The 142,348-nt window shown below is 45.8% G+C and overlaps 5 protein-coding genes and 1 long non-coding RNA gene across 9 annotated transcripts; 3 read left to right on the top strand and 3 right to left on the bottom strand.

Moving 5' to 3' along the window:
- Window positions 1–9,428: 9,428 nt before the first annotated feature.
- map1lc3c (microtubule-associated protein 1 light chain 3 gamma) lies at window positions 9,429–10,609 on the bottom strand. The gene is made up of 4 exons (XM_035406266.1): window positions 10,469–10,609; window positions 10,317–10,372; window positions 10,114–10,220; window positions 9,429–9,809 (listed from the first exon to the last, which is right to left on the bottom strand). Exons 1-4 carry the CDS (start codon window positions 10,524–10,526, stop codon window positions 9,602–9,604), a joined length of 429 nt encoding a protein of 142 aa, XP_035262157.1. The 5' UTR covers window positions 10,527–10,609; the 3' UTR covers window positions 9,429–9,601.
- A 19,270-nt stretch (window positions 10,610–29,879) lies between these two features.
- Window positions 29,880–100,161, top strand: strn (striatin, calmodulin binding protein). Of its 2 annotated transcripts, XM_035405358.1 has the most exons (18): window positions 29,881–30,251; window positions 67,401–67,504; window positions 72,715–72,788; window positions 75,412–75,502; window positions 82,123–82,287; window positions 83,629–83,761; window positions 83,898–84,057; window positions 88,018–88,128; window positions 89,837–89,980; window positions 90,979–91,115; window positions 93,420–93,595; window positions 94,124–94,171; window positions 94,551–94,672; window positions 95,208–95,375; window positions 95,545–95,685; window positions 95,774–95,875; window positions 96,561–96,647; window positions 97,085–100,161. In XM_035405358.1, exons 1-18 carry the CDS (start codon window positions 30,036–30,038, stop codon window positions 97,252–97,254), a joined length of 2,349 nt encoding a protein of 782 aa, XP_035261249.1. In that variant the 5' UTR covers window positions 29,881–30,035; the 3' UTR covers window positions 97,255–100,161. The 2 variants fall into 2 exon arrangements, with proteins under 2 accessions (XP_035261250.1, XP_035261249.1); XM_035405359.1 differs by lacking the exon at window positions 88,018–88,128 and having other exon boundaries at window positions 29,880–30,251.
- LOC118220911 (general transcription factor II-I repeat domain-containing protein 2-like) lies at window positions 58,872–61,698 on the top strand. Its single transcript, XM_035405361.1, has 2 exons — window positions 58,872–60,945; window positions 61,070–61,698. Coding segments are annotated over exons 1-2 (1,860 nt in total). The 5' UTR covers window positions 58,872–59,086; the 3' UTR covers window positions 61,071–61,698.
- A 1,924-nt stretch (window positions 100,162–102,085) lies between the features above and the next one.
- Window positions 102,086–131,037, bottom strand: LOC118219700 (vitrin-like). 2 transcript variants are annotated; one of them, XM_035403037.1, is made up of 23 exons: window positions 130,810–131,037; window positions 126,056–126,209; window positions 125,422–125,519; window positions 123,283–123,336; window positions 122,254–122,410; window positions 121,737–121,870; window positions 117,376–117,453; window positions 116,575–116,739; window positions 116,016–116,063; window positions 114,536–114,574; window positions 114,332–114,394; window positions 113,592–113,654; window positions 111,774–111,848; window positions 111,192–111,251; window positions 110,657–110,719; window positions 109,478–109,540; window positions 109,223–109,270; window positions 108,476–108,541; window positions 107,574–107,721; window positions 106,911–107,014; window positions 104,993–105,219; window positions 103,982–104,495; window positions 102,086–103,363 (listed from the first exon to the last, which is right to left on the bottom strand). In XM_035403037.1, the coding sequence occupies exons 3-23, from the start codon at window positions 125,453–125,455 to the stop codon at window positions 103,185–103,187; spliced, it is 2,382 nt and encodes a 793-aa protein (XP_035258928.1). In that variant the 5' UTR covers window positions 125,456–125,519; window positions 126,056–126,209; window positions 130,810–131,037; the 3' UTR covers window positions 102,086–103,184. The 2 variants fall into 2 exon arrangements, with proteins under 2 accessions (XP_035258928.1, XP_035258926.1); XM_035403035.1 differs by lacking the exon at window positions 126,056–126,209.
- LOC118219701 lies at window positions 106,324–117,677 on the top strand. Of its 2 annotated transcripts, XR_004763827.1 has the most exons (8): window positions 106,324–106,514; window positions 109,255–109,324; window positions 111,198–111,263; window positions 111,754–111,813; window positions 112,848–113,027; window positions 114,304–114,556; window positions 115,868–115,950; window positions 116,802–117,677. It is a non-coding gene; the product is annotated as an uncharacterized LOC118219701 (long non-coding RNA). The 2 variants fall into 2 exon arrangements; XR_004763826.1 differs by lacking the exon at window positions 116,802–117,677 and having other exon boundaries at window positions 115,868–116,564.
- A 1,323-nt stretch (window positions 131,038–132,360) lies between the features above and the next one.
- On the bottom strand, window positions 132,361–140,633 carry opn6a (opsin 6, group member a). The gene is made up of 6 exons (XM_035406455.1): window positions 140,504–140,633; window positions 139,011–139,216; window positions 134,758–134,857; window positions 134,150–134,254; window positions 133,708–133,931; window positions 132,361–133,414 (listed from the first exon to the last, which is right to left on the bottom strand). The coding sequence occupies exons 1-6, from the start codon at window positions 140,631–140,633 to the stop codon at window positions 132,932–132,934; spliced, it is 1,248 nt and encodes a 415-aa protein (XP_035262346.1). The 3' UTR covers window positions 132,361–132,931.
- Window positions 140,634–142,348: the final 1,715 nt, after the last annotated feature.

The raw sequence follows: 142,348 nt of genomic DNA, 5'->3' as shown, positions 1-142,348 counted from the left end.
AGGACTGAAACTCCCAATCAGACTTTGAGAACCTTCCACTGCGTTTCCTGCAGCGACCACATAAAATAATCATTTGAAAAAAATACTTTAATTAATCCTTCAGAACCACCAGTAAAATCCCTGCAGAATAGAGACCGTTTAAAAATTTAAATCTTTAGTATTTATAGCAAAATTGAGAACGAAACCTTTAAAACTGCAGGATTGTAACGTTTTTGGCTGGTAACCAAAAGTCTTGTTGAAAACCCTCAAGGCTCAGCTTGAATGCCAGTGTGGGTGCAGGTTCCTTGTTTTAGCCCAGCACTATGACGCATGATTCTACTCATCGAGGTCTTGACTGAAGACCATGATTGGCTGATTTGTGCAGGGAACACATGCACTGACACACACACAGACACACACACACACATGAATACACACCCTACTTATAGGGACAGTTTTTGACATAAATGGACTAGATAAATAAATAAGTCCAGACACTACGGATGCAAATTAGGCACGTAGCTAACTCTGGTGCAACTACTACTTTTTGTAAATTAAACTAAACTAATATAGATCAGGTTTTACCCGGATATAGCCTGCCTGCATCCTAGTCAGCTTAAAAAACTTTCACTTTTCAACCAAGGTTTTCACCTGAGCGCCAAGTTGGCATTTTACCGACTTTTCACCACAAAAACGTTCCCGGGGAACTTTGAGTGTTAAGCGTGAGGAGCTGGTTATCTGGTCGATCTGTGCTAGCTGTGGTGGTGGGGAGCGGCCTTTTCCCTGCTACGGACGCAGCCGTGCTGCATAAACGCATTATTGTTTGGCTCAGGACGCTTGTCGATATGATTCACCTTGAGATGAAGCTGCATGAGGTCAGAATGATGGGCAGCTTGGATGAGGCATGGAGACGCATCATGAAAAGTTTCCAATACATTATATTTTGCCGATGCTGTGCCCCCCCTCTCTCTCTCTCTCTCTCTCTCTCTCTATATATATATATATATATATATATATATATAATGTATATGGAGAGAGACAGGGAGTAAATATGTAGACATTTTGGATGTTATGATACATTCTAAAATGTGTACTGTACTACTTGAAAGCAGAGAACAGGTATGTTTTCTCATATGTCATGTAGCAGTGTCTTTTTCTGGCCGTGACTGATTTATTTAATTGTATTGTCGAATATGCCATTTCCGTATGGCTCTGTGCCATTGGGTATGACAGCAAATCCTGCAGTGAGCACAGAGTTCTGTCCTGCACCCCCCAGGCAACAGTCCACTTTAAAAATAACACCCAGAAAATGCAATTGGTGACGTGATCAATGCCCTGGAAAGATAGTGTTTAATTTAGCTTAGAACAGGTTGTTCACGCTGAAGTGCTTACTGACTTGTTTTCCGAAGTGGGGGTGACAACATTTTGGCATCTGCTGGTGCCCATTACGAGCAGAACATAATGTGAGACAGATGGAAGATGGGGTAAGATATAATCAGCGTACGGAACAGAAGAGGTGGAGGAGAATCCTAATATGAGATTTAACGGCCGTTAAAAAAAAAAAAACTGATGCTTCTTAAAATTTTAATCGTAAGGGTGATATTTAATGTCAAGCATTTTTTAAACGTATTTCCCTCTATTACAAAAACGTATAATTAGTCACTTTCATAATTGCAGTTATTTAAATGAAATTCTGTCGCAATTTACGAGACTTAATATACAAATACTCTTGAAGTCACAGCTTTATTCACGGGTAGCACCAAAGTGGGTGATTTTATTTATTTTATAATTAATCAGTGTGTAGCTAAAGAGATATAAACAACTTATAAATATAAGCCCCAACTATCTGAATATCTGCATGCAGGTGTGAGATAGCTGTAGCAGATGGACGTTGACCCAAAGAGGGCTTGTGGAAATGGATAGCCAGCCAGCCTCTACACAGCAATGGCATAAATCTAAGGCTAGCGATTAGCAGTTAGCCGTTAGCTGCCATACAGCAACAACATAAATCTAAGGCTAGTGAATAGCAGTTAGCCATTAGCTGCCATACAGCAACAACATAAATCTAAGGCTAGTGAATAGCAGTTAGCCATTAGCTGCCATACAGCAATGGTGTAAATCTAAGGCTAGTGAATAGCAGTTAGCCGTTAGCTGCCATACAACAATCTAAGGTTAGTGATTAGCGGTTAGCTGTTAGCCAATATACACTATACACTTTAAAGGTTTAAACATCATGTAAAGTGACCTGCAGGTTATCCAAAAGAGGGATAGGGAGAGAAGAATATGACTATGAGACACAAATTTTTGGTTTTCCTTTCCCTTGCTAAGTCCAACACACAGAGGAACTTAATGATAATTTGAATGGGAATCAATAGGATTTTTTCCCATCGTGTCACAAGTCGGCCATTTTACTCATAAACTAAGTGAGCCATATTTCTTTGGAATAATTGATTCATAATGCCTAGGTGGCCAAGAGAGTGTTCTGATGAAAATGCTAATGTGACATTCAGTCAATTTTGTGAGGAAAATAATTTTATATGACTCTACCCTATCTACATGGTGCACACTCATGCATATTTATGAAGAGGCTTTGACATTTGTTTGGGAAGTTACCTTGGCAGAATAGATTATTGAATTTGTTCACGCTGCCAAATTTTCTTTTATGGGCATGAACAAGTTCAACCAACAAGTAGATCCTGTAGCTAGTTAGCTAACTAGTTAGCTTGAAAGCAAACTCTGAAGACTAGTCTTTCACTTTATAACTGCAATCTGATTGCATTTGTGTAAATATTAATTTTAATGAGAATAAGTCAAATAAGTCCGCACACATCCTATCCCATCTACACCAAATTTTTATAACACTAAGAATTCATTTTTAAGATGGAACTGGGTATTTAAAAAAACAACATTGGTTTAATTGGTTTTTATTTAAATCAAATAAAAACCAATTAAACTGACAGTACTTCCCTCTACAGATTTCTTTGTGTGTGACTGTAGAAACTGGGTAGGCAACGCTGATCCTGGTGTGTTAGAGGTGTTCTTCGATTTTTCTCCATCCCAACCCATCTTGACCAGTGATAACCAACTCCTGGAGACCTACCATCCTGTAGGCTTTCACTAAAACCCTAACAAAGCACACCTCATTCAACAGCTAAAATTATGCATTGTGCTACAAATTAGTAGAGTCAGGTGTGCCAAATTAGGGTTGAAATGAAAACCTAGAGGATGGTAGATCTCCAGGAACGAGGTTGGTTACCACTGATGTAGACTGAATATTCAAGCGCAGACTCTTAATAATCCAATAGACTCAATACTTCAAGCTTAGATGGAACAAAACCCAGGAACGCCATGGGCACTTCGGGACTAGGGTTGTCTGAGGCTATCTAAACAGAGAATAAAGAGCTTCTAGTAGACCAAAGTTTATGGGTTTGATACTCAGGTTAGCCACTGCTGTTGTACCCTTGAGAAAGGCAACCTTAATTGCTTCAGTAAATATCCAGTTTTATAAATAGGTTGTATGTGAAAATGGAAGCTGAATAAGTGTAATTTCTGGAAAAGAGCACCTGCTAAATGTCATAATTTAAATAATTTGTGAAAAAAAAAAATGCATAACTGCATGAAAATTAAAATGCATATCTAAAGCATTCATAAATTGAGAAACATTTAGTATATTAGATTTGTTTGTGCATAGAGGTTTTAAAAGGCGCTTTATACTTGTATCATTTTGTTACATCATACCGTAAAAGCTTTGAATCAAGCTTATCAAAGCAGCAAAGGAATCTATATACTGCCATTTCGAGAACGGAAATTATGTTTCGTCATGAATAGAAGCTACGTTTCTGAATTTTGTCCTTTAACATATATTATGTTTTCTGTGAGAGACACTCACAAAGAGCAGCCTAAACCTCCCCCCCGCCCGCCCCCCCCCCCCCCTTCCCCCCCTCTCCCAACCCCCAATAAATAATGGAGGAGAAGTTGAAATAGCATGGAGAATATCAGCCTTGGGTATTTTGGAGCTGCTTGAAGATAAAAATTAAGACGAAGCCGAGAGTCCCGCGGTCCCTCAGGTCTCAGAAGTGATGTCTCCCGCTCTTCTGTTTATAAAACCTCAAGACTACTCGCAACTGAAGTAGGTCAGGAGAATTTGGTAGATACCGACAAGTACAGGGGTAAGGAAAAAAAGCTCCTTGGTAGAGGACAGGGTTGTTTTGTTCTATTTATTTATTTATTTGTGTGTTTTATAATCACGCTGTTCTTTAAAATCAGTGTATTGCGCATCACATTGTAGCAAGCTGTGGTGGTTTATATGTACAGTCCCTGAAACAGTGACAAAAACCAAAAAAAACACCGGTGCTTTCATTCGCATGTAATGTGCACGTTGCTTTACTGTCAAGTCACAGGTGAGAGGTTTAGCTGACCTCATGACGCATGACATACTGTACAGTGGAGCACTGGGATGTTATAACGCCCGTGTTAGAAGCAAGACGTTTGCAATTAGCTCATCAGGCCGGGGACCTTGGTCTTCAGCTCCCAGTGGGCCAATCACCTCTTGTTTTGTTAGGAGGCCAGCGAGGGCTGTGGCTTGAGACCTGCAGTGTGCGTCACCCTGTGACAGGTACATGTTAATGGAAATGGCCTCTGACGTATAGCTATATGCACTGTAATTTTGTGTGTGTGTGTGTGTGCGTGTTTATATACTTCTGTGTGTGTGTGTGTGTGTGTGTGTGTATGTAAATGATTGGCATCCTGTAGCCAGACGCCATTTTCTTAGAGCTCCATTTTGGGTGATCACGTATATCCCAGCTGAAAGAGGTGCCGCCTCGGTGTCAGCTGAACCCCCCCCCCACCCCCCCTCGCCCCCCCACAACCGGGCTCACTGACAGCGCGGCAGAAGGACGTCTCTAACGCGGGAACTGAAGCAGATGGAGACGGCTGTCACACACCTGCCCTTACCGTTGTTTTTTTTATTATTATTGGGAAAGGTCTGCCAGGCATGGAAAAGCCAGGTGGATGAGGAATGAGGTCGCAGCAGCAGCAAGCTTCAAAGAAAGGGCTTGGGCGTGTCCATTTTTGATCCCCCTCAACATGGTGTACCCAATAACACTGCTGTTGTGTCTGTCTGTTTACAGGAGGGCTGCCCAGCCCTGTTCCTGGAGATCTGTCGTCCTTTGGGTTCTCACTCCAACCCAAACAAAGCATTCAGCAGCTAGAGATCTGCTTGAGCTGCTAATTAGTAGAACAAGGTGTGCCAAATTAGGGTTGAAATGACATCCTGCAGTACAGTAGATCTCCAGGAACAGGGTTGGACAGCCCTGGTCTGCAGTTAAGACCTGCCGCTCATAACCTTACATACTTTGAGCTTGACCAGTTTGATACTCTGTTGTGAAATAGGTTTGCTCAACTAAAGGGGATGTGCTTTGCTAAAAAAAAAAACCCATGGCCATTTTCATTTTAAGAGTGGTGACACTGAGTGGATGGAGCTAAAATGGAAGTCAGAGATTCAGGCCAGCTCAACCAAACGAACCAATTATCCAGAAAACACACCAATGAACTGTAAGCACAACTTGCTAGGACCAATCAGGTTGCAGGAAACCTATCTCACAAACTATAGCATCTCTTTTCAGATACTCGAGAGAAGGATGGGATGGGATCCATGCTTGTATTGCCCTGACTGCATGTTTAATCTAGGACCCAGCTGTTTAATTTACATTGTTGACTTCTTTGTCCTTACATTGAGTGTTTGTTCAGCATGTGGAAAGCCCTGAAGAAGGTCAGACTGAAACATCTGCTTATATTTTTATAACTCTACACTGATGCACTTTTAGGATATTGCGGGTTTAAAAATACATGCATATTTTTCTAACATCTCAGTGTTTGTTTTCTCTCCGCCTAACATCTCAGCGTTTGAATTCTACACTGAATTCTGCATTTTGTTTTTGGTTCTTGGACACCTGTGTAAACCACTTTTTGTTGGGGGGGGGGGGGGTTCATTTTGTTCCTTCTACCACTTGCTGTGTTCCGCTGGGTTGCTCTCTTCTGGAGAAAACCACAGACCGACGAATAACATAAAAAACGACAGTTGGTCTCGGGAGAAGTTGGACTCAACAACTTTTTACAACATTTCGAAAACTTTCGCAATTAGCTTCAAAGAATAGCGGGGCTGCGCTCGTTTTAAGTGCTTTGCATTTGCTAAAAAAACCCCCTTTGGTTAATGATTATGAGGGAACATTAAGCCGGGGATCGCTACACCATTAGCGCGAGGGCTGTCTCCACGGCGTCGCCCCTCGCGCTCGCTCCCTCCACTCGAACCCGACGCCGTCGGAACATTTAATTCGGCTTTCCCAAGCCTCCGATTAATGCAGTCACTGGAAAAGGTTAATTTCGAAGGAGAAACAATTTGATGATGTGCACGCTCTCCCTAATGAGCAAATGTAATTTGGTAATGCAAACAAAGCCGCTCTTGAATCAACAAAGGGGGTGGGGGGGGGGATTATAAATTAGATGCGAGATCCTGATTGGGGCGCGTGGGCCCGCTTCGGTGTGTGTGTGTGTCATCCCTTGATTGCGGTTTTCATCTCGTTCCTCACGCTTTGATTTCCTCCCTCTCGAAAGGCACACATTAGCATTTCGTGACTCAGGCGGGGCGGATGTGGACTTCGCGGCTGTCGAGCGGGGCCCGGTTCTGGCGAAGCTCGCCGCGGCCAGGTGCGCTCCGCCCGGCCCAGAGCGAGAGGCGACAAACTCCGTCCCCCCCCCCGGAGGGCCGTGGTGTCCTCTGATTTTCGGTATGTTTCAGGACACAACTGATTCATTTTAAGTCATTGATTGGCTAAAGAAGTCCATAGAACTTGTTCTTGTGGCCTTGATTGGCCGTTGATCGAAAGGAAACCACAAATGCATGCAGACACTGTGGCCCTCCAGGACTGGAGTTTGCCAACCCTCTCCAAGTCCTACAGTAGTTATGCCAACTACTCCTATAGAGGATCTAGACCTGCACATAACCGTACAACAACAAAGTGCATTAGAAGGTGAAAAAATGACATTCAGAGGTAACATCTACAGTAAACTTCTGATTGTCATTGATTCTGTTTTAGGGAAAAAATGCTCAGTAGGCTACAACATGCAGTTCTGCCACAAGCACCACTCAATATTTTTCATATAGATGATTGAGCAGGACCCTAAATTAGACAGTAATAATTTTCTGTTCACCAGCATTGTGATATAATGTCATGAAATTCCAATCTTGATGCCAAGCTGTGATGAATAATGGCAAACAACTCTACCATTTTATCAGTGGGATCTGTTGCCGGTTTGGTACATGGTGCGTTATCAAAACTCAAGAGCTCTCCCTGGTGGAAAACTCTAACAGCAGCGTCTAATCTGAGAAGAACTGTTTAGATTTCGATTTTGTGTTCATATATATAATCAACTTTGCAGTTGTTGCAGGAAACCCCATTTTTCCTGATTTTCCCAAAATATCAATAAATAAAGGATAAACATATGCATATAGATAGTGCTACCTGATGGATCAATTAACTAACATGCAAGATAGATTTCCATCATAGTGATATGTCACCTTTGATATTGCTTGCAATTCATTTTGGACAGCCACTTAAACATATCCTCCTAGGCTCAGGCAATTCATTTTTGTCCCTTGTAAGTCTCCGATCTTCTCAAGATCCACATATTCTACTGTGCTGAAATTTACACTACAATGGAATTCAATAAAATAAAATAATGCTTTTGCAAATATTTTCACAGCAATGTGTATTTGTCATCAAAGACAAAAAATAAAAACACTTAACCTTTTTTTCTGTCAGGAGAATATGTATAAGAAAAGAATTAATAATATCAGTGTGACATTTAATATGAAGACAGATAACTAAATGGAGTGTATCGATCAGTTATCCTCCATCGGATCCTACATTGTAGTGCCATTATTTGAGTAAAAATGACCGTTTTCCTTATGTTGAGCAATATTGATATTCAGTGGTATGATAGCGCCACCTTGTGGTTTATAGAGCTTCCTGGAACATCCTTATAGCAACAGACCTGGGTCAAATACGTATTTGTTTTGGATCCAAATACTTTTCTACACTTTACTGATCTTGTCTGGTGTATTGGAACCAATGAAATACTCTCAAAAAGTGCAAACCCTGCTTTTTGGTCATATTGGCCGGCTCAACGACACCAGGCAAGATCAACAGAGCACAGAAAAGTATTTGAATCCAAAACAGATACATATTTGATCCAGGTCTGGAGCTATGAGACTGACCAGCTTTAGAGCTGCCGTGAAATACACCTGCCCAAATCCTGGGGATGTGCTCCGCCAATAAAAATTAAAAAAGGCTACGTCACACACCTGAGGATTAATGGAGGCTGTCCCAATATGCACACCTGCAAGCTCGTTCATGTGCTTAGTGCAGGGGTGTCCAATCTTATCCGAAAAGGGTCGGTGTGGGTGCAGGTTTTCGTTTTAGCCCGGCACTAACGCACCTGATTCCATTTATCAAAGGTCTTAACTGAAGACCATGATTAGTTCACCATGATTAAGACCTGAGTCTATTAGTGCTGGGCTAAAACAAAAACCTGCACCCACATTGGATAACATTGGCCACCCCTGGCTCAGCGTAAATGCACAAGTGGGTCCCGTTTCTCAAACGATTGAAAGTGCAGTGCGCTTGACGTGCACTTCACCCAGACATACGCCAAGGGTGCTCCAGAGCTTCATTCGGCCAAGTACACAGACCCACAATGCACCAGGATGGTGATGTTTATAGTTTGTTTACGCTGGACGTGAGGTTTCTGGCTTGTGTGTTTACTGGAGGAAAACACCACCGAAGAAATAAAGATGTTTGCAAAGATGCAAACGGTGCAACTATATTTTAATTTATATTGTAGTGTCATCATGGTATTGTTAGTGAATATAATGTTAGCAAGCTTGGTTAGTTTGTTTTTAAGTTGGCAAGCCCACATCAAGCTTTGCACAGCAATTACTAGCAGTGTGACAATGGTAAATTATTTGAAATAGGGACCTTGGGACAGTGTCTCTAATGGTCTTCAAAATCCCTGAACGCTTGGGCACTTCATACATATTTAGACACGACATGCAAAGTTACGTTCCGCATCACAATACAGCAATGTATGCAAGTGCACTTAGTCAAGTGTGGAGAAATGGTGCAGCCCAGTGGTCTTCTGCAGACGGAACTCCAAATCGAGGTGGCAACTCAAGGCCACAAGGGGGCGCAATCCAAATGGGTACATTTATCCCTGCAGGTTTATAAAGGCACAGAACTTTGGCAAACGAAACGAGACCTTGGGCTGACGCCAATTAGCAGTCTGGAATGCCTTTAAAACCCGTTCCTTGTATATGGAGCCCTTTTAACCAATGAAATCAGTAGGTTAATCATTTAACCCATCAATTAAGAAACACCAACTGTACAACCAGCTCATTCCAAACAATATTTATTATTTTCATCCTTTAAAAATTATACAAAAAATAATAAAATCAGGGGGTATGGTTTCATAAATGCAGAAGTACATAGAAATGCGCAATCTGCTATTGGATCTGCTAAAACTGTATATTTCCGGACTAAAAAAATGGAAGGATTTGATCAGCAAACTAGTCAGCTACGTGACTAGTTTTAAACGCGTCCACGCATTCTCGAGTGTTCCCGAACATTTCCTGAGAAGCGTACGTCATGTACAGAAAGCCATCGTCGTCTTTGTGGTCCTTGTAGACCTGTGCCATGGTGAGTGACATACTGGCCAGTCCGTTGTTGTTAATTAGCAAATAGAAGGCTTGACTTGGCATGAGAGACATCCTGTTTCTGAAAAGAGAGCGAGAGAGAGGAAAAAGTCCACATCAATTAGGAACGAGCTCCATGGTTTCTGCAAAGGTTTTAAAACACGACCACATTGGAGCCGAGATGCAAGCCTTGAGCTGCAGATTTCTGCGGAGGCCAACACTCCACCGGGCGAAATGCATTTACTAATTAACCTCATAAGGCAGCTCCGGTCACTCGCATTAAGCAATTAGTCACTTGCTAAAAACTTAACGTGTGCGATTATACCAGAAGGTAATCACAGAAAGTTACATCTTCCGAAAATGTTCCAATGCTATGAAATACTCACCTGATAACGGTTACAAATTGAGTCATGGATAGTTCTTGTGGGACAAGAAATTTCGTCTTATCCAGCGGAGGCAGGTACTTTTCCCTGGAGTATCTTTCGATTATAACCTGAAGAAAGTTTTAAATTAGAACACAGCCAAGACAACACATTCAGACAGGGGCGATACTTTAAAAAAAAAAAAAGAAAAAAGAACGAAGCCTTACGGGAATCTTGGTTGGAAATTTTGAGCGAATCCCGGCTACCTCTTGCTTTCTTGTCGCTGCAGAAAAGGGTTGGGAGGAAAAGCGTAAGGAACAAATGGCATCTTGAGTGCAAACATTAAATCCATTGCAATGTTTCAAATAGGATATCTTACCAAAACTTTTCCTGAGTTTGAAGGGCTTGGTATGTTGTGGTTTCTCCAGTGGAGGCATGATGGTATGTGACAAGTCACAAACCAAATCTTGCTCTCACCTCTCACCTCTCACCTCTGCCCCTTGTCCCTGTCTACTGAAGCAATCCGTAGGGGTGGGGCAAGAGGTCGACATTAAATAGGGCCTTCGCAGTGACGTAGTTGTGTTCTGATTGCACCGCTTATATTTTCACGCGGTGGAAGATAAATGAAACGTATATGATTCGGTTATGTTGTCGTTGTTGTTGTTGTTTTGGTCTTTCCAGGATGTCAGCTGTACGGCCACCATAGTCAAAAACAGGTAAGAAACTACGTTGCTACGATGAATCTCCTCCTGGCCTCAAACAACCAATTTCTTTTCTGAATCAGAAGCCTAACTTAATTTTCGTCATGCCTGATCCCAAGACGTTTATAACACACTTTATATGAAAAATGTACTACCTATACTAACTGTAAAACAAGGGAACACGTTTTTGAAAATGCGAATGGTTAACTTTAAATATTATTATGCAAATAAGTGTACAATTTACACTTTTTTAATTACATTCCCAGGGAAGCATTGCACATTAATGCAGCTACCCAAATGTCAGACCTCAAAGAATTACTGGTCCTACAAATACCGTTGTTCTGCATTAAGTTGTGATCTCTAAGCGTGTGTTCACCTCGCAGTAAATTTTGCTTAAATCTGGGGAAAGCAGTTTGTTTTTTGTGTGTTTTAGTACTCTTTTTGGGAAACCGTAATGCATGCCATTTATATGTAAGTAAATATTTGACCCAGATCTGCTGCTCTGTATTTGCGCTAGGTTGTCCTGTTGTTTATTTTTGCTTTTTTTTGCAGTTACCAGTTTATCTGTATTCATTCAGAGGGGGATGTGATTGATAGTCCCTTTTTTATTATTTTCTTAAAGTGTATCTACTCAGTTCAGTCCATGATTGGATACATGTAAAAATGCTATGTAGAAGTTGTGTAAGTCGCTCTGGATAAGAGCATCTGCTAAATGCCCGTAATGTAATGTAATGTAATGTAATGTAACGATTAACCTGTTCAGTTATTTCTGTTCACTACATTATATATTATGTAGTGTCTTTTATATACCAGTAGATGGCCTCATTTCTCACTGTTGTAGATGTTGTGGGTGACCTTTTATTGCATTACACAGCTGATCAAATATTTGATTGTGGACTTGTGCCTCTGAACTTCTTTTTTAAATCCATGTGGATTCCCTCCCCCTGAATGTCTTTTTTCAGGATAGCATACTAAAATGTACATATATTATATATCCATATAAATATAAATATAATATAAATACAATATAGTATATTATATATAATATGCATAATACCACATATTTACAGGAAAAAGTAGTAATTTATCTTAGGAAAAAAAAAAAAAGAAAGAAAGTTGGATGAGGTGATCTGGTTGATGGGTTTATATACAAAATGAAAGAAGGTTGATGAAGCATCCTGTGTGGATGTGTGTTCTGTAGTGAATGGCTTCTGGCAAAAACCGAAGTTGAGAGAAGCAGACTTGAGGGTTAGAGATGCGCTGTATTTAAAAAAATAAAAATAAAAAAAATGATAAATTGTGTGGCAAAGTAATACTGTCATTATTGTGGAGGAGAGTTTTCCCTGATTCTAACGCTGGGTGACAGGATGGGACAGGGGGAACATGTCCGCCCCCACCCAAAATGCCTCCCGTTCCCCCCCCAAGCTGCACGCAGTGTTCAGTCATCTAGAGCAGTGCCTGTAGAGCACAGCTGAGGAGGGGGGGGGGGGGGGCAGAGTGAGGAGCTGTTCCACATGAAGTGCATTTTTAAGTCTGCCTCTCCCAAATAGCTACCCCGGCAATTTGAGCTCTAATGTTTCTCTTTAGTGCTTTTTCACCTCGTTTTCTCTCCAGTTTGGAGCGCCTGCCCGTGTACAGCTGCAGCTCTGCTGCCATCTCTGCAGCCGATGTGGAGCACAAGGCATTCAGATGCTCTGCTTCGGCAGTACCGTTGATTAGTAATCTATGAAACGTCCCAGATTTTGGAAATAAATAAAGTAACATTTTTTAAATTAAAGCCAATTAAAAAAACAAAACTAGAAGAGTGCACTCAGTAGAGTGCAGATCTCCGCCAGGCGAAGCACTTGTTGATCACTTGCGGCCCCTACCAGCAGGTTAGAGATTAGCTGGGGGGAAAAAAGGCGGAACCAAATGTGATAGAAATTCAACGGCCATTTAGAAGCTCTGGAAATTCCTCTTGCCAACACGGAAACTCTTGTGGGTAATAAAATGAGTGGGCCGAATTAATGTTGGAGCTAATTATCTGGTCAGGTTCTATAAAATCTGTGGCAGAACCTTGATTTGACGGGACTTCCTGGCAGGGAAAATAAATAGAATTACATATATGGGGGTCAAAGGTCAAGTCTGGGCTGGGGAGTCTCATTGGTTGGATGTCTGCCAGGGCATTAAAGGACTAGGTCTTTGGGGACCTCAAAGTTGGTCAGTACAGTATAATCCAGTTTACATTATGTTCATGGTTCCAGGGAAGGACTAGCAGTCATGTTGGTATTTGATATCTTTCTTTCTCTACCTCTGGCTCTCCATTTCTCTCTCTCTCTCTCTCGCTCTCTCTTTCTCTCTCTCTCATATGCCAGCCTGTATGTAAGTTCTGAATTCGGCAACCCTGCCTCTTGCCCCAGAGAACTGACTGTGTTTGAACACGTGTACAGATTTTACCTCCGTGGCCATTCTCAGGGTGGTCTGTCTCCGATCGCTCAGTCTGACCGTTCGCTATAATGACCTGCAGCGCTTTGGTCCTTCAGGCTGTGTGGGTCTATTGTAGCACGACTCGGGGGGGGGGGGGGGGGGGTTTAACATCGGGTGAAATCATCAGCGCGTTCTTTTCCGAGAAAAAAAGGTCCTGTTTGATCCGAGCTATGAAAAGCCTTTGGAGGAACAAGAGGAACAGAGCGTTCAGCTTCATTACGGTGCGTCTTAATGCCAGGCTGAGAACACTTGATCGAGCGTGGCAGGTTTTGAAAGGGATAATTTCAGGAGGAATATAAAAAAATAAAAAAAACGAAATTGAAGAGACGGCAGTTATGCCAGGATAGGGGGGTTATGCAATGGCAGGCAGGCTGAAGGAGATGGAAATGAGTAATCAGGAGAAGATGAGTCAGATGGACAGCTTTTTGGATTGGCCTGTTTTACGTAAGCGCGCCCGAAACCCGGTGGGAACGCTGCTGCGGTCCTCCGGGCGCACGACCACCCGCGGAATGGAATTCGCGGTCCCAGAGAACATTGCGGACTTTAATCGCGCGCGGACGCGACCCGTCGCCGCCGGGGCGATCGGTCATCGTTCGTCTTATTGTTTAATTAAGCCGCTGTCGATTGCGCACGTTAAGCTCAAATCCAGCGCTTGGTTTGAGGAAGGTGCACTATCCCCCCCCCCACCCCCCCTCCCCCAACTCTGATGACTCATGTTTTTCGGTGCAGTGCGACCTCCTGCCAGCATTATCATTCTCTACTCTATCTGTGCCTGTGACCTCACACACACACACACAAAAAAAAAAATCATATTTCTTACAGATCAATCTGACATTGATTAAATCACATAACATTTTTTATTCATCCCTCCTTCATCTCACCAGGTATGACAGCTGAGATCTCAGGCCTCTTTTGCGGTGATGACCTGAGGAATCACCCTCAAGAGGGGGTGAGGGTGGGGGTGGGGGGGGGGGGGGTACAGAGATATAGAGAGAGTCAGCTTTAGTTGGAATTTAACTAGGACACTGGGGTTCACATTCCAACTCAGAACTGGCCATTGGGTTTTTGTGGCCCTAAAAAAGAATGTTGTTGTGACCCAAAAGCATTAAATAACATAATGATAAATAATTATAATATTGAATCGTGTGGCCCAGGGATGGGTGTGGCCTTAACCGATTGGCTAGAGCAGTTATGCCAGCGCCCGGCTCTGGAGTCAGTTCTGCAACCCACAACCAATCTCTCCATTCTTTCTGTCTAAAGCCCCACCCATTTTCTGAGCCCTGTCAATCAGATTTTTATTTATCCTGCTAACGTTTTTTGCATTCAGAATTCAGAATACAAACATACCCAATCAATAATATTAGATCGATGACATATTCTAAATGCTAGTCCAGTGCCTAAATGTTTCCAACTTGGGTTTGGTACAAATGTGGCTAGGTACCTCTGGGAGAACAAGTATATATATTTTTTATAATCTGTTATATCTAATTATAGCACAGATGGATACTCTGGAAAACAAAGCAAAGTCAGTTTGTTCAGCACAGGATTGATTGCAGGTGTTAATGTGGGCAATGTAGGAAGGTGTGTAATATAGATAAGGAAGGCATGTGTGTTGGAGCAGTCGATTGCTAGAGTATACATTAAAAGGTGTTTGGATGCCATAGTAATTCAGAGAGATAATGTGTGCTTATCAGTCAGAATGGAGGAAATGTTGTAGAAGAATAAATTGAATGTACCTGTAAAGGTCTGTGTTTTTAAACCTGTGAATGAGGCGGCTTAGAATTAAATGAAACTTTAAATTTACTGTGTCCGCAATGGTGGGCACTCCTGATATAGACACTTTTATCCAGGGGGATTTATAAAAAGTGCACACCACATCACTGAGGCTTTGCTCTGCCATTGTTCCCCTCACTCTCTGGAGCTGAGCCATACCTGCGTAAGCAGTGCAGTGTGGGATGTAATCGAACCCGTGACCTTCACAGTGACGCGGTGCGGCTCTCCGCACGGGACCTTAGAAAACGCTTACTGGGTGAAAAAACGTCCCGGTTCGGTCTCACGTGGGGGGGGGGATAGCCATCTCTTCTCATGACTCTCACTGCTACAGTGCGTAGCAGAAGCAGTGGCAGCAGAGTCTTATGATCAGGGAACAGGGATTCCCAGGTTCTGTTCCCAGTTTTAAGGCACTGTCACTGCAGCCTTAGATAGAAAGATATGAACCCTTTGAAGAGCAGTTTTTTTGGAATGATTTTTCAAATGTATAAATCAGTGTTCTAGAACTCCATTGCTTTCAGTTACCAGTAGCGATTGTTAGAATTTTCAGTTAAGACCATTCTAATCACATATTTGCGATCCAACACCTTAAAGGAGTAAATGGGTGGTACGTGCTGAATGATTGTACGCTGTGTAAGTCACTGTGGAGAAGATCGTCTAGGTGGCCTGAGACACTATACTGTGTCACATGTATCAGTTACATGGGCTTTTATGGTGCCCTATAGTAGAACAAAAAAAAAAGCATAAGAATATATAATGAGGAGAACAGGCTGTTGACCTCATCTCATACAGGCTAGAAACAGCTAGCACTGTGTCAAGCCTGAACTTGAACACCCCAAGGGGCTCTGCCGTCGTTACATGACCTGGCAAGCTGTTTGTTCCCCTGACAACTCTGAGTGAAAAAATAACAATTCCAAGGGCCGTGACTGACAGGGACCCTCCTAAAATATTAGAGCACAGGATTTTCTGGAGTGTTGGGGCCTGATGTAAGACCTTTTTATGGGGCCCAAAATGAGGTGAGCAGTACAGTGTATCGTGCTGTTAAAATTTTGAAAACTGCTTAAAATTGACTTTTGTATTTATTTACTCATTACTGGCTGCAACAGAAGCATATTCACACAGATCGTCCATTAAGGGATATAACTAACTCAAGCCCCTCTCAAAATAAAATAAAATTAGGGTTTATGACTATGTTTATTGGTTGCAGATACTTCATCAAAAGAGAACTAACTATTCCACAAGTCAGCTATGCAGAGTATGCATGTGATCCCAGTATTACGGCTGTTTCTTCTAGGCACAGAGCAGTGTTTTCTCGGCACAAGGGACGCATTCATTATTAAATATTTGTGTTAAGGTACAGAGAGCAGTAAGCGCTGACGTCAGCAGCGTTAAAGGATTATTAGACAGCATTAGCATCTGTATGGACAGCAGCCTGGCTATGTCAGAAGAGGCTAGCTGGCTATGTGTCTGTGTCGGGTCTTAATTTCTAAAGAAACCCAGACTACAGATGAATGTGCTGATCAGATGAATCCCATTTTTAAAAAAAAACGTTTCTTTGTCCGAGCGAAAATTCGCCGGTAACGTCCTCGCTTGCCATAGAAAATGTCTTTTCTCTCCTTTCTCTCGGGCAGTGCACAGTATAAGGTTCAGTGTTAGATCAGCTCTTGCAGAGTACATAATGTCCTTATTGGACTTGCGCGTGTGCTGCGATTGAGTTGAGCTGAGATTGGACATTTCACTGTGTGCTTATACCTGCTAAGCGAGATTCATCTGAGAGAGCGAAGTCCACGGCTGGCGGAGTTTCCCCTGGTGATCGCTCGGTGAATGAGTTGGCAATTAGCCCTTAAGCCCTGTGCTAAAACAGTAATCTTATTAAACGCAGTGGTTGTAAAGGGTAATCACGAGCTGTGGACCTAAGGCATCAGTGACTTTGGTCAATCATTTACGTGCAAATTGTTTGTGTAAAAAAATAAAAGAGACTCTAGCAAAATGAGACTTGTGTCTTCTGAAAAAACATCTTGAACTCAACAAGTTTGATGATTATTATGTGATTATTATGCAATGTGTGCATTTATTTCTTGAGTAGGACACCTTTATCTGGAGTGACTAATATCTTGCATGATAAGAGATTATTACAGTTTAACAGAATGGAAGCGATCCGTGTTCATGCCCAGGAAAGAGCTCTGCCCAAGGATATAACGGCTTTGTCCCACCCATGATTGAAACCAGCAGCTCTTTTCACAAATGCACTTCCTTAACCGCCTTTCCAGCCTATTCAATTAGTTTATACTGTAAATGGCTAGGTGAGTGAAGAGAATCTCATTTTGTTTGTTTTGACTTTGAGGTCATAGGAGGGTTATAGTACTGTTAACTGCCAGGGGTCATAGTACTATTAAGACAATAGGGGGTGGAGAAAGTGGAAAGTTACAAAGACAAGAAAGTTAAGACTCTCTCTTTACCTGAGTAGTTACTGTGCATGTTTGCTGGTTCAGATTAAAGAATGAATGGTGAGGCTATATCTAACAATATCATCCGCAGAATCCACCCAGCGGTGTCTGCTGACATTTCACAACACATAGCTTCTCTACGGATGGAGTACAACCCTCCCTCCACTCTCTCTATACCTCTCTTTCTCTCTCTCTCCCTCTCTTGCTCTCTCACATAACACAAACGCACATACACCCACGCACAGTGTTCCCACTTCCAGATAGCTGTTTTATCTTACAGATGTGACTGATGTCGCACATTAAAAGATATCACGTGCGATGTAGCCAGTCCCAGAAGTCAAACTGAAAGCTTGTACCTGCCATGTAGAATAATGTTGTAAAACTCAAGTGACAGCAGATTGCAGCACTGATCACCAACCACGCGGCACAGAATTGAAAGTATTACGCCTCTGTTCTCAATTTGATCCAAACCAATCGTGACAATATAAAGCAAGGCTACATAAATGTTGCACGTATGGAGTGAGGTGAATGAGAAGATGTGATCTGGTGACTTTTGCATGATTCAGAAGATTGCATGTGGAGTTAATATACTTAGATATTAATGTATTCTATATAATACATTCATATATTTTAATCTAATTTAGGAGAGTCCCGAGAGAGGGAAGATGGAGCGGGAAACTGAAGGTATGTCCCTTTGCACGGCATGGTGGGTAATGTTGTCTTTTCCACAAGGGGGTGTGGCCTTTGGCCCACTCCTGTGAATGGGTGGATGGCCCAGTAATCTGCTGAGAAACCGGCTGAACTCTGGGGCCAGTTCTTCTTTTGCTCATACACCATGCATGAATCCCCAGTGGCTGGCACACGTGCACGTACACACATGAATGCAGGCATAAATGTGCACACATTACGCACTCAAGAATACATTCATACAAACACACACACAGACACAGGTCCTTTAAAACATGCAGGCACATTTATGTATAGTGTGTGCATTCAAGTTTGCTATGTGCTCACAGCCACATTAACATGTACTGTATGCACATGGAGGCACACACAAGTGCATGAACACGGGCATGAATGCATAATCACACGCATGTTCACATGCAATCCCTTACATACAGGCACACAAACCTTTCAGTAATATGAGATAATATGAGCTGAGGTTACTACTATATAGTAACTGGTATTTTATCATTACTTCAAGCATATTCCTCTTTTTGTTGCTCGACAGTCTATGACAGTTTGAATATTATGTCAAATAAAACAAAAAGCCTCCATGTAATCAATGAATAGTTTCTAAGATGAAACTTATGGGTGAAATTCAAATCGTTTTTAATTAGTGATGGGGATTTTAGGGACTTTGCTTTAGGCACAAAAAACATGCAATGGTTCTAACCAAGACTTTGAAATTGTGTAAAGATATATGAAACATAGTCTTTTCTCAGTGCCAATTAGTTGTAAATGACCAGCCTTACTTGCAAAAGCCAAGCAAATAATGCCCTCCTTTCGCTAACACCACAGAACAGATGAATGTTATTCCACCTGAACAAACAGACGTACCGAAACACACGGAACTATTAAATAATTGGAAACATTACATAAATCTACCGTTTTACGGTTCGCTGGTTGCGTACGCCTTTTTTTAATACTGTATTCCTGCATTCGTTTTATATCCGGGCATTTCCAGTGCCCTGCCTGTCCATGGCCCGAGCTTCATTTAAGGCCACATCAATGCATTTACTGCAACAGTGCCTCGTTTACGCATTCACATTCATTTCACTTCATTCATTAGCTCTTCAGCGGTTCTCATTGCACTCCATTTATTCTTTAGCAAAATGACATTTCTGAATGTACAAATTGATGACAAACAACAAAAAATTTTCACCGTAAAATCAAGTCTATCAGACTTTATGGAGTCTAATGAGGGAGCTATTTTTGCACCAGTAAAGCTCTCTTGAAGAGTTCTTTAGAAAGTTCTCTTGATTGTACACTGAAAATATTGCTGTAAAAAAAGTTATGTAGAGACAAATACCAATTGTATTATACAAGTGAACATACTGTAATTAAACATGTATTGGTTGCCAATGGTTCAGAGCCATCATCTTTGTATTTAGATTAAAGCACAATGCCTCCTTCTGGTAGGTCTCAACAGAGATGTCAGCTTGTTCCATATCAGACTCGTGTAGCCCACAGGTCTCAAACTCCAGTCCTCCAGTCAAACTCGCAGTCTCTGGTGGTTTTTGTAACAACCTTTCAATCAGCAACCAATTTAGGCCCTGGAAACAAGGTGTGCAGACTCTTTAGCGAATCATTGACTTAAATTAAGCTCTTAAGTGCAGGAACACATCAGATGTCAGCAGACACAGCAGCCCTTCAGGGAACCTGAGTTTGAGATAGCCTGGCATAACCACAGAGCCTGTTCTTTCAGAGTGCGATTGCAGTTCACTGTTTCGCTGTATCATAAAACTTATCATGTAAATATCATAGTGTACATTCCTTGGGACGGAGCCCGAGCGTGTTTGTTTTTTTCGACGTGCCGAAAGCGTGCCCTTTTTCTCAGGTTTTTCTCGGTATCTCCAGAGTTCAGGGCTCGGAGGAACACGTTTACTCAGCCTGATGCAAGCCCACACTTTCGCAACTGGATCGGGTCGGGGGGGGGGGGGGTGGGGAACACGGGATTCATCTCCTGCCTTTGTGGATTGCATAAAACCGCAAGCTTGAGTCTTTATCAGCCTCACGCGTGCAGGGGCATGATGGGAATTCTCTCTCCCTGTCCGCGCCGTTCTCCCGCTGCCAGGTGTTTTATATTTGGAGAGTGAGCGGGGGATGTTTGCACCGATGTGGCCTGTTCCTCCTCTTCAGTTCCCCGTTGCATTACCTTTGAATTCTCCCACTTTCACTGGAAAGCGAACCCTTACAGTATATGTGTATTTATATATTCACTGCCCTTTGCATGACATTTGAGCGTGCAGCAGATACTGTATATCAGAGCCGTTCACATACGTTTTCTTTTTAATACGTGCGATATATTTAGATGGCTGGAAATGTACTGAAGTCATACAGCGTGAGCACCTTACGCGCTGGTACAAACTGGAAATCGAACCTACAACCTCCCGAGGTTTCAAGCCCAGTATCCAAAACATTACACTACATCAGCATTCCTTAGTCTAAAATGTTTGTCTGTTAACATTTTACATCCGAGGTATTCAAACAGATGCTCTTATTCAGAGTGACTTACACAGCTTATATTTGCATAAAATCCATTCATACAGCTGGATATTTATACTGAAGAAGTTCGGATTTAGTTCATTGCTCAAGGTCACAATGGTAAGGACACCCCACCTGGAAACTGAACCATTTGGAGTTACAAGCCCAGTTCCCTTACCCTTATAACTACACTGGCCCCCCCACCTAAAATATTGTGAACATGGACGGCCAGTGGCAGATTGTCCAGTCTTTATCAGAAAAGGTCAGTGGTGGTCTTTGAAATTCTTGCTGGTGAAGTAGCAGTCACAGGACAGAGTCCTCTAAGGGAGGGGGGGGGGGGTCTTTCATCTGTCTAAAAAAATAATAATAATAAAAACGCAATATCTGAGACTGAGAGAGAGAGAGAGAATGGAGGGTCCTGCCCTGGCCAGTTTTAATCAGAGCCGCTCTCTGCGAGATTGGAACCGAAAGACCCTTTTGAACTGAGAAGCAGTGCAGTGCATTGTGGGCATGCTAGCCGGAGGATTCACAGGATTGCTTGAGATGAGATGGAGAGTTTTTTTTATTTTTTATTTATGAGCTTGGATTTGACAGTGGCGGTTTCTCCACTGTGTTTTAAGATATGGAGGACAGAGGGAACAACCGCGCAAGATTTACTGCGGGGGACGAGTTTCTAAATCCTTTCTAAAAAGAGGATTTGTTTTCTTGTGAGGGCAGAGGGGAACATTTGATACATATATTCAAAAAATACAAAATGTGACTTTGAATAAATGTACCCAAAAAATGTGTGTGTGTGCATGTATGTTACGTGTGTGTGTGCATGCATGTGTATGTGTTTGTGTGTGTTTTTTTGTGCTTGTTTGCATGTGTGTATTTTGTTTCTCCACGTCTTGCTGTGGGAGACAGACTGATTCCTCCCACGGAGGGACAGACTACATGCGTCCGGCTGGGTTAGTGGGCTTCTGAAGAAGAGTTGGAGGGACTAGCAAACTGTGGGCTTTGAGGGCCCTTGGCTCCAGTGTCCCTGCCCCGCTGCTGTGGCCTGCGTGGGCTCCCTCAGCTCAGAGTTTCCATTTTCCTGTCGCATTGGCCATAATCACATTCACTCAGCGGCAGTGTCATCTGTGTAAACATACATAACATAACAGTGTAAAGATTTTAATACATACAAGGACAAGAATGGGCCCTACAGATGATCTAGGTGTGCCATTTGCCTACAATAGGCCATAAATTAGTGAACCCAATCAGTGGGGATTGTCCAGGGAGAAAATAGTCTCTCGTCCTCTGCACCTGGGGACTCCAAAATGCTCCCACAGCATTCTAGTGGGTATCCCTGGCTCACCTCGGTTCAATTTTAGCTTTGATCTACACCTGTTAAAGCCATGAGCTCCGTGGAGAATACTATTTCCCAGAATGCAGTGTCCACAAGTTGCTTTTTTTTGGTCCTTTGTGTTTTGAGATTTCACTTTTTTTTTTTTTTTTTAAGAATACATTTTTTTTGGAGAAAAAAAAAGGTCATCAATCAAGATTTTAATCACGTAAACATGCTCTCTCTAAGAAAGAACCTTTAGGCAGCCTACAGGCATTATCGAATCCTAGGGCCCCAGTTCAGTACTGTGGCAGGTACTCACACTGGTTCTGCTGTGGATGTGGATGGCAGAAACCCAACTGAACTCTGGGGAGAGAAACGCGCATAAATTTCGACGTGTAAAATAAGATCCGTCTCAGTCACGACAAAATGTGAAAATCACGGAAAACTCACCTTGTGCCTCATTTTAATTGTAAATTCACGGTATTGAATATTCTGCTCATCGCGAACACTGACAACCTGGGCCCGGGAAAGCAGCTGATTGGCTGGTTTACAGCCTCTGCAAAGCGACACAGTGTGAACATTCCCCGCCCCCACCTTCTGACGAGCTTAACAAGCTTATTAGTCATAGATATTGTTCTGGAGCGTGTGATTGGCCAGATTGTGGATTCAGATGTCTTTCTGCAGTGAAAGTACAACATCTTGATTCCGCTTCAGAGACCGAATTTTCATATGTGCCATATGTCTTCGCTCACCACTTTCTGCACTGAATGCGACTTTAACCCAGAGGTTGCAGGTTTGATTCCCAGGTGGGGCACTTCAGTTGTACCCTTGAGCAAGGTACTTAACCTGAACTGGTTCAGTAAATATCCAGCTGTACAAATGTGTTTTATGAAGGTTAGCTGCGTACATCACTGGATATGAGCGATATGATGTCGTGCATAAAACCACCATTCATGATGTCATGCAGATGAAGCTTCAACTGGAGCCAAGTCAACCACAGACTTCCAATAAAGTGCAAGCTAATACCAGCCAGAACCAATCCGCTTGGAGCAAAAGCAGCCTCACAATCCGTAACTTCCCTTTTTAATCTCTCTAGAGAGAGATTCTGCGTGGGAGGAGCCAGGTGTACAGACTCCTCCCCCTTAAGGAAGGTAATTTTCAATTACTTAATTGATTTTCAGTTAGTTTCACGGATTTGAATTCCAATAGAAACAACTCCACCTCTGGTTTGTGTGTCTTATGGTTTCTGTTTGGCTGTTCCGTTTTCCCTCTGAACATTTGTCATCCACCCTTTTTGCCTTTAATGCTAGAGAGGAATTTTCCTCTCTACATAGTTTCAGGAGGATGACCTTTTTAAATGCTAATGCATTTATAGTTTAACACCCTGTAGGGTGGTTCTCTGAGAGAGAAAAAAAATCCAGTTCGTAAGAGTTTTCTAGTAGTATTTGAACATTAGCCCAAGTGAAAGTCAGCAGTCCAGCCAGAGCTTATTGATGTCACATACGTTCAAACTCATCCTTACGCCTTGTTTTGTTTTCCTCACAGACCCACTTCAGGTGTCAAGCTTTTGGGGTGACATCCGTTATGTCTGTCATGCATTTTTATTGCTCGTGTTCTGTGGCATCAGCGGGTTTTAGCCAGTTATGCCACCTCTGCTTTAGCAGGTCATTAGTTATTAAGCTTTTAACCTTCTCAGACAGAGCCTTGGTTGATCGCATATTATCATTTCCACAAGCGTTAGATTAAGTATGCGGCGTGGATGCACTCCAGGGTGTGAGGCAATATTGTGCGTACGTGGGCTGTCCTGTGTGTGTGTGTGTGTGTGTGTGTGTGTATGTGTATGTGTGTATGTGTGTATATATGTGTGTATGTGTATGTGTGTGCATGTCTGTGTTTGTGTATGTGTGTGTGTTTATGTGTGTGTGTGTGTGTGTGTGTATGTGTATATGTGTGTGCATGTGTGTGTTTATGTGCATATATGTGTGCATGTGTATGTGTGTGTGTGTGTATGTATGCATGTGTTTATGTGTATGTGTGTGTGTGTGTGTGTGTGTGTGTGTATGCATGTGTTTATGTGTATGTGTGTGTGTGCGTGTGTGTGTGCTGGTTTACCAGGTTGGATAGGTTCTAGGTGGAGTTGTCTGTGACAGCAACGCTGGGCTTTGTTTCGATAAGCAGAAAGAATGCCTCACACTGCCAAAGCCATCCTGACAGCTTCCCACACATGCGTTCTTCTGTCTTCATCAACCCCTATTCATACAAATTTAAACAAATGTACAACATGTACCTTTCATATCATATTTAAAGCACGGACCCCCCCTCCCAAACACACACTCACATTTTAAATATATACAGTAATGTTCAACTTTGCTGCCTGTTATGCAACAGAATTGTTGAAGCTCTTGTGTACTGGCTTTTTTTATATCTCACCTAAATCACCGTGTTTCTCTATTATGGAAATGAACCACGGACCCCATTATCATTACAATTCTAAAACCGTTATTTTTTCAGGACGTGTGTCCCTGACGATGTAATGATATTCGATATTTAGGCCCGGAGAAAACCCACGCCACCTTGGTAATTATTGCAAAATGTAAACATAGGGTTCTCTAGCATAGCAACCATGTCTGCGTAGCAACCATGGGACCTGAAATTTACTCACTCAACTCCAGGAGCTGTCAGACAAAGCAGAGATGAGAATACAAGCGTCTTGAAACAGGAGTGAATCTTCCTGTTCTCCTGGCCTCCTCTCCGATTTCAGCATAGGCCCATAATAATAATAATATTACTACTACTACTACTACTACTAATAATAATAATAATCATCATCATCATCATTGTCATCATCATTATTACCATCACCATCTTCATCATCAATAATATTTAAAATTATATTAAAAAATGATGATACTATGTACTAACAGTGGGGTTAATCGTTCAGAAATACATATGATTAGTACATCAGACAGTATTTTTTTTTTTTCAATCTGAATGTCTATTTTCAATGTTGTACTGTGATTTTAACTTGCAGAAGGAACTATCCCGGGTCCAAAAGGGTTAAAATCCCAGTGAGTATGTACATACACAAACATTTAATGAGCAATTTATTACGTGTACAATAATACAGCCTTTTTTCCGACACTGTTGCCAAGGCCACCGGCGGGTTTGAAATCTCGGGGATGCACGGATTGGCCAGGGAGGCTGTGGAGCAGCCTGTCTTTCTGGAAGAGCCCCGGGGTGAAAGGTCAAACCCCTTGTGGAACAGTTTTCTCCCTTGTGTGATACACCAGCTAGACGTTCGGTGAAAACTTTGGTTTGAAAAGTGAAAGTTTTCTAGCCAACTTGTAGGCTATATCCAGGTAAAAACCTGAGCTAACATCTCTCAACCTAGATTTCCGCCCTTCTAGATGTCCACGTTCCATCTAGGTACCATCTAGATTCGGGTATTCGGCGATACGTCTGACGCAGGCCTGCTGCAGGTTTCAGGGCCCAGTCCAGCGTTCCCTGTTCTCCGACACCAGCGTCCCTTCCGCATAGATCTCACTTAAAATGTCGCGAGAAGTTGAGCGTTAAATCCCGGTTTTGCGAGGAGGCCGAAGCAGGCGTGAATGTGAAGTCCGCTCTAACGCTCGTTCTACGCTCGGCTGTCCTCAGAAACCGTTATTTCAGAGCCTTTCCTGTGGCACGTGATTTAAAAAAAAAAATGCGCTGCAGCTAAAGTGCATGCGGCCGTCTGAAAGTCTATCGACCATGCAAGCGAGTGCCCTTCTTAATGACCTTTGTTTTATGATTTAATGAACCCAGTCCCTTTTAAGCGTTTCCCTTTTGTAGGGCAGTGCAATCTCAATCATACAGTAAGTGCTTGCTTGCATCTGGTTGACATGTGAAGCTGAAGCATCTGAGCCACAGAAACACATACTGTGCATGGCAACATGCACTTTGTGTAATCGGACCTTTGCATCCACAATCAAAAAGGATATATATGTTCTTCCTCTGTTGTAGACCAGGCTCAAATACATATTATAATAACCAACTCTTTAGATGCCGGTGAAACCTCCAAAAATTCCTGCTGATCCGTGAGAGGTTTAATTAAAACAAGGGCTTAACCAAAACTAAATTTTGTTATCAGTACTGGTGAAAACAGATGTTTCTTTCTTTAAAAAAAATTTTTTTTTTTAAAGATTTAATCTGCAGAAATGTTGAAGGTGTCTAAATGTTTTAAAAGTATTTGGGTAAATATTTGACCCAGGTGTAGTCAGAAGCCAAAAATGTTTCCAGTTTTAACCATTCAGTTACAAGCCCAGTTCTACATCCATTACTCCACAAAAGTGAACTTAACCCTAAAATTTATTTTTGAATGGTAAATTATTCTGTCCACTGAGTATATTGTCACAGATAATAACATTTACAACACACCTGTCTTCTAGACAAACTCACTCTGACTGACAGTGGAGTAGAGAGTTTGTGATTGGACCTATGATTCCATGTAACTTTATATAGATATTTATATAAGCGCCGTTTGCCAGGATATATCTGGTTTGTAATGACTCTGTTGCTCTGGGAAAGCTTAATGTCCTTCTGCATAAAGAAATCCCACTGCAATCTCCTTCCTAATAAAGGAGTTATCATTGCTTTTTGCGGGAGCAGAATAGCTCTGTGACAAGCAGATTATAACCAGTGATCCTCAGGACTTAGGCTACAGGATCTAATTGGCTACACAATCCCTTGCATTCCACGTCCAGCTCACAGCTTGTCACTGCACAAGAGAGATGAGCTCTCCATTGGCCTACCTGTTGGAGTAAAGTTAAAATTAAACGAATGTAATAAACCTGAATCCATAGCGATGGGAGGAAGATAAAGCTGTTTTTGAAAACCACTCTCAAGCCAACGGTGTCTGACGAACTGAACTGCCGTTACTACAAAGCAACCTTTCAAAGAGATATTTCTTAGAATTAAATTTCCTTACTTACTGCTGTTTTACAGTATAATTGAAGATTTGTAGTATAAATGTATGTATGGATGTTTGCATGTATTACATTACAGGCATTTAGCAGACGCTCTTATCCAGAGCGACTTACACAACATTTTTTACATAGCATTTTACATTGTATCCATTTATACAGCTGGATATATACTGAAGCAATTTCAGGTTAAATACCTTGCTCAAGGGTACAACGGCAGTGTCCTACCCGGGAATCGAACCTACGACCTTTCGGTTACAAGTCCAGTTCCTTACCCACTGTGCTACACTCTGTCCTATGTATGAATGTAAATGTATATTTTCATTACTCACAATGACAACTGGGGCGGCATGGTGGTGCAGTGGGTAGCACTGTCACCTCACAGCAAGAAGGTTGTGGGCTTGAATCTCGGCTTGGGGCCTTTCTGTGTGGAGCTTGCATGTTCTCCCCGTGTCTGCGTGGGTTTCCTCCGGGTACTCCGGTTTCCTCCCACAGTCCAAAGACATCTAAAGACCCTAAATTGCCCATAGGTATAAGTGTGTGAGTGAATGATGTGTGTGCCCTGCAATAGATTGTATCCAGGGTGTATTCCTGCCTCTCGCCCAATGCATGCTGGGATAGGCTCTAGCACCCCCTGCGAACCCTGCTCAGGATAAGCGGGTATAGATAATGGATGGATCGACAATGACAACTGTTTATTTCACTCATTCACTTTTGTCACTGCGTTCCAAGAATAAACACTGACTAACAGGGTGCATCTGCTGTCTGTCAGAGGGGTGTAGCGCGACTTGCCGGGACGGTGTCGGTGAAATGTCCGCGCTTGGCTCGCCTCTTTGTTTGCCTCTCACCCCAGGTGTGAAGCTGAGGCGACGCCACGTTGTCACGGGGGGGCTCTCGTCTCCAGCGGACGCGGTTCAATTAATGCGTGGCGAGCTCAAGCGCGGGCCTCGACCCCCCCCCTCGCCCCCCCCCCCCGCCCCCCCCACTCGCGCGGAGACGGGATAAAAAGCGCCGCCGCGGAGAGGGCACCTTCGCTCCGACTCCGGCGGCGCTACGGCAACGAGCGTACGGAACATTGAGCGTTGTCAAGGTGATGGTAAAATTAGAAATACCCCCCGACCGTCGTTATGGGATTTGAGCGGGTTTTTTGTTCCCCCCTCTCGGCTGAACGGAAAGATGTGTCATTTAAAGTGCCGCTTCCTGAAGGGGTCTTGGAGGAAAGGGTGGGGTGGGGTGGGGTGGGGTGGGGTGGGGTGCGGTGGGGTGGGGGAGTTGTACCTGCCGAATGATGCGATCACAGCTCCGCTTATTAGCGATGCAGAGATACGCAGGATATCAAAGCCGCGTCAAACCACACGTTCTGTGGAAGCCAGGTGAGGAGAAGGCATCAGCGTGCAGTGGCTTTTTTTTATGACATTAATTCTAACTGGACAAAAGTCGTGCCAAACAAGGATCGCAAACCGTGACGGCGCAGGAGTACAAAGCCAAAGAAAGCGTCAGATGGGTGACGCTGGACTGACAGAACCTGAAATGCAGACAAAGGTCTTTTCAGTGATGAATCAAAGGTGAGGGAGGAGCTCTGTCACAGGTGTTCTGTCTCAGCCTGTCGCAGTTGCTTATTTGAATGTACAGCTCTTTATTCAGGGTGACAATGCTAATATGTACTGCAGTATAAAGCCATACAGGCAGCTACAGTACTACTGCTACTACTACTACTACTAATAATAATAATTATTATTATTATAAATTACTTCTGTGATTATTTACAAGAGCAGTGTGTCTTTCAGGTTTTCAGTCAGTGAAGGGTAGTACCCATGAGAAAGTAAGGTCACAAACTTGTTTGAACCAATCAAAAAGCTTTAACTCTCAACTGCAAAACAAAATGATCGGTTAAAATTTGTTTGTTTGTGGGTATGGTAGCTCCACCCATTTTTGGTTTCACAAAGCCTAATTTTTCACCATCAGCAGGGGGACTGTAGCAACAGTACCACAGCATTTTTACAATGGGAATGATGATGATTGCCTTTTTTTTCATTTTGCATATATGGCTGTTCAGTGAAGGGTTGAAACGTCCTCTGTCACACACCAATGTGTTGCACCCACCTGCATGATGCAGGGTGGTCATTTTACATGGCTTCAGACAGCACGCTTGAACCGGGGGATGATTTTGTGGTGAGATAGAGGGAGACAGCCAGGTTGGAATTTGGCTTCGGACACTGGGGAGGATCAAACCCCTTATTCTCTGTGACGAGCCCCTTGGGAACTTCCATGACCACAGCGGGTCAGAACCAATAGATCTAGTTCAAAAACAGAATCTATTACAGTAGGCTACATCCCCCTACTGGTACACTAACATCATCTCTGACAGAAGCTTTTAAAGGGAGTATCTCTCTCTCAACTTGTCATGCCCAACCCATCTTAGCTTCTACCACTGAGCAGACGTAGGGCGGTATGACTGCTTGCTATAACGATGTAAACAAATTTGATTGTTGACAGCTCTTATGAGACATAAAAGTCAATCTCTGACTGCCACCAAAGAATAATTCAAAAGCATGAATCTGTTTGAAATCCATATTTGAATAATATATTCTAGAAATTTGGTATATTGGTAAATGCCAGTGTCCTAATGTATTTAACTGTGCTGGTCTTCAGGAGATGGAAAATAAAATTTAAAAAATTGATTTTTTCAGACGTTTTTAAACTGCGGGTCCCGTCATGCTCTAAGCAGGAAGCTTACGCGAAACCGTTTGGTACATTTTGTACCCAGCGCACTCGGCTGCAATTGGCCCACACGATCATCAATACGCGTTTAAGCCAACCGGATTCAAATGCGCTGACGAATGGGGTGTAAAAACGGCCTCTTCAGCGTTTGTGGGCGTGCGTTTTTGGTGTTTGACGTCACTGAATGACAGCTGGCTGTCAGAAGTGAGTTCGCTTCCCCAGTAGAGAGAGCTCTTCGATATTATTTTCCATTTCGTGTACTCGGTGCAGATCACAGAGCATTCAAGCGGCGGAGGAGTACCATCCGACAGAACAGTCGTGCCAGTCCTCCGCGAACCGAGCCCACTTACCTGGCCTGGCCATGGATGAACAGGCAGGGCCCGGAGTGTTTTTTAACAACAATAATAACTCGGTTTTGCCCGGAGGTGGGAAAGCACCACAGGCGGGCGACGGCGGTGGAGGGGAGGCGGCGAGGGCGCAGTACAGTATTCCGGGGATCTTGCACTTCCTGCAGCACGAATGGGCCCGTTTCGAGGTGGAGAGAGCGCAATGGGAGGTGGAGCGGGCCGAATTACAGGTAGCTAAACAACCTAAACCCACGCCTGATGTTTTTTTATGCAAAGTCACTTGTTCGGTGATCGCTTGTTGCATTAATGCTGAAATTGTGACGCTTTTTAAAAAATGATCAGATGTGGAGGGTGAAAGCAAGCCCTAGTTCAGTAGGGTTCGTTTCTGAACGACCCCCGCATAAGTTTAGCTTGCTTGCTATCTGGCTAGCTGCGTAGAAGCATCTCTGTGTGACGTTACAGTGTTGGTACAACTTTGATTTTGGCAGTGTAAATGTCGCCTTGCAGGTTGGACGCCTTGCAGGCTTCCGTTCGGAATGTTCGGTGTCTGGTGTTGTCATTTTGCGTAGTGAGTACGCTCGGAAAGGGGGTGGGGGGTAAAAGATATGCCAGCTCTGAATGAAAGAACGAAGTGTCTGGGAATGCAGAATTGTAGATTCTCTCAGTGTTAAATTGGAACAAAGCCCCCCTTCATGCATAAAATGTGCGGATTTTTTTTTATAGCCAGAGAAGCTTCATTTAAAGTCTATCGGTGATCTTGCCCACTGCGAGATGGAAGGAGATCACTGACGCCGCGCTAAATTGATAGCATGCTTGAAATCAGAGTCAAGTCAGAGCAAACATCATTTATGCTGGAATTTGATTTTTTCATTTTAATTCCTGAAATGAAAAACCGAATTGGATGGTTCTTATTTTATGATCGTGTACTTGTAACTCCAGTATGTAGGGGTCTTTTTAACCCCTTTCAACTATAGCTGATATTAATATGATGACGAAGTCGGGGGTTAGGTTACCAAGTTGCTGCACGCAGACATTGGTTTAGTGCAGTGTTTATGTTTTTGTTAAGTAAATTTGTGGTCTCTGACGAGCAGAGATGGAAGGCACATTCCTTGGAGACTAACTGGATTATCTACCAACCAAACAAATTGCTTGTATTACTTGTAAATAGCAATTAGCTGTCTGATACAGACAATCGTCACCGCTTAATGTTTGTAGTGTTGAAAGATCCTATTTTGAAACCATTTTCTGTGCAAACAGTTGAGATTTTAAACGTTTTAAAAAAGAACAGTAAACTCAAGGTGAACGTAATTCATGCTTAGACTAAAGATCAATTGGAGGACAAAAAAACAAACTCTTTGTAAATCTTTATGGGTTTCGGTCTTGCTGGTCCTTTGCCTTATGACATTGAGGAAAAACAACATGACCCGGATGATTAAGTTCTCGCCATCCTTGAGGTCCATCTTTTTTTTGCAGTTCCTGCTGCGAGATGTCGTGTCGGAGTCTCCGCTGATGTTTATCATTATTTTCTGGGGAATGCTTTTATCTAAAGCGTCGTGCCAAAGCACGTAGAGTAAGTGTCACGTGACCTGCCGGAAACAAGGGCATTTGCACGGCATAGCAAACAGGGTGACGGTGAAGCGTCCTATATGCACGCAGCCAAAAGTGGTTGAAATTCGGTTCAAGGTGTATTGTACATTGTCCCCTGTCAGTAGAATTAAGGCTGCGATGGGACGCTTCTACTTTTTGATGCCATGTAAATTCAATTGGCATCTTGAGGGTGGCCATTGCTGCTAACCCAAGCGCCGGGAATCACAGCTAAGGCCAGGGCTGTCGTCGATGCCGTCTTGCAGAAACGGGGGTTTAAGTGCCTGCGCAGACGAGGCCTCGTGAGCCTCCCATTCAGTCTGTACTCGCGTTGCAGCTCGTGGCATCACTGAGGCGTGCGTGCGTAACCGTTCGGATTTAAGTAGCAGCGTTTCTCTCACTTATTTTTTTTTGAACAGGATTCAGATGCGCTGGGTCTCCTAAATCCTTTAAAGCGACATTCCCTCCTGTCACCCGCTTTAATTGAAGCCTGGTCTTCATCCCTCGTTTGGTTGAGTTGGGAAGGGAGAAAAAAAAGTGTGTTTTTCTGTGGTGAAGTTGGAATTGCAATTTTTCACAGAAGAGGCAGATGTGCAATGACGCTTAACCATGAGGCAGTGACCCCCCCCAGCCTGCCTGATATATGCGACTGCGTTTGAGCTGCAGCTACATTTGGAAAGTAACCCACTTCAGGTGCCAGGCTGAAGAGCTCCTTCTCGTCAAGGTTTAATTAGTGCTTCATTGTAGTGCGTGTTTAAAAAAAAAAAAAAAGGGGGCCAATCACATTTGTGCAATTCAGTCACATGGTGCATATCAGAACTGAGCTGCAGGTACTGGGATAAACTGCATATGAACAGAAGGGAGAAAATCTAAGGATCTTTTTGCAGGCCTGTCATGCTTTCCGAACAAATTTCCTACAGAGATCGAGCAGAGTGTCATATTATCTTAAGGCGTTCATAGGTTTTATAGTGGCTGCTCGTGATTGCGAGGACTGATTCTTGTCCCGACACAAGGAGCCAATTGGACTGAATGGCTTCCTCTTGCCATTAAACTTCTTAATGTGGCAATAAACACAAATATGTTTTCGGCTGTTATGCGTTTTTTTATGGTGCTTTGTAACTCAAAGGCTTTTCGCTCTGTTGGAGACTTGTTGCATTTCAGGCGGTTGAGCTCTGTGGTTTAAACGGCTCCTAGACGAGCACTCCGAAGGATGATGAAGTGCATTCTGGGAAAGCTGGAGGTAGCCTTTAATCTGCAAAGAATGAACGCCGTCGTTTTGAAGTCGCGCGACAGGCACATCAGATCAGTAAATCGATAATCTTGGTTTTTGTTCATCACCATTTACAAATGAGTTGGTACGCAGAGCCTCACAGTGTACATTTTCCAGAGGGAATCAAAAACAGCTGGAAACCCCCCCCCCCCCATTTGAGCCAATTTGGAAAATGATTCCCGACCCCTTACAAGCGGATCAGGTTTGAAAATGGTGGGGATGCACAAAAGAATCGGTCAATGATCGCACAAACACATTAGAGAAAATAGGCCAGGGCTTTTCAGTGTGACAGGACTGGAAGAACGTGTCACACAGTCCGATGGGCTGCTGCCTCTCAACCCGCGTACGAATACCCCCCCGCCCCCCCAGCTGGGGTTCGATTGCCCCCCCCCCTCCCACCCCAGGGCACTTCCTGTACACTGATCCCATTTCTGTCTGTAACTCTACTTGCCCTCATTTTAATAAAGTGGGGGGAAAAAATGTAGGCCTATAAAGAGGGACACCAGCACTGCTTCACCTGTAGATCAGGTCACAGGAAGACGTTTCCTTCACGGAGATCAGAGTCTTCGGGGGTCATTCACACACTCGGACTCGTCTACGTTGCCATGCCCCCCCGGTCACCCCCCCCCCCCCCGTCTGTAGCACGCACAGACGGCGAGAGGCACAGCCCGCTTTTCAATCTTCCGGCTTTTGTGTCCGGTCACCTGACGTCTCTCCCACACCGGCGAGCAGGACTCCGTCTCCGAAGGCCCTCTGCGGCGGGGCAGGCGCTCTGGCTCTGCGATGTTTAGCGCGGAAGCACCGAGTCGTAAATCACCCGGCGAGGCCTGCTCGGGCTCTGGTTGGGCTGGTGTGTTCTCCCCCCCTCGCATGCCAAAGCGGACAGATTTTGGATGGATTTGGAGTGGGCCGGTTTTTTCGTGTTTTTGCGGCCGAAGCAGTTGGGACAGGGGCCAGGGCTGCGGTCTGCGGGGCGGCCCCTGTCGGAGGCTGGGCAGGGCAGGGCAGGGGGCAGTCTGCGGGGCAGCCCCTATCGAAGGCTGGGCAGAGCAGGGCAGGGCAGATGCTTCCTCCAGCCCCCCCCCCCGCTGCTTCCTCCTGAGGTCTTCCTCACGCTCGTGCCCTCCCGACGACCATCGGGCCCAGCTTGGCCATAACGCATGTGCCTGCCGCAAAAAGAAAGAAAGAAAAAAAGAAAGAAAGACAACAACGGCGGGAATCTCCCAGCTGTACGCGGTCTGCAGACGGCTGCCCCGGGTCGCTGCTCCAGGTCCGTCTCCTTTTCCCGTCGCCGCCGTCAGCGAATTCCCACGTGGCGGCAGCGGCGGACGGAGGGCCGTGCAGTCCGTCCTCAAGTAACGGACAGCTTGCAAACGTTCAGTTTGGACTCCATGAACGACTTTAACCCTTTATGTGGAAGCAGGTTCTCTGCTGGTCACAGACCGTTTAAAAAGGAGCATTTATTTCACCGCATATTCTGAACGAAAACACAAAAAGAGAGAGAGAACTTTTTCTCTTATGATTGTGCGTTTTGGTGAGTGGCGTGTTTTGTTAGTTCTCAGGGTTCCGCAGGAGCCTTTTTAAAACTTCAGCAGCGTGCAATTACAGTATTTATAAGTGTGCGCTTGGCCCAGGACATCTGCCATCCAGGCTGGCCTTTTGAGGGACAACCCAGTGACCTATGACCACAGCTGCTGTGCCCTCCCCTTTCCCATGCAGGGAAGATCCGCACACAGAGCACACAAATGCACTGAAACACACAAACACATTCACACACATGCATATACACACACTAACATAAACACACATGTACACTAACATACGCACACGCACTAACATAAACACACACACCAGGTTTTCTCCCCTCCGCACATTTCTCTGTAACGGCTTGTTTCCCTCACAGCGGTGTAAAAATATCAGGGAGTGGGTGACCTGAGTGGGAACGATTCCACGAGAGAGAGAGAGAGAGGGAGGGAGGGAGGGAGAGAGGGAGAGACAGAGAGAGATTGAGAGCTGTTGGAGATGTATACCAGCCTGCTTTGCTTTCTGGAATGGCGTTCTTTCCGTGACCCAGCTCACGCCGTTCGGGGGCGTGGGGGGCCGGGGGGCGCTGACTCATGGGGGGCTGCTGTCTGTTGCCTGCAGAGGTTTGAGTGGCGGGTCAGTGGGGCAGTGACCCCCCCCCCCCCCTGCGGAGGTGTGTGCCTCCCGGAGGGTGATGTCAGGACGCTGTCTGCACTGCTACGCTACGCTACACACCGTTTGGGGCCCCGACTGATGGACGAGTCTCCAGCGAGCTGTCCCAACAGAAGCGTTGAGGTGGGGAGGGGTGGGGGAGGTGGGTTTAAGGACTCTTGGAGCAGAAATCTTTTTGGGCTTTTTAAACTGGCTATTCAAATACTCTCCTTGTGCCATCACATATCTCTTTCACCCTGTGAATCACTGTGCTGGTGCTCGTGGGTCATGTGACGTGTTTATCAGGGGAGGGGGGAGGGGGGTTCCCAGTGGTTTTTCATGCGTTGCATCAAAGTTATGTAAGGTTTTTAGTCTGCTGCCATATTTTCTCTTCCACTTCTTGCCAGAAGATAAGAAATGGCACAGAGACTAAACAAAATGAGAGAAAAAAATTATAAAAACATAGTGAGGGAAAGACCACCAGTTCTGATGCTGGGTGTTAATGCACAGCTGCAATTCAGCGATGACATTATGCCCTTCCCACAGTTCCCCCTGCTAACAAGACTTTACTAAAATGGATGTTTGTAATATGAACAATGTTGATTCATCCCCTCCTCACACCTGGTGGGGTACTGCTGTGGTACCCTTGAGGAAGGTAGCCTACCTAGCCTTCAGTTCTTCAGCGAATGTCCTTTGGTGTGAGGGGGTCAAAAAAATGAAAAAGACCCCCCCCCCTCTGTCTTCAGCATCCGCTGCTTCAGATCCTTCCTTTTCGGTACGGTCCAAACTCAGGACATTGGCCAAAATTGAAATTAAGTTAATGAATGGTGGGGTGGGGGGGGGGGTGGCTGTAATATTCTGTGAGGACCTTCCGATTGATGAGCGGAATTTCGATTTGCGTTTCCCAAACTGAGTGAATTGAAATGGAGCTGACCCAGGACGGCGTCGCCTGCGAGCGCGAGCCCAAAGTTTCTCCGCGACTGGGACGGAACGCGGCGTTACGGGCAAACACGCCCCCGGGTTATTGGTAATTGTTTTTTTTCCGGAACATTCTCTTCCCCCCCGCGCGAGCGCTGGACTCGGACCGCGGGTCCCGAGCGGCGGCGGGTCGGCAGGGAAATTAATGGATTGCCGAATTCACGAAGCGCCTGTGTGTGTGCGGCATGCCGTTGCTTTAATTAACTGTTTTTTTGTTTGATTTCCTGGAAATGCACAACGATCGAGTGCTTTGTGTGGGGAGCGTGTTGAGATAAGAGGTGTGGAGACTGGAATGTGTTGTTTCGGGGGGGGGGGGGGGCTCCTCATTTTTGGCCCTGGAGGGAGGGGGCTTTGTGTCTATGGGGGGGAGCAGGGGGCCCGGAGGAGCGTCTGGGAAAGGGAGCCTCCTCTCTCTCTCTCAGAGGGAGGGGCGGAGCAGCAGGAGCCCTGGAGGCGACGTGACAGGTGCGGCTTTTCAGAACAGGAAGTGACCTCGCCCGTAACGAACGGCCCGTTTGCCTTGTTTTGGTTTTTGTGTTTTTGTTTTTGTTTTTTGTTTTCCCCCTCCCCCGCAGTAGTACGTTACCTGTGGAGGTGTCAGTAAAAAAGGGAAAACCTGTTCGTCTGGCGCGCCTGCCGTCCAGCCGCGGGGGAGGCGGAGTCGCGGGGCGAGCTGAAACTCCGCCCTCGTGGTCAGAGCTCGCGCTGTCATTGGCGGGCGACGCCTCTGTGGGGGCGGGAGCTTACCGGTCGGTCAGCACACGCGCGGTAATGGCGGGAGGATGGGGATGGCGGTTGTGAAACTCCTCGCTCGCGCCCGTCTCTGCGAAGGCTGCCGTGCGGTTTTGCCGGACCGTGTGCCGCAGTAGAGCCGTCGGACGGGTGTTCAGCTGCAGGTGTTCAGCTGCAGGTGTTCAGCTCCAGGTGTTCAGCTCCAGGATTAAGCGCAGCGCCGGACGCCCTCCAGGCCGGGGAATATCGAAATCCAGACTCCAGACTGCGGATCTTAAGCTCGTCTGCAGGTTTTCGTGGTTTCCTTTCGGTCGGCAGCCTCTGTAGGCCTGGGATAAACCAGGTGAGCTGCGGGCTCTGCAGACCAGTCAGCGGTGTGAATTAAGGGCTTTGGTGTTAAAACACTGAAAGCCGACCCAAAGCACACCAGCTCTCCAGGCCTGGAGTTTGAGAGATCCCCGCTGTAGAGTGTAGTTAAAAAGATGGGCCTAGACGAGCGCTGGTCACCGCTCAGTGGCTTTGGCTCAGTGCAGTTTCTTCAGCCTGGCTTGTTTGCAGGTGCGTGTAAGGGAAACTGGCCACCGTGCTTGACACAAAATGGCGCCGTTTTGCACATCAACACGCGCTCCTGCGTTCTCATGAGTGGGCGGCAGTCATCCAGTGAGATCTCTGCATTTCGGCTGTCGCTCTGTCCGAAGGGGACCTGGAGACGGCCCTGTCAGCCAGTTGCAGCCCCCCACCCCCCCCCCCCCCTCCCAGACTGCAGGGCTCCAAGCGGGGGGGTCCTGTGACCGAGCGGAAGGGTGTAATGGTGACAAATTGGTGACAGTAATACTATAGGGCTGGCGGCTCGACCTTCTCCGCGTATCACATTACGTTACATTTAGCCACTTAGCAGCCCCTCGTATCCAAAGCCTGTTACTCAGCTAAAAAGTTTTTTTTTTTTTTGATGTTGCGGTCGTCCGTGTTGTTTACATACATTTATTATATGGCTGGATATTTGTTTACGGAAGCAAGTCGGCTTACAGCAGTGCAAACCTGGGATTCAAACTCGCAACCTCTCTGTAACAAGCCCCCATTCCCTAACCGTTGCTCTAAATTGCCGCCTTCTCCGAAAGTTAATTTCGGTTGCCCTCGGAGACGAGGAGCTTGCCTGAGGGTTCCGTGTCAGTTGGCTGAGAGACCTGAGGAGACAGTTGGCCTGAATTTCGTCCAGAGGAGGGGCGTGCGGGTGCTTCTAGCCCCCCCCACTCCCCCCCTCGTGTGCCTGGTGGGGCAGGGGCGCAGTGGCCAGGGATGTGGGGTCAGGTGGCGGGTGAGTGTGGCGGTAAGGAGGGTCAGGGGAGGTGCTCCTGTTTTGGCAGAACACGCGGTAGGCTGCTGGGCTCTGTATGAGCGCTGTGAGGGAGCTGGAGTCAGCAGCTTTTACGTGTGCGCTAGACCTGTGTGTGCGTGTGTGCGTGCGTGCGTGCGTGCGTGCGTGCGTGCGTGCGTGCGTGCGTGCGTGCGTGCGTGCGTGCGTGCGTGCGTGCGTGCGTGCGAGAGCGAGAGAGTGAGAGAGCAAGAGGGCGATGGAGCAAGAGAGTGGGAGAGCAGGAGAGTGGGAGGAAGAGGGAGAGATGTAAGATATATGGCTGAGAGTGTTTCTGTCTGTGAGGGAATGTATGAGAGAGTGTATGTACGGTGGTGCGTCAGGGCAGACCATCTAAAATAGAATCTGCAGAAAGCTCTCTCTTCACTGGAATCTTCACTGGAATGCCCACGCCTGTTTTCGGTCAGGGGTTTTCAACCCTTTTCTGATGCAGGGACCCCCACACAGGCTCAAAGGCACTCAGGGGACCCCTTTATTATTTAAAAATAATATTTTTAAAAAGTGAAAAAAAAGATTGTGATCGTGGACTGGGAGGGGAGGGGGTGTTGTGATCGGACCCCTACTGCAATCAGTGTACTGCCTGAATCCTGAGTTATCAACAGGGGGTCTGATTAGTAGTACATTAAATGCAATGTATTTAATTATTAAATTTTTATTAAATGTTTTAAGTAAAATTACTCCTGCCTGCATTTTTTTCCTTTGGATTGTGATAATATTTACTTTGCACAGAAACAAAAAAAATGTACCGGGGACAGAATTATGGAAATTGCATACTAATATAACTTGTGCTGTGAAAGTTTTCTTTAGCATTGAGCACTTTGCTTCTTCGCAGGATCAAAGCTGCACTCGTATGATATCTCTGACCTGGGAGAGGGAGGAAAAGGGGGAGCAAATCCTGTTTAGTCGTTTTTGGTCTCAGTGTGAATTAATTAGGGATCAGCCCCGGGGGAGAGCCAGCTAAGACCTTAATCCCGCCGGCGTATTCTAACGGCACGTTATGGACGCAGAGTCAGCGTTCCGCTTCAGGCCGTTGAAGACTGTGGGCGGAGCTCTGTCACCAGGGGCTCTGTGATGTCACTGTTCCCGAACCACGCCCCCTCTTTTCCCTCTAGCCTATCCCTTCCTCTCTTGTCCGAGATCGGTGATTCTGATTGGTGGCGACCTGGGACGTGTCCTGGAGTGCCATGGGGAGCGCTGATTCTTTTGTTGTTGTTGTTGTTGTTACTCGGCACCTTAATTGATCATTTAAAGCAGTTGATTAGTTGCCTCACCTGGTTTCTTGGGTCTTAATTAGGTGCTGATTTGGAGGTGGAAATGGAAGCTGGCTGGACCCCCCCCCGCTCTACGGGGACCAGCATTGTGAACTTAACTGTGCTAAAGTGTCCATTCCTTTGCTCCATTAAGGCTGGATGACTTTAGCTTTATCTGATACTGGTAAGGAGGAGGTGGGGGATGTAGGATTTGGAGAAACCGCGTAGTCTTAATGTGTCCTATACTGTGTCATGCTGAAGTAGGACTGTGCACTGCATTTCAGACACTACACCGTGGGGCCCATCCATGCCCTAGAACAGTGCAGTAACAGTATGAGCCATCCCTCCGCCCCCCCCCCACCCCCCACCCCCCCCTCCCTCGCCCAGTGTTTTTTTAATCAGACGTTCTGAAGCTGGCCGGAGCTCCGGGCTGCCCTCGTCCCGGTTATTAAAGAGCATAAATCACTGGACTCGGCTCGGCTCGGCTCGGCTCGGCTCGACGTCCGCTTCATTGAGCGCAGCGAGGAGGACTGGACCGAGGAGAGCGCCGCGTCTGCGAACGCCACCGTCGCATTATTTACACCGTCACAGTTACGGTTGTCGCGGTGGGCTCGGACGCTCACGTCACGTCAGCGCGGTTGCTTTGCGGTTGGACTTGGACGGTGCGGTTAAGTTATCACGGTTGCTGTTTGATTTGATTTGGCACAGCGCAAATTTAACGCGTTTTCCGAAGATGCGATAATTTGGAAGCTATCAGTTTTTCAGTGTTAACCTTTTGACGTGTATAGGCTTTTTGGAGTGTTTTTTTGAAAAAATTGCATCATTAGTTTTGACCGTTACGCAATGCATTTTGGGGTGCCGAGCCGATTGGGTGGATTAATCTTTGCCGCCTTTTTCGCAAGCGCTGACAGTTTGAACGCTCTCTTCCTCCGCTAACCTCTCGCTGAGGTAACAAGCGCTCGCAGCTAGCCCTGGCGCTAACCACGCTAACCACAACGACTTCCTCTGCACGAGTTCTCCCTTTTCGAAAGCCTCGTCGGAGGCCGCTTGTCTGTTGGCGTGTTTCCATGGCGATGCGGCTGCTCTCTGTCCGTCTGTCTCATTGTCCGCGAGCTGGGAGACTCTGGAGTCCGGGCGGAGTCTGTGTCAACAGCGGCGACGGCGGCTTCCTGTCTCTCTCTCTCTCTCTCTCTCTCTCTCTCTCTCTCTCTCTCTCTCCGTCTGGCTCTTTGTTCTGCGCGAATGCGCTCTGGCTTCCTGTGGGGCGTTTTTGAAAAGCCCGCCTTCCTGTTCCGTAGCCTGACGACTCCGCCCCCGCGGCGCTGCTCTTCGCTCACCCGGGAGACCAGAAGCCCAACGGCTTTTTAATCCCGATGAACGCACGCGGACAAAACAAACGAGCTGGCACCGGCATTTTTAGGCATTAAAGCCTGCCACCCGATGGTTAGCATCGTTTCCTCTCTCCTGTCTGTGGTAGGGGCAGGGGTGGTGTCCCGTGCGTACTAGCACCAACTACACTTCTGATTTCACTGTCGCTTTCTGTTTCAACAGGCATCGAGACCATGACTTATACACTGCGGCAGTGTCTCACCTGGGATTCAAACCTGCAACCTTTAGACTGCAAGACAAGCTGATTGTTCTGCGCTGTTTGTGTGGTGGATGACACTTCTGTGCCTGTCTTTCTTAATGGCCCCTAAGGGCATGCAGACTGAATCGAATGCCTTTTTTACAGCTAGATGATAGCTACTGTACAGCAGTAGTGTGTGCAGGAGGTGTAGCTGGGCCCTGAATATGGAATGGAGAAAAAACAAAAACTTAATAGCTATTTGGATATATGCGGAACCTTTTGACCGGGTGTCTCAAACCTCAGTCGTGGAGGGCCGCAGTCTCTACTGGTTTCCGTGTCAGCCAATCTAGGCCTTTAGCCAATCAATCACTTAAACTCAGCACTTAAGCGCAGGAACACATCAGAATCCAGCAGACACAGCGGCCCTCCCGGGTTTCAGCTGAGATCCCTGATTAAGACGCCAGTAAACGTCCTGCTGCTTACTGACCAGAGCCGTTATTCAGTACTGAGTTCTGCTATGTCGCGGGCTCCTGCTGCCGCTGAGGTATGGTGCTGTGAGCTGCGCTGGAGCTTTGCGGTGACAACTTACTCGTTTTTTTTTTTCTTTCTTCACACCTGGAGCTCTGACGTCACGCCCCCAACACCCAACCCCCCCCCGCCCTCCCCCCCTCGGGACAGGCAACAGAACGGGAGATGTGCGTTTAGGCATCGATCGCCCACCCCCTCCCGCCCTTTTCACTCCGACCTTGCCCTGTTTAGAGTGGACCTGTCTGAAGGGTCCTGCCAGGCAAGGGAAGAGGAGGGGGAGGGGGTGGGGGCAACCGGGGGTGGGGGCACGGATGTGGTCATGAATGATTCAGAGGCTATCTGCCATCAGAGCTGCAGAATCACCAATACAGAGTGCACTTTAATGAGCATTACAGAGAGAGAGAGAGAGAATAAGTGAGAGAGAGAGAGAACAAGTGAGAGTGAGACATAATTTCCTTGGGAAGAACAGAACAAAACAGCGAAAGTGAAAGAGAAAGTCAAAACGATGATTGTGAGCAAGTGAGAGAGGGGTGAAGGAGAGCGAAATGGGGAACGAGAGTGTGACAGCATGAGAGAAATAATATAGAGTGAAAGGGAGAGAGTGAGAGAAATGGGGAGAAACTGAGCTGCGTAAGAGAAATAAAGATGCGTTTGGAGAGGCCGATGAGAGAGGGAGGAATAAAAAGCGATGAAAGGAATATAACGTTTCTCACGCGCTCAGCGCTCGATGTGGGTGGCGCTGTCTCACGACCCTCCAGCGGGTGCCTACTAGAGCCTGACCTGTATGTCTGACGGCCGATCATGTATCGGGCTTACATTCTCATTTTTGAACCGTAACTGTATTGGCAATCGAGGACGACGCGCAAGTTCACGGAGCGAACGCCAGTCACGCCGCTGCGGGTTTGTTTTACAGGCTTCAGGCGTCTGGCTGAGCTCATCGGGCTTCGGGCTTAAATGGCCGAGAGCAGGCTCAGTTTGAGAACTCGAGCTCGATAGCATGCTAATAGCGCAGGACAGCAGAGCGTTAGCGTGTCGCGTGCACGGACGCACCGCCCACGCTGGAGCCTTTAGCGGGCCAGTGGGGGCGGAAACATCCGGAAACGGGCTCGCTGTCGTTTTTGCCCGTCGGCCCTCCAGCGGCCCGATGGCGGATCCGGAGCGTTCTCACACAGATGCCCCCTCGCTTGCCGCTCGTTTATCGCGGATTACAGTCGGCAGGCCGCTGTTGGGCCTCCGATCGCGTTCTCTTATTTATAGCCTCTACTGTAAATGTATTTATAAACATACTTACAGAATGTTGCTTTTGTGAAAATAATTTTTTTTTAGCAAAGAGGCGACATCCTATGAGGACAAGAGAAGTTCCCTGGGAAGTTTCTGTATTTAGAAAAGTGAAGCATTGCTGTCATATACTCTATGTATTTGTTTGTTTTTGTCAGCCATTTTGGAGTCCTTGTTGTTTTGGTTCTTTGGTGTCTTTGCAATCCCAGAGAGCAGGTGAAATGGCCTCCGTCTGGCTGAGAGCCTTAAACAGTAGCCTATATGCATTTAATTTTTTTTAAATGGAGCTAATTCTTTGAAATATCCTGCTGTGTGATTCCATTGAAAGTCTGTTGTGATTGGTACATTATAAGCTGGGTTGAGTTGCGTTTGCTTGTCTTACATCTGTCACTGCACCTTTGAGCGCCCTGTAAGCCTTGGGACGACAGGATCTGACGAGTAGGCTACGTAAACGATATCGGCGATGCTGGGTGAATAATTGATGGTTAATGACAGGAAAGCGGGGCGGGGCGATCGCGTCCGTGACGGTCCCGTGCTGAGTCGCGCTCGGGGGGGTTCGGGGAGCTGAGAATGCAGTCTGTGGTGCCCCTGCAGTGCTGCTCTGATGTGTGGAGGGGGGGGAGAATTCAGCTTACATTACATTTTATTTGGCAGATGCTTTTATCCAAAGCGACAGTAAGACTGACTGCAGCACTGTGGGAAGTACCCGTGCCAAAGCAGCCATATTAGCCTAAATATTAACCCTTTAGGGTGTGATATCACACATGTTCTTAACTGAACATTCTAATGCTGATGTAACAATCACTACTGGAAATTGAGTGGAGTGGAGTTCTAGAGCACTGACTTAGAATTTTGAAAATAACATTCCAAATGACCTACTCTTCAAAGGGTTAATAATGATAGTTTATTTTTCAAACATGCATTTAACGTTCTTTTGATTCAGGCAGCGCTGTGTGCCTGATAACATCGTAGTGTACGGGTTAGGGAACTGGGCCTGTAACCTGAAGGTTGCAGGTTCGATTTTCAGGTGGGGCGCCATTGAGCAAGGTGCTTCATCTGCATTTCCTCGGTGAGCATGTCCAGCTCTTTTGGATTGGGTTATAAAAAAACAAACAAAGGAAGGTCTGTGTGTATGTGTGTGCGTTGCTGTGGGTGCTGTACTCCTAGGATGGAAATGTATGCAAATGGTACATGTAAATGATCTGCCTGCGGTGCGTTTGTCTCTCTGAATAAGATAAATGTAAATGACTCTCGGGTCTGTGTTGTACAGCAGTTTTTTCTGTCATCTCAAGGAATTTTTCACCCGTGTCAGGGGTGAATGTGAGTGCCTTTCTTTTTTTGTGTGAGTTACAGGAATCTGCCAGCTAATATGAAAGGATAAGAGAGAGAGAGAGAGAGGGCCTTGTGTTGCTGTGTCTCTGTAGTCACATTCACGCCCACTCCGTACCACACTTACAAAATATTCTCGCATGTGTGTTTATTTATTTATTTATTTATTTGCTGTAAGCGCAAAACAAAAATAATCTAACAGTTGCACGGATCGGCTAAAAGCGAATGCTTCTCTTCACATGACACAAGTGCACCTGATTTTATAGCTGGTGTGTAGGCTAAGTCGACGGTAGCATGCTAACCATTATTGGCTAGCATGCTACTGTATCTGCTCAACATAAATGCAAACAAAAAGAAAACCTCCAGCATTAAGTCAGTGGCTTCAATGTACAAAAAAAAACCAAAAGGTTAAATAAACATCAGGGGAGAAAAACACTCGGTTGAATGGTTGCCAGGACCCTCAAAAGACAACAGCGTAGCGTAGTAATTCAGTCTATTCACGGGAGTACAATGCAGTGGATGTCATAATTAGTGCTTTAGCTCACCTCCGGTAGAATGGCTTATTGTTTGGCTGAACTGTAAAGGGTGAAAAGGAGCCAGCGGAGGTGGGAGAGACCCTGAAATGGCCGTGATGAAAATGGCGGAAATGAACAGCGGGGGGGGGGGGGGGTAGCGGTGCTCGGCTGTCCTGCCGGAGGGGGAAGGAGGCCGTGCGCCGGACACCTCATCCGAAATTTAAGTTCAATTCTGCGCCGTGCGTTGACGAGGTTTCTTGCTCAGTCATGCACATCAAGTGTCACATCATGTGATTTTTTTTTTTGATCAATCTCGAGATACTGATTTTTTTTCACACCCTCCGTGTTTCAGCCACTCAGCCAGAGGTGTGATCCTTCGTTCTGTACTCAAAATTTTCCTTTTCGCTCTACGCTCATCCCCTCTATGAGAGAAATGCCTGGAGCAGCTCATGCTCAGAACAATCCCCCCCCCCCCCCGCAGTGCGATGTGGCTCCGCCCACTTTTATCACAAGTTGTAGCTCCGCCCCTCCCTCAATGCCCCGTTGCTTTTACAGTCAGGAACAGCCACTTCTTCCTGGTTACATTTCGGTCATAGCTCCGCCCCTTAATGCCCTGAAAACTTAAATCAGGAGGTTGAATAGTTTTGGGGATCCCCGTTTTGTTTACGGAAGCTTTCTTGGTGTGGCCCCAGAAACATTCCTCCCACACGCTTGCTATCAGATGTTTTTTTTTTTTAAAGTCCTCTGTTTTGCTCTGAGATGTGTTGACTGTACTCTGTTTTGCTCTTAGGCGTTTGTACACTGCGTGATACATATTTCACGGACATGAAACGGGGCGCCTGAAGGAGCAGAGCTCTCGCAGGCCGATGCCTGCTTTAAATTACCGTAGCTTCCTATGTGATACCTAACGGCGGTTTTTCGTTCAGTTGCAAAAAAATAATTAATTTTTCCCCCCCCAAACACAAACGTCATCTATGGAGCACAGCGTGTGATGTGCACATTGGTTTAACTCTGTCCTTATCCCAGAGCTCTGCGTGTTTGCATTGACCTGCCGAAGTTCAGTGGCACGCATTCCTCGCGTCTCATTGGAGGAGAAAGCGCGTGTGGATCGGTGCTGGTGGATTGGAGGACCCGTGCTCCTTGCCTTCTCTATTAAAATGTGGCTTTTGAGGAATGCGGCCCAGCAGGGTTATCTAGAGCAGGAGTATGAACGTGACGACGAATCGGGGAAGGAGATAAAAATGGGTGTGAGGAAATGTGGCCTGCTTATTATTACCATTTTTTCCCTCTCCACAACTTCCCCTTTTTAGCTGTTTACATCGCGGTGGCTTGACTTTGACATCATTGTACACGCTTCCCATAATTCAAAGAGAATAAGCCTTTCTCTGTCCTTATCCCACTAAGCACTCTAGACTTATGTGAGCGTGATGGATTTTTCCCAACAGTCTCGCCTTTGTGTGGGTGTGCGTGTGCGTGCCGGTGCGTGAGTGTGTGTGTGAGTGTGTGTGTGTCTGTGTGTCTGTGAGTCTGACTCTGTCTGAGTGTGGGTGTGGGTGCCTGTGTGAGTCTGTGAGTGTGATTGCGGGTATGAGAGTCTGAGTCTGAGTGTGCTAGTGCGTGTGTCTGTGTGTGTGTGTGTGTGTGCGTGTGTGTGTGCGTGTGTGTGTGCGTGTGTGTGTGTGTGTGTGTGTGTGTGTGTGTGTCTGTGAGTCTGACTCTGTGTCTGAGTGTGGGTGTGGGTGCCTGTGTGAGTCTGTGAGTGTGATTGCGGGTATGAGAGTCTGAGTCTGAGTGTGCGTGTGAGTGTGCATGTGAGTGTGCGTGCGAGGAGTGTGTGAGTGCGACTGTGTGAGTGTGAGACTGAGAGTGTGTGTGTGTGTGTGTGTGTGCGTGCCGGTGGCTATGTTCTCAGACGCTTCATCTATCGGCTCCTCTGCGTGAGTTTCTCCAGATCTGAGCCCTCTGGGGACAGACGGCGGTGCGCGGTCTCTGACGAGCTCAGCGCTGGCCATCCGCCGTTGGCGGGAGTGACTCTCGGAGCGTTCGGAAACGAGCGCAGGTCTGCGCCGGTCCTGAGGGCTGCGGCCGGCGTGCACGAGAGACAGAGAGAGGGGCAGCTCGTCACGACCGCGGGAAACCCGTCCCAGAATCCCCGGCGCGAAATCCCCGCGAGGTCCGGTTCGCTGCAGCCGACACGGTCCAGGCCAACGAGGGGAAAAATAAAAATCTGTTTGATGGGATGTGACGGGTTTGTGTTTTCGGCAACGTCCCGGGATATTGTCTGTGAATGCCGTGTTGTTACCCAGAATGCAGAGCGGTTTGTGGTTTGTCGGCTGAAGAAACAGAACCGCTGGTGTCTTTATCGCTGATTATCAGGGACTATGAAAAGGCTGCAAAGCAACCTAATTTGGGTAAAGGGAATGGCTTTAGCCATCAGGTGTGTCTCTCTGCAGTTAGGTCAGTCTCTCTGCAGTCAGGTCCGTCTCTGTGCAGTCAGGTCCGTCTGTGCAGTCAGGTCCGTCTCTGTGCAGTCAGGTCCGTCTGTGCAGTCAGGTCAGTCTCTGTGCAGTCAGGTCCGTCTCTGTGCAGTCAGGTCCGTCTCTGTGCAATCAGGTCAGTCTCTGTGCAGTCAGGTCCGTCTCTGTGCAGGGTTCAGGGTGACTGCGCATCAGAGCAGAGCAGAGCCTGGACGTTGGCGATATTGTACCAGTCGCTCACTTAAGCGGCTGCAGTGCAGTTCCCTCCTCCGCCAGCATCCGTTACTAATGGCAACACAAAGCCATGGCGATGACTAACGCACGAAAGCCTGAAGATTGATGAAGAGACGAGTGACAATAGTCAGCGATGTGCAGTGACTAATACCTTACAGGCTTAGCACAATAGTCCTCTGGGCTTTTGTTATGACAGTGCGAGGCAAGCGGCGACAGCTGCGCGGCCACGGTAACGCGCGTGTGTCCACGGTAACGCGCGTGTGTCCACGGTAACGCGCGTGTGTCCACGGTAACGCGGTAACTTATGCGTAATATCCTCTGAATGGAACGTAGAGAAACGGGGGCGCTCTTCTGTGACACTGGTACAGAAGCCGGGTGTGTCGTGGACACTGCAGGGTGCATTGTGGGTATGAAAATGACCATGTGTAAGGCTCTTTCCATTCACATGGAATGCTGCTCTGGTGCCACGGCTTTGCACTAGTTGCAGCATGGCCTCCACGCAGCTGTTTTTGACTGGCTGTGCGTTTCAACAGGTTAGGTTGCATTTTAACTAGGGGAGGGAGTCACAGGGGAGGTGTGTTCATACAGTAAGTAGGCCGTGAGCTGAGAAAGTATGGGAATCCCTGGGTGGGGGGTGGCGGGGTCCACCTCCCACACATTGACGATATTCCGGGAGGCTTTACTGGCCCTGGTTACCAAGCCCCGCCCCCTGTGCTTATTTTAGCCCCCCTCCTTCAATCTCTCGCTCTCTCTCTCTCTCGCTCTCTCTCTCTCTCTCTCTCTCTCGCTCTCTCTCAAAAACACTTTCAGTTCACTTGAGCTCAATTCAAAATGTGTCATTGGCCTGACATATTTAAGTGCATTGCCAAAGCATTGCATAACATCAAGTAGTCCATCTCTCTTGCTCTCTCTATCTTTCCTTCTCTCTCCTCCCTCTCTCTGCCTCTTACACGCACACACACTTCCTGACGCACGCGCGCACGCACACACACGCACTGACGCACGCACACACAGACACACACGCACTGACGCACGCACACACAGACACACACGCACGCGCACACAGACATGCGCACACGCACACGCACAGACACACACGCACGCGCACACAGACATGCACACACACACACACATTTTCTCTCTCCCGCTTTCATGCTTTCGCTGCGTTTATCTGCTCGGAGGCTCATCCTGAGCTAAGCTGACCCCAGGGAAGGAAGGATGATGGAGGGAGAGAGAGAAGAGAGGCGCTGCGGAGGACCCCCCCATCTTTAGGACGAAAGAGGAAGTGACTGATAAGCAACTGGGCTACCCACAATCCCCTGCACAGAGGTCTCTCTCTGGTTTTGTGGACCCAGCCCAAAAGCTCAAGGCTCGGGTGTTCTGGCTTCCCAGAAAACTCTTAAAGAGTGGCCACAGGGAAATTCTTCCTGAAATGTCATTAGTCTGGAAGATAATGGGAAATGGCTTTGTGCATTTGTTGGCTATTCATTTGGTATTATCATATTACGGATTGTCTTTAATCTGACTTGGATGCATGCTTTTCATGAATAGTAAAGGCATCAAATCTCCAAATCGGATAGAAAAACGGAAATCGGTTTTGAACGGCAGTGAAGTTAGCAAAAACGACGCTCGTCGACAGAAAGCGTTCCTCCCCACCCAGCTGCTTGGTGTATTATATCTTTCCTTTTCTCCTTTTGCTCCTGTGCAGCGTAGCCACGTTCGCACACTTCGAACCCGGGGCCGTTCTTAGATGCATTTTTGGAATGCGCGCCTCTGCCAGGCCTCGGCGCATCGGAACCGGAGAAGCCGGTTTGAATGTCGCGTCGCTCGGCACCGGCTGCTGCGCCCCCCCCCCCCCCCCCCGTCCCGCGCCAGGGCGCCGTCTCGCGCGTCTCTATCGAAGACCGCGGCAGTTGCTGCGGCAACGTAGCGGACGAGAGAGGGGAAGGTCACGGCGGCGGCCTTGGAGCCGTCGTCGTGGCGGAGTTCAGTTAAGTTGAGCCGAGTCGAGTCTCTCTTTTATTTATTTTTTTTCGTTCAGGGAAACCCGGCCAATCGGGTGTCAGTGATTGGCTGAACCTTCGGAGCAGGGAGTAACCCCCCCTTTTCTGTGTCTCTTCAGTGTGGCAGTGACATCACTGTCGGAATATCGGGCTGTACTTACGTCACCATCCGAAAATTGGGCTGTAGTCACCTCAGTGTAAACAAGCTGTAGTTGCATCACCATCCAGAAAAGGAGCTGAAGTGACATCTCTGTCCAGTAGCCTGTAAGTCTTTTGACTGAGAGGAAAAGAGATCGCTGAAAATTGAAACGGATAGAAACCGTATTGGTACCAGTGCAGCCCAATATTTGACCTGTTGATCGATCCTTAAACAGGCGGGGGTGCGTGTGTAATGCGTGGGAACGTTATCGCCTCCTTGCGGGGACATTGGCGTCATGTGTAGAGTTTGGCATTTCTTGGGGGGAGGGGCCAGGAGGCGGTGTGGGTGGGTGGGTTCAGATTTTGCTGAGTTAGGGCCTCTCTCTCCTTTTTGAGGGGGGAGTGAGACACCTGCCGTCCTTCCGTCCAGCGCTCCCGGACCCCCCCCCCCCCCCAGCCGTAAATCTGCTCGTGCGGCAGCCCCCCGCGGTCCGGCGGAGTTCGCGGGTCCCCTCGCGTCGTTCTGTCGGCCTTTATTTATAACGGCTGGGGCCTGCTGCCCCTCTCCCAAAGGCCGAGAGAGAGAGAGAGAGAGAGAGAGAGAGAGAGAGGGGCCTGTCTGGAACATCTGGTCTAACAGCACAGAAATAACCTGGTTGTGCCTTTATTCTCTCTCTCTCTCAAACTGTCTCCCTCTCTCTCTCTTTCTCTCTCCCTCTCTCTTAAACTCTCTCCCTCTCTCTCTCTCTCGCCCTCTCTCAAACTCTCTCCCTCGCTCTCTCAAAAGAAGGGAAAGAAAACCATCCAAACGTTTTTGAAAATTATAGCATGTTCATTAGCCTATGTCTTGTGTCGTGAGTTAATCTTATTTTGTGGTACTCTCTGAAACTGATCTGGGTGCGTGTGGAATTGCCTGCGGGTCCTAAACCGGGAGCACGGTGTGTTGAAGTTGTGCAGGAGTTGAAAAATCTAAGGTGGACCTCTCACCTATGACACAGCAGCACTGACAACCCTGGTTCTCCACTATGGCTTCTCCATGTGATTTCTGTTAGCTTCTGGCTAATGGGTGTCAGGGACAGCGCGGTTTTGAGGAATAATAACAGGGTGTTCCTGCTGATTGATGGTGGCGTCTGAAGTCTGTTTCTGTGCTCCTTCAGAGAGCAGAGGTCACCGCTCACCTCACGGCAGGTCACTCTGACACACAGCGTGTTCAGCTGTCAACGCAGCGCTAACACAGGTGTGTTTTTAAATAACACAGAAAACAGTGTTTGTACTTTTTTCCCCCCCACTGCCGCTGCTACCTTTACACTGTCGAACAGCAACTTTTCACCAGCTGTTGGCAATCATCCCTTCAAAGTTGGTTTGTTGGCCAACAAACTCGCAGCCATCAGTTAACTTGGCAGCGAACAGTTAGCTCAGCTTCTACCCTCATATAAATGGAATATAATGCAGTGCATTGTAAATATGTGGATTTAAAAATATATATATAATGGTTATATTTAACAGTGATCTATTAAAAAGTAAAGCAGCTGGGAGTTTTTTTTCTGCTGGTGTTTGTAGTCAGGAGTCACTTTCTCCCTCAACAGACTCCCTCAACTCAACTGACAGTCTACTAATCCCTCCTGAGTTTTGTTTTCACTTTCAGAAGCTGACATTGGCCAATAAGATTGTTCTGCTGTTGAAACAGAATGGGTGTCTCCAGCCATGTGTCAATTTCTGTCCGTTCCTGAAGGAAGACTAGCCTAATTCTTCATGAGTTTTGTTGTCACTGCTAGAAGCTACCATTAGCTGACAAGCCTGCACTTACCACTCTTCAACTCCTTCCAATATGTAGAAGTGACATCATTACAAATAGCCTATATGTTCAGATTCATGCTGGGCAGTCTCGAGAGAGTACCCATTTAGCCTCTCGTTCAACACCCGTCCCCTGAACTCCAAATGAGACCCTGTTGAACGCTGCTGGAGTCTCCAGACCCACACACATCAGCCTCATCCTTGATTGATTTCAAATAAAACGATGGAGACGCAGTATCCAGGGTTTAATCAGTTTTATCACCCTTATTTATGTGTGGGGCTGTTTTTTTGCGTTACAGATATACTGCTTTGTAATGCAACATGCTGTACAGAATGTACCGAGTGGACGTGATGCAGAGTCTCACTGAAAAAGTTCGGAAATCAGTCGTCCCTCTCCCCGTTAAATCGTTAGCTTCGACAAGCTCCCCCCGGCGGCGCAACCGCTAATTCCGCTGCGCCGCTTTCGTAGGTAGTTTCTGTTTTAAAGTGCTTCGGAGACACGGTAGGCTACCGCTATGGCGGTAACAACGCAGACGGAAAATTAACCCTCAGAGTCTGGTGCGCTGGGGGCGGAGTCTGGTGCGCTGGAGGCGGCGTCTGTGTGCTGTAGGCGGAGTCTGGTGAGCTGGAGGCGGAGTCTGGTGTGCTGGAGGTGGGGTCTGGTGCGTGGGAGGCGGAGTCTCGTGTGCTGGGGGCGGAGTCTGGTGCGCTGGAGGCGGAGTCTGGTGCGCCGGGGGCGGAGTCTGGTGTGATGGGGTGGAGTCTGGTGCGCTGGAGGCGGAGTCTGGTGCGCTGGAGGCGGAGTCTGGTGCGCGGGAGAAGCGGGCCCCTGCGCGCGTGGCGCTGCATGACTCGCTTTCACAAGAGCCACGTGACGCCAGCGAACGTGGTTGCCAGGGCTGGAGGCAGCCCTAGCAACCGGGCCGTTCTTCGAGCTCGGCGGGATCGCGAGACCGCTGGGGAAGGTTTGTGGATTGGGTGATTGTGGCAGAGGCTGTGCTGTGGCCTCATTTAACATCATCAACGATGTGACCAGGACCGGAAACGTCCGGTTTTCTTGGTCGGTTTCTTTTGTTCCTCACCTTGCTGTAATTATTAAAAACTGATTGTGTGGCATTTTAAAAGCGTGGGCAGCATTACGTCACAGGTTCTCATTTTAATCTTGGATGCTGTGCGTTGAGGACAGAAAGCTTGAGACTGTGGATTTTTATTATTTTTTTTATTGCCTTAAGATGTGATGAAGCGTTTCTGGTAGCTCAGGCTGAATGTGAGAGTTTTACACTTTACAGTAAAGGGAGGGGCTGCTGGCCTTTGGAGTGGCATTTAAATCATGGCATTGTCCCAAAAAAAGACGCATTGTTTTTGGCAGCTGGTTTTCTGTGCCAGAGTGCACTGGGGGGGGAGGGGGGGGGGGGGTGATGTCATTTCCCCTTTTCCCTCGGCGCGTCTAACTCCCGAATCGGAGAGGAAATTCTTTCTTCGCCGAGCTGATTAGCAGCGCCGGCGGAGGTGGATGCCACAGGAAGCCGCCGTAAACAAGCGGCCCGATGACATCACAGCCGCTGCCGGCGCAGATCCTTCGCGCTGGCCAGATATTCAACTCCCCTCTGCTCCCCTTCAGGCCTCTTGGCTCGTTAACTGGAAGGGGTTCTGGGTTGGTGGCGGGAGTTTCCCGTGTCCCTGTCACGGTGGCCTGCTTCCACTGCGTCGTCCGCGGCGTCCGCGGTTAGCCACACCCCCTTAATTGAGTTTCCAGAACTTGCGTCATCTTTGATGGGCGCGAGCGTGAACAGCAGGGAGAAATAACGATTCAGCGTTATTATATTCAGTGATATTCAGCGCTAATGAAACGGAGTTGAGTATCTTGCGTGTCTCTGTGGAGTCTGTGCTGGAGATTCCCAGAGCAGGAGGGGGAAGGAGAGAGGCCCGGCAGGATGAGGGCTGTTGTTCTCGAAGGCTCCGTCTGCTGGAAAAGGAAATGGCGTACCGTGCGTTCGCTGTCCGCGAGCGGTGTTTATGCGCCACGCGGTAACAGGAAGCATCGTCCTTACTCTCGACAACACAAGAACAACAACTTAGCTCCCCCTCGCAACCCCCCGCTTCTTTCCTCGTGAATTATGTCATGGTTGTATTGTAATTTAGTTTGAGAAGTTAGTCATTGGTTGATGATGTCAGCACAGAGCCCTTTGACCTTTATTCGCGGGTTTTTTTTTGCTTGGCAGACACTTTTATCCATTGAAGTGACTTCAGCAGCATCCATTTTGCAAATGATCCATTTATAATGGACAGTTACTGAAGCGATTCAGGTTATAGCACCTTTTTTCAAGGGTACGAGAACAGCGCCTGGAATCGAACCCGCAACCTTTGAGTCCAGCCGCGTGTGGCTCGGTAGTCCTCTGAAAGGATTCAGGAACTCTGGGTGAGGGTGTAAGGGTTGGGGAAAGAGTCTGTGAGAGGTGGTTTGACGTGTCTCACATTTCCCTGAACTGCACTCTGAAAATCTGAGCAGAACCTCTGACTCGGCTGCACGTCCTCGTTCCTCCTCCAGGGGGCACTCTTCTCAGACAGTAATGTCAGCATGTGCTGAGATCTCTCCAGATCTGACCGTCTGGGTTTCCGAGACTAAAGGAGACAGGCGTTGCCGAATTGGCACGGGTTCGCCTCTGTGTCAGGGGGCGTGAACGATTCTCCCTCTCTCGCCGTCTGGGTCGTCAGTCGGGACAGGGGTTGCTGGGTAACCTTCAGACGCGCCACGCCTGCCATGTCCCCTTCGACCCGCTCCTTTTGATGGCCGGGCAGCTTCGTCGGAGTCACGGTGGCGGTCGGAGAAAGAGGTCGCCCGCTCGGAGGGCCGTTTGAAATAAATGTCAAGAGCATCCGTCACATTTCGACACGGTCGGCTTAACGCGATGGTAATAATACAGGCCTGTGAAAGATACGGACCTGGCGGGTTATTCATTCCCCAGTCATTTCATCAGGACAGCGTGACCTTTGACCTGCAGGCCCTCTACCGTGGGCCTTTTAAATACAAAATCTGTGGATTTACTGCTTCCATGAGCGGTAATTTAATAAAGGCCCTCGTTTTAAGTCAACAACCATGCAGGAGGGCGGTTAATAATTTTTCCCTAACGGCTTGTAAAAACGTAACACTGCTGAAGTTATATTTACGACCTGTTTGTGCTACTTTATGCAGTGGTGTTGGAAATTTTGCTGAGATAAAAAAAACAAATTTATAACAGGATAAATATGGGCATGGGCTATAATTCTTTGTCAGTCGTTTACCGTTGTCCATTTCTGGTCTTGATTTTAAGGGCATTTAAATGATTTTCTTGTAAAATCAGAATGAAATCCATTATAAACGGTTGCCTAACCAAAGGTCTTCTGAGGGCAGTAGGGGTTGAATCACAGATGAAGTGATAGCCTAGTTGTTACACAAGTGTTCTTGTAAGCACAATTGTGATAGAGGTATAGCTGTTATGAAAGCATATTTGTGATGTTAGCATAGTCCTTCTGTCATCATTGATATGATAAAAATGTAGCCGTAATGTGGGCCTAGTTATGATGAATACGTAGTGATGGTGAGATTGTAGCTGTAATGAGGAAACTGTGACTTGGCACAGGCGTAAGTTGTGACGAAAACGTAGTTTTGTTGTACGCTTGGCTGTGATGAAAATGTAGGTTATTTGTGATGAATTTCCATGCTAGTGATGTAGGCACGGCTGTGATGACAGCGTTTGTGATGAACGTGGAGCTGTGATGAAAGCGGTTTGTGATGTAGGCCGTGTGCTCGCCAGAGGGCAACCCCAGTCCAGGCCGAGCAGCGCTTTGAGGAACCGAGGGAGGTCAAAAAGGCAGAGGGGGAGGGGGGGGAGGAGACAAAATTTCCTCTCGACGGAGACGTCGAGGGGCTGGGAACGAGTAACGAGAGTTCTCCACGAGAAACGAACCGGCGAATCGGCAGGCGTGGAATCTCCTGGCGGTATCGGATATGCCGATTGCCTGGAGCCAGAGGGCAGGACGGGAGGTCGTTACAGGAAGTAGAATCTGTCAACAACGTCGGCCTCAGTCAGTGATGCTAATGATGGATTTGATGTTCTGTGAAGATGTCTGCCTGCCTGGCCCTTACAATTTGTAATGTTTACGTGGCCTTCCCCCAAATGATTTAGCCTGCTTATTAAACAGCGGTGTTACTGACTTCTACTCTTGTTTCTGTTATTTTACTGTTATTACTATACTTAAGTCTTTGGTTAGATGCTGGTGCGCACTTGGGCATTTTATGTGAAGGTTAAGAATGATATCAGGACATAGAGGTACTTTCCTTCACAGTGGCCTCGTGAAAGGAAGTGCAGCCATGTTGATGTCATTGACTGGCATTGTTCACAGTGGTCTGAGAATGTGAAGAAAAATCCACCAGTGAACCTACAGGAAATTGTTGCTGGGGTCCAAAGGGTTAACATGTTTGAAACGATGCGTGTGACCCCGGTCTGGCCGGGCAGTCGCCCCCGAGCCAGCAGCCCCGCCCTCCGCTCGACGATGACCGTTACGGACGTTTGTCACATAACGAGCGGTAACCACGGCTGCAGATTCCCTTCTGGAAGGCGAGGGAGGGGGGGTCGGGGGGAGGGGAGACTCCGGGCTAAATATAATATCCCTGCTCTTCAAATGAGGTTTTTTTTTTTTTTAATTAAAAAAACCCGCGTCCCCCAAACAGATATAAACAAGGCCTTTGTGGCCGCAGTGGGACGTGATTCATGGGCTGGGTTTAAATAGAGCGCGGGATCCCAGGCCCGGTTACGGAGCACGAACGGCCCTTAATTAGATCTGCTCATCCGCTCGCTGCCCGGGGTGGAATCGGAGATTGTGCGCAGTGCTCGTGCGAGCGAACGGGCACGCGGGGGCTCGCTGATGGTCCGCATTCACTGGCCCCGGACGCCGATGCTGCTGGACGGTAAGCCTGCTGAACGTCGGGTAGAGCGTCGAATGTTAGCCCGTTAGCCAGTTAGCTCGTTAGCCGGCTCCTTGAGCGGCTGAGTTGTTGGACCGTGCGCTGTGCTCTCAAAAGGAGTGGAAGAGGTGCAAGTTTTGTGATTTCGTATAAAAAACATGGCAACTTTGCCTGGTCTGCTTTTGGCTTCTCTGGTTGGTCCCCCCCCCCCCCCAAAGCCCAGAAGAATGCACATCTGTAGAGCTGGCGGGTTTTTGAGGAGTTGGCACGGTTACCGTGCTGAAGTTCTCTCTGCCTTCTAAGAGGAGGGTTGCCAGAACCCTGGAGGAAGAGGAAGCTGGTGTCTCCAGTCAGGTAGAATGGAATGAAGCTATGCGCTCTTCTCCATTACATTTGGCCAACATCACGTTGTTTATTTGCTTAGCAAAAACTACCACTTTGTATTTTCACTGAAGCGTTTCACGTTACCTACCTTCCGCATGGGTACTGTGGCCACACCCCCACCTGGGGTTTGAACCAATAGGTGAGGCATAAGCTTTCAAGGCTTTATTGATCCTGCCCTGTTTTGCGGAGGTGCTCGCGAATTCGGCTGAGGCGCAGCACCTCTGCTATTAATACCCGCGGGGGAAACTGGAAACTGTTTCTGAGTTCAGAACGGAGAGTTTGGGTTTTTTGGCGTTGGGTTCGGGACGGGGGCGAGTACACGTACGCGTTTCGGTTGACTGAGACCGAAGGTTGGCTTCAGGTTGGCGTTGCGTCGGGGGGGAAGGGTGCGGCGCAGGTTGGCGTTGCGTCGGGGGGAAGGGCGCGGCGCAGGTTGGCGTTGCGTCGGGGGGAAGGGCGCGGCGCAGTACAGGTTGCCTCGCCGTTGAGGAATCTGCGGAATGCACTTGGCAAGCGATCGGGGCCCCGCAGCCCATTCTTGCAATAACAAAGAGTCGATGAAGCGGAAAACCTGCGCCCTGCATGCGCAGGAGGCCTGACTGAGGGCACAGGGGTGGGCCCCGCCCGATTCCTCACACCCTTATCTCTCTGCCTGCGTTCGGCCTTTAGAGCCCTTATTCCTCTGGGGGGGTGTTGTTTTCCATTATCTCCTGTGGAAGGCACTGAGATCAGCTAGTGCTCTTTTGTACCCTTGACTGAATTTAACTTTCCTTGCCCCCCCCCCCCCCCACCCCACCCCTATCTGCACCTGGCCCTGGTCTTGAAAACACAGTGTTCTCCTCATTAATCATGTGTGTTTGTGTCTGTGTGTGTGTGGCTGTGTGTGTGTGTGTGTGTGTGCTGAAAGAATATCTTGGTACAGTCTGGTTCTGGGTTCATATGTTTTGGCTGTGTTATTATTGACAGTAATCTCAGTAAGAAGGCAAACCTGTGGGATAGATCTCACAGATTCCTCAATGGAACTGAGTCTGAGTCTGTATTCGGAAATGATTCTCTGGCTGGGGCAACGGGGGAAGTTCCCATGGTGATGAGGGTCAATTGGGGGGGGGGGGTTACAGCCACACAGGGCGGTCATCCTCTGTGACTGTAGCAAAGGGTTATGTGAAATGAGCAAGCTAGGGGTCGAGGCAGGGGCGGCGGTGGGGGGGTTGGGGATAGGGAGGGCGAGAGAGATGGATGAAGCGCCCATGTTTTATTTATGAGGAGTCGATCGTCCGCGTGCTTTCCCGAAACGTTCGCCCCGGAAAAACGCATGAGTCACCACCACCACCGCAGCTTTGGGCTTTAAAGCTGGGGTAATTCCCCCCGGGAGGGGCTCTGGATGTTCTAATGAGCGCGGGCGGGAGGAGAGAGAGACCGTCTTATCCCGGGCAATAAAAACGGGGGGGGGGGGGGGGGGGGTGAGACGCTTACCCCGCTTACTCGGGTTGTTGCCGGGGGAGACCCGCGCGTCCTGATGTATGGTTCCCTGGCGAGAGGAGCATGAGTCGGAGAGTTCGGCGTTTAGCTGACACTGAGCTAATAAAAGCCCCAGCATCCTCCATTCTTTTTCTTCGGAAGCCTGCATGGAGGGTTCTTTTTTTGTCTCTATGGTAACGAGACATCTGACCCCTGACCCTTTTGCATTGTAGTTTTCTACGGTGCAATCGCACCACACGACAACGTTTGACGGTGTCTGTGACATATCAGAATTCCAGAGGTGCGTGACACTGAGAAAGTGTTGTGCGACGCATTTTTCAGTTGAAAATATATAGCCTATATTTTTTTTCGAGCAGCACTTGTTGAACTTGTCTTGGGGCGAAGTATAAATTAGGCTCGTTGTCTGCATGTAGTCGGAGCGTGACGGGCGGGGGGGGGCTCAGGAGAATGGGGCGGTGCTGCTGGACTGGTGCACCACCCTGAGGTTCTGCCACAGATGCCCTCGGTTCTGTTTCCTTGGGTCTTGAGTCCTGACTCCCTGCTGTCCGTTTGGACGCATCCTTCACCGTGGTAACGGAGGGGTGGCTGGATGGTTCCTCCGGTTGAGGTACGCTCCCAGATCGGTCGTGGACTGTGCCGGTGCTGACTGTGGTTGGAAACCCGCACAGGTGTCGTTTATGTCACCATGGGGATGAGAGGGTTGTTAGGGGACTGTGTTTCATCACTCTCTAGCGACCCCTGCTGGTCAGTGAGATGCCTGGTGACTGCCTGCTAAAGCAGCATCTTTTTTCCATTTTCCTGTTTGGCTGCATTTAGTGCACATGTGTCAAACTCAAGGCCCGCGGGCCAGATGTGGCCCGCCACGGCATTTTATGTGGCCCGCGAGTGCTTAATTGGTTTTAAAATCTGTCTTAAAATAGGTCTATGCTGCTTTAAAGCGTGCATTGACCATAAACTACATTTCCCACAATGCATGGTGATTGTTACCCGCGAAGTGACGGCATCCCGCCACTAGATCGCAGGTGTTCAATTAATGCTACAAGTGAAATTGAGAATATCCGCAATTGACCCCGAAATGTCCAGGAAGAGAAAGATTGATGCAGATGGAAGGCAGTTTCAAGAAAGATGGGAAGGCGAATACATGTTTGTGCTTCAAGGAGAAAAACCGGTATGTCTTTTGTGTTATGAGGCGGTGTCGGTCGTCAAAGAGTACAATCTACGTCGACACTTTGACACCAAACACGGAGCCAAGTATGCCAAAGTTAGCCTTCATGAAAAACAACAAATTGTCAAAGAACTAAAAGGCAAACTGCGATCGCAGCAGAATTTGTTCACCAAAGCCACAACCAAAAACGATGCAGCAGTGAAAGCTAGCTTTATGGTGGCTGAAGAAATCGCCCGCGCTTCAAAGTCTTTTTCAGAGGGTGCGTTTTTGAAGCAGTGCATGCTGAAGGTGTGTGAGCAGGTGTGCCCCGACCAGATACAGACTTTTAAAAATGTCAGTTTGTCAAGAAACACCATTGCGGACCGAGTCAAGGAGCTAGCAGCAAACCTGTCAACACAGCTGGCCGAAGAGTCACGCAGTTACACCGCTTTTTCATTAGCGGTTGATGAAAGTACAGACAACACGGATATGGCACAGCTATCCATTTTTATTAGAGGCGTGAAGTCGGACCTCTCTGTCACCGAGGAGCTCTTGGATGTAGCTGCCATGCATGGGACCACAACGGGACGGGACATTTATGATGCGGTGGAGAAGTCCGTAAGTAAAACTGGATTGCCCTGGGAAAAGTTGGTGGGATTAACTACAGATGGTGCGCCTGCAATGTGTGGAGGAAAAGCGGGCTTGGTTGGACTAATGAAGGAGAAAATGCAAAAAAGTAACTGTCACACGCCTCTGATAACGTATCATTGCATTATCCATCAAGAAGCTTTGTGTGGAAAGGTGCTGGGGATGGATGATATAATGACCACGGTCATGAAAACAGTGAACTTCATTCGGGCGCGTGGCCTGAATCACCGCCAGTTCCAGCTGTTCTTGCAGGAGATGGGCTCGGAGTACGGAGACGTGCCGTACCATACAGAAGTGAGGTGGCTGAGTAGGAGCAAAATCCTCAAACGATTTTTTGAGCTTAGGGAAGATATTGCTCTTTTCATGCAGAGTAAAGGAAAACCCTTGTCCGAACTGTCAGATCCAAACTGGCTGTGTGATTTTGCTATGTTATGTGACATAACTGAGCATCTCGCCCAACTGAATCAGAAGCTGCAGGGACGCAAACAAGTCATCACGCAGATGTCCGACATGATCACATGTTTCCAGCGTAAACTTGACCTATGGAAGTGGCAAGTGGAACAGGACAATCTTGCCCACTTTTCTGTTTGTCAGAGCATCTCAGCCTCAGTTCCCGATGCTTTTTCATGTGCCCGGTTGGCTACCAAACTGAGCCGGTTAATGAATGAGTTTGATCGGCGCTTCTCTGACTTCAAAGCACAGCACTCGGGCTTTGCCATCTTTGCCAGTCCTTTCACCACCGACGTCAGCAGTGCACCCCATCACCTTCAGCTGGAGTTAATCGAGCTTCAAAGCGACAGTGGCCTGAGAGCAAAGTTCCAGGATGCTGCAATTGAGGACTTTTACCGTCTACTGCCCCCTGGTGTGATGCCACAGCTTCGACTTCATGCTGCCCGTGTTCTGTCTATGTTTGGGAGCACCTATCTGTGCGAACAGATGTTTTCAATAATGAATCTGAACAAAACCAAGCACAGATCACGCATCACTGATGACAACCTCCACGCTGTTTTACGGATTGCCACAGCACAAGAGCTAAAACCAGACATTGACACACTGGCCAAAGGAAAACGGTGTCAGACATCTGGCCAGAAAACACATTGGTAAGTATTTTTAAAAACCTAATTAAAATATGATAAAATGTATTTCAACCAAAAATAAGAATAGTTAAACTGAGTGCAATTTAGTGATTGTTCTTGCATTTTGTTTTGTGTTTGTTGTTTTCAGAACATGATCAATGGATGAGGATGGTGGAGGGGATCCACTTGGTGTGTTCAAGGACAGGGAGCATATCCTCATCATTTTCAACTCCTAGTTGTGAACTGAGACAACCCTATTTTATTATTTTGAGTTTATTACATATACTGCTTTTTGTGTAGTAATGTATTTGTTGTTTACAGGTTTATGCAGACAAATGTTTACTCCTGCAAGGCTGTGTGCAGCCATTTGTTTTTGTAAAATGCTACATCTGTCACACATGTTCTTAGCAGCTCACTATAGTTGGTTGTACGTTATTCTGACCCTCTCGACTGTGACAAAAATTTTTTGAAGAAAGTTAATGTCTTAACTTGTGTTTTAATATTTTTCTGTGAATAGTTTGATCATTGGATTTATGTTATAGTAACAGAGCAACAAGCAAACACTTTTTTTTACATCTATGCAAATGCATATGTAATATTTGTAACTTTAAGTAATAAATACAGAAAGTTATTTAACAATATATTACGGAGTAGTTACATTTATTTTACATTATATTTGGTGACATTTAGTTACATTTATACTGTCTTACAGTTACATCTGGCCCTTTGAGGGCAACCATTATGCTGATGTGGCCCTCGGTAAAAATGAGTTTGACACCCCTGATTTAGTGGATACATTTCTTATAACATGTTTAACAACGAATTTGTCATAGCTGCACTGTAGGAACCTACCGAGGCATCTGAAGACCTCTTAACAAAATCACAGGCTTCCTCCAGAGAGCGAGTTTCTCCAGGCCTTGTATTATGGGAAATTTCTGACATTCTGTTGTCTCAGCCGCCTGGTGGACTTGTGGGAATCCGCGCCTGAACGAGCAGGCCGGTGGGCGGGCTCTAGTCTGCATGCTGAGAGCCTCCTGAAGACCGCTCCCTCCACAAACCAAATTCCTGGCAAATTCCGATGACATCACTCCCGGCCCTTCCCCTCCTAATGACCTGTGACCTCTGCCCTCTGCCCTCTGCAGTGGTCATTGACCTCTGCACTTTATTGTAACACGCAGTGTAGTGTTCACTAGACATGGGTCACACACTCTATATGAAATATTCTCACCCGCTGGACGTCAGTGAGAACTCCTGTAGATCACTGAGATTTTTAGAAGAAACCTCTCCTTGGACCAGTATTTACAACAAAGCCTTTCTTCAGCACGATCATTTGTTCAAGTTTGTTTCTTCATAAGATTTTATTGTTGTTATTAAATTGTTTAGACAAAAAAACCCTCTCCACCAAACCTCTCCACACAAGGGGAGCTTGGGTGATGTGGTCATTGTTATGAAATATTAAACAGGGTCTGAAGCACTGGTGCTAAACATCTAAGCTAACAGCTTAAATGTGCTTCTGCCATTGCACAGGGACCGAAGCACTGATGTTAAGCAGCTAAGCTAACGGCTTAAATGTGCGGCAGCTATTGCATAGGGACTGAAGCGCTGGCGCTAAACAGCTAAGCTAACATCTTAAAGGTGCCCTAGTCATCGCAAAAGGACCGAAGCACTGCTGTTAAACAGCTATGCTAACGGCTTAAATGTGCTGCAGTCATTGCACAGGGACTGAAGTGCTGGAGGTAAACAGCTAAGCTAACCGCTTGTATGTGCTGCAGTCCTCATTGCAGAGAGACGCTCAGTGACTGGGGGGGGGGGGGGGGTGTGACATTTTTATACCAGGGACTGAGGAGGCATTATCGAGCAGGGCTGTGCGTTTTGTTTTTCTGCAAGTGCGGCAATGTAGTGTGCTAAAGAGCTTGCTATTCATCTTTTTATTTATGATTATTATAATTTTTTTTTTAAATCAACTGCATGCGCATGGCTTTAGCCATTGTTCTGGAAAACAAAAAGCTGAACAGAAGCGACAGTCTGCTAACATGCAGCTTTACATAGAGAGAGAAAGAGGGAGAGAGAAAGAGAGAGAGAGCGAGCGAGCGAGCGATTGCCCTTTGCACCGCTTGAAGGAAACAAGTCATGCAAATAAAAAGAAATCAAATAAATAATTCCTCTGTAATTCTTCTGTTCCTCCTCTGCCTGTGTTTTGCACTCCATTTGTTGTTTATTTAAGAGTGCACTTTACCAGCACAAGTGTGTACTTGCCATATTAATAGAGCCTATTTGAGAGCGAGAGAGTGAGAGGAGAGGGAGAAAGAGAGAGAGTGAGTGGTTGGGCGAGTGAGTGCATTGGTGAAAGGTACGGTGAGTGAGTGAGTGGGTATATGAGTGTGTGAGTATGTGAATGCGTGAGTGTGAGTATATGAGTGAGTGAGTGTGAGTATTTGAGTGAGAGAGTGTATATGAGTGTGTGAGTATGTGAGTGAGTGCGTGAGTGTGAGTATGTGAGTGTGAGTGAGAGGGCGAGGGAACTGGAGAAAGTGGATGTGTGAGAATGATAGAGACAGACAGAGCCCTGTCTAAAGTGAGCCCCCCCCCCCCCCCCCCCCCCAGCAGCTGTTCTGCAGCGCCGGGTCAGGAGTCAGCTGCGGTGTGGAAGAGTTCAGGTGTCAAACGGAGAGCGCTCCTCGTCCTCGGGGGACGGGCCGAGCGTGCCGAACACACTGAACGCGCTGAACGCGCCAGCTCATGCGACGCTCGCTGCAGCTCAGAAACGCGCTGAGGCGTCTGCACGTGTGCGCCCGTGATTGGCCCACTGCCGCGTATGACATCACGCGGCCATTTCATCGTTTTTTTAAATTATATTTTTTTATAAATAAACAGCGTTCCATTTTTTAAAAAAACATGAAATGAAGAAATCATCATTGCAGTGCTGTAGGCAAGTTTGAGTCTTGTGTGGTTTTCATTTGTATAGACTTATGTGATCTGTGATGTTGCAGAATAGTCATGTGTTTGGGGTTGTTCATTGCATCACGTTTGTGTGAGGCCCTGTAATGTACAGCTTGACGGTGAGATGTTGATTTGATGGTCTAAACCAAGGGGACCTCAAACTCAGATCCTGGAGGTCGGCTGGTCTTCGATACGTTCCTGCACTTAAGTGCTTAATGTAAGTCATTCATTAGCTGAAGAGGCTGTTTTGAAAGGAAATCACAAAAGCCTGTGGAGACTGTGGCCCAGGACCCGGAGTTTGAGACCCCTGCTCTGAACACTCATCACCAGCCTCCCTCCTTCCCTCTTGCTTCCCAGAAAGCCACAGGTTTCCTCTAAATAAAATGATGAGAGAGATGGGGTGGAATGTGGGCGGCTGATTGGTCAGGATTTCTTAAATGGCCATCTGTCTGCCGCTTGCCTTTTATTGTGTAAATTCAGCTCTGGGGAATAAAATAAGAGACCACATCAAATTTTCCGTTTCACGGTTTATGGTGATGTGTCTGTGTAGAGTTTAACTTCTGATATTCTTTCATGAACTGATTTCGGTTCCAAATAAAAATATTGTCATCCAGAACGTTTGCTTGCAGAAGGTACTAAAAATACACAGTGTTGTTATACATTATGCATTATGTGTTGTTGTACGTGATGAATAATGCAAACTAAGTTTATACCCATAAATAATTAATAAAAATGACAATGCCTTTGCATAGGAAGGATTCAACAATCAATATTTGGTGGAGTAACCCCGATTCTTCTTCAGGAAAATGTGGGGTGGTCTCTCAATTTTTCCCGGAGTAGTCGGTTCGATAAAAACATACATGTCCTACATTTCACTTCTGTGGCCGTACGGCCTGCCAGAGAGCTGGAGATTCTGCGGAGGATCCTTCGTGTTCAAGTCTCCCGGGTAACAGCCTGGTATAGGATCCTGGCCGTGTCTGTGATGTCACTGGTAGCCCAGCGAGGTCGACGCGCGATTGGCTGCAGCGTCACGTGATGTAGGAAGGGGCTCCGTTGCCCGGGACGTCAGCGTCCCGTCGCTCGCCGGTGACCAAAATGGCCACGGTGTGAAACGGGGTCCAGGCGCTCTTAAACGACAGAACGGTAGGAGTGGTCTGACACCACATTTATCGGGATCGGAGTGGGCGCCTGTGACTCTGACAAGAGGCCAAATTGGGAGAAACTCGAAATTGGGAGAAAACGGTGACAAATAATTTAGTGTGTGGCTCTGGCAGATATAGAGTCTCGGGTAACTGTACCCATGAAATCAGTCACTGAGCTATCGGGGTGAGGCTGCGGCTTCCTCCTTGAAGCCTGGAGCGTCGTGGCCTTGGGAAAGTGAGTAAATATCAGAGCCGGCCTCTCCGTGCCGGTATAACACAACCTGCCTGGCGCCGGGAGCATCACAGCCTTGAGTTTATTTGTTACAGGGAAATCTGTCTGAGTCTTCCAGAGAACTCGCGGCTCACGGCTCTGAAGCGATTTGCAAGCGGTAAGGATGAGAAGCGGAGAGAGAGAGAGAGAGACTGAGAGAGAGAGCGGGAGTGAGAGAGAGAAGCGAGAGAGAGACCGAGAGAGAGAGCGAGAGAGAGAGGGTGGGGGGAATTGGCGGAGAGTATTTCTGCAATGGTAGTTCCACTGGTCCATTACCCATCAGCCCCCTGGTTCAGTGCCAGTAAAGTGAGTGTCTGGGGCACATCTGTGGGTGTCGCACTTCATTATCGATGCTCCAGCCTGCCCGTAATCCCAAAAAAAACAGGCATTCCATTTAAAAATTTTTTATTTTTTTACTATCAGAATGAATGCAAGTGGACGTACACAAAGCGGACATTTCGATGTGTTGCTGATCGGATGCGAAAGCGAGAAGGACGTGGATTTGCTGTTGGTCTGTAGCCGCTCGGGTGGCGCTCGAACAGAAGGCGGGGGCGGATCATCGGGCGTCTTGAGGAGGACCGCAGCGGTGCGTGAAACGGGCCGGCGTCGTGAGCCCTGCGGCGGCCGAGCCGACGGGGGGAAGGAGGAGGAACGGCTCCTGGAGAAACGGCTCCCGGGTGGTTAGTTTATAGCTTTTATCGGTTCGGCGGCCCTCGGAGGTCATCTGTGCGGTGGCGAGACTCGAGCCTCTGCTTCGCGGCGAGCCGTCATGCGAGTTTGAACTCTCCGCCACCCCCGCGCTCAGACAGTCCAGGGCCGGGGGAAAAGCGGACCGAACGTGGGAACGCATGACATAACCGACTTACACACACGGCGCGACGCTTACATCTCAAAAAGGGGGGGGGGGGCTGAATAAAACAAATACGGTTTTCCCCTTACGCACAGAAAACCTAAACCAATGAGAAACAAACTTGTTCAGTTTTTTTTATGTAAAACAGGGTACATCAGGAGGACAATTCCCACGACTGTAGCTCCATTGCTAATTTCTTCTCCAGATTTTAGAATGGGGATGCTAACAGAATGTATTTTTTTTTTAATCTAAGAAATACATTAGATGTACTTTGAATGCGGCTCTTCTTACTAAATTTGCACTCAAGAGGGGGAGTGGTTTCTGGGACTGAAGTTCCGTCTGCTTTGTGATGTCACAATGCGCGGGGGTGGAGCTGAGCAGGAATTAAGAATATTCTTTTTTTTTTCCAATTTCGCAGGCTTTCTCCCCCCGTTTTTGTTCTGCCACTGTGAATGCTCTCTGATTACACCGCGCCTCTTTTCCTTACACGGCGAGTCTCCTTTTCAGGGAAGGCGAGCGTAGGTGAACCGCCGCCGTTAATTGTTCCCCGTCTCCATCAAAAGAAACCCCGACTGCTTTTCACCTCTTCCCTTTTATCTCTAAATGTCTTCGGTCCTCCTTTTCTCCGGTGTTTTGCCAACACGTCTCCGAAGACACTCGGGAAATTGAAGAGAACTGGTGCTCTCTGTGTCTTGGCGAAAGGGATGTCTTCGTTTCGTTGTGCCGACCCGTTCAGATTGCCCCCTGGGTTTTTTGAGAGGTCTGCGTGGAGGTTGGTTGAGATCGTGACCAAATCTCGTGGATCTGCCGCACTCTGGAGAGAGAGAGAGGCAGTTTGTCCTGGGTGAGATGGTGGTCCTGCGGCAGGTGGGGGTACGGTGGTGAGGCCAGTGTGTCACCAGGGTACCAGTCTCCCTCTGTTCAGCGTTGCATACGTTGCCGGTAAGGTGATCGGCCACTGTAACTAGGAGATCTCTGAACATGAGCCTTAAGGAAAAAGGTATTTAAGTCCTCAAGGACTGTGCACACACCAACTGTTGCTCATTCAAGAGATTGTAGGTTGTAGGTTCAATGTGCACTAAGCTATTCATTCATAAAATATCACAGGAAAGAGTGTTTTTTTTTAATTCCTAACTTCCATTTCCAGAAACTCTTGGGGTTGGGACTGTTGAGACTGGTTGGAAGCTTCTGATTGGAGGCTGCAAATCAAGCCAACTTCAGCAATTGGCCTGAATCCAGTGCTGTAACCTCCCTGCTTCTCTCCTTGTCTCCCCAGGCACAGATCGCCTTTCTGCAGGGAGAGCGGAGGGGTCAGGAGAACCTGAAGAAAGATCTGGTGAGGCGGATCAAGATGCTGGAGTATGCCCTAAAACAAGAGAGGTCAGTGCTGCACCCATGTCCCATGTCACATGCTCACATTGAGAACATTGAGTTTCTCAAAACATTGAGAAACTTCTGGTGCTTTGACACATGATACAAGGACTTCAGTTCCAATGCTACATTTAGCTTATTGTAGTAAGTATGACTGCTCAGGGAAATGTATCATGGGAAATGTAGTTCTGTTACAAACCTTATCATATTCACTCCAATCTACACAAACTCCATTGACTGGGACGAGTTTGGCAAATCGACCCACATTCAGTTTCCATCTAACGCAGTGTTCCTGACCCAGTTGCACCAAATAAAATCCAGTTTTTCTTTCCCCTGACTCACTCAATCGTGATTTTGGGATGTGATGTTCAGGCAGGCGTCTCTAAAGTCTCCTGGGCTGAGTCAATGGCAGAAATTCTTCATTTGAGCGCGACAGATTTTTACAGCCAAGCGAGAAGGCTTGTGGGAAGCCTCCCCGCTCCAGTGTGGCAGAAAGGCCTCTCTTCTCTTCCGTCTCTCTTTTCATTCGCGTTGATCCTCCGTTCTTTCTCTCTCGCCCACCAGCTGAGTCACCTTCTCTGGGTTTAGCGCGGTTATTCACTTGCGTCTTTCAAACCCGGAAAACCTTGAACTCGGAGGTGAGGTGTCCCCGCTGCAGCATCGCCGATGCGTTTTTTGATTGACGCACAAACACCGTTCTGTTTTTTTCGATAGACGCACAGACACAGTCCTGTTTTCCTGGAAGTTAGAATTATATTTAGGGGAACAGAGGCAAGGAAGGCTGAATTTTGTGTACCCAAGCTGCTAGAAAGGAGCAGAACTGTAATCTCTTTATTCTTAATCGGCAGCGTTTAACGGTCATGCTCCTTGTTGGGGGGCGGGGGGGGGGGGGGGGGCTGAGTTCCCCAGGCCAGCTCTGCCTGTCGTGTCCGTTGTGTTTGTAAAACGATCTGGATGACTCGCCACTTTAATCACAGTAGGCGGGCCAGTAGCCCTAACCCCTGGAGTCAGGCGTTCAGGAATCTCTCAGCCTCTGCAGAAAACCGATAAGGGGATCGGTCCATTTCCCAGAAATTTCCGGATTGGTTAGGGTGGGTATGCAGTGGGTAGTGCTGTCGCCTCACAGCGAGAAAGTCCTGGACTCAAATCCTTTCTGTGTGGAGTGTGCATGTTCTCTCTGTCTGTGTGGGTTTCCTCCGGGTACTCTGGTTTCCTCCCACCGTCCAGTGACTGTATTCCTTCCTGTCTCTCACGGGTTCGAAAATGGATGGATGGACTTTGGGTGGAAAAATAGGCTTTCAATATGAAACTACTAATGTCTTCAAGCTTTCTGAAACATCTAAGTTTGACTAATTGGCACATTTGTCATTTTTTACGATTATGATGATTTATTTTTATTTATTTGTTTGTTTTTACTGCATTCATAAAGACTGGCCACTGGGTTAAATTAAACGGTAATCTGCATTTCAGTAGGAGATGAGAGAGGTTTTTAAATAATTTTCTTAATGTACAATCGGGATATGAACAGCACTTAATAAACAAAATGTATTATTATGCATGTATAATTCTTATTCTTGTTGTTGCCAATATTTTATTTAGGCACTACATTTTTGTCATATCCCAGTGTGCTGCTACATTGATAGCATTTGCATTGTAAATGAGTCTGGGTTTTTATTTGGGCATGACTTGATTGTGTTCATGTGCAGGGTTTTGTAATTAGCCGGTCTGTTTAATTTCTTGCACCTGTTATGCACTGTACAACACGACGGTGTTCAGAGATTTTGGGTGTTTGTCAAATATGTTTGGCATTGGCTCCATTTCCATACTGAATAGAGAGCCTATTAAAAATCAAAAAATCTAAAATGTCGACAGAAGCTGGGGTCGTCATCATCGTCACCATCATCATCATTATCATCATTAGCCTTGATTATTACGAGAAGGCCGTATTAAGATTAAAAACCCTCTTTTACAAGCGAAACCAACAGCCAAACCAGGTCCGCAATACAGCAGTATCACAAGTTCACGGTATAGTAAATATAATTTTAAGTCAACAGGAAAACACAGGTGCGTGCGGTTAGCACGGAAGCAAGGTAACATGATAGCGTGGGTGCATAATTAGGATCACAGACAAAACAATGCCCTGTTTGGCCCGTGCTGATACCTCAGGAGCTGCTTTGGTTAAGAGTTCTGTCACCTGGCCTTGGGGCTGTTGGGGAAAAAAAAAATGTGCGTGCTTTGTTTTCTAAAAATAATAGCATGTTTGTTTCGACGTTGGGCGTGTAACTTCACCCGGTGGCCTAGGCCCTGAGGCCTGTACTCTACGCCTCGGTGTGTGATCCGATGACATCACACCCCTTCACGTGGCTTTCGCTGCAAGGGATCTGCTGATGATGATGATGATGATGATGATGATGACTACGACTAGAGATGATGTCATGTGGGTCTCTCTGGATGTGTAGTTGGCTAGTGGCCAGAGTTGGGTCAGACGACTTGAATATAGTTTTTTTTTACGCTATTGTTGTGCGTTTGGCTATCGTTGTGCTTGGATATAAAACAAAATCTGGAGAGCCTTGATAGACCCTGTACACGAGTCCAGTCCCCACGCCTGCCTGGTCGCTGTTTTTAATTTTTGTGCAATTTTACGCATGAGGAGTGCCGTTTTAAGTAAGTAATAACTGTTTTATTTTTGTTCTTGGGCGAGATGTGGAGTGGGGAGAGAGCGACTGAACGTCCTGTTCTCGTCGCCATGGTATTCTGCTGTTTGACCTTTGGCACCCTCTCCTTGTGAGTGGCGCACGGAACGTTGCGTGTGGCGGCTCCAGTCGGGGACAGAGTGTTGAAGAGTGTTTCTCCGCACGCTGCCCCCCCCCCACTCCACCCCCCCACTCCCACTCCTGTCCTTCTTGTACTTGTGGCAGAAACAGGACCTGACAAACCCAGGACTGTTTACTCCTCTCCTCCCAGTGTTTTTATTAGCCCAGGCAAAGAGATGGGGGTCAGTCACACACTGTGTCTTTTCCTGTCCTCTTTAAGGAAAAAATAGGCCTGGACTGTTCAGTTGCTACTTATTGAAGAGTAGAAATAGAACGGTCGAGGCTGCCATGTTGACCCCCCTGCTGCTGCTCAGCCACCCACAGCAAGCGTGCCTGCGTCAGGGATGTAGGAATGGACAGCCAGCTCTACAGCTGGTATGTAGATATATGCAGAGATGGGTTAGAGATAGAGACAGAGAGAGAGGGAGGAGAAATGCGGGAAGGAAGAACTGGTAAATAAAGGGAGAAATGGGATGCAGAGAGGGTTAAAACGGGTCTGTTTGTGAAGCGAGAGAGAAACAGAGCGAGAGATGGCGAGAGGAATGAAGACGGAGATAAAGGAATGAAAGAGGGGGGAGAGAGATGGAGAGGGCGGGTGATCAGGAACAGTCAGCGTTCTGAGGGGTCACCCTCTGCTTCCTGTGTGACAGTGATCTGCCGTCGGCCATAGCGATGGAGAGCATCGATCCGGCAGACTGAGCTTGAGTAACCATTGCTTATTTTACGTTGGCCTTCTCACGATAACGTGCAGTCGAACTGCGTGTGACATAAAAATAAATACGCTGCGTGATGGAAATGATTTCTTAAACAGTTTAAGTGAAGAGGACAGAAAACTCATTAGTCAACCAACAACACACCCCCCCCCCCCCCCCCCCCCCCCCCCGATATCCCACACAGACGAAATTGTGGGAATTGCAGTTCAGCTGTATGCTCTGTAGTGTTGCTTGGTGTGTGAACAAGTTCTCGAGTTGGCGAATGACTAAAGTGTTTTAATCTGGTTTGATAATTTAATTTTTATTTGTATTTTAACGCATTTTAAATGGTTCTGAGAGGACACAGAGACGGGTAGACCTGGTGCTCAATTGGGTGTTTATGGCTGCCATTGTTTATGAATTAATGTCCTTTAAAGCCTGCTAGGATTACTTAGCAACTGTTTTCCTTTTACGATCGAGACAGCAGGTGGTAGTTATGTCAGATTTGTTTGTTTTGTTTTTTTTTTTCTTTATGAGGAGGTGGATATTAAGGCTTCGCCGTGTTTCCTTCAAAAGTCATGACTTAACAGGGCTGTGTGTGGAATTTTAAGTTGGCAAAAAAAAAAAGTGTTTAGTGTCGGCTCGATGGCGAGGATGGAGTGAGAAACGACATTGCTTAACCTCCAGACCGTCTAATGATGTCTTCGGTTGCCTAGCAACTAGTCTGTTTTTTTCTCGACACATTTTAAAGGGATATGGGGCCTGGCGGTATGTGGAATGTTCCTGATTTCAGCAGATTTATCTCCAGGAAGTAACATGTAAGGTCGCATTGTTTGAAACGGCATTAAGCAGAACGTGTATGATATTACGATAAACTGTCTGTGCAATGTAGGCAACATGTGACAATAGTCTAATGGTAAACGTGTTTGCGCACGTGTGCACAAACACAACTCGATTCCTGTATTATAATGTTATGCCCATCTCCGTAGTTTTTTCCCCCTCTCACTAAAAATAGTTCTGCCTTTCCATTTTCTGTGTACTCCAATGCTGGTTCGCTCCTGTTTCGAACTACCGTTACAATAGGCTCAGTTAAACATTTTGTCAGATGATGCCTTGACAGTCTGCAAGCTTTAGGCTAGTCTCCCTCATTACTTTCTCAAAAGGTAATATACTAGTCTAGCTAACTACAAAAAAATAGGGATAAAATCCTGAAACAGATCAGCCCGTATTGTGCACCGCTGTTTTAACGGTCTATGATTTCTCATTTAGGATGGTCTGCAGTTGATGACAGCAGTCGGCCGGTGGACGTTTAGCCCTACGTGCCGAGTTGTGGATTGCGTGCATCTTTTTTTGCCAGATTGAGAACAATCATTTAGAGAGTGTGGTTACAGTCAACAGCATCTGTGCAAAATTGTGCTTTATCTTTGATTCATGGTGTTCTTAAACCTGGACATCGGGCACGCAGAGGAACAGGGTGTATTCATTATCGTTTAAGTCCTCAGACGCGTCAATCATAATTAACAATCCCCCAATTCATTTCGCCCTCATTCACTTGTATTTAGGCACTGCAGTGTCTGATGTTTTGAAGAATTAGCTTCGAAAGACAGCCAGCAGTGCGATCATTCGATCATTATCTCTGAGATACAAATGGGGTGTAAAATAACTGTGGTAATCTCATCATTAAACCTCCCCCTTTTTCTCTTTTCTGTTCCAGAGCAAAATACCATAAATTAAAATATGGAACAGAGCTTAACCAGGGAGAAGTGAAGCCGCCAAGCTACGACTCCGGTAAGTTCCTTTTTCAGTCTTCCACCGGGCCAACATGACGTTCGAAAATAACATTTAACATGACGCGTCGCGATTCCGGACGGACCAGGAAAGGGTGCTTGTTTTGAATTTTTTAGTTGAATTCAAATACCTGCGTGACGTAAGCTGGCGCAACAAAGCATCGCTCCGTCTGCACGGACTCAAATTACCCTGTTTTCTTGGTAGCATAAACCGCACAGGCGCGCTCGAGTGTGTAAACAGGTGGCAGAACTTGCACTGCTGCCAATTCCGAAATATTTTGAGAGGGCGTTTTTTTTTTCTTTGCTAACGCACAATGCGCGAATTTTGCTTGGAATCACGTGTCTGCTCCTGGAATTTAGTGTTCCGCGTTTCCACTTTCCCTGCGATTTGGTTTTGGTGCAAAGCATAGCTGGCCTACATAGTGCACATAATGTCTCAGAAGAGATGGTAACTTAACATTATGTGACGAGGTTTGCAAATGTGCATGCTGCCGTCTGTTAACATGTCAGCTTTTTATATTTTTTTGTAAGAGGTCTGGCCTCCGACACGTGCTGTCGAAGTAGCCTTTACTGTAAGGTTTTAGCAACTTTGTAGTTAGGCTGTCATTGTCAGCTGAGCAGCAGGATTTGGCAACCTTTCCTGAAGTCTGTTTTGCATCATCTCTTAAATTGTTGACGCAGTTTTGGGGGGTTCCCTTGCTGGTTTACCCCCCCCTCCCCTTTTCAAATTTAGGATTAAATCTTCTTCAGGGGCGTCATTATGAGCCTTGGAAAGAGGTAAAAATGAATTACTCCATTATAAAATTCCCCTTGCTTTGTACAGACACGTCTGTTTTTGCAGTCTTGGAAAAAGGGGATGCATCTGTATTTGTGCTGGGCACTGGAGCTGACCGTCCTCTGAATTATCCGTGACCCAGTTCTACCCGCCCCCCTATCCCATCCACAGCGGCCCCAAGACCTCAATTTAAAAAAACAACTAAAAAAAACATAGGCCTACATGCAAATATATTTGCATTGCACATTCCAATCTGGGCAGAGGCAGGCTGAGGGTGACAGCAACAAGGGACAATCCTAAAGTTGGGTAATTTGGTTGAAACCTTTGGAGTCATCTGTCACGATGGGGGAGAGAACATCTTCTTCCCAGCTCAGGATGTGTGGTCATCGAGACCAACGCGGTCCAAAACGGTCTTAAATCGGTGCAGCAATCGTTGTGTATTGGCAGGTGGTGGTCCTGGTGGGGGTTGGGGGGGGGGGGGGGGGGGTGAATGTGCTGGGAGAGAGGGAATTCAAACCCCCCTCCCATATATTTGAGGTTGTGGGGGGACCCCCTAAGGCTAGGACACAGCGCTGACTGTTCACACCCGTTGTTTTTAAGGGTCCCCCCAAATAATCTCACCCCCCATTTCTTTTCAAGTGTCTTTTCTTTTCGTTTAGCAGTGGGTGTGCACTCCGAGCAGTTACTGCTTGGCATTGGTAGCGTCAGCTTCATCGCAAGGCCATCATCACGTGCGCCGTCCCCTGTGTCCCACAGCAAGGCTACTAAATCTTTCAGGGCTTCAAATTCCCTCCTTTTTTTCCTCCATTAAAAATGAAGTTCGTGTTTGCTTATGAAAATGCCGAAGGGAGTTTGAAATGAATGAATTAAACATTGCTATTACACAGTGTGCTAAGCCATTGATAAAAATAAATGCGTCTGTGCATCGGTGCGTGAGAAACGGCTTTGACCCGCGCGGGTCGCTTGCTCTAGCCCGGAGAGCCACCAAGGTTCTCGTCGTGACTTATGGACCGGTCTTATGTTCCCTGTAGTTTTGAGTTACAGTGTGTGAAAGCCACTGTCAGCCTCAATATTGAAGCGTAACGGGTGAGCTAGCTCTGTCTCCGTAACATGTTTGACTGCAATGATAGTTGGTCACCGTTTTCATGACAAGGCTTAGTTTTATCTTTAATTTTTTTCTCTGTGAATGAACCTCACAGATTCTCAGAGGCATTTTATTTTGGGTAAACTGTTCCAGAGCCGCCAGATCCATTTAAATTCCAGAAGCAGTTCACTTTTTGCTTACCTCATGCCATTTTTGATCAATTTCTTTTTTTACGGCCTTGTAAAATCCGATCGCATCCACACATTGTTTCACTCAACTGTAGCTGACAAAACCTCAGAATATTGTTCTACATTTACTCGTTAATGTGTTTGTGGTGACATGTATATTGCTGTATGGTTTTGCATCACAGTAATTTTGACCTCTGACCTACCACTGTCTTTGGCCAAAGGTCATGGGGTGCCCTGTCTTATCCACGTAGGGCTGGTATAACCCAGTGCTCTGAAACCCGATTCAAATAATGACCTACCCTTACAGAAATGGAGTACAGTGAAATATATTGTAAATATAAAAAAAGAGTGTTAGATATATTTCACAGCACTGTAATTCTTTGCAACAATTAAACACATCAATAATTAGTATATTTTGAAAAATCCTAGGTCCTCCTCCTTGTTTAAGATTGGGAAGTCTGCGCCATTGGTTAATGTTTATTGCTTTTTGCAATATCTGGGGTTCCTCTGTAAGGGTGAGGTTTGTGTTTTTGGGGTGCAGTCTGTACTGCTCTCATTTTTTTTTTTTGCCTTTCAGATGAAGGGAACGAGAACGAGAACGAGAACGAGGTTCCGGGGCTGCAGAACAGTCAGCTGACCTGGAAACAGGGACGGCAGCTCCTGAGGCAGTGAGTACCGCCGAACGCAGGCCCCGCCCACCACAGGCCCCGCCCACTGCAGGCCCCGCCCACAGCCTGCACCGCGCCGCTGTTTACGCCACTTCAGCCGCCGCTCAAATAGGCACCAAAAAACAGCACGGCACGCACGTTTCGGAGTCATAATGTCCCTCCCCCCTCCCTGAAACTCGCGGTCTTTCATCATGTGAAGTATCGACGGGACCTGACCCTGCCAGGCGTGGGTCAGCTGTCACTGGAACGGAAGCAGACTGGGACCTCGTTTTAGGGATTCAGGGCCCAGTGGCCAAAGCGCTTAGCTGCGTGCTCACGGGAACGATGGGAAACGGTGCCCTCCCCAGGGCGTCAGCGGTATTGCACTTCAGTGGGTGAAACATGCCGTCCCTACCGTATGCATGGCGTGTTTGTGTGTGTGTGTGTGTGTGTGTTTGTGTGTTTGTGTGTGTGTGTGTGTGTGTGTGTGTGCCTCCCATTTGGCTTTGGTGGGCCATACGCCACCCCCCTTTGATAAATTCACGACTCCTGCAAGTCTATCCCAGTTCAAGTCAACATTCAGACATGCTGAGGCAGGTGAAATCAACCAAAAGTCCTTACAGCTCGTTTAAAAATCTTTTGAACGGGTGCGCGGAGCTGAGAGGATCCCGCCACTGTAGGACCGGCGTGAGGTCACGCTACGCACCGCGCCGAATCGGCACAGTCTCTCTCCCGCGGGGACACGACGTCACAGCGCCACGCCATCAATTTTATTTTGGCGCGAACCCCATGTGACCGCTGCCTCCCCCTGCGAAGAGAACAACGACAACGCAACAAGAAAAATGCTGAATTGCCGAACCCCTACTTCAACCAATCGGCAGCAGCCAAGCCCCCACTTCGACCAGTCAGCAGCAGCCAAGCCCCCACTTTATCCAATCAGCAGCAGCCGAGCCCCCACTTCATCCAACCAGCAGCAGCCATGTCCCCCACTTCATCCAATCGGTGCCGATGCCATATATTTGCCTGCGGGGTTTCTCGAATGCGCACTGCCTTTGACCTGAATAGGCAGATCACCGCAGTGACATGTGAAAAGGACGCGCTGTTAATCGGTCTCGCGTCCTTCAGAGGTTCCCCTGCGGCGGCCATGTTCTCTCCTCCTGGTGCACCAGTCGCCTCCATTACCTGGGAAAGGGGGGAAACTGGACTTCAGCCTCAGAGAGTGCTGGGCTCGGTCCAGAGGGTGTTTGCTGAGAAGGCACGTTTGTGGCTCTGTGAGAGCAGCGCTGTACTTCTGTTGAGTTCCTCTCTCTGCCTCAGCTCTCTTCCCTCTGGTCGCTGATGCTGAGAGACTGGGAGAGGGAGAGAGACTGTGTGAGAGAGAGATAGAGAGAGGGAGAGACTGTGAGAGAGAGGAAGAGATGGAGAGAGGGAGGGACAGAGAGGGAGAGAGGGAGGGGGAGGGATAGAGAGAGAACACCATTGAACTCGCTGCACTCCGCCAAGACAATGGAGAGAGAGGGAGACAGAGGGAGAGAGAGAGGGAGAGAGCATGAGTGAGAGAGAGAGGGAGAGAGCAGGAGGGAAAGAGTGAGTGACACAAAGACAAAGATGGACAGAATGGACAGACAGAGAGAGAGGAACGAGAGCGCACACCACTGAACCCATTGCACACCACAAAGACAATGGATAGAGAGAGTGAGGAGAGGAGAAGAAGAGAGGGAGAAGGGTAGTGAGAGAAAGAAAGATGGAGGGAGTGAGAGAGATGGAGGGGAGAGATGAAGAGGGAAACAGCCTGACAGAGGATTTTATAGATGAAGAGAGGGAGAGTGCGAGATTTAACCCTTTGGAGAGTAGGTTTTTAAAAATAAAATCGTAATTTTTAAAATTCTAAGTCGGTGTTCTAGAACTCCATTGCTTTCAATTGCCAGCAGTGGTTGTTCCACCAGCATTAGAATGTTGAGTTTAGAGCATTCCGATCACGTATCTGCGATCTCGCACCTGAAAGGGTTAAGAAATCCAACAGGATGTGACCTACATCTCCGGGCAGCAGCACTTCCACTCGCTCTCTCGCCCTGCGGTCCGTATATATCACCAGCCTGGCCGCTGCCCCTCTCTCTCTCTCTGTTCCCTCGCCCCCGGTCTCCTGTCACACTCCGCGGCTCCTTCCAGCCGCTGAATCCTCACAGCGCGGGTGCAGCCTGTGCTCTGCGTGCGGGCGACGGGCTGTTAAAGTGAGACCTTTAGCTGTGTTGTTCTCTAATGGGGAATTCACCGCAAGAACGAGTATTCAGTCCTTCACCCGACGTCTGTGGCCCATATTAGGCTGTGTGTGTGTGTGTGTGTGTGTGAGAGCAAGAATGGGCACGTGTGTGCCTGTGTGTGCCTGTGCGTGTGTGTGCATGTGGTGTGGTGTGCTCACTATGGGGACACTGCTCTCATTGCATGGAACAGGAAGTCTTTGCAGGTGACTTTTTAATGAAGAGGCGGCCTGACTTAGATCGCGCATATATCAGCGCTCGTTTGAGGCGCTTCAAACGTCTCCGACGCTCCTGACAAACGGGGCGCCCAGCCGGGGGCCCGTACCCCCTGCTTCGCGATGACATCATTCTGCATCACGCCCGACACCGAGGATGATTTTGGTGAAAAGCCGCCGTCCCTCCTCATCATCCCCCGGGCTGTGTGTGCGTCTCCCGTTCTCACCGTACAGTGTGTGCTGTACGGAGACCCAGCCTCTGGGGCTTTGCGAAAACAGGGCGCTAAATGCTATCGCTCCTAGCTGACATCCCTCAACAGCAATCTGAATGTGCCGTTGTTTTTCCCCGCTGGGAGAGTAGAGTGTGTGTGTGTGTGTGTGTGTGTGTGTGTGTATGGATAGAGAGAGGGAGTGTGTGTGTGTGTTATGTGTATATGGATAGAGAGAGGGGGAGTGTGTGTGTGTGTGTGTGTATGGATAGAGAGAGGGAGTGTGTGTGTGTGTTATGTGTGTACGGGTAGAGAGAGGGAGTGTGTGTGTGTGTGTGTGTGTTATGTGTATATGGATAGAGAGAAGGAGTGTGTGTGTGTGTTATGTGTGTACGGGTAGAGAGAGGGAGTGTGTGTGTGTGTTATGTGTATATGGATAGAGAGAAGGAGTGTGTGTGTGTGTTATATGTGTACGGATCGAGAGAAGGAGTGTGTGTGTGTGTGTTATGTGTATATGGACAGAGAGAGGATATGTGTGTGTGTGTGTGTGTGTTATGCATACTGTATATACTGTAGATGGAGAGAGGGAGTGTGTTTGTGTGTTATGCGTATATGCATAGAGAGACTGTGTGTGTGTGTGTGTGTTTAGAGAAAGAGAGAGAGAGAGAGACAGAGAGAGCAGGGCCGTTGTTGGAGACAGAGCTGGAATGAATGAGGAATTGTGCTGCTCCATTCAGGCTCCTGTGAGCGGGGAGGCTGGTACAGCAAGAGACTGGAACCCCCGCTGCCCCCCCCCCCTGTCCCCCGCCCCGTCCCTGCCCCCACCGCCACCTAAAAGCTGGTACCAGATGATATTTCACCCAGCGCTCTCGCACAGAGAAGTGCACGGACCGCAGCACCCCAACCACGAATCTCACCGCGCACCCGGCCGCCGCTAGCGACCCCGCTAAATCTGCGGCGAAGCGTCGTCGTCGTCGAACGGGCTCCGTTTCCGCGGCGACCGGGACTCCGGCCGTTCCTCTTCTGCACAGTAAGGCCGCGTTCCCCAGCTTGGAAGTGTTCACGGCGTTTCGAGCCGCTCGCCGGCTGTTTTACGCGACAGAAAAACAGCGCCGGTGTTTCAGCCGACTTGTGATATACGCAAGGCGTGCTAATCGGTCGTTAGCTTACGCGTCGCGGCGCTGCTGAATTGAACGTGTGGCGGGAGGTGTGTGTGTGTGTGTGTGTGTGTGTGTGTGTGTGTGTGCGCGTGTGCTTCGCGGTTGTATTTTGGACGGATCGCCCCAGACCCGTCTGGATTAATGGGCTGGAGATGATGTGAATCCTAACTCACTTTTTTGGGGAGGATGGAGTTTTGCTCCTGTCCCAGATGTTTCCGCTAACGCCGCCGTAGATCCCCTGTCAGAACTTTCACAGCCATTCATTAAAATGCTGTGGAAGGGCTCTGCTGGAGTTAAGCTGCTCGTCTCAGGAAAAGAACTGAAAAGACGGAAATAAAAAAAAGAAAGATTTTTTTTTTTTTTTTTTTTGTGGGTACCTTGCTCACCGGGGACAAGAGGCATCTGTGTTGACAGTTTTATTATGGCGCTAAAACTTACAAATCGCTTCATTCGTCGCGCTTGCTTGCCCCTATTAATTATGGTTGTTATTAATTTGTGGCGAGGAGGTGTACGTGCGTCGTCTTGTTGACGAGCCCTTTTTTTCTTCTTCGTGGCTGTCAGGCCTTCTGTTGATTTAGCGCGTTCGGCCGAACAAGCGCAGGCCGTGTCCGCGTCCTGAGTCCCGTCCCAGTGCCGGGCCGGCCGGCCAATTAGAGGAGAAGAACGAGCCATTGTGTCCTCGTTCGACCATCGGCTGAAAAACTGCTAGCGTGGCCTTTTTTTGTGAGCGGCTTGGCTTTCAGCAGAAGGAGCGGCAAGCTGTGCTAAGCTCCGCATTCACGGGGACTCGAAGGCTGGGGCTGAGCCTTTCGGATCAGGCTTCGTCTGTCGACTTTCTGCTTTCGTCCGCCGCGAGCTGAAAAGGCGAAACCCATCATCGATCCGGGCCCGTGTTGGTAATGTGTCTGGAGGAAGGGGTGCGATTTTAGGATCGGGTTCCCGCTCCCCTGTCGATATCCTAACCCAGATCCATCGTGAGCTAGAAGGCTAGTCTGACCCCCTGGATTAGCGCTCGTGCTGTGAGATGCTTTATGAAACCGGACCCTGTATTCATAAAGCATCTCGAACCAAAGGAACACTCTCCTAGGATCGGAATCCGTGTCCACATCTGCGCAGCTCGTAGCTGATTCAGGTTCAGCCATACCTTTCTGAGTTCATCACGACTGCTCTGAGATGCTTTATATAAATACTGGTTCAGGAGCGCTGCTTTTATATATTAAAAAAAAAAAAGAACAGTTTTACGGTTCTCTGTGGCGACCTGTCCTCCCACACCCCCGCCCCCCCCGATTTGGTTTCTGCGCCAGGTGTGTTGATTATAGTGCGTTATTAGATGTCTGCCGAGTCCGCTCCCAGGGCATTGCTTTGTGTGCAGGCAGGGATTCTGCCCTCGGCGTATGAGAATTGATTTTTTTGCGCCGCTAAATTAGTTCCTGAGTGAGACGAAGACTGGGTGCAGGGGTTCCGCTTGCAGGCTGCCATCCATCTCGCAGTCGTCCAGCGCTGTTCGCTTGACGGAGTGTTCAGATCAGAATGTTCTGGAGAGGTTGGTGGTCTCGGGTGGGGGTGGGGGGAGGTTGGGGGGGGGGGTGGGGGTGTGTAGACTCGCTGGCGTGCTGACACAACCGCTGTGGACTGTTTAACGGGTGAGTTAGTGTGGGAGAGGTGCGGGCCGACCATTGCCATGTCACAGACGTCTCGCTTGTGAATTGTTTTTGTTTGGGTTAATCATTTTGGGGAAAAATGGAAAAGGGAGTAAGAAAATGTGCCCGTTGAGTGATGCATTCTGGGAAAGCGCTGGTTTTGAGTGTCGCTGTGTGCCCTGTGGTTTGGAGCGGTATCCTGACCGTCCCAGCCCTGACTGTGACATCACAGTCACAGTATTCCTACAGTCATTGGGAGCATCAGACAGAGGGTTTTGATTGGTCCACAGTGCTGTGGCAGTCTCATCACTATAGCAACACCGGACACAATGACTGCGGGTGGCAGAAGATATTTTGCATGGAGTGGAAAATTGAGGATTGCTTAAAGAATGGGTTAAAAAAGTTTTGAATTTTTTAAAAAGTTACATAAAATTAAACTTTTGTCAGCTCGCATTCCTGATAGAAAAGGATAGCTTTGCTTTGCTTGAGACAGTGGAGGGAAAAGGTTCTTACAGTCCCTAATTAACGGCACCTGGCTCGTACACGTTGTGCCTGGACGGCTGGATTTACCGTTCTTCTGCTCGCTCGGGCTGCTACGGCTAAACCGGTTCGGGGTATTGTCTTCCACAAAATGTCCCCTGCAGAACAGCACGGCCCCGCGGATTGCGCAGCTCACACAAAACCGCTCGTGGGGCTGTTCTTCTGCTGCGGAAGAGAAGAAAGGAATCGCCCACATTGGGGGAAAAGGCAGATCGGTGTGCCAGCTTTCTTTTTCTCATCCTCCATTCATTCAGGCGGGGGCCGGTGTAGCCTACGCTGCGGATTGAAGTGACGGCGCTCCATGTTTTTAATCAAAAAGGCCAGCGGGGGGGCTGTTGAGTTAGATTGATCTTTTTTCTTTTTTTCTGAATCGAAGGAGCTGTCATAAAGCTTGACAATACATGAGAGTGTTTTCCCATTTCCCAAACCAATTACAGAACCCCCAAATAAGAACATAAGAATACATAATGAGGGGAACAGGCCATTCTGCCCATCTAAAACATAAGAATACATAATGAGGAGAACAGGCCTTTTAGCCCAACTAGAGCATGAGAAGATAAGGATACATGTGTTGCGTTCTCGACTCTGACCCTTGACCCCTGTTGCCCCTCTTCCCCAGGTACCTGCAGGAGGTGGGCTACACGGACACCATACTGGATGTGAAGTCCCAGCGGGTCAAAGCACTGCTGGGTTTGGCTGGAGACACGGGGGAGAGGCCCTCCGACAAGAACCCAGAACCCATGGTCAACGGCACGGAGTCCCTCAAGAGCAGCGTCATGATCGGGTGAGCTACCCACAATGCACCGGGGCCAGGAGACCTCATTCGCTCCCAGTCTCTGATTGCCGCAGGGTTGCCCCTCCCTGTTCCTGGAGATCTACCATCTTGTAGGTTTTCACTCCAACCCTAACAAAGCACCTTACTCAACAGCTGGAGAGCTCGTTGAGCTGCTAATTGGTAGTCAGGTGTGCCAAAATTACAGTAGGGTTGAAATGGAAACCTACGGGACGTAGATCTCCAAGAATATGGCTGAGCAGCCCTAGATTACAGCATCGACTTACGATTGGATAGAATAATGTTCAGCACAGAGGCTCAGTTCGGCAGCGAGCTGATTGGCCGGATGAACGAACGGCGACCCCGTGGAGGCGCGGAGAGAGCGCGCTCGGAGTCTGAACCGCGGCGACCGCCCCGCTGAGGCAGACGGGGGCTGTTCTTCATCGGCCCGGTTTTGGGCGGGCGGTGCGCTCCGCGTCGCCTTCGCGGGAATGCTAGCGCGCTCGCGGCCGTAACGGTCGGGCGGAGTCCGCGGCCGCCGGCGGTGAACCTTCACCGAATTAATGTCCGCTCCTCTCTGCTCTGTCAGCCTGACCTTTTTACCCTCCTCTTCCCGACTCACTGAGCCAAGCAAGATGGAAGTAAAACTAACCGACGACAAGCGCTCATAATTCATCACAAATCCCGCTCTTCTACAGAATAGCCGCTCTCCTACTTGGGGGGGGGGGGGGGGGGGCGGGAATAGAGATTCTGTAAACAAAGCAAGAATTTAAAAAAAAATTAAAAAACATACAAGCTACAGGTCTAGTTTCCCCATTGAGGGCGCCCCTTGAAACGAGAACAGGAGTCGTGCGTTTCGACGTCCTTCGAGGCTGACGAAGGCACGCTAATTACCGCTCGTTAACGGGGCTTGCTTAATGTACTGTGTGTCGTCAAACATGCTAATGGCTGATAATGGTTTAATAGGCTCCCGCGTACGTCTGCGGCTGTTCTAATTGGTCTGCAGAGGTGGAGAGCGCGGTTGTGAGAGCGGCTTCGCCGTTCTTCTCTCTCCGTGTTCAGCTCAGGGACCGGAGGTTTCTGTTTGGTCTGTGTTGTCTCGCTTCTTCGACGTTGACCTCCGACCTCTGTGTAGAGGCGATGATACTGGTTGAGCGAAATGAGATGCGTTCCCTGATGGAACGCTGTTGAGTGGGCAAGAGGAGAGAAAAATGATGGCTCTCAGGGTTCCTGTAGGGTTGTGACGCTGCGAGCGTGGTGAGGAAAGCAAGGCGCTTGTAGTTGATAGCCAGGGTGAAAGGTCAGTTGAAGGTCGTGACTCGTTTCTCTGTCCTTGCTCCCGCGCGCGATCAGGAAACCGGACCTGAGCGACTCCGCTTCGGTGCTGGAGGCCTTCAAGTTCATCGAGAGCGCGGCCGCCGAGTTCAGCGATGAAGACGAGGATGAAGACAGCGATGGGAAGGACAGGACCATCATGGAGACCGCAGTGAGTGCACACACACACACACACGCATGTACGCACACACACACACAGGTCCTGAGGGACTCCTCAGTCAGGGTTATTTCAGTATTTTAGTGAACCTGCAGTGTGGCTGTGCTCCCTAACCCCGCCCCTCTCTCAGACGCTGAGGAAGAAGGGCTCTTCCTCCCCCTCCTCGTCCTCGGACATCAGCGACGACCCCGACACAGAAGAGGCTCTCAAGGGCTTCGACTTCCTGGCCAGCCCCGACGACATGGAGAGCTCACCGGAGTCACGGAGCGCGGGGGACGGCACGGACTGGGGTAAGAGAGAGAGGACTGGGGTACGAGAGAGGGGACTGGGGTAAGAGAGAGGACTGGGGTAAGAGAGAGAGGACTGGGGTAAGAGAGAGGACTGAGGCAAGAGAGAGGGGACTGGGGTAAGAGAGAGAGGGGACTGGGGTAAGAGAGAGAGAGGACTGGGGTAAGAGAGAGAGGACTGGGGTACGAGAGAGGGGACTGGGGTAAGAGAGAGGACTGGGGTAAGAGAGAGAGGACTGGGGTAAGAGAGAGGACTGAGGCAAGAGAGAGGGGACTGGGGTAAGAGAGAGAGGGGACTGGGGTAAGAGAGAGAGAGGACTGGGGTAAGAGAGAGAGGGGACTGGGGTAAGAGAGAGAGAGGACTGGGGTAAGAGAGAGGGGACTGGGGTAAGAGAGAGGGGACTGGGGTAAGAGAGAGAGGGGACTGGGGTAAGAGAGAGAGGGGACTGGGGTAAGAGAGAGAGAGGACTGGGGTAAGAGAGAGAGGGGACTGGGGTAAGAGAGAGAGGGGACTGGGGTAAGATAGAGAATGGGCTACAGCACAGACTGGCAGCTCTAGAAGCATCCCAATTTGTATACACGACTCTTCACTGATCTCAGATCAGTGGTTAGACTGCTCTGCGTGGTGTTTACAGAGCAGAGATTGTTTGATAGGAGGTGTTGTAAAATGTTTCCATGCCTGAGGTGGAAGATCGTGTCAAGACCGCTTTTTCAGCTGGGTAAATATTAGTTGTCACGCCTCATGTTTCGCCATACGCCGAGGCAGACAGGTTTTCCTTCATGCTTAAAGAAGAAAAAATGGGAACAAAATGATTTCTGAACGCTGTTATCAGGGTTTAAGTGGCACCTTAATGAAGCTACCAGTTGACTTCTATTCATTTTTTTCAGTCGGTACCAAGCTGAGCGCTCCTTTGTAGCAAAATTACCCATAATCCATAGCGCGCCCATTCTGGGAAATTTGCTCATTTTTGCCACCATTAATTTCTGTGAGCGCTAGGGCTAATGCTAGCACCTGACCAGTCTCTACTGAAACTGTCTCTGCTGGGAGTTACTGCACCATAGCTGATCTGAGACCAGTGGAGACTGTGGTTTGTTTGGGATGTTTCCCAGAGGCGATTCGACGTCTGTCCTCTCTTTCACTTCACGACTGCTGGGTCCCCGATGTGGACTGAACTCCTTTTAAATGAACTGCCTTTCAGCAAATTTGCACTCAGACCTTGAGGTTAATCCTTTAATGTTAAGTAAATATGACATCCGGTGGCAATTAGCTCTCCTTACCGCAAGGGAGCTTAGGACCCGCCTTCACGGCCAATGCGCTGTCCGTGCCGAGTGAGTTTTTATTCCGGTGAAATGAAATTCACTGGTGAATTATCGTTCCTGAGAAACAAGGTGGAGAAAAAAGATGAAGCATCCATTTTTTGAGATGTTATTGATCTGGCATTTTAGTAATTAACGCGGGTTAATGGGAGGAAAAAACCCTGTGGAATTCTGGGAAGAGAGAGATGGATAGAGAGAGAGAGAGAGAGATCACACAGGAGGGGAAAAGCGGGCAACGCAGCAGGAGGAGGTCGGAGACGGAAGAAGAAAGAGCACGAAGGTGACGGACGCCTGCTGAGGGACCGGGGGAAGTCAGGAGCTTCAGTGAGATGCGGGAGAAGATGAGCAAGAGGCGGACTCATTAGACTGACGCAAAAGAGGCGCACAGATTTAGCACAGGAGGAACAAAACACCTTGAACACCCCCCCCACCCCCCCACCCCCACCACACACACACACACACGTCTCTGCATCTTTCCAGGTCCTTCAATTTCTTTGGAGGTTTCTGATTTCCCACACCTGAAATGTCAGATTTATTGTAAAGGTCCATTCTCAGGCTATGAGCAAACAAGCCTGTTTGTTTAGTGCCTAGCATTGGGACAGAATGTCCATGGTGTTTGCAGTACGGTGATATCAGTGGGCTGCTATCCAGAGGATCGGCTACTTTGTTTAAAGGGGACGTGAAGCACTCTGTAATATGACTCTGGTTCATTTGCTTTATAATTTAGATGAGATTTTTTCCCCGCATTGAAAACCTAAATTGCTAGAAAAATGGCCACCTGTGGAAGGGGCAGGGGGGGGGGGAGGCGGGGGGAAGGGGGGGGGTCTTTGATCAATGCGGATGATTTGTCCTCAGGTGAAGTGGTTATGGTCTTGTCAAGGGTATTTGTTGAGAATTAATTAAGTTTTGTTTGGTAATACTTCTTTGAGCATCCTGGGGCAATACAAAAACACCCCCCTCATGTTCTCTGTTTTGTTTTTTCCTCTCGATTCATCATTGAGCTCAGTGAAAGTCAGCGGTCTTGTAATAGGATTAGCTTGAGCAGCCAGGACAAACCATGCTAGTGATGTCACACCCTAGCTTGTTCCAAGATGGCTGTGTCCTTGTGCTCGTAGCTGCAAAAAAAAAGCGTGAACTTTATTTTTCTTGCAAATGCGTGTTCATTTCATATTTGAATGCAGGGTACATAGCTAAGGGGAAAGGCAATTCAACCAGTCATCTTGCCGAGTACTTCACGTCCCGTTCAGCTGTAGAATAAAGGCTTATCCAGTGTTCCTCTCACAAGCATGTCACACAATAACAGGTGAAGACTTTGTTTTTGTTTTTTTTTGCTTACATTATACAAGGAATCAAGGGAAATATACTGACCCGCAGTTATGTATGAAGGTAGTAATTTCAACCTCTTTCAGCTTTTAAACTCCAAGACCAGGGATCGCCAGCAGAGCCAGAGTGTTTGTAATCACACAGCGCACATATCTGATTAGAGTGTTCTTAACTGAACATTCTAATGCTGATGTAACAATCGCTACTGCTAACTGAAAGCAATGGAGTTCTAGAACTTAAGACTTCTGAAAAAACATTCCAAAAACTTACTCTTCAAAGGGCTGAACTCCTGATACTTTGGTTGCAAGTCCCCTGGGCTGGATTAAGAGCCTCAGGGAGAGGTTTTTTTTTTCTTTCTTTTACCTCACGCCCCGATGATTTCACCTTGTAGTTATCAGCTGTGTCGCGGCGGTGTTTTACTGCGGTCTGAGAATCTGGGGAAACAGTGGAACTTATGACTAGATGGCATGACGGTTGTTTCAGTGTTAATACTTTGGTTTTTATTTTAATGTGCCAGGATTTTTCTTTCCTTTCAATTAATGCTTATACACTTAAATTTTCAGAATTGCTGCACGTCACCAAATTGAGTTACATCTTCGATGTGCAGTTTTTTTGGTTGTGAAATGGAGTCTGAATGATTTAGGTAGTGAGTCCTTGGTGTTTATTGTTTTTAATATCCCGTGTGTCTGCCTGCAGTGTTTTTCGTGCCCTTTGTTCTTTGTTTAAAAAAAAAAAAACAAGAGAAAAATTCCCAGTGTGGCTACCTGTGGCCGCCACCTTTATTCGTTCCATCCCTGTGTTCCCATCCGAAGAGAATTGAGTCGATTTTCTTCCTGAATGTACACGTCAGTATCGTCCCCCATGGCTTTAAATACAAACTCAAGCTCTGACTAGGCCCCTGGGCTCACCAAATGTGGGGCAGTCTGCTCAACAGTGCCCCCCATTGGCCTTCTCAATTAAATTTTTGTTTTTAAAATTCAACATCGATGGCCGTGATTGGTTCCGACGGAGGCGCCGTCTCCATGACGACACCTCCCGCTTTATGCCCCCAAACAACAACAGCGGGAGCAACCATCTGGCATATACTCTATGCAGATATATATATATACATATATTTTTATGACTAATTTCTTTGTTTTTTAATTTTATGAAGGAAAAACATGGTAAAACACAACGGGAGGCATTTTTGTTCTGCTTTGTCCAGTGCTCTTTCAGTGGTTCTATTTATTCGTCTCACGAGCGGAAGAGCAGTGTTTGTGGGGTCCGGCCTGGGCGGGAGCCTGCGGAACTCAACGGGCCTGTTTGGTTTGTCTCCCCCTGTAGAGAAGGAAGAGCAGTGTCCCATGTCCGAGGCCTGGGACGTGGACCAGGGCCTGATTACCAAACTCAAGGAGCAGTACAGAAAGGAGCGCAAGGGGAAAAAGGGGGTGAAGAGTAAGTCCACTAGGGCGGCGCCGTCTCCCTTCTTTTTCCGCTGACGAGCTCCAGACGAGTCTGGAAATCTAAAAAAAAAAAAAAAAAAGAAAATTTGAAAAGAATAATCAATCGCAATAAGCTTTCTCTCATTACTTCCCTCCATCTCTCCTTCTGCTGTTCTTTCTGACACCTTGGCATTCTCCCTTTGCCTTCCTCTGAACGTGTCCCTGTTCGTTTGTACGTTTTTTTGGTTCGTTTCTTTGTCTGAGCCCCCCCCCCCCCCCACACTCCGCGTTTCACGAAGACAAATTGCATTTGTCACCTTCCTTCCTTCTCTCCTTCAGTCATTCCTCAGCCCCCGTCTTTCCTCTTCTCTTCCCTCTCCTTTCTTTTTTTCTCTCTTCGTCAGCCCCCGTTCTGTTTTTCTGCTCCGGTTACTGGCTGTGTGGGTAAAATCCATCAATGCCCGGGGGGCCCAGGGGGGGTGAGGGTGGGGGGGGGCGGCCAGCCGCACCTGCAGCTGCTCCCGTCCTCCGTCCTCCTCCCTGCACTCATTTTCCTGTTTGGCTGTGTTTTCATCCCTGTTTTTTTTTTTTTTTTTTTCCATCCCTCTTTTTTTCTGTCTTTCTCTTCACTGGATTAAGCGCGCTCAGAAACCCGTTCACCCTGCTGCAGCACGCTAAACTGTACACCGTCCTCTTCCTCGCCCGTTCAGCCGCCGTGTTCCCGCAGAACGTGTGCGGAGACGCACCGGCGCATGCCAGTACATTCCGCCCGTTACCACGACGATCCTCAAGGCGGCCCCGCCCCTTTTCGGGCTGGGTGTCAGCTAGTGACGCGATGCCCCTGACATCACTCTCTTTACCTGGGCTAGCGAACGCCACCTGCGTCACTCACATCCTCTAGCAATGCTAACGCTCCACTCCACAAACCCCTGAATTATCTCACCAGTGAACACATCCACACCGCTTTATTTATTTATTCTTACATCGAAACGCTGAGCGTAGCTAAATGTCCTAATCCTCCTGTTTACGTTTGTCTGCTAATTATCTTTCCCCTTCCCAATTATCTTTTTATTTTCACAGTTTAGCCGCCTTTTAATTCCTCATTATTTCCTTGCCTTAATCCTCTTTATTTTTATTTTATTTTTTAACCCACTCCCACCTCTATTGTCATTGTTGAGTGAGAGTTTTTTGTGTTTGCTTTTCTTTATTTTTGGGTTATGTTATGAGGCGGATGAGTCATTACTTTGACAGGGTAAGGGGGGGAGGGGGGGGTTTATCAGGGTGAAAGGTTGGGAGGCGCCCTACTTGGCCCTCACTTTGGGGGGGGGGGGGTGGGGGTCTCCCATCCACACCCTGTCAGGTCCTGGCATGGGGTGGGGGGGCGGGGCGGGGGAGTTCAGCCCAACCGTCATGCTCATTCTTTACTTCCTCTGTTCTTCTGTCGCTTGCTCGCTAGTTTCGCGCCAGCCTCAAAAAAGGGTGCGCTGTAAACCATATAATAACGAATAATTTTTAAAAAAAGGAAATCCAAACTCCTCCACTGCTTTCTACATCTGTTGCTGCTCTTTACCTAAAGCTCTTTTCTCTCCCTCTTTTTTTAAATTTTCAGTGCCTTTCTTCCGCTTCATTCAGTTTTTTATCATTTTTTTTTATTTGCGAGTCTGATTCTTCTGTTGTATGTGTATTAATACTGTCTCCCCCCCCACGTGCCTCGAACCTAGGACCCAACCGGTCCAAGCTCCAGGACATGTTGGCCAACCTGCGGGACGCCGAGGACCTGCCCCCCATGCAGCCGTCCGTCACGCCCCCCGCCCGGCCCAGCGTGGCCCGGCTCAACGAGCACGAGCCCAACCGCGCCGACGAAGGTACCGCCCCTCCTGGGCCACAGAATCAGAGAAACACTGTCCTGCCGCCGGCGCATTCAAACAAAATGGAGAGACACTCTGCCAGTTCTGGAGTATGTTGGTAGCTAATTGCATAACCGCGAATATAATAGAACAGTGTGATTGGTGATTCCTTACAGGCTCCCCACTTGGGTCGACCAATCACGTTGTTCTGTTTCATTCGCTATTATGCCACTGGCTACCAACATAATCTAGAGCTGGTACCAGCTGCCTTCGGCTTGGTTCTATTTTCTTGTACTTTATTGGTTGCTACTGGCAGTTTTCAACATATCATCAGTAAATGGTAAAAGTGTGTTTACATGAATTGGCAGAATATAATATATTGCTTGGCTGAGCATGGGCCATTAAAGGGTTAATATGAGTCTATTGCCTAAATCTGGCTATAGGACAGAGTTGTAAAACTCCAGTCTTGGAGGCTAGCGGTGTCTGCTGGTTTTCAGTGTGTTTTAGCACAAGTGATGCATTCAAGTCATTGATTGGCTAAAAAGTCCACACACCTTGTTCTTAAGGTCGTAATTGGCTGCCTATTGAAAGGAAACTACAAATACCTGCAGGCACTGTGACCCCCCAGGACTGGCGTTTGACACCCCTGCTATAGGGTGTTCAATGGCTGGACCCCCCTTCCCCCCCTTCCATACATGATCCTGCTGGGGTGTGCTTTTTCCTCATTATCGCTGATTAATCTGAATTCATCTGATTGTTCTCAGACAATAAATTTCTCTGCCAGAGGCTGCGGATGTGAGTGATGTCATAAGCGCATACGCCAAGAGCTTTTACTTTCTTTAACTGCTGATTGTTAATCAGGAAAAAATAAAAATCTCATTCCGATCAGTCAGTTCCTGGCCGGTGCTTTTCAGTGTCAGGGAAGTGGGGAGTGGTGGTGGTGGTGGAGGGGGAGGTTACCACTCTCCGTGCCCAGCCTTCCGGGTCTGACTCCTGTGTGTTGTGCTGCCCCCTAGTGGAGGCCATGACGTTCCCGCCCACATCGGGGAAGTCCTTCATCATGGGGGCCGACGAGGCCATGGAGAGCGAGCTGGGCCTGGGGGAGCTGGCCGGCCTGACGGTGGCCAACGAGGCGGACAGCCTGGCCTACGATGTGAGTACCAGCGGGGGAGGGATGGGGTACAGCCTGGCCTATGATGTGAGGACCAGCGGGGGAGGGATGGGGTACAGCCTGGCCTACGATGTAAGTACCAGCGGGGGAGGGATGGGGTACAGCCTGGCCTACGATGTGAGGACCAGCGGGGGAGGGGTGGGGTACAACCTCGCCTACGATGTGAGGACCAGCGGGGGAGGGATGGGGTACAGCCTGGCCTACGATGTGAGTACCAGCGGGGGAGGGGTGGGGTACAGCCTGGCCTACGATGTGAGGACCAGCGGGGGAGGGATGGGGTACAGCCTGGCCTACGATGTGAGTACCAGCAGGGGAGAGATGGGGTACAGCCTGGCCTACGATGTGAGGACCAGTGGGGGAGAGGAAGGGTACAATGTGAGGACTGGGTTGGGGTACAACCTCGCCTCCTCAATGTGAGGACCAGCGGGGGAGGGTTGGGTCTAACTTGGCCTACAATGTGAGGACCTGTGGGTAAGGGGTGGGGTAAAATCTTTGGGTAGGGTTGAGCACCAGAGACCGCACATCCCTTCCCGATTCAGCCGAAGTAGCTAAACGCTAATTTAGCATTTTCTTGTTCTACTAAATCTTTAGTGCCGCAGTTCTCTGGTAGTGACCCATTGCCTTGCCGAAAGTCCCCTGTACTGAAGCCAAGTTCCTTCAAAGGCAACATTTCAGGATTAATTTCTCCGTAAACATTTATTTCTCAGTGTGTGCTGAATGCTTTATTTGGGCTAGTGGAAATAAACAGTGGCGCTTTAACCGGAGAAAAAGGACGGATTGATCGGTCAGGAAAAGGATCCTGCGGCGACGTCTGTGGCAGCGTGCAGATTAAATATCGCACCTTAATGACTCGGCTCAGTCAGAACGCGTCGCTAATGAAGTGGAAATTAGCGCCACAGCTTTCAGACGCAGCGGCCTTCCGCTGGCTCGAGCTGCCTGCCAGCTTTCAGCCCTGATGGTCAGTGCAGATGCATTCTGGGTGTTTTTTTTTTTCACCCATTTTTTTTTTAATTGTTCCCTTCGGCTGGACAGAATGTACCGGAGAAAAGGGTAGCAGACGCGGCGGTGGCGGCGGCGGCTGCTTCTCTGCTCCGTCCGCGTTCTAACCCTTCGCCGCGTAAAGGAGGTGCGCTAGCCTCCCGTTCCCGCGTGCTCAAATTGAGCTTTTGTGGCGTTCGGCAAACACGGGGGGGGGGGGGGGGGAGACGGTAAACAGCGCTCGGAAATCAATTAACTTCCCCGCGCGCCGGGGCCTTGCGTGAGAACGGCCTCCGGCTCTGGAAATGTCAATGTTTGACCCGCCTTTTAATTACCGCCGGATTTCGTCCCGCGCGCCCGAGACCCCAAACCAATTTCCCGCGGAGCGATACGACGGCTGCGGCCCAGGGTGAGACGTGCTTCTCGACGGCCGCGGTTTCCGAATCGACGGGTTGCCACCCAGAAAACGCTGATCTGAACCTAGCAGCTCAACGATAACGCTGTTAAATATAGCAGTGTTACCGCCCACAGACACAAATATAATAATCTATTCCGGTATATTGCTTTGTTCTGCATTACTGTGTGTCACATTATTTTACATGATTGTATTTTGTAATGTTTTTGTACCGCTCCTTAAAGCAACTCTATTCTATTCAGGCAACATTTTGTCTCCTCTTGACAAAAAAAAAAAAAAAAACTGCCTATGTGCTGCAGAAAAGCAAGCACTTGCTTGACTCTGGGTATTACTGCTAGTTTTTATCGGATTAGGCATTAATCAGTAGAGTCGAGCTCATCTTCATAATTGAGTCAGATTTGCGTTTGACTTCGTGGATTTATGAGGGGCTGTTTGTCTGAGGCTTTTTATTTGCGTGCACTTTTTTATTTATTCTGGATAAGTGGTTCTGCTAAATCCCTAAATGTAATTACCATTTAGTGTGCATCCTGTTATATGCATCCTGTTTTATGGTATTGCAGTACATTGTTTTTAGTACGTATGCAGCAGTTTTTGATTGCTTACCTCCTTTTTGTTTAGTACATGTTGGCGATGGTTGACCTCCTTTTCAGAACCCATTGGGGAACATTTTGGCAATGTTTACCTCCTGTTCTGAAGGGATTTTGCACAGTTTGTGAATGTTTACTTCCTGTATAGAATCCAATTAGCATAGTTTGGCAATGTTTATCTCCTGTATAGAACACATTTCGCTCAGTTTGAGAAAGTTTACCTCCTGTATAGACTCCATTTAGCACGGGTTTAGCAGTCGACAGCGATGTCACAAGCTCGTCGCCTCCCCCCCCCCCCCCCCCCAGATCACCAATAACAAAGACGCCCTGCGGAAGACGTGGAACCCCAAGTTCACGCTGCGGAGCCACTTCGACGCCATCCGCGGCCTGGCCTTCCACCCGGTGGAGCCCGTGCTGGTCACCGCGTCGGAGGACCACACCCTCAAGATGTGGAACCTGCAGAAGACCGCGCCCGCCAAGAAGTGAGCATCGCCGCCGCCGCTACCGCCGCCGCCGCGCGTCCCCTGGGGGAGGGGCCTCTGAGAGCCCTGAACCCAGGGAACGTGTTTGATTGGCCACGCCAAATGCCTTTGTGACAGCCAGCAAAAAAGTTTATTTGTGTTCGATTTTCTTCCTGGGATTAAGAAATTTAACAGTCCAAAACATTTTTATTTTAAATTTTTAAGTGATTTAAAAATTTTAGGAATTTAAGTTTATGCATACATAAATTGCTTACACATTTCCTAACTCTTCCTAAGTCAAGATGGTGATATGAAATGGTTATAGTAAAGATACTTATAGGTTGTTTTCTGTGGCTATTAAGGCTAGTTAAAATTATGGCTGCTCATTAATTAAAGCAGAGTTTGACCACTCTGGGGAAATGTGCCTCATTCTGAAGTGCTTTCATGTAATTTGAGTGAGAACTGCAGGCCCGAGTCGGGCTTAATTTGCATGTGCTGGAGAGTTTACCTCAGAGCTGAGTCTGACAGTCTCTCCCCCCTCACCCCCAGGAGTGCTGCACTCGACGTGGAGCCAATATACACCTTCAGAGCCCACAGGTGAGCCTGTCCCCCCCCCCCCCCCGCCCCTTCACCGTTTAGAAGCTCCTCCCAGCGTCAGCGAATGGAAAATATCCCCGCGGCGCTGGTAGCTTTCAGGCCTACGCTTTTATCACCCATTCATCACCCTTTCATTTATCTTTTATTCTCATTTTCTGTTTGTGTAAATGTTCCCACTGGACCAATATTTACAGCTCCAAATGGATTAGAAAAGACAAAACCAGCCTTGTCATATATCACTGTGAAGGTTAGACTCATAGCTGTGCAATAGTACCGCTTGAGTTGGCCGAACTCGCCAACTGCCAACCGCCCCCCCTCCCCCCCACCCCCCTTCCCTCCCTCCCAGGCCCAATTCTCACCTCTGTTCCCTCCCCTGCAGGGGTTCTGTGCTGTGTGTGGTCATGAGCTCCTCGGGGGAGCAGTGCTTCAGCGGGGGCGTGGACGGCACCATCCAAAGCTGGAACACCCCCAACCCCAACATCGACCCCTACGACTCGTACGGTACGCCCCGCCCAGCTGCGCTCGCTCGCTCGCGGGACGGTCAGGGAAAGGGTGACGCAGCAGTCGCTGTGGTTTATTCGGGTTCAGGTACAGACAGACGCGCGGTGCTTGTTTGTGTTCCCCTCCCACTCGTTCTTATGCAACGCTAACGTTGGGAAACGGGCTGTACTGAATCACTGCTACACGGACACGTGGTCAGTGGGGAAAAAAACAGAAAGGCAAAACCTCAGCAGTCTGTAGCGCACTTTGGCGTCCACGTGATTAGGCGTCATGTGATCCAGGGTTCAGTCAGTGGCCCACAGTGGATGTTCACCAACCGGGTCACATGGGAAGAGAGTAGCATTACAGCTTTGATCTTACGCCCTGCCTGGGTCACTGTAGAGTGAGGCACAGTTTTCAGATTTTAAGCCAGCGCAAACACAGATGAAACAAGGAACGTTTACTTGGGATGATGTTTAATTCCCCCCCCCCCCAAATCCCAGGTAACAGCTCGCTGTGTTGAGTTAACGGGCCCGGTGTCTCTCCCCTGTCATAGAGCCCTCCGTCCTCCGGGGGGCGCTGTGTGGGCACACGGACGCCGTCTGGGGCCTGGTGTACAGCGCGGCTCACCACCGCCTCCTCTCCTGCTCGGGCGACGGGACGGTGAGGCTGTGGAACGCCGCCGACACCTCCCCCGCCCTCGCCGTCTTCAACGAGAACCGAGGTGAGCGTCCCTGTAACGCCTCTCAGCACTGATCCAGGATCAGTGTTGCTGCTTCACTCATAAAGGAGAAGGTTACGGTATGAGTAAGGAACTCCTGTTCCCAGATTTTTAGAAAAGGTACAGCATAGAATGGGTGGGTTTGATTGACAGCGCCGTCCTCCTATCGCAGAGCTGGGAATCCCCTCGTCGGTGGACCTGGTGTGCAGTGAGCCCGCCCACATGGTGACGTCGTTCAGCACCGGGGAGACGGGGCTTTTCAACATGGAGACGCAGCAGCTGGTCCTCAGCCTGGAGTCCACCGCAGAGCCGGGTACGACGCTAACGCGCTCGCTCCACCTAATCCCTAACGCCGCCGGGGCGCTAACACCGCTAACTGTTCCTGTTCCCCGCACCCCCAGGCCTCCCCTGCCAGATCAACAAAGTGCTGAGTCACCCCACCCTCCCCATCACCATCACCGCTCAGGAGGACCGCCACATCAAGTTCTTCGACAACAACACGGGTACGAGCCCAGTTCCCCGCATCGCCAGCAGGGGGCTTTTTACGACTATATTAAGGGGTTTATTGACAACAGCGCAGGTTCTCTGGTGCAATGGTCTGTTTCCTGTGTCACCAGCAGAGGGCGCTTTTGCACTGCTCCCAGACACCCAAGCATAGCCTGTAGACCCTTAGCCACGCTGCTCATGAGCTAGCAGTGTAGAAACGGTCCATTGACCTTGTGGGGTTTTTGCATCAATAATGGTGGTTGGGATTTCCATATTGACCGGCTCATAAAAAATGTTTCTTGCCGCAGTAAGTGTGCTGTTAGTGAGAGGCGTCGTTCTGTCTCAACCAATCATCCTCCCTGACTGCTCTGTGGGTGCAGATTGCCTTTTACAACGGCTGTCAATGAGAGGCATAAGAAGGGGGGAACCGGCGCTACTTCGCTAAAGTAACGTGGGTCCGACAGCCGGGGCTGTGACTCGGTCGGGAACTCAGAGGAGGGAGTGGGCGGGGTCGAAGACAAGAGGCGGAGACTTCTTTGATTGTAAACGCAGGACCACAGCAAGGCTAAAAAATCCAGCGTAGTATGCCTTTAAAAACAGAAGGGAATGGTTGAAACCATTTCTCTGCGCTAAGAGACTGTCTGCATTATGTACACTTAACCCCCGTGCACTTTGTTGACTTGGCTCTCCTTCTTCCTGCAGGAAAATTGATCCACTCCATGGTTGCCCACTTAGACGCGGTCACTAGCTTAGCCGTCGACCCCAACGGACTGTATCTCATGTCTGGAAGTAAGTGCAGGACCAGCCTGTCTGAATCGCATCTCGTATCACATTAATACCATCAATGCACAGTGTTGTGTTTTAAATTAAAACCGTGCTGTTTAAGGACTGCACACTTTTCACAGGGCTGAGATGGTGTATAAAATTACATCCATTAGTGTCACATGACGGTCACATGACACAGCACCAACCGAGGGGATTATTTTGAGCTACAGTTCCTATTGTGAACAGTAGAGGGTGCACATACACAAGACAAAAACTAAAACAGTAAAAATGAATTTGAAATAATAATTATTTGATTTAAACTAGAATTTTTTTTCGTTCTCTCTCTCACACACACATCCAATCACCTCTCCCTCTCTCTCACTCTCTCTCTCCCTCTCCCTCTCTCTCTCTCTATATATATATATCTCTCCCTCTCTCTCACCCCCCCCCCCCCCTCCCAGGTCATGACTGCTCCATCCGGCTGTGGAACCTGGAGAGTAAGACCTGCATCCAGGAGTTCACCGCCCACCGCAAGAAGTTGGACGAGTCGATCCACGACGTGGCGTTCCACCCGACCAAGTGCTACATCGCCAGCGCCGGAGCCGACGCCCTGGCCAAGGTCTTCGTATGACCCAGAGGCCGTCCTCTTCCTCCTCCTCCTCCTCCTCCTCTCTCTGCCACCTCCGCCACTGCCGCCAGCCAATGGGGACAGAGAAGGGGCAGGGCTTAAGAGGTGGGCTCCCCACCCGCGCTCACCCCCACACCCTCCACCAATCGGCTCCTCCTTCACCGGTCGGCTCCTCCCAAATCCACACCCCCTCACCCCTCGCACCTCTTCTTCGGACACCTGGACAGAAACGGGCGTGGCCGCGGTAGATTAGGAAGCCCCCGAGGCTGAGGAGGACGGGGGGGGGGCTGCTCCAGGGTGCAGCTGTCCACTCCGACCCCCCCCCCCCCCCCCCAAACCTCCACCATCCAGGCAGGCCTGGGTGCGGCCGGTTTCTGGGCGTTTGCTCAGTTCAGCCCCGACAGGAAGTGGAGGGGAGGGGTAAGAGGGTTAAGGTTGTCATTTTTTTTTTCTCTTTTTTTTTTTTTATGTCAAGAGTTCCACAGATGAGGACAGTGGCAGAGCATATGTGGACCTCTCTCCCAAAACTCCACCCCCCCCCCCCATCCACCCCTCCACCCAATCGTTTTGTCCATGTGTTCTTTTTCTCACCTTCAGGGAAGAATCTTTACACAAAGTGGGACGGCCCCCTTTTTATGATGTTAGCGACAGGTGGCATCAGGACAGATGCAGTTACGTGCGCGTTTAAAAGGCATGCTGACGTTGCCATGGAAGCACCCCCCCCCCCCCTTTGCTTATTGTTTTTAAACATAAAAATGTGCCTTTGCTTCACAGTAGGGTCTCCAAATACAAGTGTCATTTTACCAAGCATTTTCTTTTGGTGGTGGGCTTACAAAAGTAGAAGTTAATTTTTAAATATAATATTGGATCTAATTGGGGGGGAAAAAATCTAAAATACATAATTATATTCCATCTTAAACTTTAAAATAGAGCCTGAGTTCATTTGAGTGCTTTTCCAAAAAAAAAAAAAAAGAGAAGATCCGGAAGGTGAGGACTGTCCTCTGGGAGGCGAGGCTGTATTTGGCAGGAAGTTGGCCGATCACTGGGGTGGAGTGTGGACTCTGCTCTGCCAAATACCGACCCTGCAAACAGAAACTCCACCCTGTAGTTTAAAGAGGTTATGATGCGTTTTCATGGGAGTGATCTGCAGTCAGTACAGGGCTGCTGACATCACAGTGTGGGGGTACACCTTAGTGCGGTGGGAGAACTGCAGTGGATGGTATATAGACATTTATTTTTTTGGTGTAATTGCTGAGTGGGCAAGACTCTTTTTGTTGAATTCCTCTCAGTCTATTATATTATTTTTCTAAATATAGAAGAACTGGATTTTAGAATGTTGGAGATGTACTTATTTTTCTCAGTCACAAATAGCCCCTCTCCCACTGAACTTGCGTGAGTTGGCTAATTTCTAATAGTTTTCGCGTAATTAAATGTATCGTTTTTTTTTTTGTTTGTTTTTTTTTCCCCCTCTTGCACCTGCTGTGCTACGTGAACACGTTCACTGTCTGTTGTTCCTTTGTGAGGGCAGTGCCCCTCACCTTGCACGTCTGTCTGTTTCACCACTGTAGTGAACTGCTTCTCTGAATTTCCAAAATTACTGAGAAACAACGACTTGACCTGCAGACAGCCAACAGTGGCCAAAAACAGAGAGACTGTGAACGCTACTCCTACGACTGCAGCTCTTACAGATGGGTGCGGTGTTTCTGGTGTTGGGAGCGTACCTTTCTTAAATATACGGAGTGTGTAGACCAACATCATAGGGAAATGTTGCCAATACTGTAATATATTAACAAAATAGAAGTCATGTGAACTGAAAGTTTTAAAAAAAAGCTAAATTATTCCAGGGGTTTATTTTTTTAAAGTAATTTGAACAGGAGTAATTGATGTTGTTGAGCCAAGTTTTTTTTTTTTTTTTTTTTTTGGAAAATGCTCTGGTTTTTAATGATATTCCTCATTGTCACAAGAAAATCAGCTTTTCCTCAAAGTATGGACAAGCTGCATTAGAAATAGGTTGCTATAGTGATTGATATGTTTTTGTCTTAATGCTCCTCCCCCCCCCCCCCCCCCCACCTGCCACCCTTTTACTGTGCATTTATTTTATACTGTCTCTGTGACTCATTGAAAGCCAAACAAATCAAGTCTTTGACAGTGGCCGGGTAGAAGTACAATCTTTATTTAAGGTCGGCCACTTCCTGTTTGCCTGCTGTAGAGTTCCTGTCTAGGACGGAACAAAGATGGAAACATCTAGTCACCTTTACATTAGCGCCCATCAGAAAGATGTGTTGAGCGAATGCACAGCTAAACCTTTAAAGGACTCACCACTTTTAAAGCACTCCATTTAAAACTGTATGTGATTCAAAGAAAATAAGTTTAATAGAGCGAGAGAGAGAGAGGGAGAGAGGTGCATTTTTAAAAAAAAGATTATTTTCTGATTACTTGAAAAACAAAAAAAGTGAATCTTTGGGATGCTAGGTGTGTTTTCTTGAATGGCTGCAGATGATTATTTTGTTTTTATGATGAGTTTGTATGCTTCTTGAAAGCTCTGTGAGTGGAGAGAGAGTTTATTTTGTTTGTATTTTTTTTTTCCGTCCCCCCAGAACATTAAGTCTTTGCCGTGAACCATGGAATGATGGTGGGGGGTTGCTGTTTACCAAATGTTGTGGTCTCTTGAGATGTCTTTTAGAAGTTTCTCCAGGGATGGTGGGGGAAATATTAAAAAAAAAATTGGGGAAATGTATCTGTATGCATAGTACTAAAAAATATTTTCAGAGGTGTTTTGGTGAATCAGTTATTAATTTTTAGAAATTAAAAAAGTAAAATTCAGAAACATGTATAGTTTAAAGTATTAAAAAAAGATCTATTTATAAATATACAGTATATATGGAAACACATAAATTGACGTGAAATGGACCCTGTTTGGTGTGTTTCTTAGTGGTGCTTGTGTAGTCTCTTGTACAAACACCATTGTTATCAGTCCAAAAGGGAGTGTGGGGGGCCCCCTGCTGGCCAGAGAGAGGTACAACAGAACTGCAGTGCCATTATCCTGCCTGGCTTTGGCTCACCTTGCAGCAACGTCGCCACGGTGACGCAGAAACGTTGTTGCGACGATGCGGTAACGTTGTCATGACGACGCGTTAACGTTGCCACGACGACACAGTGGGTTTTCGGGCTTTCGGTGTGAGGGTTAACAGCAGGGTTCTGAATCCCCAGCGAAGGGGATGGGGAGTGCGGGGGGGGGGGGGGGGGGGCTCGTATGATATCCTGCAGCACACAGAAAACGGGGGGGGTGGGGGGGTGGGGGGGGGGGGGGGGGGGGGGGGGGGAGCAGAAGACCTACCGCATGCTGCAGGCCGTTTTAATGTGGTCTGCTTATTAGCTCAACCACAGAAGGAGTTACTGTGTTATTACAGCAGTGAATGGCAAAAGCTTACGATGCTTCATAATCAGCGGTCATGCTAGCAGATCATTCCCCCTCCGCTGACGTGCTGTAATGAGTCGGGCCGTGCTAAAGTTTGTACTTTAAGATGCCGGAGGTTTCTACAGTGACTCCCCCATCGGGGAAATAATGAGATGTTTGCAGGATCTGCTTCCTTGCAGCATTTGCTAAGGCTTTGTCAAAAATTGGACCTTTAGACCTTTACCAGGAATCCCCAGGCACAGACATTAAAGTGTAGAGTTGGAATTCCGGCCTTTCCCGAAAAACAAAACCGTTTTCCGGTGAGATTTCCAGGCGCCTCTCTGCTGCCCCTGCCATCTCTGACCTCACCGGGAATTCTGGGAAAACGGCGGAGATGGCCAGTCAGGCTACGTCTTACGGGACTTGCGTCCGAAATTCCAAAAGTGAGGCAGGAAAAAAAACTTATTTGTTAACCTCGCGAGCCAGGTCCCCAAACCAGGTCCCTGCACCCCCCGCATCCTCCCCTGCACCCCCCCCAGCCCCCCCCCCCCCCAAAGCAGGGCCGCTCAAACGTACAAACGTCACAAGAACTGCTGAACACTTCGACGCACCGACACTGGCACAGGCGTCCAGAATAATCCAGACAGAAAAGGAAAACGGGAGCGGATGGGTATGCCAGGCGCACCTGTAAAGAAACTGCATCGCTCGTTCAGAGTACTATTGTACAGACACGTTCTTAAAGATCATGTGTATTTGATAAATATGCTAATTTTCTTGTACAGACCTTATTATAGTTTTATTCTTTCTTTCCATAATGTATTCTCTTTTTTCCCCCTCGAACGGGAGAGTGACAGATTTATCAATAACAATAAAAAGATTATGTTGTATTTCACGTGTGTGCCTAAGTTATTTCCACGGGTGCTAGTGTTCATGCGATCCTTAAATTCTGACTTCAGTTTTTATGCCATTCCCATTATCTCTCTGTTTTCAGATTGTACTAAATAGCAAATAGGGGGATCCAAAATGGTGTGTCCATCTAAAACAGTGATGCCCAATCATGTTTCAGACACGACCTTTGATTGGCTTGGCCCAGGGAGGGAGGGACTGAGCCAGCAGGGTTATCTCTGCTTCAGTGTGTAGAAGCATCCTATTATTTAATACTTAGAGAGGAGCTGCAAGGACACTAGAAAGGTATGTTGCAACTCCCCTCTGTTGTATGTAATCTGTCTTCCTGGAGAGCACCTTTTGTGTTTGCTGGTGCATTTTAAGCCCCTTCAGAAGCTCTGTTTATCTGCTGTGCCCTTGATATCTTGATATTCCTTGAGATCAGACAGGCTAACAGTCACGATATGGTCATGTATTCATAAGGAGAGGATTTTTTTTTTTTTAAACCGAAAAAAAAAAATCAGTTTCAAGACAGATAGCATGGCGCTATGGTTTTTTTTCAGATAACTTTTATTACAAATGACTTTCAAATACTGGTCAGAATGTTTGATTTTGTTTTCAAAGTTGTTACGCAAAAAGTACAGTAACTTACATGTATATGTGTGGTTATATACAAAAAATGACAGAGCAAAAAAAAAAAAAAAACATAAAAAACTGTATAAATAAGTTGTACATTTATGATGACTGTGCCAGTCATGGCAGTACATAGAGGGGAAAAAGGGGGAATGTGTTCGATAAGTGGGTGACACGGCTTCCCTTCCCTCCTGGGACCACGATTGGATGAAATTTGTGCAGCTGAACTTGGTTTACTTTCCACTGAGTGGTAGAAACAAGGGCTTGGTGCTCTGTGTGCTTTTTCATAAAAATGTCATCTTGTTTCTCCTTCCCCCCAGAAAACGGTCGCATTCTAACTAAAGAAGCTTCCGAACAGAAAGGGAGACCTTGACATCCAAATAAAATGTGTACCTATGTGTGCGTACATCAATTACTAGCATGCTTGATAATATTCATAAATGTGATACGTTTGTCTCTATTTACAAAGACCTCATCTGTAGTCAGTTGAAGGTTGTGCTGCATCAAGGATTTGAATCTGAATATGTTGTTCACAGGCACTTCCTTATCATTCTGAAGGTGATTCCTTTCTGTTGTGTTTAAAAGCTGTTTTGTTTCAGCTATTAAATTTTCTGACCGATTGACCATTTTCACAATGCCTGTGCAGGTCGCTCCAGGTAAGGCTGAACGCGTAAATGTAATTTTAAGTAAAGCTTACCTGGGATGAACTATTTCAAATCTTTCAAAACTCACAGTAACTAGATGCAATCTAGACAAAGGTACCGTGGATAATTATAAAAAATCCAGAAAAGGTGGTTAAAAATGGATGCTGTCGCCCTCTAGGACCATGACACTGTAACAAGGGAGGCCATCTTAAAAGAGTTCAGCATCCTGTTAAGTACTGTCTCTGCACTGATGGCTAACCGACAGCATCATGAGCACTGTCTGACCACCCCAGCCCCTCCCAAAAATGCCACCCCCTCCCTCCCTTTCTGAAATGGGGAACAACCCCCCCCCGCCCAAGTGTCCAGAGCACACCTCAGTTCCGTGGCTGGGTGTTGAACTCCTGGCATATGTTGTGGATGATCTTGGGCACAAACGTGTGGAGGTCGTCGAACTCCTCCACGAAGAAGGAGTGGTCTGTGTCCGGGTCGGTGGCGATGTACTCCAGCTCCTCCTGGGCGGCCCAGGCGATACCCACGGAGTACGCGATCACGCCTGGGGGACGAGGACGGGGGGGGGGCGAGGGGGGGGCGAGGGGGGGGGGGGGGCGAGAGGTGAGACCATCTTACACTCGCGCCCGTAGCTCTTCATACATAATAAGATTTGATGGGCTGGTTTTGTGGACACACATTCATTTTAGTCCTGGACTAAATTGAGATTTGTATGGAGATTATCCATTCAAAATTGAATTTAGTCTAGGACTAGGCTTAATCTGGGTCTGTGAAACTGGCCCCATGATTAAGAAGGTCTGGTGCTTAAGAGATCTGATTTAAATCCTATTGGGTGTGAGCCCACAGTCTGAGCAAAGGCTTCTTGCATCAGCGCAGAATTAGATCGGCTAAGCTGCACTTAACTAATTGCTAATTCATATAATTATTTTTAATTACTCTTTTTCCTTTTCCCTCTTCCAAAAGGCAAAAGGCCACGAGGAGTGTGCTCATTATTTAGGCAATTCAGGAAATGGAGGGTTACAGTATTCTCTTAAACATATAAAGTTATGTACATTTTAAGGTTTATCTTTAATTTCATTTTGTGCTGTTCAGTGGAGTCTTTCAGCCGGAGAGAAATGACCATATTTGGAGCGGAGGCCCCCCCCCCCCCTCTCTCACTCACCGGAGCGGTGCAAAGCCAGCGCCGGCGCCCTGACGTCGTCGTAGGAACGGCCGTCGGTGATGACGATCATGATCTTGCGCTTGTTGGGCTTGGACTGGGCGAAGAGCTTCTGGGAGGCGTAGGCGATGGCGGCGCCCGTGCTGGTGCCGCCGCTCCAGTACTCGATGGCGCGGACGGCGTCCAGCAGCGCGGGCTTGGCGTCGTGCTGGCCCATGGCGAACTCCAGCCGCTGCTCGTACGTGTACTGCACCGCGCCCACGCGCGTGTCCGTGTCCGAGATCTCGAACTCCCGCGTGACGTTGGCCACGAACTGCAGCACGGTGCGGAAGTTTCCGGTGCCCACGCTGCTGGAGCCGTCGATGACGAAGGCGATGTCGTTGGCGTTCAGGCACGTCTTGCTGCACACCAGCCGGTCCGTGTCGCACACGCGCTTCACCAGCGGACGGACCGCCGAGCGCAGGTCGAACCAGCTGGGCACCGGCAGCGCGAAGAAGCCGTTCGTCCGACACACGGCCTCCAGGGGGCGACAGAGGGAGAGGAAGATTAACGGCCAATCAAACCAATGCCTCATGGCTTTGACAGCCAATCCAGTCGGTCAGTTAATCAGGCAATTAACCAGTCTCTCAGTCAAGTCAAATGATCGTATTGCTTATTCTTTAAGATTAAAACACATTTTTACATTTTTATATTAAATCTAATTGAATATTTTCTATTCTGGCCATCATGATTCAGAGAAATGACTAAGTACTGTAAACCACAGAGAGGTCAGTGTTTCCTGGAGGGCCACAGGGTCTGCTGGTTTTCATTGTTACTCAGCACTTTAATCGGTAAATTAAAGCAGCTGATTTCACAGATGATTAACTTAAGCCAGTCATTGATATTAAGGGAAAAACAAGGACCAGGAGACCCCGTGACTCTCCAGGACCAGGGTAAGGAAGCCCCAAGCTATTGTTTGCTTCCCTTTGGAAAGATCTAGTTCAGTGAATGAATCTGTGTCTCTCTCTCTCTCACCTTGTCCACAAAGTCGGCCTCCACCACGTTCAGCTTCTCCTTGTCGTCCGGCGCCTCGATGGTGACGAAGAAGATGTTGATGCCCGATTCGCGGGCCAGTCGGGACGCCTCCTCCACCCGGTCCGTGGGCCAGCCGTCCACCAGCACCACCACCACGTTCGGAGCCCCGCCCCGGTTACCGTTGCCGTCGGTGAAGTAGTGCTCGTTGATGTAGGAGAGTGCCTTACCTGTGATAGCCACGAGAGGGCAGCATTGAGTCAAAGTCATAGTCAAAGACAGACACACACACACACACCTGCTTCCCCATCAATGCAGATGCATAGTATTTAACAATGAATTGCAACTGTGTGTGTGTGTTTGTATGTGTGCGTACGTGTGTGTGTGTGTGTGTGTGTTCATGTTCAGGTTGGAAAGTTGCTGTGCGTCTCAAATAATTTTCTGAATTAACAGCTAACTGAGTCCAATCATTCACTCTGCCATCCTTAATCTTCCCTTGGAAGAAAAGTTAACACTAGCAGTTTCCCTCCAATTAAATGTAAATTACGTTTTTTACTTTTTTCTTTTTCTATTAACGGTCTGCATGGTGGCCTGATTCAAATTAATTCCCCTCAATTTGCGGATTCACCACTCTCATTATCTGAACGGCAGGAAGCTATTTTATTTTTTGAACGAGTGATCTGGAACTTTCAGATAGTTGAATATTTTATAACTGTCAGTTGGTTGGAATATTTCAACACTGCTTGTTCTTCCTGACTCCCGTTTTCTCCCAGTTGGTGTGTTTGTGAAAGCACCACATAATGAATATTGAGAACACTCAATGTCCCCACAAAAAGGGTGACTTTGGAGCCAGAGGCCCAGCAATCCCATGATGCACTGCTTCATTATGTGTGCAGGTAAAGGCATCCGCCTTTTAAACATAAATCACAAAATCACAAAAAAATTACATTTTGAAACAGGAACCAGATGAGAGATTTTATTAATCGAATATTCCCTACCATTTTATCTGTTTTTGTGTTATAGTTTTGGTCTCCTTTAAGAAGGAAAACAAGAAACCCATTGAAAGGGGCAGTTCACCCAAAAATGAAATAAAGCCATGCCTTCACTTACCCAGAGTACTATCTATCCATCCAGCTGTAGCAAGGGGTCTAGAAAACTTTACAAATCTCAGCAAAACTATCTGGATGGATAGATACCACTCTGTGTAAATGGAAGCACAGTTTTATTTCATTTTTGTGTGAACTGCCGCTTTGAGTTCAAACATCCTCTTTTATTTTCTTTTATAAAATGTTTTTTTTTTTTGTATTTCTGTTTACCACAACAGAAGAACACACCAGGGGAAAGGTTCAATCAAATCATTTCCTGCAAAATGCTGCCGGGAAGTCTCCTGTTTTTCCGAGAATTCTAAGGGCACTCACCTTTGATGATTGGCTCAGAAGTAAACAGACCAAGGAGCAAACAGACCAATCAGTGCTGACGGAACACTGGTGTGCGAACCCAAGAGCCCTTCTTCAAGCTCGGAAAGGTATGCTTGCAGTCTGTAATTTCCGTTTTTGTGTGTAAAGTGGAGATTCACCGTTTATTAGGGTTCGGGAGAAAGTGTAACATGGTGGAAATGGGTAATACCTGCTTTTCAGTTCACACACAGATGCTGGTTTGTAATTACCAAACCTGGGCCAGATGTGTATTTTAAAAACCTACTAGATTAAATTTAAACACTCCCGCAGATCCCAGAGAACTGTCAACGAAACATTTTAATAACCAAAATGTACAGTTATGTCAAAGAAGCACAAGATGTTTCTTTTAAAATTTCAGTAATCTGAAGGAATTTTACAGCTGTCAAGCAATATTTAAGGCAGTTACTCTTTAGGGCTGGTAAGTACCCCTGAAGGAGACGGGTACTGCAGTCCCTGCTACTCACCCACATTTGAGAGCCCCCCCTTCTGGTTAATGTTGGCAATGGCAGCCGTCAGGTCTTGGGGGTTGGGGAAGGCCTTCAGGCCGATCTCCATCACAGGGTCGTCTCTGCCACAGGAGAAACGAACGCATAAAACGCAGCTAGTACTCAGGACTGGGATTTCCTTTAGTTATTGAAATGGATTAACTTTTTAGAAACCAGTAAAATATGAAAATGAGCTTGTAAGTTCCCTGGGCATTTTCATGGTGAAACAAAATTACACAAAAATTAAATGAAATCATATGGGAGAAGAAAAAAACATTTTTCTCCACGTAGTAGAGTTGAAAATCTTTTTAAATTGCTGGCAATCAATGATGTCTAAAGGACTGAAATGTTGTTAAATACAATATGTGACCCAGGGCCCTGTTTCATTAAGCAGAATTACTGAGCCAGCAGGATAGCTGCACTGAGTAAAACCTGCAACCCTCCCAAATCTGGACTATGGACTGAAGTAAAAAGAGCTGGTCTGGGTTTTACTCAGCGCAGTTATCCAGCTAACTCACTAATCCTGCTTTGTGAAATGGCCCCCAGGTCTGCGTAAGACAACTAAATCCTATAGTAACAGTGTTGAGGCCTACGAACGTTCAGCATGCGTTTTGGGAGGAGGTGAGAGGTCAGCGCTGGTACCCGTATTGAACGATTCCCATCATGGGCCCGGCCACGCCCACGTTAATGACCTGGGACACGGCGGACAGGAAGTCCCTCTGCATCCGGAAGCGCCTCCTCCCGATGCTCCAGCTGCCGTCCATCAGGAAGGCGATGTCCACCTTGCAGCCTGGAAACCGCCGCGGCAACGGGAGGCGGTGGCCACGGTAACCGCCACGCGGAGAAGAAGAAGAAAGGACACGTGCCTCGTTAACGAGGGGAAACGTTCAGCCATCGGCCAGAAAGGAAAAACAGCACCGCCTCAGTCACACAGGAAACAAGGGTACGCACTTAATCAAGAGAAAGCGAGAGAAGCAGGGAAGTCTTAATTGCTGTACGCGTGGGTTAGTTTAGTATGAAAGTATTTAGTATGAAAACCAGTGGGTCAGTCCTTAAAGTGGCTGGGTTTGAAAATATTTCCGACACATGCTCAGTATGTGAAATATGTATGTTGATATACTTGCCACCTGCAAGAGCAACCTGAACTCCCACCATTTTGATCATAGTTTATGGATACATTTATTTGGAAGGTGTTTTCTATTTTTTTTGTAACAAAACGCATTTTCAAGCATTGTTTTTCCATCCCAGCAACATGCTTTATGATAAAAACATTTCAACAGTAGGTCTCCTTCAGTGAGCGACAAAGGACAGAGAGAAACAGATCATTATGATGCTAATTCCGGTTATTACAATCACCTCAGAGTTTTGCACCCACAAGTGAAAGACACGTTAGTATCAAACTAGCCATTTGCGTTCGCATTATCAATTATCTACTAGCTGTTTTTTAATGATTACCGACAACAGAGGAACTCATGGTTTACTTGGAGGTATGTTAGAGAAGCTGTCACAGATTTTTGTGCACGGTCCAAACTTCACGGACTCACTTGGATCTCCCCGGGAAACCGGCTCCGGAATGTTCTGCAGCGGCTCGTTCTCCGGCGTTCCGAACCCTGGAGACGGACAGCGGCGTTCCGATTAGCAGGGGGAAAAAAAAAACAAAACAAAAAAAAAAACACACATTCCTGCACCTTCACTTGAACTTGTCTAGGAACCATTATTGGCATTGGTAGTCTCTTTGTCCGGTCTTTTTGACTTGTACAACAAACGACTCCTTTTGCAAAATCTTTTTTTTTTTTTTGAACCATGCTGAAGCTAACTAAGCCGCAAAACAAATTCTGTGCTGTGGTTAACCTCCTAAATCTATCTGAAGATAGACCCCCTATAATAACTATACGTTCTTGTCCTGCAGCTCTGGGTATTATTAATAAAACTGGAAGGGTATAAAAACCTAGCACATAGAAATTTGAAACACAGGACCTGGTTACTACACCACAGCCCTACAGGTGGAGGCCAAAGCCATTCATCAACTTAGGAAACCAGGCAGATCACAGAAACTCTGAAGGGCAGACAATACATTTTTTGTCCCCTGTAAGGAACGTACGTCTCTGTCTTAATCTCAGTAACAAAATATTTGACTATACTGAGACCTACATTCAATAACAATAAAATGAATAATATTCTAGAAAATATTTTCACTGCAAAATGTTGTTGCCATCCAAGACACTTGCATCATGTCAAAAAAACTAAAATACTTAACTTTTTTCTGTTAGGTCTCAAGGAGAATGTCTCACCTGTATTCAAAGGGTCACTTTCTGCTTTCCAGGCATCGATGGGCTTAACTGTTGAAAACAAGCACGGTATATCTGTTGCAAAACTGCTTCATCACTGGACAGGTACTGTACAGAAAACTTTTGGGGGGGGGGGGGGGGGCGCTGTGGGGCTGTCATCTTGTCTGTAATTTCTAAAGCTAAAGAGATGTAGGATAAGACATGGGGGGTGGGGGCGGGGGGCGGTGGGAGTGGGAGGGGGGTCTCTCTGGTACCTACATCTGGTGTGAGTCGTGTCGGGGAGTGGACTGCGGCCAGGGTCCGGTTCTCCTGCCCTTGGTTCTGAAATTAACACACGTGGTACTGTAGTTACCGAGGCCCCCCCCCAAAACTGCCCGTTAAAACTCCAGCCGACATCCAATCGTCAAAAAGCAGGACAGCACAGAAGACACACACACACACACACACACAAAATAACAAGCAGCCATCTCCCGGCCAATGATTTTTGATGAATGGTCCAAAAAGTGGCCAGTCAGGGACTTAAAATGCAGGAGGCGCATTCAAAATTGTTTCTGTGTGGCTCGCAAACAAAACCACCCTAATTTACAAGCTTCAGTCGTGCTCTGAGCAACAGTTTTTCTCCTATAATTTTCAAAAACAGACAGCCATAACATACTTATGTTTCTTTTCAAGGAGTCTGTTTCGAGGTCTGCTTTTTTGGTTCCACAATTTAGAATTTTTTTCAAGGGCATCACAACCACGATGCTAAAATTTGATCTCCTTCTGCAATCGCAGTGCATTGTCATAAGTCTGGGTAAGAAAATAAATTTGTCCCATGGCAGAGTTCTCTGCTGTTATGAAATAACACTTCAAGGACAACCTCCAGTTTGCTGAGTCCCAAAGTAAAGAATAACTCAAGAAAACAAGGCAGATGAAAAACAAACAATAAAACTACAGCAGTAGCGGGATGGCAATGGATTATGTGTCGTGACAGAAATACAATAGTCTTATTCAACTTTCCATGTGATTGAAATAAAACTTTAAATGAATAATTTATAATAATATGATGAAGATAATTATATATGTATATATAATTATTTATTTTATCTTTATCTAAGGGTGATAGCCATCTAATATTTCCTTACTGAATTGGAAATGCAGGCCTTTCTGCACCTAGTACCAGCATTCTCCAAACTGGTTCAGTCTCTTTCTTTTGTTTGATTTAAAATCCCAGTAATTTGTATAATTCAAGCTTTAAACAATAGCCATTCAAAATAGAACCATAGTTGAATTTCAGTACCTTTGTTTTTTTTACATAATAGTTTTGTTGTTGTTGTTGTTTTTATAGGTCTCATAAACTTTCACATTGTCAAAAAAGAAGCGAACATGAAACAGAAGGTTGACACATAACTTGTTAAACGTTCCACAGAAGTTAAAATAAATTTGTGCGGGACTTACGGAATGGTCCAAACCCGTAGTGCCAGTTTTCGTACTCCGGGATGTTCGGTCTGGGGTTCCGCTCTGGGACGAAACGGTGACAAGTTTAACGGGCACTGCCTTAGGCACCCAGGTGCACCCTGGGAAGGTTTTCTTTTCTACTTTACAGACAGACACTTTCCACTGCTAATCAAAGGACACCGTGCCACTGTTAGACTGTGACATCAAACCTTTGAGTCTTTCCCAGTTCAGAAAGAAGTCACTTAAGCTTGCTAACTTACATGTACAGAGAATGATGTAAATAGTATAACTACTAATACATGTTTTTTTTTATTTCATCATGTAAATACTAATACATGTACATTCTGACACTTTTGGATTTGAGCTGCATATCAAATATTGCTGCATATATTCACAGTCTCTCCCTGGCTTCGTATGCGCACTGATGGAAGCCAAATCTGCCAGCAGAGGAAGTAACTCTGTTGCAGTAACCTGCCGCTCCCATAGAGGGCGCCCTCCGCAGATATTCCCTTTAGGTTGCTCGATGCTGTCTTACCTGCAGGCTCTGGTGGTTCTGGTGCTCTCCACGTGTATCCAGTGTGACCAGTATCAGTACCTGGAGAGGGGGGTAAGCAAATTCAAGATCTGATTCAGATTTGAATTTAGAGTATGGAAACCATTTTATTATTATTATTATTATTATAAAAATCCGTTATTGTTATGATGATAATTATTATTATATTATAGTTATTGTGATTATTATTATGATTATTATTATTGCTGATAATTGTTTCATTTGTAAAATTTATCAGGAATTAATCCTACATATTAAATAACAGGTCCTTGAATGTCTGTGTGAAATTTGTACAGATTTTAACTCGAGCAGAGTGCAGCCCCAGATACTTAAGAAGCAAGCCTTGAGGCACTATGCACACGCTCGGCTAATCTGTAACATTTATGGTTAAATTCAAAATTAGACACGATTATCTAGTTTCACTGACTCAATTAAATTAATTGTCCAAGGATTGCTATCTTTTGTTTAATTAGAAAATTTGTGATTATTTTTTAAAATCATTTTTAAAAATCATTTAATTTCTTATTTTTATTTTTTAATTAAGGTTTTGGTTATGGCAGGTACCTGCAGGTGGTCTCGGAGCAGGGTACCAGTCTGGATACAGGTAAGAGGGAGGCGGCCACTCCCTACTCATAAAAGCTGCACAAGACAACAAAGTGGCTTTTACATTTGCACATTTACATTCAGATTCAGACACGTGGGTGATTATTCAAACTGACTTACCCGTCTTACTTTTTTAAATGTGCAATCCATTTAGATATTTATTAAAACAATTTAGCTTAAATACTTTGCTCAATGGAATCAAGCCTGCAACAAACCCCTGCATTACAAGCCCAGCTCAGAAATATACTGCACTGCCATTTCTATGCTGGGTTTTTCAAGAGCAAGGATGTGCTTTCAAGAGAGCAGCAAGAGAGTTTCTGAAGTGTTCCATGTTCAGAAATATGCTCCTTTGGTCATTTTGTCAGACCCACTTTAAGAAGTCTGCAAAATGGAAAAAAAATTTTTTTATTTTTTATAACAGGTATTTTTCTCCTGTTTGTATCTATCATCAGTTGAGTTCTTTTTCTTGTTCTGTTTATGAAACCAAGGCCTGGATTCAATTAACATTTTTCCTCATCTTTTGACCCACAGTTAAGTTTGTTTGCTTTGAAAAACAGTAACAATTTCACTTAATTGTAAGTCATTGTAATTGTCAGAGTGAAGGAGAAAATGTTGACTGAATACAGGCTTAAGTGTTAACTGATTCAGACCCAAGAAACCAAGTGAAATGAGTTATAGTATCTGAGTAATCCATTGCTTTAACGGATAAGTCAAGTGTAGAGTAACAATGAAAACCAGCAGATCCTTCAGCCCTGCTCTAGCGTAACTTTAAAACGGTAAAATGTTAACTAAACCTCCTTATCTCACGTACAGTGGATCTACGGACAACACAGATCACAATTTTTAATGAAGCAGACCGAGCTGTTGGGGTATAATGCAGAACACCAGAATGACAACTGGGAGGAATGGCAATGCTGTTAATGGTCAGCAGGGACAGCCGATGTTGCTAGAAAGAGTTCTGTAGAGAGTCACGGATCGCACTAGCGATGGGCTATGTCCAAAAGCCTCAAATTCCTCAAGTTTTTTTTTTAACAGAGACCACAGTCACCTCAGGCATTCATCGCCAGTGACCGACCTTCAAACAACAGGAAACTAAAGCAACCGTGCCGAAATTTTTTAAAAATAAAACTGCCTTCGCAGCATAACAGAAATAGATCTGCTGTATGGACACTGCACTTTACCAAGCACCTTTTTCCGGCTCTCACCAACTACAAGGTACATACACGGCCATTTTACTGGGGCCTTCACCCACCCTGCTAGCTTTTTAAAGGATTTTAATGAGGCGGTTAGAAAAACGAGACCTGGAGACTGATCTTAATTACACGGAGCGAACGTTTAATGTAGCAGGATTTCAAAGAGCGCCATTTCAAAAACACTACCGTGCTCTCGTGCGAAAGGACAACAATTCTGGGCAGCTGTAGGCTCCACAACTGAAGCAGAGCTGTTCAATTCAGTTCAGTTCAGTTCAATTGGGTATGCTGGGTATGCTTTTTACAGAGACAATCTCACACAGAGATGCATTACAGAGGAAACAGAAAGGGAAAATTGGGCAAACGCCAGACCAGGAACCCTCAAAAAGCAACCAATTGAGGTTTTTTTTTTTAAAAAAAAAACCTCCCCAGTGGGAAGCAAAACACTCAGACGTAGGCGAGAAAAAAAAAAAACTCCCCAACGGGAGTTGCAGGGGGAGGGAAAGAGTGAAATAACCACTTTATATCGCACAAATACATGGAATTCTAGCGCAATAAGAGCACACTGGCGGCTGCTCTTAGCACTTACGTGGGTTGGGCAGCTCTGTTTGGGCACCCCTCTCCGGTGCTGCAGCCTGTAATCTGTTATACACTGGGAGACAGAGGGGAAGCTATCAACTCTCCTGTGAGCACCGCTGTCCAACTGACACGGCTACTTTCATAAGACCCATTCTGCAGGATACAATGTCTTCGAAAAGTATTCAGACCCCTTCAGACCTACAGCCATATTCTAAAATTGATTAAATTCACTTATATTCACTTACGTACACACAATACCCCAAAATGATAAAGCGAAAATAGGTTTTTTAGAAATTTTTGCAAATTCATTAAAAATAAAAAACTGAAATAGAAAAGGGGTCTGAATATTTTCCGAAGGCATTGTATAAACAGTACATATTTAACCAAGGCTTATGTAATAAAATGTGCATTTCAAATACTTTTAACTCTTTAGATGCTTGTGAGATCTGAAGTTAGAAGTGCTTGTGAGACCCCTGCAATTCCCTGAAAATGTTTGCCAAAACACGTTACTAACCAAAATGTGACATCGTCTGGAAAAATAATTTGCATTGAATGTTAGGTGAAACTATTAAGTTTCTTATAAAAATAATATACAGAAATCACCTGGGTAAAATATGTATTTGAAATGCATAGCTGCACTCCTGCAGGTCCTTCAAAATCTTCTTCAAAACATGTTACTAATCAAAATGTATACAAAGTACTGGAAGTGCTGTTTCTTGCAGAGCAGTCCAGAATGTGCCGGAATGTTACCTGGGACAGAAGAGGTTCCTGTGTGCCTCCTGAGGGCAGACTGGGGGTCCTGTCTGTTCATACCTGTGGAATGCACACACACATACGCGGGATGGAGAAAGGACTGAATGTACCCGTCGGGTTGTTCCTGCAGCTAGAGAAACTGAAGGAAACGGTGTCTGTGCTGTTTTCTGAGAGCAGTGATGGTGTGGACGGTCATCATACCTTGAGCTGGCCACTGCACAGGTAAGCTTAGGGTCCGCCCTGAGAGAAAGAGAGATAATATTTGGGTATATTAGTCCAGACAGATCGATAAAAAGTTTAATTGAAATTTAAATGTGGAAAAATCTGCCCAAAAACATTTTTTAAAAAATCTAAATGTCACTATCTGCCGACAACAGAAATAGCAAAAAGCAGATAATACAAACACACAAGTCATGTGTGCTTATACCCAACTTCATGAGATATTGCTCCTAAGATGTTGCTACGCCTGAAGGCATAGAGGGGTGATTCCTGTTTAATGTGAAAAGTATATACATTCATGCTTTTTCCAAGTTGCGAAATCTTCAAGATTTCAACTATCAACTAACATTTTATTTGAGAAATGTGGCAGGTTTGTACATATTTTTTCAGGTTTTTCTTAAAAGAGAAAAGCCATTACTATGTTCACCTTGCTTTTATGTCCCATAGTTTTTTGCCAAGTCTTTGAGCTTTAGATTGTGGTGAAGGTTTGATGGGAATTGTATTTAAATTCTAAATTGGAAGACCAGTTGTGCAGAGCACGAGAGCATCTTAGAAATGTTTATTTTATATAAAAAGAATCCAACTATATTTGGTTGGAATTCCACCACAATAAACATAAGTAGCAACGTAGGGATTTAATTAAGTGAGGTGAACATTTCCTTTAAACTTCTTGGGACAGAATAAACTGTACGCTCTTTCATTTAACACCATTTAAGAGACTGAGTGGTTTTGGAAACCGAGCGGAGAAACCTTGTTTTTGCTGTTGTTGCAGAAGTGCTGTAGCTAGTCATTGCACGGTGGTTAAAACGACTGACATCTTAAAGAGAAGGTTTTAACTTGCAGCCACGCTGGACAACCCAGTCTATTTCAGAACATAAGAAATGTCAAACTCTGGGGACAGACTTTTATTTTCAAACACTATATTCAAGTCTAAGATAAATAAAAGAACTTGGAAATAAAACGGATCTAAACATTAAAAACAGACAAACATCACTCCCCAAGGAATAGGGCATTGTTAAAAATGACAACAGCCCAAACAAAGAAATTATAAAATAACGTAAACATTCATTTCTACATTCTATTGTTCGATTTGTTATCATGAAGGTAAGTGAAGGTGTTCAATAGAGTTTAAGAGATTCAGAAATGTTCTTTTGGGGTGATTTCAAAACACACTTTCAGATCCCTGAGAATATTCAAATAAACATCCTACCAAAGTATAGTATATACCAAAGTACCATACCATACCATAAACCAAAGAATAGTATATAAAAGAAACACTTAGCTCTGATTTTTTTTTCCTTTTAAAATTGCCAGTAAGCTGCAGAAATATGCTACTGGAATAAAGTTCAGATCCACACTGTCCTGGGAGGGAGTGACCGAACAGAGCAGGTGAACAGGTAGGCCCAGGAAAGCGTCCTCCCCCTGTCTGCACCTGGCCCCGCCCACACCTGGCCACACTCACCTGCGCGGGGCGTGGCCGCCATCCCACCAGTGTACGGGTGACTGCTCCCTGGGACGAGAGACGGAGAGTCACAGTTTAATAGGGCGTTCAGGGCCGATCTCACAGACACATAGTAAGCTCAGTTCTGGACTAAATTGAGTTTTGCATGGAAAATTTAATTTAACTTTGGGTGTCTTGTGACATGGGCTGAAGAGCATTGACGAGATGCTCATTACGAGTTGTAACGTCAGCGGTTCTGGTTGCGTGACCCTTTGTCAAATGTCTCTTCCTCTCTCTCGCTGCCCATTCTTCCTGTCTCTCTACACGGTCCTGTCCGATCAGCTGAAAAAGCCCTAAAATATATATATATATTTTTAAAGTAAACTGAATTTTGTCTAGGACTATCTGTGTCTGTGAATGTCTCGGACGTTTGGATTGCACATATGTTTATGTTTAAGGTGAACCTGAGCTTGTATTTTATCGCTCCAGAGATTCCTGGCCAGCTAATTAAATGATTCCCTGCAGGTTCCGCAGACAGGGCTGTTAGTAAAAGTGTAAAACCCTGCTCTCCGGCATGTACCATCGTCCCGGACTTTGTAGACGGCAGCGTGCGGATTGACGGTGGGGAGGGGGCTGCTGGGGGCAACCCCAAGACCATCGCTGGTAGTGGGAGGGGTGGTTGTGGTTGGCTCGGCGACCGTTGGCTGGACGATGGTTTCCGAGGGAACCTCAGCCTCTCTGAGCTCTACATGAGGGAGGAGAGTGAGAGAACACTCAGTAACTTTCACAGTAACTCATCTTTTACAGCATTCCATGACTGGGAGGATGCAGATGTTCGTGGATATCTAAAGAAGAACAACGCTGTGGTGTACAAGCTGTAATCAGAGCAACACTTAACTGCAACATGGTCAGGATCTCGCCTCAGCTACACAGCTGTGGCAAGCAAATGAGTCTAAACCTTTCTAAAAATAAAGTGAACCTTGCTTTCAAAGGGCTTTCAAAAGTGAGACAGGAGAATCTTTTTTTAATAAGGAACACACAGCTAAAGCTGTGGAGTGCAGAGCTGTTTCTCTGTCAAACAGTGCTCACATATGAAGCGTAAAATATCCACTCCATCTGCACACTGATGCAAAAAAATTGTCGATACATTAACTGATTATTTTTGGCAGGTACTGGAATGTTATCAAGATTGCCTTTGGTTTGCTTGAATGTTCACTGATTTGTATGAATGGGCACTGGATTAAATATGTATTATGTATGACAAAGACACCCTGCTTTCACTCCGGGCTTTTCTGATGTACAATCAACAGGTTTCATTCTGGACTCACCAAGGCAACAGAATTGCAATTACTGTCTGATAAAAGTCCTCCTCTCCTCTCACCTGTTGAAACTGAAGTTTGGCGTGTGGGAGTGTAGTCCAGCGTAGACGGATATAGGACTCCCTTCCTTGGCTTGCCGACTGTAAAAGACGACCATAACCACAACCACAACAAGCTGAGGTCTGCTACTGGATGATATACTGTACCACATCTCAAAGTCATTCCTGACCTCCTGGAACCCATGTTAAATGTATTTTCGTATTTATGATCACTTTTATACTCTTAAAGCGCCCACCAGCACAAAGAACTATAATAATAATGAAATAAAAATGTATCGGTTGTTTCCCTTTTTTGGGAAAGTTGTTTGGGCCTGGAGTATACTGTATAAATAAAGTTTTATTTTACAATAAAATCAAATGACATCTTTCCACTTTAAATGCATTGAAGTTTCTGCGCTACAACTACAAGTGTGTGCAACAGTACAGGAAGTCTGTGAACAAATGTTTAATTTGAATGACATTTTTGTATTCAGTCTTAGAAATGACCATGAATTAACACTACTTTAAGCATGGAAAATGTCAATTCCAGTCATTTGGGTAAACATGTCCACAAAGGTATGTGATATTTCATCAAACTGTTTGAAGAGTTTCAAGCATTAATGTGGAAAAGCCATTGGACATCCTTTGACAAAACCAGAACAAAAGGTAGGTCTACAGATACAACACACGGAATGTTCTGCGACTTTGTCCTCTTAAATGTATTCACTTAAAAGAAACATATTTAAGGTAAATATAAAAACATAGGAATAGGAATGGACAGGAAATCGTGTTTATTTAACTACCACAGTGAAATAAATGAATATAAATGTGTTTTAAGAAATTTATGAGGAATTATGCCTTTCACTGGAAAATAAAAAATATATAAGACTATAGTCTTATGTCCAAAATGTGATAAAATAGCAAAAATATTTAAAATGGGATATTTCAATTTAGATGGATAGGAAATCATGTTTATTTAACAACCAGAGTGAAATAAATGAATATAAATGTGTTTTAAGAAATTTATAAGGCAATATGCCTTTCACTGGAAAATAAAAAATATATAAGACTATAGTCTTATGTCCAAAATGTGATAAAATAGCAAAAATATTTAAAATGGGATATTTCAATTTAGATGGATAGGAAATCGTGTTTATTTAACTACCACAGTGAAATAAATGAATATAAATGTGTTTTAAAAAATATGTTGAAATATGCCTTTCACTGGAAATAAAAAATATATAAGACTATAGTCTTATATAAAAAATATATAAGACTATAGTCTTATGTCCAAAATGTGATAAAATAGCAAAAATATTTAAAATGGGATATTTCAATTTAGATGGAGAGGAAATCATGTTTATTTAACTACCACAGTGAAATAAATGAATATAAATGTGTTTTAAGAAATTTATAAGTAAATATGCCTTTCACTGGAAAATAAAAAATATATAAGACTATAGTCCTATGTCCAAAATGTGATGAAATAGCAAAAATACTTAAAATGGGATATTTTAATTTAGATGGATAGGAAATTGAGTAGCCTATATTTAACCATCACAGTGAAATAAATGAAAATAAATGTGTTTAAAAAAATATGTTGAAATATGCCTTTCACTGGAAAATAAAAAATATATAAGACTATAGTCTTATGTCCAAAATGTGATAAAATAGCAAAAATACTTAAAATGGGATATTTTAATTTAGATGGATAGGAAATCATGTTTATATAACAACCAGAGTGAAATAAATGAATATAAACGTGTTTTAAGAAATTTATAAGGAAATATGCCTTTCACTGGAAAATAAAAAATATATAAGACTATAGTCTTATGTCCAAAATGTGATAAAATAGCAAAAATATTAAAAATGGGATATTTCAATTTAGATGGATAGGAAATCGTGTTTATTTAACTACCACAGTGAAATAAATGAATATAAATGTGTTTAAAAAAATAGGTTGAAATATGCCTTTCACTGGAAATAAAAAATATATAAGACTATAGTCTTATGTCCAAAATGTGATAAAATAGCAAAAATACTTAAAATGGGATATTTTAATCTAGATGGAGAGGAAATCATGCTTATTTAACAACCAGAGTGAAATAAATGAATATAAATGTGTTTTAAGAAATTTATAAGGAAATATGCCTTTCACTGGAAAATAAAAAATATATAAGACTATAGTCTTATGTCCAAAATGTGATAAAATAGCAAAAATATTTAAAATGGGATATTTCAATTTAATTGGATAGGAAATCGTGTTTATTTAACTACCACAGTGAAATAAATGAATATAAATGTATTTTAAAAAATATGTTGAAATATGCCTTTCCCTGGAAATAAAAAATATATAAGACTATAGTCTTATGTCCAAAATGTGATAAAATAGCAAAAATACTTAAAATGGGATATTTTAATCTAGATGGAGAGGAAATCATGTTTATTTAACAACCAGAGTGAAATAAATGAATATAAATGTGTTTTAAGAAATTTATAAGGAAATATGCCTTTCACTGGAAAATAAAAAATATATAAGACTATAGTCCTATGTCCAAAATGTGATAAAATAGCAAAAATACTTAAAATGGGATATTTTAATTTAGATGGATAGGAAATTGTGTAGCCTATATTTAACCACCACAGTGAAATAAATGAAAATAAATGTGTTTAAAAAATATGTTGAAATATGCCTTTCACTGGAAAATAAAAAATATATAAGACTATAGTCTTATGTCCAAAATGTGATAAAATAGCAAAAATACTTAAAATAGGATATTTTAATCTAGATGGATAGGAAATCATGTTTATTTAACAACCACAGGGAAATAAATGAATATAAACGTGTTTTAAGAAATTTATAAGGAAATATGCCTTTCACTGGAAAATAAAAAATATATAAGACTATAGTCTTATGTCCAAAATGTGATAAAATAGCAAAAATATTAAAAATGGGATATTTCAATTTAGATGGATAGGAAATCGTGTTTATTTAACTACCACAGTGAAATAAATGAATATAAATGTGTTTAAAAAAATAGGTTGAAATATGCCTTTCACTGGAAATAAAAAATATATAAGACTATAGTCTTATGTCCAAAATGTGATAAAATAGCAAAAATACTTAAAATGGGATATTTTAATCTAGATGGATAGGAAATCATGCTTATTTAACAACCAGAGTGAAATAAATGAATATAAATGTGTTTTAAGAAATTTATAAGGAAATATGCCTTTCACTAAAAAATAAAAAATATATAAGACTATAGTCTTATGTCCAAAATGTGATAAAATATCAAAAATATTTAAAATGGGATATTTCAATTCAGATGGATAGGAAATCGTGTTTATTTAACTACCACAGTGAAATAAATGAATATAAATGTGTTTTAAAAAATATGTTGAAATATGCCTTTCACTGGAAATAAAAAATATATAAGACTATAGTCTTATGTCCAAAATGTGATAAAATAGCAAAAATATTTAAAATGGGATATTTCAATTCAGATGGATAGGAAATTGAGTAGCCTATATTTAACCACCACAGTGAAATAAATGAAAATAAATGTGTTTAAAAAAATATGTTGAAATATGCCTTTCACTGGAAATAAAAAATATATAAGACTATAGTCTTATGTCCAAAATGTGATAAAATAGCAAAAATATTTAAAATGGGATATTTCAATTCAGATGGATAGGAAATCGTGTTCATTTAACTACCACAGTGAAATAAATGAATATAAATGTGTTTTAAAAAATATGTTGAAATATGCCTTTCACTGGAAAATAAAAAATATATAAGACTATAGTCTTATGTCCAAAATGTGATAAAATAGCAAAAATACTTAAAATGGGATATTTTAATCTAGATGGATAGGAAATCATGTTTATTTAACAACCACAGTGAAATAAATGAATATAAATGTGTTTTAAGAAATTTATGAGGAAATATGCCTTTCACTGGAAAATAAAACATATATAAGACTAAAGTCTTATGTCCAAAATGTGAAAAAATGGCAAAAATATTTAAAACTGGATGTTTTAATTTAGTTGGATAGGAAATTGTGTTTATTTAACCACCACAGTGAAATCAATGTTTTAAGAACTTTATGTTGAAATATGCCTTTCACTGGAAATAAAAAAATACATAAGACTAAAGTAAACATTGTCATGTTATTTTTCATAGTCGTGGTCATCATTCTTTGAGAAAACAAGCCTTTGCACCAGTGGCTCCTGGCCCTGGTCCTGGCGACCTACCGTATTGTAGATTTTTATTTCAGCACTACTGTTTGTTAGAGCTGGGGTGAAAACCTACAGGACAGCAGATACTCGAGGAACAGGGCGCTTCCACAACTTCCCACAGACAGTGAGGAGACAGGGCTGACCTGACACGTTGAAGGACTCCCTCCATTTGGGCAGAGAGAGGGAACGTACGCCGTGAGAGAAGCTGCCCTTGTAGGAAGACTGCCCCGCCATTTTGCTCACAATCACCTTCCCGCCCTTGTTGGTGATGACACCGCTGAAAGAGAACCCAACCGTCCTTGACAACCAACTCAAGGGAGAGGCCACCACAGGATTCCATCGCTATAGCCTGGCATTGCTCATTAGTGCAATGATCTATGCTAGAGGCTACTTAAGTCCATTAACTCTTTAGATGCTGGTAATATGTTTTTTTTTTTTTTTTTTTTTTAAACAAACTGAAAAAAACTTGGGGCAATAATACAAATCGCTAAATTGAGGTAGGGGTGGTGATATCAGTGGTTCACAGAAAAGCATTCACGCATTACAGTGCATTAGTTGATAGAGCTGCATAGTCTTTATAAACAAAGAGAAACTCCTGTGGTTCTAAGAATTTAAGTCTGACGGGTGCTTTGACTCAGTAGCGCCCCCCTCTGGTGTCACCTGTGGATGGCGGCATTGCAGATGCTGGAGATGGAAGCGAAGGTCCCCGAGCCGTACACCGGCTGCTTGGTCTCCCTGCAGTTGACGGGACACTTTGCAATGAATTCTGGGAGGTTGACCTTCCCAGCCCGGACATCGCACTCAATGAGTGGCACAACTGGGTGGAAAGAGAGGGTCAAGTGGCAGACGTGTCAGTCAAGACGCTTGGTTGCCATAGTAACGGATGTTGGTCAGATGGCACTTGGCGCTCACTAACATGGCCACAAAATTAAATGTAAGCAACATTAAAAGCAACATTAAAAACGAGACCATACACGCAATTATGATCTGTGCTAAATGCAATACTGTGCAGCGAATTAATTGAAATGAGAAAAACAGCAAACAGACAGAGCAAATGGAAGTGGCAGCCTTCCTGCTTTCATAGAAGTGCATGGAGGAGCATTTCTGGGCGTGAAATCGGAAATCACCTCAACGTGTTTACCTCTGATGCCTAATTACCTAATTTATCCTAATTGTTTATACAAAACAGCAACATTTTTTGCCAGCATTCTAAACTGCTCTCTCTGCAGTGCAGCTTTTGTGCTGTGTGCTGGTATTCCCAAACCAGACCGCCACAGAGAAAGTTCTATGTGGTGTAGAACATGTATGGACAGGTACAAACGTTCTGCTCTAAAAACACACGGCACATAACACAGAAGAGAAGTGATGTCACTGACTCTGCATTAGTTTCAGAAAGACTCACATCCTCAGATTACAGAAGCTTGGATTTGGGCAGACACAATTTCTTGCTCTCTTAAATAATTCATAACAGAACAAACATGATTTGTCCCTGCTTCACTTTCACTATGACTTATATCTTTAGACCATTACATTACATTACATTACAGGCATTTGGCAGACGCTCTTATCCAGAGCGACGTACAACAAGTGTATAACCATAACCAGGAACAAGTATGACGAAACCCCTAGAGAGAATAGACCATAGTTTTTAGTGTGGAAGTTGGGGGGACTGTGTTTGTTTTTTCTCACCTTGTTTTGGCTTCTTGTTCGGTCGAGCCCTGGTGCTAATCACTAGCAGCAAAGCTAGGAGAGAAGGAAGCAAAGTTCATACCCATATGCATCACACCTAATCACCTCACTGCAAAAAAACCCCCAAAAAACAAGTCGATCTCAACAAGCATTTTAATCTCATATGATCACTTTAAATCTCATTTCTATTCATTTTTTTTTTTGCTGAATAAGACAAACATATTGCCAATGTGGTGAAACAATTTGATTAATTCAACGATTTGCCGACGGGGTAACACAATTTCACTTGTCAAGCAAACAGTAGCTTAAAATGAGATCATATTTTCCACTCGTTTTTTTTCCCCCACTTGTTAAGACTGCCTTTTTGCAGTGCTGAGCACAAATTATAAAGTCATATCAGGGTTATTGTTAGGTTAGGGTTAGATTAGGTCATTTCAATTTTAGTTCCATCAGTTCCATTTCAGAAACTAACTGCAATCCGTCATGTCCTATGCATGATTCATTCAACAAATTAATTAATGAAGTTAATTAATTACTTAATTTTCTGAACTGACAGACCTAAAATCGAATTGTTCCCAAGTTTGGCGCATCTGAATATTATCAGTAGGCAGATTTTATTTTATTTTTTGCATGAGATAAGTTCAGTCTGAGGCAACCTGATGTGGCTACACTGATGATAACGACCATCCTGCAGAAAGGGTCAACCCAGATAACAGAGAGTCCCAAGATCACCTCTCCAGCGCAGACATTTCTGAGGGGTGAGGCCAAGGCGAAGACGGCCTTCGCGCGCGTGTCTGGTGACATCACGGCTCGCGGATCATTTTCCGCTGACAGATTATTTATGTTCCCGCCATCGATCCTCAGGGCAGGTTCAGCGGCAGTTCGTAGACCGCTCCGGGTGCGTTCTCTCGAACACTACGTCTGTTTTTCCGCGCCGTGCCACCTGCCTGCACCCCGAACAGCCAGGTCCATAGAGCAGACGCTACCCTGAGACTCGTCTCTCCGAATTAAAACTTAATACACAGTAGGCGTGGGGGAAGAAGAACAAACAACGATCTCATTCTGTGGCTAATAAGTGCTTGTTTTCCATCCTGATAGAATATCTCTGCACTGATTGGACAGTCTCATTCCGTGGCTTCTAATAGTTTGTATTCCTTTCTGATAGAATATCCTGCACTGATTGGATGATCTCATTCCGTGGCTTCTAATAAATGTTTGTATTCCTCCCTGAGAGAATATCACTGCAATGATTGGATGAACTGATTCAGTGGCTTCTAATAATTGTTTGGATTCCTTCCAGATAGAATGTTACTGCACTGATTGGAAGAGCTGGTTCTACAATACTTGGGTGACATGGTGCATGTTACTGCTACCTCATAAGGAGGTTCTGGGTTCGAGTCCTGGGCGGCCTGGGTCCTCTCTATTTGGAGTTTGCATGTGTGCGTAAGTTTCTTCCAGGTAATCTGGTTTCCTCCCACGATCCAAAGACATGTAGCCCAGGGACTACACATGAAAATTAGCCTCCCCGGCTCACTCTGGCACATTTACAGAAATATCATCAAAAGCCATTTCTCTTGCCATATAAGTCTAACACATTAATTAAAATGTTGAGAGTGTGTATCCACGGGTCACAGTTCAAATCCTGTCCATTATTTGGAAGACACATCAGTAAACTTCCTGTAGAATGACAATCATTTTATTAATATTTTTAATTCATATTCAGACCAGATTTTCTTTAGTAAGATTCAATTGAATATTCTCAGTAATCTGAAGCTGTTTTTTCAGCAAAGAGTTGAAAAATTCAAATGCTGAATGTACAAAGCAACATCGATGGTTTTAAATAAACTATAACAGCATTTAAATAGTGTCCAACACGGACCACAAGTAAACTATTACAGTTTTACATTAATAATTTTTCTGGGTGCTTGTGTAACCCGGTCTGGTATACAAGGACACAGACAGATTTTAATGAGAACACCAGTCAAGCTAACAAAGAAGATTTGTGCTCTGTTATGGCTTGTGCCAGGTAACCCTGGCTGGGCTCTCAGATGCAAAAGCCTGATCGTTAGCAAATGTGCTTTAATTACTGGGATGGCAAACATCACCTGAAATTACAATCCAGTGTTTAAAAAAACCTACTGAGACAGAGAGCGATGACTGATATCCGGGTCATTACGGAGGTCTGGCGGGTCCAGTGGATTGGTCAGAGGTCCACCCCGTCTCCACGGCAATGCCAGCTGCATGACAACAGCAGAACAAATCACAACACAGAAACATCACAACTGGCCCAGTGCAGTGACTGCAAACCTGGGCCAAATACTTAATTTAAATAAATCAATGCCAGTAAAACAAAATGTTTTTTTTTTTTTAAAGCCCAATCATATGAAAGAAGAAGTTCATTCTGAATACTGACGAAAATAGATGTTTGTTTAAAAATTATCCATAATTTTCAGGAGTTTAACTGGTGTCTAAAGTATTTCAAATAGTTATCTGACTGACTTATCTTACTGACTGACCATTAAACTGTGGACAGTACAATGTATTTACATTGAGGTCCTCAGGTGGATTCAATCCACCTACCTTTAAAAAATATATATATATATATATATATATATATATATATATATATATATATATACGTATATATATTTTTTTTTTTTGTCATGAAATCTTTTGCATTACTTAATGCTCTGACACAGCTGTTATTAAAGAGCTACTGTGTAGCTCTCAATTCTCCAAACACCTTTTTTAAATCTTTAATCGCGATCCCTACCTTCAAAGGAACGGCAACCGCTGTAAATTAGCGTGTTCGCAGACACGTTACGGACTGTCAGCGGTGCCACACCCACCGGGGCTATGTCTTTATCGGGACATCCTGTTCCTACCCTCTCGCAAGCAGCCAAAAAGTCTGGAGGCTCGGGGCAAGTCTGAAAAGATTTTTTATTCCATCAAAAGCATGACCTGCTGTCGCGTGCCAAACCCGAAAATTCTTGCGGCAGAGATAGAGATACCGGAGCCAAACTTCTGTCATTACATCAACAGGTATCTTAGTTACAGTTTAGCACTTTTCCCGATCCGCAGAGACACACCCCCGCCCCCCCCCCCACTCCGAGCCGCAAGGCAACATGCCATTTTCACGAAATCCTAAATGCACGGAGGCTCCTTACTTTAACATAAGAGGAGGAATATTCCCTTTCACATGGGTGTTTCAGCAGAACAACATGATCGGGGACATAAAGGAAACTGATCTCCCAAGACTAATGCATCTCCTTGAAGTCTTAATAAAAGGAGCTTCTGTATCCAGGTGGGGCCCTACAATAGCCTGTGCAGTTTGGCGTAAGTTTTCTAATCTGTGAGCTTCGATTGCAGGCGTCTCACGTAACCTGCCTTAGCCCAGAGAGGGCGAGAGAAAAGAGCCCCCTTTTTTTAGGGACTTTTGTCCTCAGTTTGGATGGTCCCAAAGGCATTAGGCTCTAAAACCTAACGTGAAACAGTGAGAAACATTTTCCATTGGCTCTGTATCACTTCAAAGCAAAAAGGCCAATACCAACAGTTATCTGAAAAAAAATAAATAAATAAAAACACAATGCAATGAAGATTCATTATTTAGAATCTGTGGCCAGTCCTAATGTTGTACAGTACAGCTTATCATACAGCTCTTTCTGTTAGCTTTGCACAGTTAGGGTCTACACGCAATTCTTTTGGGGACTTTTCAAAGCATTTGACCAATGGTAACGATTCAAATCATATGCATCCCATGCTACAGTATACAGCAAGTGTTACCGTATACCATCACATTTCCTGGCAATCACCACTGAACCCATACCAAGAGGCCAGGCAGTGGAGGATGGGTTCCCTACATCCAGGTTCCACCCGAGATTTTTATATTGCTTGTGTTAGGCATATACACAGCAACATACTCCATAGCATCTGCTTTAAACCAAATCACACAGCCCCGATCCTCTCGCGGAAGATCTGAATTCGTCTGGAGAGAGAGAATGCTAAATATTCATCATGGAAACATTTCTGGATTCCAAATATTCCAGCCATTTTCTTCCCTGACAGAGAGGTGTCAGCACCCTCGCTGGCATCAAAACCCCATCTTTGCGTGGAAATGGATGAAGGCCTAATGCCTTCCTGGACGGATCCTTCTAAAGCTGTGCCAGTCTGTATGCCAGTCTGTGCCCCCCTTCACTTGCCAGTTGGAGAAGGATCGTTTGGAGGGGAATCAGGAATCAGGATTGACTTTCCATACAAATCGGTGGAACTTTTTTTCAACCATCAGATACACGGCAGGTCAGAGAGTGGGAAAAATACCATAAGGAAGGATTCAAATGTTAAAGGAAATAAGAAAAAAAAAAAAACGCACTGTTAAAGATTTAAAATAACTGGACATTGAGTAAAAGTAGGGTGACATGTATCGACTTTCAAAAGAGGACAGGGCAGGCAGACATTATGAACATAATACTAGGCTATTTGTTTGTTCATATGGTCTATGGAATGAGCGAGACCAAACTGGACATTTTTAGGAACTTAGAAATCCCGCCTGGACGAATATTTTTACTCCCAAAAAAAAAAAAGAATAAGCGAAAAAGGCCACATCTGGTCAACTGAAGTATCAGGCAGTTTTTTGACTGGTTTACATGCTTTTCCAAGTTTCATTTTGCTTTCCTCTGCAATGCCATTTAGAAGGGGCACTGAATGAAATGTTGTAGATGTAGCTTTGTGGTTTAACTCAGGGAATAAGGGTGTGCGATGTAGTATTGAATTGTACAAGACAGTGGATCCACAGAAAATCAAAGTCTGTCAAAACATAGCATGCATGAAAATATGGAATAAAGTCAGATATATTTTCTCACTGCAATTATCTGAAACAGTACACTTTTGCTACATGACTTTTTCACTAAATATTGAGTATGGGGAAAATATGTTTATGTGGACAATAGGGTCGTATATGTTTATGTGTATATCTTATGTCCACTAAATCGGCAATAATTTGTATATTTGTCAATAGATTGTGATGTTTTGCAACATATTGCCAATATATTTTTGTTGAATATATTTTCTACCTCTACTTCTAATATATATTCCATTTTCATAATGGTATGACTCTTTTTAAAATCGTAATGCAGCAGCAGGAAATGCTGTGGTAACTAGACTTAAAATATCTGACCCAGGTCTGACTCGGACGAAAGGGACACATCGCGCATTCCACTGTAAATGGGGAATTAGCCAGACGTGTACTTTCAAGAATGGCACAGAATGAGAGCCCCATACACTCTCTCAGCTCTGACGCTTCACCCGTTTCATTTGTTTTGAGTCGGCTACGCCTCGCTGGTGGCGAAGACGTGCGACGGACATATTGAGGGCAGGCCGTTGACTACGATGTTCAAATAAGCATTTAAAAAAATGTGAAAAAAGACGTCCGCTAACTGACATAACCGACACACAGAAAAAAGGTGGGAGGTAGACTCTGTCAGACCAGCCAATGCACACTAACACAGTTACTTTGTCAGCCCAGTTGAGACATTTATAAAATGACGGAAGAAGGGAATCTTATAATTGACGGGACCTCTGTGTTCGGACTGGCAGTGGAAAGTGTTGCTGATTGAAATCCGGGGGGGGGGGGGGGGGGTGGGGTGGGTCACAGGAAGTACGTTAACAAGATTTGACTTGAATTGCGCTCGCCCTGTGTCACCTCGACAGGGATATTTGATAGAGTAACACCTGCTTTCTTCGCCGAGTAGAAGCACTGAGGTGATATTAAATAAACAAAATCACTATAGTGGTTGGGTTAAATAACATACATTCAGTAGCTCTGAACTCTGAATATGCAGATAAATGCTCTTTGTCAGAAATTTTGATATTTGGATACAATTTGGATATAGTTGATTTTTCTTGGTATACAGTAAAATACTCAGGGTTAAATATTCTTACAGAGTTGCTACATATGCTCCCCAATGGACTTACACACTATATGGCCAAAAGTATCTGGACTCCCCTTAGTCTGGGACTGTTTTTCATGGTTTGGGCTAGGCCCCTTAGTTCCAGTGCAGAGAAATATTAATGCAACATCATATCACATTCTAGGCGATTTTGTGCTTCCCCAGCGGTTTGGGGAAGGCCCTTTTCTGTTTCAGCATGACAATGTCCCCGGGCACACAGCAAGGTCCATATAGAAATGGTTTTGTCAAGAACGGTGAGGATGAACTCGACTGGCCTGCACAGTCTTGACCTCAACCACATCCAACACCTTTGGCATCAACTGGAAAACCAACTGCGAGCCAGCCCTACTTCCCCAATCAGTGCCTGACCTCACTAATGCTCTTCTGGCTGAACTGATAACAAATCCCTGCAGCAATAAATACTCCAACATCTAGTATAAAGCCTTCCCAGAAGCTTGGAGATTGTTACAGCAGCAACAGCTGGATCAACTCCATTTTAATGGCCATAATTTTGGATGAGATGTTGGATGTCAGATGTACACATACTTTTGGCCATGTAGTATACAGTATGTACTCTATTCGAGTTTAATTAACAGTGGACATGTTACTGATTATCTCCACACAAAGGCAAGTTTGGTGATCTAAAACTTAAAAGCCATAGGTCTCTGGTAGGTCACAAGTCTTGCAAAAAAAGTTTCACTGTCACTGGCGACAAATTATTTAGTTTTCTGCTGACACTTTTTTTCATTCCCCCCAGAAGAAGTCTGTCCAGGCTCAGTCTCCCTCTAAAATAAGGCTGGACGCAGGACCAAAAATAAAGAAGCGCATTGCGCGTCGAATTTTCGAAATAAAGTGGTAAGTCAGCCGTTTTTTTTTATTGAACCTATAAAAACAAATTCTCTCAGTGTGTTAAAATATTTGTAAGTTTTTTATTTTTATCCCCGTCGCACACCGCTGTGTTTTTGTCGTTACCAATCCTTATTTAGGGATTGTTAATGTCTGAACTGGGTGCGTTTTCCATAAAGTCATTTTGGAAAAACCCAAGGAGAATAACTAACGGTGTAAAATCTGTTGCCGTGGGCCATTAGATCTTGTCTGTACTAGTTGGACCAGAGTTCTAGGGCAGATTTACCGTGCTGTAGAATTAAGGGGTCATAAATCTTGTTTGGCTCATGAAACACATTCAGAACAATTTTGCCCTATTTTTTGCACGTACTAAAAATGCTCCACAAATGTAGTTGTGTTAGGCTCTAACTTATAATTGAATAAGACGTATTTTTGTTAGTTGATATTTTAAAAGACAACAATCAGCTTCGCCAGCACCTTTTCTTTGAGTGCAGTACATCATTATTATAACATCCTTCTTGCTTTCGCTTTTCCTGGCTTGGTCAGTGAGCTCTACAGGAACGAAGCGATTCGACAATATACACATACAAATTTGCGTCATCCGTCACCACATTAACCAAAAACGTCAAAATATGGTACATAGTTTGTGCAAGTCATTCCCAAAGCTTATCCCGGGGGATGCAACGCAGAAGAAGAAAACACCACGTGCGCAGAAATTTGCCATTGGTAAACTTACTCTTCTCAGTCCTCGGAGTTTGGGGAGTATCAAAGTCCCTGAGGCTCAGAATCCCGGGGTCATGACTGGCCGTAAAATCCAAGTCGACGGCGTGAACGATGTCCCTTCAGTCGGTGAGGAACGGCTTTGCACAACGCGCACGCTTCGGCTTTTGCATTGAACGCGCTGCGTTGCATGGGAAGTGCGCGCAAGCAACTCATTTTTGTCCGTCCCGCCCATTCACGAGGAGAGATTGAACTTGTTTACTTTTTTTTTTTTAGGTAAAACCCCAAGTGGATGTGGAAGTATGCCAGCGAGGAGATTGCCAGGGACAGAAATAACGCAGGAACTTAATGCATCCCTGTGGTTTTTATGCGTATGTCATGCTTGCGGTCTTTTTCTGACACTAAATTATACATACAGTACGCTTTCAGTCCGCTTCATCACATTTAAATAAAAAATAATCACTTGTCCACATTTGTGTGCTTCTGGGATTACCTTCATTATTTCATGGTTAGAACATCAAAATGGTCGAACGTAGATATTACTGTGGAGTATATTGTTCGTATTAATAACTTTGTTCAAAGACATGAATGTCACAGTGCAATTGCAAATGACCCCCAGCTCTCCAGATGATTCCACTGTATAATTTTCATTCCTTTAGAGTGTGAACCCTGACTTGATTGTTAAATGAGATAAATTACTGTTTTTACAGTGAGCTGAAACATTGACCGTGACAGCAAGCACTATAAATCACATTCCAAAAGACTTAGGGCAGCAGTGTTGTATTACCGTTGGAAATCTGGGCTTGGGGCTCAGAAGTTGCTTGTTTAATTCCCAGATGGGGCACTTGAGCGACATACTTAACCTGAATTTCTTCAGTAAATTTCCAGTTGTATAAACAGATTGTATGTAAAAATAAAAAAACAATAAAAAAAAAAACAAACAAGTTAGTAAGTAAGAAAACAAATAAAAGTAAGTCCTTTAATCCTACGCATAGGCTTGGGGGGAGACCGGAAGACGTGTCACCCACAATATTTTCATATGAATTGTTCCCTAGACTGGCGGGTATGCTTGTGACAACTGACGTTTGACTACGCGAGACTAGGTGGTCCAGCGGTCTGTCTCCCCCGAAGTTGAAATAACACATACGCATACGCTTGTAATTCACTCTGGAACAGATACACTTTCGAGCAGTCAACCTTTTCCAAGGGAAAACCCGGTAACATTCCGACCGACACGCACCGCTGACCGCAAACAACTCAGCATTAAGTAACGTTCCCGCTTGCTGACGCGGCATGAGCCCGTTTTTTCACACAAAATTAAAAATCTACATTTAGACAAAGGAATTCACGGCCTATTTTCCGTATTTAATCAAAACTGTGGATAAGAGCGTCTGATAAAAGAACGAAATGCAAAATGCTGCTTTTGGTAGGAATATACTTCTCCGGTTTGTTATTTTTAGACTGAACTAAAGCGCCAGCTTCACTACTTAACATGACTTTCTCTGCACACAGCACTGTAGATATACAAATAGTTTTATTCACATTGACAAGCACACATTAAAAAGAAGATAAAGCAGAAAAACAAATAAACACCAAATTCATCGCACACAGAAAAGGAGCAATACTGTACCTGACATAATACTGATGAAAAAGAAGAGGGGTTACTAATTTGGGGTGTGACAAATTGAAGTATCAGTCCAGTAGATGCTCCTTAGAAGGGGTGGGGGCTGGGGGGCTGCATCTGTTCAGTCAATCGAGTTAGATGCTAACATATCCTACCTTCCTAAAAATTCAAGTTGCCATTTCATTCAAGTAGTATTCCATACTAGACCTGGGTCACACAATTATTTGAAATACTTTAACCCTTGGCCTTTTGACTACCAGGTAACGGTCCTGCAGATTTCTGGTAATTTTTAGAAAGCATGTACTTTCAAAAATATTCCAGAAAAAAAAAACGTCTTTCATACTATTGTAGTTATGGTCAGCAATGTAATGTTCCACTGGAAAAATCCTCTGCAGCACGGATGTTCAATTCAGCCAGTATCTGCAGAGAAAAACTATTTCAAAATGGCGTTTGTGACTGACCCAGGCCTGCTCCATACTTGGAGGGACTGTCTGAAGACAGAGGGGGTCTGTCCTTAGAGTCTGTCACTTTCATACTCTGGTCCTTCAGAAGGGGTGGGCATGGGGATGATGAAAACCTCCTTGTTCTTGGGAGGAGGGCTGCTAGCGGGACTCCCCACCCCCGAATCCGGGCTGGGGGACAGCTTGGCGGGCTCCCCGGCGTGGTACTTGTGGGCCTTCTGGTCGAGGGGCGGGGGCGGGGGCGGGCCGTCGCCGGGGGAGGGGGGCGGCGCTCCCTCGGCCTTGGGCTTGAAGCGCTTGAGCTTGACGGTGTCCTTGCCCTCCCGGGCGCAGGGGAGCAGGACGCCGACGTCCTTGCGGAACTTGGAGCTCAGGCCGAAGTAGATGAGCGGGTTGTAGAAGCTGGCGGACTTGGCGAACAGGCGGGTGAAGATGCTGGTCAGCCCCGGCACCTGGAAGCCCCAGGCCGACCACATGGACACCACGGCGTAGGGAGACCAGGCCAGGATGAAGGCCGTGCAGATCACTATGGACACCTGCAGGGGGAGGCAGAGAGCAGGGCCTGGACATCAGGAGGCTGTCATGGCTCTGTCACCATGGTGATAATATGACATTACTAGTTCTATGCAGATTTAGGGCCTAATATTGCATGTTTTTAAATTACTTTCACTCACTTTTGATTGCTGGTAAAATTCCTACAGACCACAGACAATATTCAAGGGAATATTCGACCTTTGCACTTGTGTTTGCATTGAAAATGTTCTGCATCTGATCTTCTGCTAAATGAAGGTAAAAAGTTAAAAGTTAGTGAAAACAGCCTTGCACTCACGACGGTCACGTCCCTCTCCATCTTCCTCTGTCTGTCTGTAATGTCACCCTCGGCCGACAGGGCATTGCCCTTCTTCACTGTGTTGATGATTGACACGTAGGAGAAGAGCATGACCAGCACGGGGATGAAGAAGCAGAAGATGAGGATGAGGACGATGTAGGACTTGTAGAAGGTGGAGTAGTTGGCTTTGGCCCAGTCCACTTCGCAGGTCCCGTATCCACGGTCTGAGGGGGAGGGGGACAGAGGGGGTAGGACATGAGTCCCAATTTCTCCAAAAATCAATGAACATACTTTGAATTACAAGTCCAGTTGGCTCTCAGTCATACTACACAGGCTCCCTAAGTCCTTGTGAAAACTATTTTCCAAATGTGGGTTTTTTTTCCCGAGTTCCACAGTGATGTAACGACGTGTCACAGAGGTCGCCGTGGTTTCGGTCCCTTACCCGTGAAGCTTCCCCAGCCGAGCAGCGGAGCTCCGGACCAGAAGGCGGCCGCCAGCCATATGAAGGCCACGCTGAGGGAGACGGTGCCATTGGTGATGCAGTGAGCTGCGGGCGACAGGCACACGCGGGCCGTGAGCACGGACATTCAAACCATAACCGCTCCCCCCCCCCCGCCCCTGTCTGAACCATAAAACCCCCCATCTAGACTGTATACCCCCACCTGGACCATAAAACCACCTGTCTGAGCACCAGAGGAGCTACATCTCAATAAATGTATATCCCTCAAGGATATTTAAAAAAAAAAAAACAGAAATGGTTTAACTACTCAGGAGAAACGGAAGCAAACCCAATGAAGGGAAACAAAGTGAAAATATAATAAAGGCTCATGTCAATAACTGCAAACAGGCATATGGTGTGTTGTGTCACCACGATTATACACTGACACATATGAATATTTGCTTATTGACATAATCATTTACGTATGCCTATATAGTGTTTATGAAGGTGCTATGAACTGTGTGTGAAGGAGTCCTACAGCTCTCATAATGGGACATTAATAAAAAAGTTACGATATAAAAGGAACTGCAAGTAAACGGGTCCTGCTTTACCTTTGTTAGGGTGACAGCCTTTAATGTATCGGGTGATGCTGATGACGGTCAAGGTGTTGATGCTGGCCAATCCGAAGAGCAGGGTGCAGAAGCCGTCTATCTGTGAACAGAAAGCATTGCTGTCAGTCAGGGTCTCTCATGCGTGCAAGGGGTGGTGCTGAGGTTTGGGTACCTGTGGAATAACAGGAACACTGTGGGATATGTTGGAGTACTTGTCAATCAATCAATCAAATTTGACTTATATTAGCACATTTCACAGCAATTGTCACAATACACTGCACACCCTGGCCTGTATGTAAATGTACGTACACTGCATATACTTGTATGTACACTGTATGTAATTGTATGTACTAGTATGTACACATATACTTGTATGTACACTGTATGTAATTGTATGTACTAGTATGTACACACATACTTGTATGTACACTGTATGTAATTGTATGCACTTGTCTGTGTGTTTGTGTTAACTGGGCCTCCATCCATAAGCTGGAGTTGAGGAAAAGAGGCAAATAGAGAAAGGAGAGCTGTGCTGTAGAAATGAGCAGGGGAAGATGTGTGCGAGCTCAACAGAGAGAAAATGCATTAGCAGGTTTCATTTTTATGCAGTTAGCCTTCAAATAAGGCCACTCAAGTGCAAGCACTAAGCAGCACTGTATTAGGGGGTAAAAGGCCAGTCCATTCATTTCCAAGGAAGAAATCCTTGAGTCAGCTTGTTGCTTCACAACACCAACATCTCCAACATTATTGTTTGTAGTTTATTGACATTTATTGGGGAGATATTTTTGGTGTTTTAAGTTCAGGAACAAAATCGATTTTTTCTTGTTTTTGCCCTTCATGAAAAACAGTCGTGTCCTGGAAGGCACAGTCGGGGAGGGGATCAGTCCTTTGCGTGTTCGCAAATTCCCTTCCCGTGTCAAGGAGGTCGGGTCCCGGCTGAGAGTTCGCGGCCCCCCTTGCGTAACAGGTTCTCGATTGTCCCGGTGTGGCAGACGAGGAAAGACGTCAGCGGTCGTCCTCTGTACAGGACAGACGCTAAGCCGTCGTCCGAGGCGCGGGACGTCTGGTGAACGCACGCGATCGGGTGTTCCGCTGAGGTTGCCCGGGGTGATGACCGTCAGACCCCCCCCCCCCCGACTCTCCCCATGACCCCTCCCCCTTTTCAATACTAATCTCCCAGACCCCCGTGGTGTAGTACTCCATTGGGCCCAGTCACTCTACAACTCCTGTCAGTCCAGTTTAGTCAGAGTCAGGCATGGAGGATGATCCCCTTTTCAGAAATCCCATTATTGGACCTAATCCTGTTTCTATCGCACATTCTGCGGCCATGCGCCCGGGCCCAGCTGAAAAAACAGCCGCCCCACAGGGTCCACAGTGGAGGTGACTGACACTGACATTACCGTCCTGGGCTTTAATCAAAAATCGAATGTTGACAGTTTGCGAATTTGAAATTATAAGGGTTCCACCTGAATTTTTTTGTGTGAAAAATTATAAGCCTCATTGCGGTGTCTGTTTTGCAGTACAACTGATTAAATTCCCGAAATGTATTTATCTTTATTTATCTAAGTTAGGACTGGAAGTAGTGACAAAGCTGAGCAGTGGTTCTAACACTTGAACTCTCAAAACTATACTTTCTGCAGACAGAACTATATAATGCTAAGCTCAAGATTCATAAGCATACAGGATTTCTGTTGCCACTGGTCAAAGTTCAGGTAAAACTAAACTGGTTGGCAGTTCTGAGTGCTTCGTTTGACAAAGAAAATGGCGTATGTTACCATTTTGTGTGTTGTGATTGGATAGTCAGGGACACATCAATCTCCATCATTTTACTGGTCAATTCCTAACAGATTTAACCAGTAAAACGCAGCTCTGGAGTGACATGCCTTGTTGCTATGCCACATCTTTCCACACTCCATACGCCTTCCAAAAACAGTAGACGGTGAATAAGTGAGCTGTCAAAGGAACTTCTCAAATTTGACAGTGAAATATTCATGAGCCGATGAGGTATTAACAAACTCCACACTGGCCAGTGTTAATGGCCAGCTCATATTTCAAGGTGCCTGCTGCCTGAACATTTCATTTCCATTCTCATGACTCAAAGGTGGCATTAGAATCGTAAGTGTGTCTGAATTCATCATCATGTGACAGTACGAGGTCAAAGGTTCTGCATTCCAAATCTGTCTGTACAGCCCAGGTGCGTCTCTTTCACTCATGGGAAAGGAGAGTTTTGCAAGACTAATGAAGGTGTTGGGGTGTTTGGGCCATTGCTCCTCCTTTCTCTAAAGGTGAATGAAGGACATTTGTTTTATTGCAGCCAATTCCTTTTCCTGAGCAGGTTTGACAAACAAAAATTTTTTTTTTTCCCCCAAAAACTTTTCTGAAAGAAAATATTTATATTTCGTGTAAGCAGTGCAGAGCATGTGTTTCTGTTGCTAGGAAACCATGTCAGCCAGGCAAGGCCAGAATATTCAGCACGTGTCATCACTACTGATTGGGGCGGTGAGAAGTGAGTGACAGGGCGCTGTCCCGCCTTCCTGCTGAGGGGTTGGGGGGGGAAGTGTGTGTCCCACGTGTCCCATCATGCCGAGGGGCGTAATCTGAGGAGGAGGATCCTCATGTGCCTGTAGTGGTCTCACTCTATCACTGGGGCCTGGGGAATATGGGCTGGGCTGGGCTGGCTAGTCTCTCTTTCTCTCTCTTTCTCTCTCTCTCTCTCTCACTCACTCTCTCAACAAATAAATAAGCAAACAGGTACCTCTATGGGCATAGATTTAAGCATCTAAAGCAAAGTAATTAGCCTAAAATAAATAAATGAGCAAATACTCAGCTGCAAAAATGGATTACACATAAAATGTTAGGAGTGTAAGTCACTCGGATAACGGCTTCTGATAAATGCCTAAAAATTTGAGAAAAGGAAAATAATTGTAATTATAATAAATAATTATATATAGATCACTACAGATGAAGATAATCCTCCCAAAGTTCATTCAATCACTTATGCTGATTGTGCTGTTTACTTCCTTCAATGAGAAAAACTGATAGAACAAGGCGCCAACCAGAAAGCAAACATATAGTGCCCCCCCCAGCTCACTAGCGGCCCCTGGTGGGCAGAGCAGACAGTCTGCCTGCGTTGTGCAAAGCAGTACTACAGTAGAGGTGAAGCGATCAAGATGTGAATCATCTCTTTAATAAAAGGAAATTCGTTGATGAATGGCCCAGCTATGTACAGACCACTGAGGTGGTGATTAGATAAAACGCTGGCAGACTGACAGCTGGTGCCACTCCAGCTGCAATAGGTGCCTGATCGCTGGGCTATTTCTGGCATTAATTGCACACAGTTGAGTGGGCCTCTTTATGCCACACTAGTACTGCATAAGCACAGTCAACTCAGCAGTGCGGAGCACGGAATCGTTGGATTACCACGGTCGGGGAGGGGAACTGATTTTCGGATAATGGCTTGATGAAAAGATTACAGCCACTGCAGGACTGGGTGAGGTCCACCGTGACCCTTTAACCCTTTAAGGTGTGAGATTGCATATATGTGAACAGAATTTTCTTAACTAAACATTCTAACGCTGATGTAACAATCACTACCGGTAACTGAAAGCAATGGAGTTCTAGAACACTGGCTCAGAATTTTGAAAAAAACGACAAAAAACCTGCTCTTCAAAGGACATTTTGACAGAAACTGACTAGTTCAACCCCAGTAAAGCTGACATTTTACTTGGATACAGCCTGACTACATCCAAGTCAGCTGCAAAATCTTTCACTTTTCAAACAAATGTAGACAGGTTTTAACCTGAAAGCCTAGATGGCATTTCACAGACTTTTCACCACAAAAAAGGTTCACTGGGTTTTTCAAGGACACCTTTTCTCACCCTTTATTTCTCTAATTCTCAATATTTCCCCCCAGTAGTTTGTACAAACTCCAGGTATGGGTGAAGAACTTAAAAACTAGGTCCTCCATACAAATTTTCAAAAGTAGCCACTCTCCATCTCTCTCTCTCTCTCTCTCTCTCTCTCGCTTTCTCTCTCTCACTCTCTCCCTTCTTCCCTCATCCTTTCATCCATCCTTCCTTCCTTGATCTGAAGTGAGTGCAGACTGACTGGCAGAGGTTACCGCCACATTGCTTGCACTTGACCGTGTCAGAGAGACCAGATAAAGATCATTTTCAATATTTATTCCCCCGCCCCCCTCTCCCCCATCACGTCCCACACAGAAATTGTGCTGCCACAGCCGAGCGGGCCCTTACCTGGCACGTCCAGACGGAGGAGATTATGTACCCGTTGTCCCGGAAGACGTTGAAGATCTCCAGGATCCCGCGGGAGTAACCGAACACGGAGATGCTGGCGTCGGATATGGCCAGATTGAAGGTGAGGTAGTCGCTGGGCTGCAGGGTGGCCCGCTGCTTGTAGAGGACGAAGATCACCACGCTGTTCCCAAACCAGGAGAGCCAGCCTGCGGTGGGGGGGGGGAGAGATAGGGAAACACCAATCTGCTCAGATCTGCAAGATAAGCTTACATTCGACTGCTGCACTGTGATACACTTCAGGTTCTTACCGTTTGCATCAGTACCTGCTTTTCCACAGTCCTAACACAGCAAACACGGAAAAAAAAAAATATATTGACAACTTTTATTACTCTTATCAACTCAACATGGCTGGCTGAACAGGAAAGTTGAAAACAGAAACAAAAACAAAACTCAAACAAACTCTTAGCATCGTTGTAGCTCACTGGCTAGCCAGAATGCAGAATGCCTTATGGCAAATCCATTCATACCATAAGCTCTTTGTGTCTGTGTGGAAGGGGATTTTGTCTACAGTCAGACCCTGGCCTGGTCAAGCCTTCTTGTTATCACAGATTAGTCCGGATCTGAATGGGAAGGATTCGTCTAGCCAGACCCAACAGCCTGTCCTGGAATTCTTTAAGAGGGAGCTAAATCTACTTTTTGTCCACCAAAGCCAGACCATGTATAAAGGTTTTCTTGACTTACAGCAACAAGACGTGTTCCAGAATGTCAGAAGCTTTTATGGAGAACCGTTATCAACATGGGCTGCGAATCTACCTTCACGTGACTGAATAAAGACTAGAGTTTAATTTTTTTTCTTATAATTCTCTGTATGATTGAATTTCCTGTACCCGGCTCAGGATTAGTAGGGAATTGATTCTAGTAATGGGGTCTTATTCAGCAGAGAGGGGCTTTGTAATCGTCAATGCTCAGCGTGGAAAGGTTTTTCAACCACTTAAGTTAATTCTGCTCAGTTCCAATGTTCGTGTCAGAAATCTCATGCGCGAGAATCTTTAAACAATCCGTTGTAAATTAAGTTAATTCAGGAACTAGGCATTCAAGACGATTCAGTTAGTTAGTGTCCACTGTGTCCACTGAACATTTTGATGCCTAAATGAATGCGCATTGTCATAAAAGTTACTAACACGAGAAGTATAACAATTCATAAGCAGGCAAACCATCTAATTGAGCTGCAAAGAATTCATTCGTCTCTTTAGCGCTTTCATTCAATTAGAACTGCAACTGACGAACACGGGCTAACTTTTTTTCCTTCACCATTTCTAAAATATCTCTGAAAGCATCTAAACATTGATCACAATAACAGTAACGTCGCGCGCATGAGAACGAAATAAATTAATTCGCCAGCAACTGCAAACGCTTTTACTTTAACGGTGCGTTACTACTCAGCTAAACTCCTAGCTGCAACAGAAAAACAAGTTGCTTAAGACCTTACCCACCTAATACCAACAGGTATACTCCTATGATGGTCTCGCCTTGATCCGACAGAGGAGGGTCTTTATTTATAAGGCTGAAATTATTATTTCTCCACGGAATGTTGACTACTTGAAGTGGATTATTCAGCGACATTCTTGTTTCCTAATGGTGTAGATGATAAGGCATAAATTGATGTTAGACGCGCGCGTTCACGGCAGTCACTTGCAAAAGTCTTCGTGGAGCCTAGGTTCAGATAAGACACGATAGTGTCTCTTCCCCAGAGGGAAACTCCTGACCGGTTCTTAAGGTTAAATCCAGTCTAAAAATACCCCTCGATTCTCCGCTCGCTGTCCGTTCGGGTGACGTATTTGTAATCCAATTTTTGCCTCGAAGGTGTGTGACTGATGGATAAAGTGAGATAAGGGAAACGGAGTAAGATTGTTTTGATCTCAAAATAAGTTCGTTACAGAAAGCATACCTTCTCTAGTCTTCATATCGAGGTCTTGAGACTAACAATAGTCTAGGCTAATTAACTAAATACTGCTAAAAAAATATCGCAACTCTGTGATGCAGTCTTTCTGATTTTCAAACAGCTGCAGGCAATAGTTTTCATATAGAACTGCATAGGGACATTGTATTCGCCTGTGTGAGCTGCGTATAGCCTACTGTAGCGTGTTCCTTCATACTTGAGTCTAGTAATACATTATATGACATTCTGCCGATTATCCATGGATGTTAAAAAATGTATAATAGCTAAAATTGGCAAAAAATTATATCGTTCAAAATGAATGCAAAAAAAATTAAATTATAATAATTCAGCAAAGTGAATACCAGTCCATAATTATTGAAATGAAAAAACTAAACCATCGATTCAAACGTCAGGGATGTGTAAAAGAAAATACATAACGTACATTAATTCATTTTCTCGGCCGTAATACGGTAATTAAAAACCATTGGACCTTGATGGGAAGTAAATGTATTTTGTGTGTCTACGTATCCAGTCAATTAAGCAGTTGGAACATTAATTAAATGGATGATCCACTGGCTGAAAAATAAGCGAAAATGCTATCACGTCTCCAAAGATAAACATATTCATGCGTATTGCTATGAATTTCTAAAAGCGAGAAACTCTTAAGTATTAGTGCCGAAAGCAAAAATAAAGTAAAAGTAAACGTGACGTTATACATTTCCATACTTCCAGAGCAGAATTCTGTTACCGATCAGCAAAGACTAGGAACTAATTGGCGTCGGGCGTTGAACTGTCCATGGTGCTGAAATATAACGTGTGCACGTCTGAGCTTGACCTGATGGTGATCTATAATAAGAACTATAAAATATATTTGACATACTTCGCTGCAATCAAACTGTGAAAATTTAACCGGATCAATTAAAATGCATTAATCTACACCAGATCTGCTGGTAAGACGTTTGATTACTCTTCAGTTTTAATTATTAAACGAGTACCACACGGAAACTTACTGATGCCATGAGCTTACAGAGAGAAACAAGAAAAGGATGACTCCCATGGTGCACCTGTTACTATTTTCTACTATATGAGTAACGGTTGACTGCATGCACGTCTATTGCTCAATTTTCAAGTGTCAAATATACCGAAAATGAAAAATTGTTGGAACAATATTAAGCCTGAACAACGCTGATAATGTAATGGTGGGCACCCTTAATGAGGAAGCCTTGTTGTCGTGGCTCTCTTGGAGGTCAACTAGGAGTTATGCACAGGATTATGGGATTGCTAATGTCCCGAAGACCTTGGGCAACACGGCTTGATCTTTAGATAATTCGACACCTTGGATCGCAGCTGGCCCTCGGAAGAAGAGAAGGTCCGAGGTGGAAGGAGAGCAGGGTGTCAA

This window comes from Anguilla anguilla, chromosome 2 (assembly GCF_013347855.1).
Source record: "Anguilla anguilla isolate fAngAng1 chromosome 2, fAngAng1.pri, whole genome shotgun sequence".
NCBI lineage: Eukaryota > Metazoa > Chordata > Actinopteri > Anguilliformes > Anguillidae > Anguilla > Anguilla anguilla.
This window is presented reverse-complemented; position numbering and strand designations above follow the sequence as displayed.

Bases quoted from the DNA above. Each gene is read 5' to 3' on its own strand.
- map1lc3c (XM_035406266.1), bottom strand. From the start codon at position 10,526: ATGCCTCCACTGGAGAAACCACAACATACCAAGCCCTTCAAACTCAGG. The intron at 10,221-10,316 runs GTAAGGCTTCGT...AACTTTCTTCAG, and splicing joins AATTTCCAACCAAGATTCCC to GTTATAATCGAAAGATACTC. The intron at 9,810-10,113 runs GTGAGTATTTCA...CTCTCTTTTCAG, and splicing joins CAATTTGTAACCGTTATCAG to AAACAGGATGTCTCTCATGC.
- strn (XM_035405358.1), top strand. From the start codon at position 30,036: ATGGATGAACAGGCAGGGCCCGGAGTGTTTTTTAACAACAATAATAAC. The intron at 30,252-67,400 runs GTAGCTAAACAA...TTGTCTCCCCAG, and splicing joins TGGAGCGGGCCGAATTACAG to GCACAGATCGCCTTTCTGCA. The intron at 95,376-95,544 runs GTGAGCGTCCCT...CTCCTATCGCAG, and splicing joins CGTCTTCAACGAGAACCGAG to AGCTGGGAATCCCCTCGTCG.
- LOC118220911 (XM_035405361.1), top strand. From the start codon at position 59,087: ATGCTACAAGTGAAATTGAGAATATCCGCAATTGACCCCGAAATGTCC.
- LOC118219700 (XM_035403037.1), bottom strand. From the start codon at position 125,455: ATGACCCGGATATCAGTCATCGCTCTCTGTCTCA. The intron at 117,454-121,736 runs GTCAGCCCTGTC...CGTCTTTTACAG, and splicing joins GGAGTCCTTCAACGTGTCAG to TCGGCAAGCCAAGGAAGGGA. The intron at 109,541-110,656 runs GTAAGTCCCGCA...TGTTAATTTCAG, and splicing joins CTACGGGTTTGGACCATTCC to AACCAAGGGCAGGAGAACCG.
- opn6a (XM_035406455.1), bottom strand. From the start codon at position 140,633: ATGTCGCTGAATAATCCACTTCAAGTAGTCAACATTCCGTGGAGAAAT. The intron at 134,858-139,010 runs GTAAGGGCCCGC...TTCTGTTCACAG, and splicing joins CCTCCGTCTGGACGTGCCAG to ATAGACGGCTTCTGCACCCT. The intron at 134,255-134,757 runs GTAAAGCAGGAC...TGTCGCCCGCAG, and splicing joins AGGCTGTCACCCTAACAAAG to CTCACTGCATCACCAATGGC.